This window comes from Channa argus, chromosome 18 (genome assembly GCF_033026475.1).
Source record: "Channa argus isolate prfri chromosome 18, Channa argus male v1.0, whole genome shotgun sequence".
In the NCBI taxonomy this organism is placed as follows: domain Eukaryota; kingdom Metazoa; phylum Chordata; class Actinopteri; order Anabantiformes; family Channidae; genus Channa; species Channa argus.
In genome coordinates this window covers 20,361,469-20,504,176 of record NC_090214.1, presented here as the reverse complement: position 1 = coordinate 20,504,176, position 142,708 = coordinate 20,361,469, and the positions used below count along the sequence as shown (strand labels likewise).

Genomic DNA, 142,708 nt, shown 5'->3' with positions numbered 1-142,708 from the left:
CTATGCGTTTATTATTAGTGGGTGGAGTGCTTTGTATAAAGAGGCGGTTCGGTTAATAATATTCTAATATATTATTATATTGCAAATAAGATGTCCGTAAGATTGACATTGATTGTGTATATTGCATCAAATCTATTATAATCTGTCAGCAATCACACTTGAAGGAATCTAAATCTAATAATAAAACTATATATTTCCTATTTAATAAGTAAAGCTAATTATTCTATTTGAAGATTCTTATGATACAGCAAAGCAAATTCTAAAATGTTTAAAAACCTAATTTCAACACAGGAAATAATAAGTTGCTGCAATCGTCACACATATTAGTTTGATGTGATTTAAAAAAACAAACATATAGTAGCAAAGTAGTAAATTTAAACTGTCAAGTTGTTTAAAAGTTTAATTATAATGACTGTCAATGTTATATCGGTTTTGAATTTACTGCAAAGGTTGACTTTTCAATTTGTAACATACTCATTAACATGCAGTAAGAGTAAATACGCTGACTTGGTAATAAACTGGTAACTGAGTGAAAAATCATCAGTTCATGTCTGCAGTAACAAATTCACACTGACATCTCCCTTCAGTTAAACGTAAAATATATATAAAATAAATTACTGTCCTGATATTGTTCACTGGGTGAGGTTTTAAATTATATCAAAAATAGAATCAGTCACTTTCAATCACTGATCCTCTGTGCTAGACAAGCAGACCAGAACTTGCTGAAATATTAAATTATGTGACAAATCAGGCTAAAGAATTAGTGTAACATTAAGACAGCTACTGTTTTAAGTGTGTTAATAGTAATTGCCCAGCAAACGCAATATGGTTAACACACATACCTACAGTGGATGGGAACTGTGGGCAGAGCTGATTTGACAGGATTGTTTTGCATGTTTATGCTTGTTTGGTGGCATTTTAATAAACTACTTTTATTGGCTTTTTTCTCACCAAGCTCGTATCGCATGAACAGTACCAAACTCATGTTGTCAAACTCATGAGACAACTCATGTTGTCTCATCTTCGCCGATGGTGTGTCCCATCCACTGGTCTCATTCAGTGCACTATCCAAGTACAAATTAAATGGTCTAAATTGATCAGCTTTTCTACATGGACTCTAATCCTACTGTCCAACCCTGTACTACTGAGGTCATTGTTAGAGTTCCTGTGTTAACAGCATAAAAAATAATGGTCTTAAAAAGAGTTTGAGCTGTTATTATTGTGTTAACATTGACAGCCCTAATGTAAACCTAACCAAACAGCGATGGCTCCACAACTTTATGAACTATGAACCATGACACGGGAGGTCAAGTGCTCCCACTACTTGTTCCCTTTACAGTATTGCATTTCGCCCTTGTTCTATTGTGACCATCAAATTAAGGTAATGAATTAAATTCTATTATTGTTCCTTATATAACTTATATCAAATGGTAAATGTCCTGCACTTATATAGCGCTTTTCTACCTATTGGCTTCTTGTTCACCCATTAACACTTACAATCACACACACACTCACGGGGAGCAATCAAGTTGGGGTCCAGTGTCTTGCTCAAGGACACTTCAACATGAACCAACACCTGCAAGATTGGCAGATAATCACTCGATCTTCCTGCGCCACAGTCGCTAATCATCATTTTTATTTCACATTTATATAGTTTAACTTGATTGTTTTCCATTAATAAGATTGCTCCAAAATAAAATGAATTAGGAATTCGTTATATGTTGAAACATTAACAATTGCAGTAGCTTATGAGACATTTAAGTGAAACATGTTCTGAACAACTCTTTGTGTCAGTTTTAGTCAAAAGGGAAATCACACCCATCAGGGGAATTTACAGAAATGTTTGTGCAAACAGAAATGTTGTTTCCGAATTACAACCTTTGCTTTATTACATTTTATCAGCTCAATAAATGTTAGAATATATTTTTAAGATTACTGACAAATGCTGCATTTTACAAAAACTTCAGGGCACATTCAAACTCCCACTTCTGGCAAAAAATCTAATCTTGAAGTCTTAGAATCCAGGTCAAGCACCAGAGTCCTACCAGGTGAAAGTTTGGACTCACTGTTGTGTGGCTGCTGAGGATAAAGCCCAACTGAGTCACCTTTGGTAATGACAGTGTTTATGAAAATCCTTCAATGATACTTTTGTCAGTCTGTTATCCGTCAAACACACAATCACAGTCAGCCCAGAAATCTCCCTTTCACTGTGAAACAGGAACCTTAAGACGCTTGAATATGAATAAAACATTCTCATTTAGTAAAATCTTATCTGGTTAGAATCCAAACCTGATTTGCAAACACATTTAATTCATAAAAAAAATTATCTGCAAGCACTGTATATAACTACATGTTTATCAGATATGATGTGCATTTTGTATTAATTAATTAATGTGTTGGAGACAGTGAATGACATGAGTACTACATACATACATACCATCAGAGCGGCTTCATGCCAGCAGGCAGGGCAGGCAACTGCTTGGGGTCCCAGGCCAGTAGGGGGGCCCCCAAGGGCTGACAAGACTTGTACAGCACTGACTGTGTGCAAAGTTTGCAATGACGCCAGTCGCAGACCTCCCCAAGAGGACCCTGACTCTCCATCCATGGCATGTCGAGCATGATTCAGTGTAAACAGGTCTAATGAAGTTATCATTATGGGAGCGACAAAAGAAGATCAGGAGAAAAAAGATAGATAGTGCTAATTGGTGCAGTGGAGACAATGATTAAATATAATAAACCAAATGGCGTTAGCTTTTGTAGCTATTTGTAGCTATTTTGTAGCTTTAATTGTGGTGAAGAGACAGTTGAATAACAGAACTTATCACTGGTATCACATTGTTTCTTTTGTTCACTTTGACCTTTCACATGAGCGAACTTAGCTAACTAAGCTAACTAAGTTAGCAGAGCAGCCTAGTGTGTCCAGCTTTGCTGAAGTTACTAGAAGTCAACTTGTTAGCTTAGCTAGCAGGCCACAAATAATCAGCTAACTTTTTCTGTATGTAACGGATGAAAGTTATGAATGCTAAGTTATGAAATTTAGATGCACAGAAATTTGCACAGTTTAAGTTAATGTGCAGTGTGGTGTTTATTTTATTGTAATTTACATGTCTTAAGCATAGCAGTTTAATCATGCATACATTTTTGCCTACGGCCCCAACAGACTGTAGGATCCCCATTTTACATATTTTCCATCAAAAAGATTAACGGGATTCAGCTTGTCCCTTCAGGGCTCGAAATTTATAGGGCAATCTACAACTTTGTAAAACGTTAAACCATCTATATTTAGTGTTTGCACCGTTGTAATCGAGCATTTTTGATTTTTGAGAGTGTTAACCAGCTGCCCTGCGAGAGCTCCTTTCACCAAATGCTCCTGTTGGTCCTATGAAAGGAGACAGGGTAGGGACATGTAATATGGGTGGAATGAGAATATGTTGCAACCAATCTTGCAAACTCTAAATTCAAATCAATCAATGTCTTTGACCTGTGTGATTTCACTACTGACAAGTCTACATGGTTATGACAGTCGACACTAACATGATATAATTAGGTGTTCAACCAAAGGGAACTGGAATTACAGCCTCTGCCAACCAGTGAAGTTGTACGTTACATGTCTGTCCAGCTCATGCTAGAGTCCAAGTGGACACTCATTTGTGAAATTTGAAGAAACCCCTTCATGTGCTCTGAGATATTGTTTTCATAAGATTGGGACAGATATATGGTCACAGTCAGTGCGACACGTAGTGGTACTGTCAAAAACTGATGAACTTTGGACCTTGAAAAAACAAAAGAGTTAATCTGCGTATGAAATACTGACAGATGTAAAGCTCATTTAAAGAGAAAGTGGATCGAATGCTAAACTCACAGCTCACTCAAAACATACTTAGTTTTTCTTATATACAGGCACTTTAGAGCTTTGAAATATCATCATTAAACATTTAACAACATTATTATTAACCATACAAACAACAAAGGCAACATTAAAGACATTACAGAAACCAAATGGTGTTTTGATTGGTAGTACAGTGAATGAGCGATGCATCCAACTGGTGGACATCTTACTGCCTCCTGACTTTGCACTGACTTTAGACGGAATCGAGTGTTTTTGTGTCAAACTGTATGGGAGAAAACGTGTGGCTGTTTTTCCATATTCTGCTCCAGATGGAGTGACCCACTTACTGAGAGAGAAAGAGAGAGAGGCTCTGTGCCATTTCTGGTGACTAATACCCCCTCCACCCACACCTCAACACACACACACACACACACACACACACACACACATATACAGGGCAAGCTGTATAACTGTGTTCGCCGTCTTGTTGTTTCTCTGTGTTTCTGCTCTCTGATGATTCTGTTTGTTAAAAATAAAGACGTTTATGAATAAATGAGTGTTGACAGTGAACGTCAGTGCCTGTTATTGTAGTTTTACATGTTTGAGCTTAGAGACCCTAAGACTAACCCTCCCCGCTGCCTAATACCATGTTTTTGACTGAAACCCAGATCTTTAAATTAGGCAAAAACATTTTTGCTTTCTTTCAAATCAACTTTTCAAACTCAATAAGAAGACTTTTTAAAACAATTTGTCACTTTTGATCATAAGACTCTTTAGACTCTTTTATCCATATTTCACCCCACTTAGTCTTATTTTATTAAATTCCACTGACGAATTTCACATGACATCTCTGATTGCCAAATGAGATCTTACTTCTTGCACTATTGTCCTATTTCTAGAAAAATCTTTTTATCTCCAGTGGCATAGAAAGTGTGTTTTGGGTGAAATCCGGAGATACCCGGGGTCTTAATGTGTGCACACTATGCCCAGAATCAGACCGATGCCTTTTCCTTGTGTATAAAAAGGTGTGTACATTGAGAACCTCTCCTCACCAGGTGCACAAACAAACTCCCTGTGGTAGACAGAGGTAATCACACACAAGGCGATTTCGAAATTACAGACACTAAACCCCAACTTGTCTGTCAAGCAAACAATACCAAACACAATTCTTAGGAACGATAGGACTTTTTTCACTAAATCTGTGAACTGTTAAATTTTCCTGTAGATCTATTTAACTGATTATTAAACTAAAATTGTCCGTTTGTAAACAAAGATGAGAGGGATGAGAATATTTCTTAATGCCACACCGCATAAACCTCAGGTCTTTCAACATCAACGGTTCAAAATACTGTAAAAAGAGTTAGGGACTCCGGGGAAATCTCACTGTGTGAAGGCCAAGGGCAGAAACCACTTTTGAATGTCTGTCTATGAGCCTGGCAGTGCATTAGGAACCATCGTACAATGATGAATAAAGCCACACTGGCATGGGAGTACACTGAAAGCTTGGTATGAAGGTGACTCAGTGCCTGTGGCATGGATGATTTGAATATGTGTGAAACTAGCATCAACATAGAGGAGTATATTGGGATGGTGAAGGGACATACTCAATTGAATTCAACTTTATTGTTATAGCGACAATTTATAATAAAATCATTTCAACGCATTTATGTAAGTTAAGTTAAGACTATACAGATTTATAGAGAAAACCAATTAAGTCCCCCTTCAGTAAGCACTAAGATGATGGGGTGGAGGAAGAAACTTTTGATGGAACCCGTGTCAGGGTGGGTGACCATCCGCCTGGACCACCTGGGGTAAGTAGAGAGTATAGAAAGAAAAGAAAAGAGCAACAAGAAACGGAAACCAACCACTGGGCAGGTTGGTAGGACCAGCAGCTTCACACTGGAAACACACAGCTCCAAAGCCGAGGACACCTGCAGAAAGGGGCAGAGAGAGGGGGAAGGACAACTACCGGAGAAAGAAGACACAAAGGTAAATAGTTAATGTCATACAATTGTGACATATAAGTGCAGGGAGAGAGGAGAGGGGAGAGAGAAGTGAAGTGCATCATGGGGGTCCTAACCCCTAATCAGAACCTAATTAGAAAGGTTGAGAAAACCATTCGCACTGACCTGCCTTACTTTATGTTGAAAGGCCCGAATCAGGCAGAACACTTTCGAGCCTTTTACTGCGTCTTTTATTTTTACCGTTACCATGCAACCATTCAATCACTCTCCTTAGCCTGACCACTAAAGTACAGAGTACTAGTTAGCTAAACATCTCTGAGCATTTATATAAACATACATCATTACTGTAAACAGCTGCGAAATGAAGGAGGAGGGTATCTGTTCTGGCTCTCACTCATCTGTCCCATGCATTTGCATCTCATAAAATAAAACATTTTGATTTAATGTTCTATGTTGGACTTTGATTTTAAAATGTTTAAATGTTTGAAATGTTTAATTGTTTAAATGTTAAAATATAAATGTTAACGACTGCAAACTAACAGATTTTATCACAAAAATGAATTTACGAATTCAAATGTGTTTCTTACAATAATTTGATTTTACTGCATTGATGTAGTGTATATACACAAGAAATATTTCCATTGGACCTATGCGAGACTCAATGTAGAGTTTCTGGGGGGGGGGCAATGCCACTCTCAACTACCCACACACTCCACGTATGAGTTGAAGTCTAGCATCCAAAAAGATGGGCAAATATTCCGTTTGCAAAATTGCACCAATTAATATGCTCATTTTCCAAATCAATAAAGCGTCATTGAAAGCAAATGTGGTGTAAATTCAATTAAGTTCATATAAAAGTTTATTTTTGTCAAATAAAGTTCAGGAGGAATAAATTAGATTTAAATTTTTATTGCATTTCTTGAAACAAAGTCTGAAAATTAGTTGTAACAATGAATAGTTTTTTTTAACCTGGAAAACAATTAGGAAAATTCCATCCATTATTTCTACGTCTTATCATGCTGAGGCACTAATCCCAGACTGTCAATCACTTTGCCGTTTAAGCAAATTCAATTTCTAAATTACCGTAAAGTCATTTGTGCCAAATATCTATTTTTTGTTGTGGGAAATCAATACATTGTGGTAGATGTCAGTGAGAATGTGATGCAAGAAGGAGATCTGACTGTCGGACAGCAGCTGTTTGACAGCACAGTCTGCTTCACCTCCTCCATTGAAACTACGTCATCACCAGAGCTGTCAGACCACTTGCAGACTCTGTCCTGCTGCAGGATACGTTGATTCCACAACACCCACCCTGCCACAATAAAAAGCATCCATTTAAAATGTGAGCCTGGTCCTAGACACAGAGACACAACACAGAGATTAAGGTGATTCTGAGAAGAAAAGCAAAGAAAACGTTGAGTAGTTCAATTCAACTCTTGAATCAGTTATGACTTGCTGCTGTGTAGTTATGGGGTATCCACATGCTATGTTTTTAAAATAAAGGAAACTGACTTCATAGACTAGTAAGTCCACTAAAAACACACTGAACACGGTCAGTAGAGTGGAGTGACTAGTGCTGCTGCCCCCGCTGACCCCCACTCCCCTACACACTCATGTCCCCTCTTCATCTCTCCTGCACAGTCAAACTTTGAACTGTTTTCATCTCACACACACACGTTCCACGTCATCATTCATTTCACTCATTCATGTACTGAATATTATGCATTAGCTGATACACTGCACTGTCACATGCATTATTCTTAATGTCCAAAAACTGACTTAACATCTAATACCATACATTCATCTGTACATCATGTCCACGCTACTCCCATCTGTATGTTATTTGTCCATAGTACTTCCACCTGTAAATCATGTCCAAAGTACTTCTACATGTACATATGTCTGCAGTAGTGCCTATCTTAGTATCTGCCTACATACTGTAGACACTATATATTTTGCACTGCTTATTACACTTCTGCTTAGATACTAAACTGCATTTTGTTGCCTTGCACATGTGTAACGACAATAAAGGTGAATCTAATCTAATTTCATTGTTAAAAACAGATGTGAAGGAAAAGCAGATGTTTTTGAATTGGCGAATAACTTAGAGATGTGAGCAGGGCTTTTAAAAAATTAGGAGATAATTAGGCCGATTATCTGCCCAAATGATCCGGCAGTGCGAGGAGTTTACAAAACCTGACGTATCTTCTGGCTCAGATTCTCCCTAATTTCGTGTGAAAGGAACAGTGACGGAATACTGAGAGGAAGAGCTGACCGGGAAGTTTGACCGACTGCACAAAGCCTTGTTCCGCAGTGCGAAACATCCCACACACAACCAGTGCCAGCTGATGACAGTCGCTGTCCATGTCCACATCTTATATCTATATTTTTAAGCATTTGTTCAGTCTGACATGTCTGTGGTCACCGTCCCTGAAATTGGTTAAGGTTTGAAAATCCTTCAAATCTTAACATCTCATGACCAACTATCACAAGTTGTCAGAGAACATTAATGCGTGACAGTCATAAACATGCAAATATTTGCCATCATTACCGTCCATCGCAAACAACACGAATCTCTCATGCCTGTGTTTTGTTTTTTGCTTGTCATTGGTTTGTTTCTCCTCTCTCTCTCTCTCTCTCTCTCTTTGTGTTGATGTTGTTGGCTGGCTCAAAGAGTTACTGCCCGTTACATAACTGTAAGTAACATGGTGTTATTATAATTGTGAGGACACACATTGACATAAACCATTCCAGAGTCCTTTATTAATGGGAGTTTATAGTTCCAAACCACTGAAACCACGTCTAAACCCTCAGCCTTTTCGAACTCTGAAATGTCCTCGCAACCGAGATACGTCCACATAACCAGAGAGACATTATACACACACACACACACACACACACACAAACACACACACACACAATGAAAGTTTTCAGCTGTCTTTGTTTGGTGTTTGGGTTTGATGTTGCTATGACGACACTAACTCGAAGGAAAACCAGAGGTAAAACACAAAAAGACGAGCATGACAGGAGACCGTAGAACATATGTGCAAACACACACAAAGTAAACCTGTGGTTTATTAGCCACACAAACACACACACAAATTTTTTTTTCATGGTTACAGTTCTGACTGCCCAGTTGTTCACCTGCCTTTACCTCAGTGCATACTGGGAGAAGACTGCTTTAACAAACAAGAACATTAAATGTAAAGTGTCAAATCAGGAACATGGAATTAATTCATTCACCTAAATGAATCAATGGCTGAAGGGAGAACAGTGGGAATAAGGGAATGAATGAATAAATGCGTGAGAATGGGAGTGAAGCTCGCTGTGTGAAAATGAAGAGATCCCACCATGCAGAGCTACTGTTGCATAACCAAATGTTCATCCACTGAAGGAAACAACAAAGTGTTGCTTCAAAAGCAAAGAGCAGACAGGTACAAAACGACAAGACACAACACAAGAAAGGAAGAAAATCATTTGACAACCAGTGTTGTTCTTGAACCTGATGTATGATTGAGGGATGATGGAGGTGTGCTGGGATGGAGGGATGGATGGAGGAATGTATTATTGGCTCTGTAGTTGTTTGAGGGTGACTCAGATGCTCCACCCACAGACACGCTGAGTCACCACGAACCACCAAGTACTGTGTGTGTGTGTGTTTGTGTGTGCGTGTGATGTACCTGATTTAAATGTCAGTAAAGTGAGAATCTGACTCTTTCTCACAATTTTTTCTCTCCTCCTGATTGGATGCTGTGACTCTGAGAGGTTACAGCAGTAACACACACTTTAACCGGCTGAAGCAACTTGTTTAGAAGCCTTTCAGCTCTTTCTCTTTAACACTACATTTCCCAGAAACTCTAATTGATGCTCGACTGTGCTTGTTGCTTGTTTCCTCAAATCCGTTTTTGTAGTCTTCAACCAGGTTCAAACACACTACAGCACAGACAAGGTAAGAAACTAAACGTTCTTTATTTTCCTTAACGAGGAAAGAGGAAGAATTTCCCTGCAGACACCCAACAACACCAAAGCTTCAAATATTTCCAGACCAGTAAAAAAAAAAATGTGAGAAACCTAAAAGACCATTGAGACCATGGAACGTTTGAAGACGTTAGATCATAGTAGAGAAAACAACAACAGTGACATACAGTCCATTCAAAAAGCTTTTCGACCCCTTTAACTCTTTAACTTTCAGTTTTCTTATGTTGCAGCCTGATTCTACAGTTGTTTAAAATCATTTCTTTCTCAATAATCTACACTCAGTTCCCCAATACTGACACGTTTATTAAAAATAAAAAAACTATTCGGACCCTTTCCAACAACACTCCCATTACTCTTGACCTTTACTGACATGTTTCTCCACCTTGAATGATGATTGGACATTATTTAGAACGGGACACACCTCTCTATAGAAGGCCTAACAGATGACAATTTATACTGTATCAGAGCAAAACGCACGAGGTCAAAGGAAAAGCCTGCAGAGATTAGAGATCAAATTTACTGCAAGGCACAGATGTGTTGTACTGCTGGTTCCCAAGAGCACAGTGGCTTTCATAATGCTAAAATGGAAGAAGTTTGGCACAACCAGGACTCTTCTAATAGCTGGTCGCCCGGTCGAACTAAGCAACCAGGGAAGCAGGGCCTCACTAAGAGAGACTACCAAGAACCCGATGGTCACTCTAACTGTGCTCCGAAGATCCTGGCGTAGAAATGGGACAAAGTTCCAGAGGAACAACCATCACTGGACCCTCCACCAATATAAGTGGCCAGATGCCTAACTTGTGTTATGCAGATTAGACAAGACCATGGGTAAGTGAAGTCGCAGTGAGTGCAGACATGTCTGGAAAAACAATAGGACAGAACTGTAGAGGTTTCCAGCGTGTATAGTGACACAGTAGGAAGATTTGGGGGAAGATCTGTAATGTTGATAAAAATATGTTACAATTACATATTTACTCACTCTGCTGCATTTGCATTAGTTCTATTTCATGGGAGCTGTAGTTTGCACATTCTGAAAACTAAGTTATAGGGGCAGTCGTCCACCAATCCCGCAGTTGTTAGTTAGACACTAAATCCCAATTTGCTCCCGGTGAGTGTTGGCCAGCTGCATAGCAGCTCCCCCATCGGTGTGTGAGTGTGTGTGTGATTGTGAGTGTGAATGGGTGAATCAGAAACTGTGTAAAATGCTTTGAGTGCCAGTAGGTGGAAAAGCGCTATGTAAGTGCAGGACATTTACCATTAACCATTTGTTGGGAAACTTAGCTTAACTGAGAATCAAACTGGTTGGTGATTTATCTCAGAATATGGACACAAATTGTTTGTATACGCTTTGTTTTTTCTGCTTTTATTTAAGCTGTGTCAGAGGATATTTACATAAAATTAAATTTGCTCCGTCAGTAAGTATGCCCAGGATGGGGGCGGCTGTATTTGTTAAAAGCAGTCGTCCACCGACCCTGTTCGATCCCCGGCCCTGGCTATAAGTCGAAGTGTCCCTGGGCAAGACACTGAACCCCTAACATCGGGATAAGGCGAAAGGACAAAAAAAGTAAGATGAATCTGTCCCACTCTGCGGGGGGGGAAATGACTGCAAACCCAAGTTCATTGACAATGAATGGAAGCTGTATATGTACATGCACTGAAATCATCTTTATAAATGTGATATGTCATCATGATTTGATTAATGATTCACTTCATAAATTATCTCCTTTAGTTCTACTTCACTTATCTTCCTCATCATGTGTGGAACTTTGGTAGTAACTTTGAGGGAAATACTTTTTGTGTTACTAAGAACACACACATGCACACACGCACACACACATCTCAAAGATCAGAAATGAACCTCAGCTGTCAGACTTGTCCGACACTTTTCTGAAGCTTTTCCACAACTCTGTGCTCCTCGCCAGCCTATATTTGGATGTTTTATGTTTCAGTTTGTGCTTAATGAGCATTGACTCAGAGGTTACGTAAAGCTTCTGTCTCAGTCAGCCTCTAACGGAGGGGTCCAGACAGGTACACTCCGCGCCTGTCACAGCTCGTCCAATGCCATAGTGTGATGGGATGACTCGCGTTTTACTTTTTTTTTTTTTAAAGTGATGGTTCTCACAAGAAAGTGCGTTAAACTTGAAGAAAACTAAAAAAGTAAAAGTAAGGAGATGATGAAAAAATATTCTTTGACATTTATCAAGATTCTCTGTTTATTTAGATTTTTTGCACTAATGACTAAAATACTTGTAAATGTTTCCCTCTAAAAAGCCATTTTTTTAATTGTCTGTTAAAGATCTACTTGCACTACACAGAAGCAGCATTAAAAAATATAAATGGTACTGGAGAGTGGTTAGAGCGTGGTTAGAGGGAAACCTCCAAGCAAGCTTGGAGGTTTCCAAACGTCATTTAAAGTACAGAGTCTTGTTTTAAATGACAAAATGAAACTTTTCAGGCAGAACTCCAAGCTCTGCATCTCACGAACAGCTGGAAGTGCTCATCATACCCCTACTGCGAAGTGGCAGTGGCGGCATCAAGGGCAAGAGGGATATCAAAGAAACTCAGCTGAGGGAAGTATAATTGTAACCAAATACAGAGGTTCATGAAGAAAACATGGACAGAATGATTTCAGGATTTGAACCACATAGAACATCTGTAGAAAGACCTGAAGATGGGAGTTTACAGACACTTCCATCCCATCCTCAATCATGTGGAAATGCTTCCCATCAGTGCTGATGAAGAAAAAACAAACCCAAACAGGAGGCTCCCACATGATCTGAATGACACTTGTTAGGCCACATACAGTACACTTGTTAACAGCGTGGTTTTAACAGTATAGACCTCAAACTGAGACGAGGTGTCAGGCATTCATGGCACAACTCGACCCTCCTCCTTGTCCTCGCTCGATCTATATGCATTGCTTTCTGCAGGCGTTTGCTTTTTGTTTTGTCTCAAAATAACTACAGAAGTCTGTTGAGCAAATTTGATGTCAGTATGGATTAAACTGTGCGGAGGTCCGATCTTGTTTTAGCTCTGACCTCGGGCTCCAGCACACACGACTTCTAAAACGTTGATGCTGTCTGAGTCCCTGAGGGTGTTGTGAAAATATTAATGCTATAAATTTGAATTTTCATTATTGCTGAACTTACCTGGGCCTTCACCTAATGTGGTTAGGATCAATGTGGTTTTATCTGTGAATAAATAAAGTGGAAGTGCAAATACTCTTCCTGCTAAAGAGTCATGAAGAAATAGAGAAAACATTTAAATACCCAACTGTAAATGTTGCTGCTTCCAGAGGCCACTGATCTTATATTTGAGTACAAGTAGTCTTGGATAGATGATAATGTATAAATATATATAAGTTATAAAATGCATTCTACATCTAGAAACTCAACGCACCCCAAATTGATTTAACAAATCAGATGATAAAGTGATGTTGTTGCTTTCACAGTTATTAAACCATGTGTGGTTGTATCCATGTGCTCATCACTTGGTTGAGGTTAGAGAAAGGTCATGGTCTGACTTAACAGGGAAAAACACAATACACAGTGCTTTTCTTCACTTTTGAACTAAACCACAATCCTTCTGTAGCCTTAACCAACGTATTATTGTTGCCTAAAATGAACCACACACAGGATGTGTTGTGAGACAGCTGTGCACTTTGGACACCCGGTATCTGCTCCCTATCAACTGTGTTAAAAAAAAATGTGAACAGTTCAGAAAGTATAAATCCCCTGAACCCCATGGACATTAGACACATGTGCAGGATTTGTTTACATCTTGTCCAAAGGACTTCGACAGCGCAAGTAAACAAACTTTGTTGGAAGCATTTAAGCATATTCCTAATAACAACTATTCCAAAAACTATTAGTATGAAATAGAACGATGAAACCTGCGGGAACTATAATGGGAGGAAAATTATTATTCAGATTGAACAGTAAAAACTATCATCACAACTAGAAGAAACACTCAGCTCATATACAGTAGGCTACTGTAAAATAGTGCTGGATAATTATAATGGTCTTCTTGAGAATAGTTTTCTCTGTTTTCTCTGACATCACTTTTCTGGTTTCTCTGACGAAACTATTCTGAATAAGGCTGCGTTGCACATAAAAACAGAAAAATTGCCTATTAAATTCCAACAGTTGTGCTGCCAAATAATAGAGGACAGAGAGAAGTTGTCTCCTATAGCAAATATCACTGGTAGCTGAATGATATGACTTATCTAAAAAAATAGCCATAGCTCTTTATGTTTGTTTTTTTGTTTGTGTCTTTTTACTAATTATGGCAAGTTTTTTTGCCTCTGTCAGGAACGAATTATGACTTACTTTTTCAGTAAATGATTGGTCACTAGTTAGGCTGTTGACAAGTTTGTGATGAGGTCGTCTTGTGCTGCAGCTAACCTGATTGCTGATTAACACAGAATACCATCCAAATGGTGGTTCTAGCAAAAATGCGCCTCGATTATCAGAGATTTTAGTTTGGACAGTGTGCTTTAGAAAATCAAACATAGTAATTTATTAAGTTAAAGTTCTCTGTATAGGAAACTCAATATCATCAACTGTTTGAGCAGCTATTTTACAATCACAATTACATGTTTGTGTGATTAACAATATTGTAAGAAACTTCATAAATGACAGTTTGTTATTTGTATGTTTGACATAAATGAATACAAATGCAAGAAATAACAACATTTACTATTCAAAGCTGTCCAGCTAAAACGACAGGTTCACCACAGGCCTTAGAATTTCACATTTAGAGCTTTCATTTTGAAATATGTGAACTAGCGCTCTGTGTTTTGTCATCTTCAATGGGAGTCTGGGAAACAGGGGTCTCCCATAAAGTCTAGAAAGATTACAGAAAAACAAGTAACATATTAGGGGCTGTAGTGTTGGAGTAAGGTCAGGCTGAAAGTCAAATAAAAACAGAAACTAAATCCCTGTAGAGGAAACTGAAAATATAAACGGTGTGGTCATATTGTGTCTCTGTCATTAGCATTAGTGTCGGTCTGATCGCAGCACATTAGCTACAGGTTTTACTGCACTATAATTAATCCTCTTCACATTCATCTATAATTCATGGAGGTGTTTTTTTTTTTCTCTTTGGATTTGGAAGAGAGAGCGAGAGGAGCTTATTTAAATTTAACAGTTAAATGAAAATACGGTGGTCGTGTGGGGGACACTGAATATGTAATGAAACCAGATTTGAATTTGTTTCATTGTATTGTTTGAATCTTAATATTTCCCCCAGCTGCATGTCTATGGGCTGTGGAGAAAAGAACAGATTTTAAACTTTAATCCTCCACACAGACAGACAGGAAAACCAGTAAAAAAAAACGAATAACAGAAAGAAGATGATGATTTCTGATTGTAATGCAAAAAGACAGACATTTTATGCTCACTGGCTATATTGGATATTAACATTTAGAAATACATTTTAGAAATCAAATTCCTTTCACGTCATTTTTCTTGCCTTAAAATAAAACCAGTTTTAAAGAAATTTATTTTCTAAATGAAAATAGATATATTTTAATATTCATAGGCTAGAAGTTACTCCTCTTTGTGCGGAATTAATATTCCTATTTCATTTTAAAGCATCAAATAATGTCTGGCTAAAGTCTAGTGTAAAGTGTTCTCAAAGTCTCAGTCATGAATCCTCTGAGAACCCGGAATGTGCCCACCAAGCTTAGTCATGAACAGATGCTGAGATTATTCTGTGGAAAAGTAAAAATGTTCACTTGTATGTGGTGCTACAGGAAAACCAGAATTGCAGCCTGGGTTTTGTGATTGAATTATGCTATTGGACCAGTGAGAAGCAACTTTTATGAAAAAACGTTTTGTTGCATCAAACCAGACTGTTATATACTCATCAGTTAACTCAGCTGTTCAAAGAAAGTAGACTACGTTGGCCCTGAGAGGAAATTCAGAAAACACATGCAAATAGACAAAACACAAGCAAAATTAAATTACCATGACCTTTTAGACAACATCCATCTGTGGTTTAAAAGCTACACCTGCAGTCTGTTGTTATACCACAGTAGACACGGCGTAAGCCACTAACACAGACTTTGTACCGTTCATTTACAGAGATGAACTTTAAAATCCAGTTGATCGATAGAAACTGAATATGTTCAGATGGTTCAATGGAAGCTATGGACTATTGATCACTACTGACACAGTCAAAAATGTTGACATCTGTTTGCCAAACCCAAAGGTGCTGTTTAGTGTCAACTGGACATTTCATCTCTCCATCAAAAGGCTTTATTATTCTGAAAAACTGAAGAGCTTCAATTGCAACAGATGACCATGACCTTGACCAGGTCCCAGATGTCTGGGGCAGACGTCTGTGAGTGTGTTTGTGAAGTGAGGCATTGAACAATCTTGCCGAGATACTACTACAAATGGTCAGTGGTACGTAGAGTTGTCCGCTTTGATGTGACAATCGAGGTTTCTCATCAACGTCACCCAAAGTCACGTGACCTTTGTTTGTTTTTTTCCATTTTGGACGTGTCAATAAATATCATGCCGTCTTTGATACTAATGTGATACGGGCGTGTGTTATTTTTTAAATGTCCTTCCTGTGGGATGTGAATTTGAACTCAGTTTTAGAGTAGACCGTCTGCTGGAATTGTCATTGCTGCTTCTCTGATTAAAACACGGCTTGCTAAGCGGTGGGGGTAGTCATGTTAGGGCTGTGTGTCAACTTTATTTACATGCATTTCCCAGATAAAACATCTGGGAGAATTGATTTTGGTACAGCACATATAAGAACCATCTTTGATCAAAAGTGTATGAAGGAAGACATTTCAACTCCGCATACCACCTTTTGTCTAAGACCCCGGTTGACAGCCAGGCAAGGTCATAGCACTAAGCATTTCAGATATTGTTGATCCAAATTTATATGGAAACTGACCAACTGTCACAATCTTTGGACAACATCCTCCCAGGGGACACCAAAGAAAGTTTTAATTTTCCTAAATCCCATGCAATAATGAACTTGAAGTTGACTGTCCAGATTTTGGCTACTATGCCAAACTTTCATTATAGAGGCCTTCTTCCTGGGGGTTTGTCTAACATGCTTGGGGCTTGGATGTAATTAGTGGAAAACCCTAGACCAGGGGCTCCCGGACAGAAAATACAATCAGGCCCCCCTCATTAGCTACAAGTTGCTACAATTGTTTAAGGACAGTTATGATCTTTAAATGGGCTTTATAGTTGCTGTTGCAAATATATACCAGTATTAGTGATCTTTGGATGCCATTTTTTCCAATTTTCTTTGGGGGTCCCAAACTTTTAGCTGGTTTGTGTCTCCTGATGGTACACCTCTGGATGTAAAATGAAAACTGGATATGATGGAACCTTCCAGACCCTCAGCCAGTTCTTACTGACATGTTTCTCCACCTTGAATGATGATTGGACATTATTTAGAACGGGCCACACCTCTCTATAGAAGGCTTAACAAGACCATGGGTAAGTGAAGTCGCAGTGGCCTTTTTTTCTTTCTCTTTATATTGTTAAGTTTTATTCTATGGCGTTTTCAAGACTTTCCCATTGCCCAGAAAATAATAAGTCTACAGGCAATTGTACAGATGGTGTCAAGCCACTAGTGTGTGTGCCCAACATCATAGAAGAAAACCTGAAATCCAGAAAATGGTTTGGGCTTAAGGAGCAGGCAGACAGTTTTCAGTTAAGTGACTAGGCACCATGTGTGAGTCCAGCATTCAGCTTTCATATGTTCATGACTTGGAGTTGGTAAATTATTCCTGCTCAGTGCTGTGGAAGCTGACCAATCAGAGCAGATTGGGCTTTATGGGAGGGAGGCCTTAAGGAGACAGGAGCTAAAACAGCATTTCATTCGGAAGGTAAAGAGGGGCTGCAGAAATGAAAAAAATGAAAGGATTAAAACATGAAAACGAACTGTGTCTTGTGCCCCTGTATGAATATTTGTAAAGATAATACATTTTTTTTTACATCTTGAATGGTTTGTTTACTACTACATTCTGTAATAACCCTGAAATTAATCATTGTATTTTCCTAAATGATTGTTTTATAGGTTAAACGTTGGTGCTTTTTTACTCTTGCAGCCCCTGGGAGCAGATCAGAGTCTAATCAACATGGATGTTTAAAAGAATCACTCTCAGAAACGCTCTAGCAACTTCCTGCTTGGCGTTACAGAGCTGTGAGTCACTCCACTGAAGGAACCCAGCGAGGGATGAAAGTGGTATTAGAGCCGGTTAATTCGTCCTGACAGTTAGAAATGTTAAATCCTGCAGGAGGCTCAGCTTAGGGCGCTCGCTCTCTGCCTAAGTAGGTTAAATACAAACCAGTGTGATCAATCTGTAGACACTAAATAAATACTCACAGCTGAGCCAAATACCGACTGGAAACTCCTGTGAGGGGAAAACAGAAGACAGAAGGAAAGTGAAGGGACGGAACTAGCAACAAGAGAGATGCCCTGGAAAAAGGCACTAAATCACCAGCTGCCCCAAGGCAACCAGTAGAGGCAGAGAATGGATTACTAACCAGAATAATGGGACCAGTACCCAAGGGCTCCTTATCACTAGAAACTGCTGAGCACCAGGAACCCCAGACCAATAGAAAATAGGAACAAGGAACAGTGGGGTTGTAACAAGTGATAGAAAGCAGATATGATCAGATGTAAGCTTGTAGGAAGGGAGGGGTAGAAAACACAGGCGTCCAGATAGAAGAGGAAAACGAGGGAAGAGGGGATAAAAAGAAAAGGAGAAATTAAAAAAATATTCAAATATACAAAAAAAAAGCTGCATATCAAATGGGGAAAAAAATAATAGAAAAAACAAAAGAAAGGAAGAAATGCAATGAGCAGCATACAGTGGTGCATGTAACGACTGTTCACTATTTCTGCATAGGTATAATTTGAAACATGATCAGGTTTTCAGACAAAATTACTTCTTTTAAAAAACTTATTTTATTTATTGTGAGAAATGATCAAGTCTGACATATTTGTAGGTGCCTCTAGAACCTCTAGGACTGTCAATTCAGTTAAAAGGGAAAATAAAATCAGGTGTTTCAGTCAATTGCACGATAATCAAGTGGGAGTTTTATTTACAGAGAAATCTTGGTCTTTGTTAAAGTCTGATCAGCACTGTGTCTCGGCATGAACTACAGAGCTTTCTAAGGACAGAAAAAGTGTTGTTGAAGGACACCAGGCTGAGAAGGTTTTTCTAAAGGTGTGGACATCCACCATTTGACTGTCACGCGGATCATGTGCAAACAGAGCATTTAACACTGCTGTTAACCTCCCCAGGAGTGATATTACATCAAAGAGTAGGTGTTTGAAAGACTGGGAGATCACAAGGTACCCCAGGCTGAATTCAAAGAAATTATAAGGCCTCTAATATCAGTGTTCATGAGTCCACCATCAGCAAAACATTAACCAAGTATGTTGTCTAATTCAGATTCAGAGATTCTCCAAAACGAACACTGCTGATCACCTCCAGTTTGTAGGATGTTGGAAGAATGTTCTGTGGACAAATGAGACCAAAGCAAAAGTAAAAAGCAAATAAAGCAGTGCCCTATGTTTGCTGACAACCTAGAGAACCTTATTCCATCGATGAAACATGGTGGTGACATGTCATGATTTTCCCCTGGACTTCAACAACTGGCCATTATAAATGTAGTTATGTACAAGCAAAATGCACAGGAGAATATGAAGGTACCCATCTGTGAACAAAGATGATTAAAGCAGAAAGGAATGCGATGTTTTGGACACATTTGGACACCTGTGTGCACGTGTGTTACTTCATGTATAGTATGACAAAACATTTTTGCAAACTACTAAATCTGACCATAGGGTCAGAGGTTCTTGCCCTGCTCTTCTCAACCACATTTCTCTGGGCAAGACACTGAACCCCCAGCAGTCCATTTCCCAATCCCCAGACCGCACAGTGCTGGTTCCAAGCCCGGTCAGGAAGGGTATCCTGGTGCATAAACACAATTTTTCTGAAGGAATATTTCAAGAGATGTGTTATGTTTTGCTTGTTTGGTGTAAGGTTCTTTGGTAAATGTGTAGAGTTTTGCAAATATAGCCCATAGTTTGAATAATTCCTTCAGCAATTTGAATTTCCTTATTGACAATAATCGATGAGAGGTCTAAGAATCTGGGTTCACCTGAGTTAAGCCACTGAAATCAAAACTTAAAGAATCCAGAAAAAAATAGATATATGCTGAATCTAAAACTCCACCATGGACACAGGGACAGGAAGGGTGGGGGACACTGGAGTAGTTTGGACAGAGGCACTGGCAGCTTCTCTTTCGTCAAATAGAAATGAGGGGAAGTCTGGTAAATTTACAGAAGTAGAGACTGTGTCACTATCTGTGTAGCCAAAGCCAGATTTTACAGGCAGCAGATAAAAGATGGTGAGTTTAAGGACAGTGATGGAGGCTAATGACAAAGGGCTGCTTTTGCCGTTAGTCTGCTAGCCATGCCATGTCCACCCCACAGTGTTTCCTGGCCCCCTCCTGCTTTTGGCTACAACATAGGAGTAAATTTTGCCAGGAGTAGTTGTGACTGCCTACCTAACATTGTCCTCTGCTCTGAGGTCAACAAAACAACTGTCATGCACCAACATTCACAAGTTGTTATGAAAAACACATTTTTGGCATGTGTTGCATCATAAATGAATGAAGTGCTACATGGCAGCTCAAAGGGGATCAAGGCAGTGGTCCACAAACCACAGGGTCAGTGATTTGATGTCAAAGCACCCTTGGAGAACACAATGGACAACTCGTGCTAACAAGTACGCTATTACAGTTCTTGTTAAAAACTTAGTCACAGTGCAGAAGGGTGTATATAAGATCTGTGGGTGGATTCTGATAGTGAACTGAAATAAACTGAAACCAGTGAGTCTTTGGAAGGAAGGAAAAGCTTGCACCACTTGTATAACTTGTGAAATTTCTGAGCTGAGGGTTTAAAGAATTTGTTTTAGGAAAGTGCAAAAATATTAACTACACTAATGGGCAATAGACCATAACTGAAACATTAACCTGTAAGAGCACACATGTATTTTATATAAGGTGAATTTATTATGTGAGGATCCAAACATACTGTAGTAAAAATATTTACTAAAAAATGTTTCACTCTAATGTAGTTGAAGTTCCACCTTTTTTATTGTGTTCTAATTTGGAACTGTAAATTCCAAACCTTATAAGTCACTGATTAGGAAAAGTGAAATGAAGTTAATCACGACTTGCAAGCAAACACCAAACAAAATGGCCCATGGATGAAGTGCAATTCATTATTCACATGTAACATGGATATTGGTGGACGTCTTTTCATGCTGTGTTTAGTTGCACTATGTCGGTCTAACACTCTTTTGACCTGACGCTTTATTCATTCACCATTTCTTCATTTGGACAATGAAATGAGAAAAAAGGAAACTGGGGATGGGACCGGTCAGGAGTAACGTTTCACATTAAAACACCTGAGAGTAATTTAGAGTACAGAATCGAATAAGCTCGTCATCTCCTGAGGTCTGATGGGTTGCTCTGACAGATACTGGCTGATAAAGCATAAGATAAGAAAAATTTAACTGAAGCTGATTAATGCTCGCTGCTGAAGACATGAATCTTCAGAGGAACTGGGGAGACTTCCGGTCAACTAGTTCAACTGTCCTGATACACCTGGTTACCTGTGTCAGTGTTTTCTGCTGTTTGATCTCGATAAAAACAGTAACTTTCACTGTGAAACAGTTAAAGGTAACACTAAATGTTACGGTCAGTCTGACTTTGACCCAAAAGCAGAACCAATATACACCCACACTGGCTGAGGTAGGGAGTAAGTATGTTTTAATGGGAACTGCCCGCAGGCTGGCAAGTACAGGGAATAATGTAGGCTGGACACACAAACTAAAAGCACCTCTGAGAGTAAGGGGTAACGTTGGCTAACGCAAGAGGCCAATAACTTATAAAAGTTAACTAAACAGACAGAGCAAAACAAGGCGGGACACATTTAGAGCATAGACAGTTCAGACCAGGTACTTGCAGAGGGCCAACACAGACGGAAGTGTAGACTAGACTCCGAGCAGGCAGAAGAATTCCCAAGACAAACCAACGCAGAGTGAGCCCCTAGGCTTAAAAAGGGTACTGCCAATCAGAGACAAGTGCCGGCAGCTGTGCCTCCCTCCATAGCACCAATCCGGGATGAGGCAGTGACAGGGAAGGAGAGCGGCCACTCTGCACAGAGAGAGACAGGGTTAGGACAATAACAACAAAAGCACAAAACTTCAAGACCTTGACACTAAAGGTAAATTAGCCAGTTACCTGTTAGCATCCTGTGTAGTTAGTGTTAATGTCAGGAGCGCAATGTTACCAGATGAATTTATTCTACAGTGTGTTACAGTTTACAGTTTACATTTACATTTACATTTTGTCATTTAACAGACGCTTTTATCCAAAGTGACTTACAAGTGAGGAACAAGGCAGCAATAATCTAAGTCAAAGAGAAAACATCAGAGCAAAGTCCTATCAGAACAGTGTTTCCACTTTATGACATGCAAGTGCATAGGAAGATGCGACGAGTTCTGTTTTCAGCAGTTTTTGAATATTGGGAGTGAGTTTGCTGAGCGTGCAGAGTTTGGTAGTTGGTTCCATCATCTTTGGATCATTGCGCATAAGAATTTTGCTTGGTGTCTTCTGTGTGGTGCTGGATCCACCAGACCTCAATCATTGGCAGACCGCAGTGGACGGTAAGGATTGTAGACCTGAATTAGGGAGTTGAGGTAAGCAGGAGCCGTTGAGGTGATCACCCTGTGGGCAAGAGACAGAGCTCTGAACCTGATGCGAGCAGCTACAGGAGGCCAGTGTAGAGATCTGAAGAGTGGTGTGACATGAGTCCTTTTTGGGCTGTATAAAAATGAGGACTGCTGCCGCATTTTGGATCATCTGCAAGAGTTTAAGTGTGGATACCGGTCACCCCAATAGCAAAACGTTGCAGCAATCAAGAATCAAGAGATATGACCAGCGCCTGTACAATGAGTTGGGTTGCATATTCTGCGAGCTAGGGTCTGATCTTTCTAATTTTGGCAAATCTGCAAGCCCTTGAGACTGAGGAGATGTGGTTCTTAAAGCTGGGAAAACAAGGAATTTGGTCTTGGAGAGGTTGAGCTGAAGATGTCTCTTTCACATCCAGGCAGAGATGTCTGAGAGACAGGCAGAAATGCATGATGAGACAGTGGAGTTGTCTGGTGGAAAGAACAGGACGAGTTGTGTGTCATCAGCATAGCAGTGATAAGAAAGGCCATGTGAGCTGATGACATAACCCAGGGATGTAGTAAAGACAGAAAAAAGAAGAGGATTAAAAACTGAAACCTGCGGCACACCAGCAGAGAGGCTATGAGAGTGAGAAACATGCACCCAGCAGGATACCTTGAAGGTTTATCCCGATAGGTAAGAACTAAGCCAAGCTAGAGCTTATCCAGAGATGCCCAAGTCAAAGAGTGTGGACAAGAGTATCTGATGGTTCACACTGTCAAAGGCTCCAGAAACGTCTGGTTGGATTAAGACCAAAGACTGACCTGTGGGTTTTGCAGCTCAAAGAGATTCCACGAATTTAAGGAGTGTCGTCTTTTTTGTGGAGTGACCCCTCTTGAAGCAGGACTGGTTGACATCGACTAAGTTGTTCGTGGAAAGTAAGTCTGAGGGTTGATTTAGGACTGTTCACTTCATTGTCTTGGCAATAAATGGAAGAAGAGAGACAGGTCAGTAATTTTCCACAAGGGAGGGATCAAGAGAAGCCTCCTTGAGCAGTGGGGTAATCTGGGCCTGCTTGAATGAGGTTGGAAAAGTCCCTGCTTTGAAAGATGTGTTAATAATTCATGTAATAGCTGTCATTAGTGCGGGTGCAACTGCTTGAAGGAGAGTGGAAGGGATCAGATCCAGAGAGGAGGTGGTCGGATGGTTAGAGAGGAGGAGGGTGGATACATCATCCTTAGTCAGAGTTGAAAATGAGGAGAGTGATCCAGCGTTGGAAGAAGTTAGCAGGATGTCATCATCTGGAGGAGAGAACTGTGAGCTGATGGCTGCCACCTTATTAGTAAAGAAGAGAGTGGTGGATGGAGGAGGTTGAGGTGGATAGATGAGTGATTTGAAAGTGGAGAACAGCTTTCTGCTGTCTGTGGTGTTGCTGAGCTTCTCCTGGTAGTATTCCGTCTTTGCCCTGGTGACACTGCGAGAAAAAGATCCAAGCAGATCCTGATACTCAGCAAGAGCAGATGGAGTCTTGGATATGTGCAACTTCCTCTCAGCACTCCTAAGCGTGGTGCGTTGTTCACGGATCCAGTCGGACAGCCATGGATTAGAAGGGACAAGTGGGTCTAGAAGACATGGGGCAGAGACTATCTAGACACGATGAAAGTGTATTGCAGAGGCTGTCCGTGGCTGCATCTGCATTGAGGGTGGAGAGGTTCTGTGTTGGGGGCAGAGTTGTAGAGACCAGTGAAGAGAATTGGTCCCGGTTGAGAGACCGGAGGTTACAGCAGAGTATCACAAATGTGGGGGGTGAATGCGAATGTCTAGGGATGAAGACTGTGAGTTGAATGAAGAAGTGATCCGATAAATGCAGAGATGTTGTCTCGGTCCCTACATTTCTGGGTGAGGATGAGGTCGAGGTTGCCAGCTTTGTGGGTCGAAGGAGTGGAGACCAGACTCAGGTCAAATGTGTTTAGAAGAGCAAACATATCAGCCACCTGAGGTTTGTCTAGGTGGATGTTCAGGTCTCCCATGACGATGAGAGGAGTTCCATCTTCAGGGAAGTGGGACAGCAACATGTCAAGCTCATTGTAGAACTTCCTCATCTGGCCCGGGGGGTCGATATATCAAAATCACATGTAATGTAATTGTTGCTGTGATCCTAACGGCATGAAATTCCAGAGATGACAGATTGTTGATGGGTGCTGTCTGGGAAAACTTCCACGTGTCATTGATGAGAAGTCCAGTTCCACCCCCTGACCTGATGAGTGAGGAGTGTTTCTAAATGTTTCTGTACTTGCAAGCAGGTGAACAGCTGACTGTGTAGCAAAAGCTGGAGTGAAGTCGGCCTTGTCCACTGCAGACCGGCAGTTCCACAGGGCAAGAGAAAAAGAGGCTGGGTGAGAAAGCACAGGTGGGAAACATGTCGTCTTCTAGTAGAAAGCCATGTAAATTAGCTACAGCTGAAACCACCCCCCTTGTTGAAACCAAACTAATTTGTCTGCCTTTGTAAAAGGTGTGAACACTTAACAGACCAAATGTCCACTTCACCAGAGGAGCAAAACTTTCCACATACAGTTCTTAACTCTATTAAAAACAGACTAAATCAGAGAGAAATGACAGAAACACAGCTACCTCTGAAACCAACAAACAAACTTCAAATAGCACTTACTTGTTCAGTATATCTCCTGTCCTAGTTTGGTGCTTGTCCAAACTCGAAAACATGTATTTTACATGTTTTATAATAGAGTTATACACATTTATTAGCTGTGCTCATTTATCTCTGCAGTTATTTTGGGTTTGTGGGGATTATGTTCAGTTTGCCATATGCCCATTTTGTTTTGTTACTAATCATGTATTTAGTTCATATTTGAGAAAACCCTTTTCCTATATTAATTTAAAGCTGATTTACCCAGTAGACACCTCAGTTAACACAGTCTCCACTCACCAGCAGTGTGTCGATATGTCTACATATCTTTCTAATAGGTGCTGATGTTATAAAACTTTATAAAATTGTATATGGTTCTTTTTACATTTTGCCCATGAACCCAGTGCTTCCTCATCTCTGGCCTCAGGTCATTCTGGTTCCCCATGAGAGCATCACATAACCTGAAGTCCTGCTGAGATAAAACTCCTGTTGCATATTGTGTCTGACCAGAGGTTCCTTCAAATTAGAAAGACAACAACCAGGAGACATGTAGAGAGAAAGAGAGCACTTGGAGAGGAGATCCTTCCTGGACCATATGACCAGCTCTACACAAGAGGCACCATCCACAGTGTCACCTGTCAGCACACCTGATCCAGCGAGGATAACACAGATTGGCTCAGCCTACCAGCTCTGACACTGTTACTCTGACCAGAAATTCCTAGTCAATGTTTTTCAGAGTCAGTTCACTAAAATATTTAGTTACACGGTTTAGTCGACCATTTGCTTTAAGAAAGATACAAGTTCACCTTTCACTGTCCTTAAATCACAGGAATTTAGTTCTCACTTTCTGTTTACTGTGCTCATCTGCTGCTAATATGAATCATGTCAAAGTTGTCAGCTGTGATAAATCTTCTTTCTGTATGAAAACATATGGAAAACGTATGTAATGTGATTGGTTTAGATACGGTATGAAAAATCAATGAATTTGCAAATCAAGTTGGCGTCTTTTATTATTTTAGGTACCAAATCATTCTTGTAACGTTCAAAACTTTTCAGTATTAGCCTTTAGCCACTCTTTCTGTTGGTTGATTATCGGTGGTATGTACAGCCAAATCTAGAAAACTAACTAATTATTAGTAATACATTTACACAACGATTTCTTTTATTTGGAATTTTTTATTTATTTCACTTAACTTATTATTGTCAGCGGGCCAAATTAACAGTTACAATACCATCTTACCAGAGTTGTATCTGTTTTACCAGTGCACAAAAACGGATGATGCTTTATGACACTATGGAGGGAAAGAGCTACAGACTATGACAAAACTCATCACAGGAAAGTGGTTGTCAGTGATGAGCTCTTCCTAACATTTGGGAATGAAGACAACTCCAGCGTTATGTAAAAATGAGGTACAACATTTACCACTGTATTTATTAATGACGTTTATACATGTCTGCTGATGTGGGGCGGCTATACCTCAGTTGGTAAAAGGCAGTTGCTTACGGACCACAGGGTGAGTGGTTCGATCCCTGGCCCTGGCTATATGTCGAAGTGTCCCTGGGCAAGACCCTGAACCCCTAACAGCCTATTCCCCCTCCCCAGCAATGCAGTGCCGGTCCAAGCCCGGTAGAAATTGGGGAGGGTTGCGTCAGGAAGGGCATCCGGCGTAAAAACTGTGCCAAATCAACATGCGGACAATGATCCGCTGTGGCGACCCCGAACTCACGGGATAAGCCGAAAGGAGAGTAGATACATGTCTGCTGATAGGAGGCTCTACTTAAAGACTTCAGTACATGTTACATTACACTGTTAGCATTTAATGTAGTTAGTTTTTAAGGTATAACTAGTTTTTATTCATTATGTATATGCTGCTTTAGGAAAGGTAACACCGAGACACGTTTTTGTATTTTTCGATGCTTTAAAAGCGATTCTGATTCTAATAACTTCAACATCCATTGTGGTAAATACATAGCACATAAACAAGAGGTTCTATTAATTTTAACTATTAATTTTGCTCCCTTTCAGAGAATCATGAAGGAGAACATCAAACCTTCACTCTGTGTATTGAAGCTTAGTTGCCACTGTGCTGTGCAGCAAAAAATGCTCAGAAGCATAAAAGTCAAGCTCAAAAAGGAGCAAAATTAAAGTTCTGCAGTGGCCTTGGCAAAACCCAGACCTGAACTAACCATTGAGTTCATGGTGAGAGGTGATGTCTCTTTTACATTGGTGGTTAGTTTTTCACCGCCCTGTAGTGGTTTATATATTCCTATTATCTCAAGACATAGCCGAAAAACTTTCATTTTGCCGTGCACCTCCTCGTTTGTACGGTTTTAAATCACAATAAAACCCATACAGCAGGAGCTTCAATTCCAGGACTGGCTTCCCAGTTTTGATAGCTGAAGTCTAAAAGCCCCAATGTTAATTCCTCTAAGCAACTTTGTGTTCTTTAGTATGCATACCCGAAATCAATGCTATGTTCAGAGGTTATGTCAGTGTTTAATGAACAACGTGTTCAAATGAACTAACTATACTTAGACAGAATCACAACACTGAAGATAGGATGACCTGCAAACATCGTATCTGGAAGGTCTGATTCAGGCTTTTCAATATTCAGAACACCACAAGAACATTTTGGTGCAGTGCATAAAAACCATGAAAAACATTGACTTGATCTGCCACTTTACGAATGTATTGATTTTCTTACATGCAAACAAAACTCAATTCGAATGGTTTCTGATAAAACACTACAGTGTGTTGTACCAACCCAGAGGACAACTGTTCTGCTCCTTTACTGCAAAGAGACAAAGATGTGATTGTAACGTCTGCCTTAATTTAATTTCGGTTTCGGTTATTTGTTTTCTGATGTTTTTTTTTTTTCTAAAACGAATAAAAAAGAGAAAGACAGAGTTCTCCTTAGAAAGAGAGATGGCTCCTTTTTTCCCCTTTGAGGAAAATTAAAAATACTAAAGCTACTTTGAAGCAACACAGTATATTATTTCCAAATTTATTCGGTGCACCTAAACTAATGCAATCTGATACAGCAGCCCTGATAGAAAATTGCTCATTTTCAGTGCCATCTCTCTTATATCTGAAGGATGACTCCTGTCTCACCTATTTAGAAACATATCATATGATATGAAACATTTCAGATGAAACAGAAAGTAAAATTAGGCTAAATGAGAATCGCACAAGCTAACAGTCAAATGCACAGTAAATCCAAGTATTAACTGCATAAAGTCTATTCAGATGTAATCTTCCCATAAATCGTCTTTGCCTGTAATGTTGGTGTTTCTTGGATGGAGAGTGTCGAAGTTCAACGTTTGTGTGTGTCAGTGTCAGATGTTCCCTTTATATTCGTGTCATGAACACTGAAGCTTAGTTTGCACTCTGAACAGTGTCAGAGCTGGTAGGCTGAGCCAATCTGTGTTATCCTCGCTGGATCAGGTGTGCTGACAGGTGACACTGTGGATGGTGCCTCTTGTGTAGAGCTGGTCATATGGTCCAGGAAGGATCTCCTCTCCAAGTGCTCTCTTTCTCTCTACATGTCTCCTGGATGTTGTTGTCTTTTTAATTTGAAGGAACCTCTGGTCAGACACAATATGCAACAGGAGTTTTATCTCAGCAGGACTTCAGGTTATGTGATGCTCTCATGGGGAACCAGAATGACCTGAGGCCAGAGATGAGGAAGCACTGAGTTCATGGGCAAAATGTAAAAAGAACCATATACAATTTTATAAAGTTTTATAACATCAGCACCTATTAGAAACATATCAAGACATATCTAGACACTGCTGGTGAGTGGAGACTGTGTTAACTGAGGTGTCTACTGGGTAAATCAGCTTTAAATTAATATAGCAAAAGATTGTCTGTGGACATCCAGTGATTTGCAATATTTCATCCATTGCACAGTGAAAGTTACAGTGTGTATCGTGGTGAAACGGAAGGAAACCTTTACACAGATAACCAGGTGTATCAGGACAGTTGAACTAGCTGACTGAGAGTCTCCCCAGTCCGTCTGAAGATTTATGTCTTCAGCCGCGAGCATTAATGAGCTTCAGTTACTCATATTTATTAAAGTTTGTTATCAGCCAGTATCAGTCAGAGCCAACCATCAGACTTTAGAAGATACCGAGCACATTCAATCCTGTACTTCAAATTCCTCTCAGGTGTTTTAATGTGAAAGTCCGTTGACTGGTCCCGCCCCCCGGTTTCCCTTTTTCTTTTTTAATTTCCCGAGTGATGAGATGGAGAATGAAGAAAGCGTCACATCAGAAGAGTCTTAGACTGACATAGTGCAACCAAACACATCATGAAAAGACGTCCGCAATATCCATGTTACATGTGAATAATGAATTGCACTTCATGCACGGACCCAAAATACAGTAAAAGCTATTAAACATTTCAGGTACTAATCAAGCAACTCTTGCAAAATGTATAGTTAACATTTGTTTTGTTACATACTGTAAATTTAAGATGTGTCAACTTAGTAGTAAAAAACTATGCTTCAAAGACAAATAAACAATACTGAAAGTATTTCTATTACTTACATCTGTCAACTACATGAGTTTATTTCTGCTGATGGTTTAAAAAAGTATTTGAGGGAGAAGTTTATAATTTAGCAAGTCTGGTTTCCAACAGTCTGCATTCAAAAGCAGAGAAAATTACTCCTTTAGCTGCTAAACTGTCATTACAATGGAGCACAGTGAAGCACAACTGCAGCATTATTTGTCTCATTTATTTTTTTTTTTGGTATTTGGTGGTGTCAGTGCAGGTTGGTTCGAGCTTCATTTTAGATAAACCTCATCTTGTGACCTGCTCAGCTGGGACTAGAAGCATGAGCAGACATTCGGACAGACGAACGGACGTTAGAGAAGGCCCTGCAGCTGCTCTGCTGCATGAAATTACAGAGAAAAACACGACTAGGAAATTTATGCGGCTGCCTCTTTGTGTTCACGCTGCGAGAGAGCAAGCTGAGCGGAAACTGATCAGATCTGATCAGAGCCACTTTCAGGACGAGGCCAGCGGTGCAGGGCTGGCTCTGAGTGTGTGTGTGTGTGTGTGCATGTGTGTGTGGTGTTGTGGGGGTGTTGCACGTTCACAGGGCCATAAACTAATTTCATCCAGAGCTCGTCTAAAAATAATAACGCCTCACATGTTTTATTTGCAAACTGGAGGTTGGAATAAGAATCAACAACAGCTTTCATTCTGTACAGAAGCTGTCCTAGTTTTTGAGGTTTGTTTTAAAAAAAAAACACTTAATATTTTTATTCTATGCGACATCTGACATCATTTCTACTGGCTGATTTTCAAGTAACTCTGTTCCTTTGTGCAATTTTGAGCTTTTGTCTCGTAACCGTGTTCCACTGTTTTATGAGGACCATTAAATGAGGAGAATGTCAAATAGTTTTCATTTCATGCTGTTTTAGTTTGGAGGTCAAAGGTCATCAAAGAGCCCGCTTAGCTGTGATTAGTCAGTCAAGGTTTATAATGATATTTAGACAAAAATCTTCAGGCTAAAAGCCAATAACGTCCAGCTGCCCATAATCTCTACAAAGATGATTCATTACCAATGCTTTAAACGACCAGATCGCAGCCTTCATATTCACGCAATTTCCTAATTATTCACATCCTGTTAACCATTTCATCATCGAGTACACTGGCTTTCTGAGAACAGCCATTTGTTTCAAATTACTCCGAATAAGTCGGATTTCTATGGAGGACTAGGGCCAACCATTAAAAATTTATTTCAGTTCATTTTTCTCCAACAGTGCTGTGTTGTGGAGAGTGTCCACACTAATTCATCACAGTGGTCCACCATTATAAAAGAATTGTCTGCAAAACTGCAGACTGCAGACCTCTAACTGCAAATAATATGTAATCAGTTTTTGTAGAAAATGGTGTCTGAGAAGCTACTATGGGACAAAAAATGCCAAGAGACAGGTTAGTGTTTTTCTTAGTCACAGAACACAGGAGAGAATGTGGACTTTGGCTCTGAGTTGCTGCACAGATAAAGCTCTAAATGGTCCAAACTCAGACAGTTTGTGTGTTGGACAAATCTGCAGCCTTAGATTAAAAACATCCCCTTTACTTCCTTGTAGCAGATTAATGTTAATGTGGAATTAAAGCTGACAAATCCCAAACAAGTAACTGACTGACTGACACATTCGAGTGTGTGTGTGTGTGTGTGTGTGTGTGTGTGTGTGTGTGTGTGCATGCCTGTTACATACATTTAGTGTTGATTGCTTACACTGTCTGTACCTTGAGATTATTATTATTAGCCACAAGGCTTAAGGTGACACACACATACACAAACACACACACACATACAAATACTAACGTCAATTTTTCATCATATTACTCCTTATGTTTACATTATACCAATAAACACGGAAATTATTTACAATAAAATCTAAAAATGTATAAACATTTAACTCCCCCCATGAGATTGTCTTTTCTCAACTGGATCAGGTTTGTAGCTGTTTATGTTCAATTCAATTCAACTTTTTTTATATAGTGCCAATTCACAACAAAGTAATTTCAAGGCACTTTACAGAATAAAGTCAAGACTATAAAGATGATAGAGAGAACCCAACAATTCCCCCCTGAGCAACAGTGGAGAGGAAAAACTTCCTTGACAGAAGAATCTTCCAGCAGAACCACACTCAGGGTGGACAACCATCCTGTTTCACTTTGAGTCAGGATGCTCCTAATTTTGGCAATGTTCCGTAGGTGGAAGAAGGCTGTTCTAGAGATTTGTTTTATATGTGAGTTAAAGGACAAATCCTGGTCAAAAATAACTCCAAGGTTCCTTGCAGTAGTACTGGAGGCCAGACTTATGCCACTAGAGTAACAATATGGTTGGACATTATAGATTTTTGGGTTCTGGTTCCATAGATAGATATAGCTGGGTATCATCAGCATAGCAGTGGAAATTTATGGAGTGTTTTCTAATAATGTTGCCTAAAGGAGACATATATAAAGTAAAAAGTATTGGTCCTAACACAGAGCCTTGTGGAACTCCATAGCTAACCTTTGTGTGCATGGACGATTCATCATTAACATGAACAAATTGAAATCTATCAGATAGATAAGATTTAAACCAACCTAGTGCAGTTCCTTTAATCCCAATTTCATGTTCCAGTCTCTGTCATAAAATGTGATCAATGGTATCGAATGCAGCACTAAGACCTAACAGAACAAGTATAGAGATGAGTCCATTATCTGAGGCCATGAGAAGATTGTTGGTGACTTTTACCAGTGCTGTTTCTGTACTATGATGAACTCTAAATCCTGACTGAAAGTCTTCATACAAATTATTCCTATATAAATATACAGGTGGTCACATAATATTTTTGCAACTACTTTTTCAATTATTTTAGAAATAAAGGGGAGGTTAGATATTGGTCTGTAATTGGCTAAGACACCTGGGTTAAGACAGGGTTTTTTAAGTAGTGGTTTAATTACAGCTACCTTATAGGCCTGTGGTACATAGCCTGTTTCTAAAGATAGATTGATGATATCTAATATGAATGTATCTATTAAGGGTAAAGCTTTCGTGAGCAGCTTAGTTGGAATAGGGTCTAGCAAACAGGTTGTTGGTTTAGATGAGGTAATAATTGAAGTTAGCTCAGAGAGATCTATGGGTAAAAAGCAGTATAACAGGGAGTGGGGCCTTATCGATGACTCTAGCACTGCTGTACATGAATATCTATCTGAAATATTTGGGGGGAGGATCTGGTGAATTCTTTCTCTAATAGCTACAATTTTATTCATAAAGAAAGTCATGAAGTCATTGCTGCTCAAAGTTAAGGGAAAACTAGGCTCAACAGAACTATGGCTCTTAGTCAGCCTGGCTACAGTGCTGAACAGAAACCGGGGGTTGTTCTTGTTTTTTTCTATTAATGATGAATAATATGCTGTTCTGGCATCACTGAGAGCTTTTTTGTACATTTTTAAACTATTTTTCCAGGCCAAATGAGATTCTTCTAACTTTCTGGAACAACACTTCCTTTCTAACTTTCGTGTTTCCTGTTTTAAGTTGCGTGTTTGTGAACTATACCATGGAGATCACCTCTGCTGGTTTACTGCCTTCTTTTTCAGAGGGGCAACACTATCGAGTATTGTACGTAGTGAGGCTGCAGAATTGTCAACAACATAATCTACTTGTGCAGGAGTAACATTAAGGAGACTACTTTCCATTGTATTAACATATGGTGAAGCAAATGATGAAGAAATAATTTCTTTAAATTTGTTTACAGCTTTTTCACTTAAGCGTCTTTCCCTAACTGCTATATAGTCCGTTATTGTAAATTCAAATGTTATTAAAAAATGGTCAGACAGAAGAGAGTTGTGAGGAAATATTTTTAAATTATCCGCTTCAATTCCATACGCAAGGACAACTTCTATTGTGTGACTGAAACAGTGAGTGGGTTTATTTACATTTTGGGAAAAACCAATTGAATCTAATAATGAATTAAACGCAGTGCTCAGGCAGTTACTGTCAGCATCTACATGAATGTTAAAGTCACCCACTATAATGACTTTATCTGTACTAAGCACTAAATCAGATAGAAAATCAGAAAATTCAATCAAAAACTCTGAATAAGGGACTGGAGGACGGTACACGATAACAAATAATAGTGGTTTTTGAGTTTTCCAGTTTGGGTGTGAAAGGCTAAGAGTAAGGCTCTCAAATGAGTTATAACTATGTTTAGGTCATAGTTATGTGCGCTACAAATAATCTGTAAGTGTATTATACTTAATCAACAATTAAGAATGTAGAAAAAGACAAAACGACAAAAATCAAGGGTTTTTTTCTGTCCCGCATGAGTTGTCTGCTTACGAATGTCCAGCCGTTCTTCGACCTGTGGGTTGTACATTATGTATGGATGGAGGCAGGTGTGTGATAAAACTGCACTATTTTGGCATAAGGGACCAAAATGTGCTCTCTTACAATGGTACCAACTCCTTTTGGCTTAAAAATTTCTGTTTTCTTAACATAACCAGTTGAGCAGGACAATAACAGCAAGAGCAGCAGTTTCACACTGGACTCAAACTCCTGTTTTAAAGTCCTAGATTTTGCACTAGGTGAGGGTCTGTTTACTACAATTGTTGGATGTTGCCAAACCTTAAAACCGCCATAAGGTAATAATGTTGTCGCTGATTAGTGTACAGTGCTGCATATACAGTGCAGAAGAGGTTTGTTTTTTTCATTGTGTTCTTGAGGAGCTTACTGAAATCTGAAAAACAAAAATTCTGAGGATGTCAGATGGGTTTTCTTGGAATCTTTAGGTAGACTGACTATCTAAAAGCATTTTTGCCATGGTAAATTCCACATTCAGGGTTTTATTTTATTGACATTTTCAATTTGAAAAAATAATAATAAGGTGACTATGTAATGTGATGCATAACAGTTTGAAATATTTATATTTTTTTTGTCTTTACCAAAAACATTTTTGGGATAAATTTAAGATTACAATTCACCTCTGAGGCTATTGATCTTCACTATGTCATTTTTGTTTTTGCATTTAATTAACATTTACAAATCCGCCTCCAGGATTGTCAAAAAAAAAAAAACAGTCAATGTCCATGTTCCTGCAGAAAAGCACAAAGAAGTAGGAAATATTGCAAAGAAAAATACAAAGTTTAATATGTTGACATGCTTCTAGTTTCAAAGCTTTTTTTTTCATAATTCACTGATCATTGCATTGAAAAAATCCCTGTGGGAGGGTGAAGATGACATGAGACAGAAAATGAGCTGTCAGGATGTGAACTGCAGTAGCCGATTGCTGTGAATCGTTGATCCACACACAGTTATTACCCATAGGTGCACAAAACAACACCGAGCACATGAGCTGCAGTAAATGAAAGGTGGATATGTCCTGATAAACCATGTTACAGGGATCATCGGTGGATAAAACTGTCTACAGCAATGGTGGGCAGACACAGAAGATGTTTACAATAAATCCAGGACATCCATTTTAATCCATTTGAATCATGAATTTGTTTTATAATGACGTGTAACGACTGCTGGGCCTTGAAGCAGTTAATATGTAATGTTCTGCTGCCTGTTTCTTTACAAACTTTCTCATGACATGAGGCATGAATTAAGTTGTCAGACATGACTCAAACCAGCAACACACACCTCTTCTGTGTCAATGCTGAAGCACACACACACACACACACGCACACACACACACACACACACACACACACACACGCAGGAGGTGAAACCACGTTGTTATGGTTACTTTGTGTCACAGTGACACCCCCTAACCCCAGAGGAGTGATGTCACAGGGGCCTCCACCCAGCTGTGCGTCATGGTGAGGTCATTACAGAAACTCCAACTCAATAACAGGCCTGTGTGTGTGTGTGTGTCTGCTCACAGTCCCTAGTTGTGTTGTGTCACTGTGGACTGATAAATATTTAAACTTCTTGTTTTCAGATTAATCTGTAACTCCTTCCAGCATGATTCAAATGAACGACATCGCCAAAATCTGGTTTTAGCACCTTCTGGCTCAAGTTCGTTTTTGTCAGCGTCACACACTTTTCCAACCTGTGCTACTTCATTCAATCATGCATTCGTGCATCCAAGTGTTGTAACCAACAGAAAGGTAGGCGTAGTTATGAAACGCAATCAACCATAAAGCCATCTTCAAACCTTTAGTGTCTGATCGCTGCAACTTCTAATTCAGTGCCATCTGACCAGATGGAAGTAATAAACATCTTACATTCCCCGAGACTTACACTTTTTTTCTGAAATACATTGCTAATAAACATCCAAACATGTGTTTAAAAGATGCTCTTTAAGAGTAAAGAATCTCCCTATGGTTTTTTCCTGTATCAAAGTAATTCAATAAAAGTAAATACAGGATCAGAGGTGTGAGGTTCATACTGTCACAATGAAAGGCCCTAACTCCACAACAGTTACTGTAGTTACTTTTTCAGATTCTTAATAAAAAAAATAAAATCAGTGAATAAATGAATTAATATTAAGGACTGAGCAGATGTTACTACATACAGCAGTAAAAATGGACTCCATCTTTACCAGATGTTGTTTTTGTCCCACTCTGAGGCTTTATAGTACCACAGACCTTTTTAAATGTATTCTTATAAAATATCTCTGTTATAATTTGAACCTTTGCAAGTTGTTGAACACATCTGGACTAAACCTGTATGTTTATGCTTTCAACAGCATCAGCCTTAACAGTGTTTAAAATAATTTGGTTTCTCCTGTTCTTTCATAGGTTAGCTACTCCAATTCATGTAAAGAATCTGAAGTGGTACTTTTTAGGTGAGTACTTTTGCTTTAGTACTGAGTTTGAGTACTTCTACCACCTCTGTCTAAGGTCAAACTTTTGGTAGATATTTGACCCTGGAAGTACTGTCAAGGTGAAGTAAGTAAGTTCTAGTGCACAAATAATAGTCAGGCAATTCAGTACAATTTGGAAGCTGCTACTTGATGCACACATTACGTTAGGAATTAATTTAAGAGCACAAACTATAGGAGATTCTACTGCACAAATGACTCACTGGTGAATGTGAAAAATTAAACTGCTGAAACCTGCTGCTATCTGGAAATCAGTTGATCATAGAGACGTAATCGACAATATACATTCCAACTAGATTCAAACTGAACTTTCCATGTTATAATTTGACACCAGGCTGTGGTCTCCACATCAACAGCATCATTCTTGTCTCATTCACTTGCTCCCTCTGATCTCCCCCTTCGCCCCTTGGACTTGAACCATCAGTTCCCTGCTCACAGTTACAGCAGGATTCCTCCCCCACTCTGTTTCCTCCCCCGAGGCTTTTTCTATTTTTTGGGGGGGGGGGTGGGGGTTGAAAGCTGCAGATTATTGGCAGCAAGATCAGACAGTGTTATAGATCTGATGGATGCTCCGGGGAAAGATTTAAAATTTACGGCAGTGTTTATATTTATGTTCATCGTACCATCGCTCATCATCATCCTGTTTGTCCTGCTAACCTCCATTTAATCAGAGTCCTCGGCTCTGTGCTCCAGGCTGAATACTGTAAGTCCAGACTGAAGAGAAAGAAAAGTGAAGCTGTGGAGTTTTTATGTGGGTCAGATGATAAATCCAATCGTCATCAGTCTGAAGAGAATAAAACAATTTGTTAGAGGAAACTCTGATGTGTCTGTTCTGCATCTCTAACCTCTGGAACCCTTTTTTTTTTTTTAGATTTTGTATTTGTCCTTTATTTTGTTGTCATTAAACCCTAGTTCTCTCCATATAAACAGTAGTTTTTCTAAAGCCTAACATCACCTTTGGTTTGGTTGCTGATGGCAGAAGCAGCAGTGCATGCTGGGAGCAGCCCATCGCCCAGGTATTGTCTAATAAGAGCAGTCAGTCTGCAGCCCGAGGAACGTTAAAGTTCAGACAGGGTGACCTTGATGTTACACCAAAGGGGCTGGAACTTTGCTTACCAAACATATTCACCTGGATCAGATTCAGCCCTACAGAGGTTTGTTCATCTGAGGGTCGAGGTCGCCAACAAGCAGAATTTTGTGTCCAAATTTAAATGAAGTTGGACATGTGGGTATTTATAAGACTTGTGGAAAAATTCCGTGTTGTTAAACTAGTCAAGTCCAAGTTCAGGAAACCAATGAACCAGGACTGCTCATTCCAGGTCCACAAGAGCTGCTCCCTTGTCCTACCCACTGCTATTACCGGGATCAGGTGTGTTCAACCAATCAGAAGCGGGAAGACACCATCTTAGCTGAGGGTGAAGGGAGGAAGACAAAGTGAATTGGTGCCTTTTAGTCTATGATTGACTGAACACACCTGATCCAGGTAATCAGTGGGTGGGGATAGTTGGAAAACAAGCAGGACAATGGTGTTTTAGTACCTGGAATAAGTACCACTGCAGTAGAGGAACGTAATGAAGACATGTATTATTTAAATGGATTTCTATTATATTATTGTAAACTCAAGTAAGAAGTACAGAAGTCCTACTTAATACAAGTGCAACCTGATTCAGATCATCAGTGAACTGACCTATGTCCTGTCATTTCACACCTGTTTTAGGTAATAGTAGACAAAGATAGCAAAATCATCAAAGGTTTACACAAGTACACAAACTTGTCAGTAGTTGTCTGGAAAAAAAACGAAGAAAGCGAAGAAAATTACGAATGAACGAAGAAAAAAGAAAGCATTTGGTATAAACTAGACTTAACGTAAGGATCTCATTTTGAACCAGAATACACATTTGAATGAGGGCAGCAGATGAAGTACACAGGTGGGTGATAAAGTTTGCGTCCCCCAATTTTAAAATGTCAAAATTTGAAAGCGTAAAACATAATTTTTTAATTAATGTAATATTTATTACTCATTCTGATAATAGAACTGGTATTTTGTTTTATTTATTTCTTAACATTAAATTTATCAAAGAGGCTGCAAATGTTTGCACCAATATTATCTTCACTAGTTTACTATCACTTTGGACAATCCTTAACCACACTAAGTATAGGGTTCCGTTTGCCCCCCACTCACAGTGAACCTCCATGAAGAAGGGTTCAAATTCAATTTCAAATGCAAACTTGTGCACCCAACTTTACATTCAGAATAATTATGAAACCAACAACCATCAGTAATGCAAACTAATGTACATGAAATCAGTGTCTCTGCCTGTCAGTCACAGCCACTGAAGGTGTCACTTTCCTCATTAACACAGATGTGTGTTTTGTGTGGTGAACAGAGCACTTGGATAAGCCCACTTCTTCTGACCAATGGCTCTGTGGCACCACCTGCTGGGACCACTGCTGTTATGGTCCCCCCTGAAAAATAAAATTAAGTAGGTGCAGTCAGCTCCTGATTGAGACTCACTAAGGTCTTTTACTAAGCACCGTTTTTGGTGCTCCCGCCACCATTTGCATTTTTTTGGAAAATTGTTTCAACAATGAGCATCTTCTGCATAATGGTGCTGATAAAATACACACTCAGATCAAATTTTCTGTAGCTTGACCACAGACATTCTTAATATTATTCTTTTTTTTCCCTCCCTTTCCACTGTGGATGTGCTGCAGAATCAGCAGGTACTTTGATGCTGGGAAAGAACTTGATAAGCTCACCTGAGGAATACACAGAGGCACTGTTATGGCTTCAATCTTGTTCAAGTTTATTGCACACGAGCAGCTGTTCAGTGACTGTGTCTAGGAACACACACCCACACAAAAAGCTCCCCCCCCCCCCCCCCCCCCCCCCCCCCCCCCCAGACAAAAATAATAAAAGGCAACAATACTCCCAACTGCTACTCCAAATCTGGGATGTTAAGGAAATAGTTCACATTTTCCTGATTATGATCTCAGAAGTTCATTCCATTTTGTGTGTACATGAAAGGAAACCTTCCGTCATGGTATTTTTTAAAGAGCAACAATACATTTTAATCTTTTTTGCAGAAAAGCAGCATCTACAGCAGAGATGAAAGATCCCGTTTGCAGGCTGACATCACCCTTAAGTAGTTGATATACATTGTTAGTTTTAGGATCTGCTTGCAGAAACTACCACAACTTGGAAAATGACTAAAGTAATACTTTAAAGTTACCAAAATTTAGTTTTAAAGTTTTTTTCCATAAAACATATCAGAAACTACAATATGCCACTTAAGATAAATCTGCAAAAATCCCGTCCACTCCACCCAGCACTCCCTCTTCCTGCTATTCTTTGCTCCACCACCATATGCACAGCCCTTTGGGTATTGGTTATTATCGAATTACAATAAATAAGAAGCTTCAAAACTCTCAAATAAAGCAGAAATTCTCTGACTTAAATTTCACTTAAAATCTTTTGGAGATACGCATGTCTGCACTGCTGCCAGTGTGTGGGTCACAGGTGGTTTTGACTGGACTTCCATCAGGCAAAAAGTATGGATAGTACCTGGTACTTTTTTCGTATCCCCCCCACTGAGGTTCTATGTGAGTTCAGGCGGTTCCAAAATGCGATGTGAAAACAATGTAGAATAATGAGTGAGCATAATCAGTACTTCACTTTTGAGATATCACAATCACCTTCACTTCAAGACTGCTTTGGTCTTGCTGCCTTCACTTTCCTCTGAAGCCAAATGTGTGTCCTTGCTGTGACAAACAGCCAACTCCTGAGAATTAGTTACACCATTCATGTAATATCCTCCATTGTTCCTGTTTGTTGTGTTGAACATTCTATCACTGCAGTTTTATGCAAGGTCACTATGACAACCAGTTAATTCGAGGAGACAAAGTACCTGGTACCAACAGCAACTCGAGTACAAAAATAAAGGTTCGCCACTTTTAACTAATCAGAGAAGGCTAACTTTGGTAATACAGGTCTACTACTCTCCTTGCACTTAGGCCTCAGACATCTATGGCAGACTAATCCTGACTAGTCCCCTTAAGGCCCCAGCTACGCTTGCTATCAACTACGGGTAGCCCCCCCCAAAAATGGCACACTTGTATGGGCTCTATTTCTCTGCTTTGATCTCAATAACTTCTGTGCCGTGGCTTCTTGCTTACATTGTGGGAAAAGCAGGAATTCACAAGGAAGAAATGCTGTTTTCAGACTGATGAACCATTTAAATCCTCCAAGTATGCAAGCGTGTAAACAATGATGCTGATGCTGCTGCCATTAATAAACAGCCAGGACTAGTACAACAAGGCCCTTAAGTTCATTGATTAAAACTGGGTTATGGGTTTTGTTTAATCCTCACACAAACACAAATGACAACTCAGCACAAACAGCATTTCACTCTGCAAATTCTGGACCTGTTTGGTAACAAAAATCTATCATCTGCCCAGTACTTCTGTGCAGGGCCAGAAACACTTAGCATGTAACTTCAATACAAACCGTTAAACTATTTATTTGTAGTGAGTTGACTTAATTATTGTCCATGCAGCCCAAACATAAAACAAAAAAATTACAAGCAGAGAAAAAAAAAGATTGATTAATACATGTGTAAACTTTTCCAGACCCTGCATTTGCGTTCCCACTAAAAGAGGCCTCAGCTTTTTAATGGGGGTTTGCTGACTTGCTCAGAAGTTCTTCAACAGTCAGTCCACCTGCTGCTCTTACCTGCATGGGATTTCAATCTGCCTGTAAATTGGACCACAGTTATTTCTCCAAGTCACTTAATGCCCTTGAGTGTGTGGTAGATCTGTTTGGGTAAAATTACATATCCTTCGCCAAACGCAACAGCTGGCTCACGCCCAGTCCTGGGCTCCTCACCGGCAGCCTTCAGCTTCTTGAGCTGCCTCTGCTGTCGTCGACACTTCTGCTGCATCGTCTTCAGCTTCTTCCTAAGACGCTCCAGCTGCTCCTCCAGCTGCTCAATGCGCTTCTTCTGCTGCGCAGAGTCCTCTGCTGTGTAGTTGTGGTCGCAGGAGACGGCCGCAGTGTCACAGCAGGTGTCAGGCAAGACACTCCCAGGCTCAGACTCCTCACCATCCTCCACCGCTGGATCAGAGACAAGGGGAAGAGAGAGAGGAAAGTGGATCTGTGAGGGGAAAGAATCTTCTGCGGATTCCGCCTGTGAGACAGAAAACAAGAAGTTTAATGCTGCATCCTCATTTAAGTTGAGATAGCATGAAGTTAACAAGATCTGGTCTCAATAACCTAAACGTAATAAATAACTGATGCGTTCAAATTAATTGCATTGTCTTTGATAAATGCATGCTCTTATTAAAAATGAAAACAATATAAATGATGAAGCTTGCCCTTGATAGGAGACCAGTTTGTTTTTTCAGAACAATGATTTTGGGTGCCTTTCCATTTGGATTAATGTCCAGAAGCTTTTCCTGGTTTAGAAGTTACTCAATTGCATTTCAGAGACAGGGCCAAAAGTTAGCAACATTGTTTGTTCCCAATTGTCTGTCAATTTAATAAATAATGAATGTAAGATTAATTGCCACCCTAGTTGACACTGAACTCTCAAACCATCAGTTTGGGAAAACTTTGTGCATTTTGCTTTAATGCTGAATTCACACCTAAATGGATGATGCAGCAAAACAATAAGCCTAAGCACACAGGTTAAAGCGGATGACATGCAATATTTTGGAAACTCAGTCCTATAGAAATGCTGTGAAGAGGCAGTTCGTGCAACAAAGCCAATGACCATTTGTGGGTTGAAGCTGTTCTATAAAAAAGGTGTTAAAGTTAAGTGGATATAATTTCAAACAACACTGTTTATTTTCCTTGATACATCACTCTACACTAGACAGAAATACTCTGAATTGCTCTACCTTTATATTGAGGTTAAGTCTGAAAAGGGATGGCACAGCGTTTTCCTTTAGCACTCGATTGTTGCACTCTCTCTTGAAACAGTCCTTGGTGAAGTGCTGTGAGCAGATGTTGCTGTACTTTGTGGGCTTGAAATTGTTCCGTCTCATGGCTGCCACCCATTTCCCACAAACATCTGGACGTGCCAGAGGAAACCTGGACAAATTGATTACCAAACAAAATAAAAAGATAAATAAAATGTATTTGGCACCTTGTTAATTTAGAGTCACCAATTCACCTTATATACACCAAGCCGTGTCTTTGGACTTGTGGGAGGACAACATGCAAACTCCACACAGAAAGGCTGGAGCTGGCCAGAATTCAAACTGGGGTCCTTCCAGCTGTGAGGCACCAGTGCTAACCACTCCACCACTGTACTGCCTCTCCTTTATTTAAAGAGTAAAATGTTGGCTGGGACAAAACATTCAAGAAGGCATCTACAGAACTCAGTTCAATAAAATGGCCACTTTTAGAACTGATTAAGCAGCGAGTACTTTAGTCAAGCTGCTGGGATAGACAGGGAAGTGAACCTCTCACACCGACAGCAGACTAAAAACAGGAATTTCAACTGCATGCTGGTTTTGTGACTTGTGCTGGTAGAAGACTTAAGTCTGGTTCAAGTGGTTCCGCAGGTTTATACACTGTTCCAGAAAAAAAAGACCTGATGCTAACATTAGCTAGACAGTCTTCAAACGTGGAATCACGAAAACCTGTAACCAAACTCTATTCAGTAATATTTGAGCTTATCGTCTCTGAGTTTGTTGCAACAGTAACTGTATAACGATGAATTATGTAATTGTTTATGTATATTGTAGAATGTCTCAGTAATTTCGGCATGAAAGTTATGTGAAACAGATATTGTAATGTTGTGGTGTGAACCCTGTAGTATTAGCAAGTAAAATAGGTTTTTAGAAAGTTATTCCTGACCCGATTTTGCCAATGACATCCACAATCAAAACAAAATATTGTGTTCATTTATATCTCACATGTATTATTTACAATGAGCATGGAAACTTTCAATACGCAGAACTGAAAACGCAGTCTTGTGATAGTCTTTTACTAGTGAGTGGGCAGCTAATGCTACGTCCCATCAGGTTAAAATAACTTACTTGTGGAAGGAAATGTCTTTGTCTTTGTGGTAGCGGTTCTTGCATCCGTACGCTGAGCACGTCTGAACCATGACTACTGCCCGAAACACACTCACTTAGACTCCGCTTAACACTCCACGACGCTCCGCTGTTGATCCTCCTTATCCTCTACATGGCCACCTGCTCTTATGAGAGCCTATCCGATCATGGACGACTTCCGGGTCGAGTGACGATCTAAGCTCCGGAAGTCATCGTCCATGATCGGGTCTTCCATCTTGAAACATGACTTCCACGTCTTTTTAATTATTATTATTTCATTTAGCATAACAGGTACACAGTTACACTGCTAAAAGTAAAAAAAAACAAACAAAAAAAACAACGTAATATTTATTACATTTATTTATAAATGCACCGGCTGTAATGCAATGGTTCCTCTATGCTATCATTCAATCCAGCTTTGTTTAGCTTCTGATGAGATTTTTTTTTAACAACAGTCACCTCTTCCATTTGGATTGTGGTACAAACCATGCACTTAGTCCTTCCATGAAGGTTAGTCCTTCTCAGGTTTCTGTGGCCTGAGGTACTCACTAAGCAGGTCATCACATGGGGCCATCTTCCAGGTGTATTTATGGATATTTGTTGTTGTATTGTGGATAATGGCTCTGATGCTCATCTGCTGCTTAGTTTACACGATGCTGGCTTCAGGGTGAACCCCTTTGTGTATTATAAGATGCTTCCTTGTCTTGATCTATCTCCTCTTTTGGTCAGCTTATTATGCCAGCAGGGTACTTGATGATTGGCAAGACAAATGTGCTGATAGCCCAAACCTTATTCATCCCATCCCATGACTTTCCATGACTTCTCAGGATATTATGCTCTCTGTAGGTATTGTACAATTACTGCGGAGCCACACCTGGTGGGATGGGTCGCAAACCTGTGGCCTTCTGCCTCCCATCTTGATGCTCTACCACTGATCCACCAGGCGAACTACACTTATTTAATTCGAATGACATTACTTTGGCTCTTGGCTGTTGATCCTAGTGGTGTGGATCAGTGAGTCAATGCCTCGTTCACTCCTGGCATACAGCCTGATGTCAAGGAGATGGGTGACAGTTGCTCCATTCCCTAGTTGGTATTTGTAACCACTATTGGCGGTGGGCTTTAAGCCAGATACAGAACAGCTGTGGGGACAGAGCATCTTCTTGGTAAATATTCCACTTGATGTTTTCTTGTGCAATTCATAGTCCCATTGAGTTCTTGATGAAGGCTCTTAGAATCCTGTGCATGTTGTACAGTTTCAACCATTCCAGGATTCATGTGTGTAGTATCAAGTCATAGGCTTTCTTGCACTATAGTTCAATCTCCAGTCTTGATGGCTCTGCTTTCATCTTATTACCCTGCCACTGAGAGGACACACTGGGCTGTGAGTCTTCAAAGCATCAGGTATGGACAGCTTGTTGTATATCTTAGGTAAACCTATTTTTAACACACCTTTCTGACTTGATCAACCTCCTTGTTGCTCATGTTCATCTTAGAGGATGAACCTCAAGGATCACTGTTAAAGCAGATGTTGGATTTCAAAGTATGCATAGGTCCCACATCCTTTGTACTGTATGTGACCCCTCTTGCTGGGGTTGCTTGTAGCACTCCAATAGTTACCTTTTCTCAACTCTTGTCCATAAAGGTCATCTGTTATTCTTGTACCAGTACTGCAAATCCCATCCCCACCTTCCTCTATCAAGGGCAATAGTGTTAGCAAGAATTAGTAAGTTCAGAAAAACATGGACAAAGTAGGCTAATATCAGTAATAGAAAAAGTGGTGTCAGGTCAGGGGACAAGTGAAACTATTCAGCACAATACAGCACTATTACCAAAAAACACTTCTGCCTCAAAAACAAATGCTGCTCAGCTTTTTCCAGTTCCAGTTTATCTGGATCAACTTAGTCTGACTTATTGGGAGTTATTATGGGGATGTTTGGAGTTTGTATTTGCCCATATACATGTAGTGCAAAGAATTATGAAAATGATACCTCAAAATTTTGTAAAGTGATTCATTGAACCAGATGTTTTAGATGAATTGTATTTTCAGTATCATGTATCAAATGTATCAAAATGTCTTAATTATTGGCATGATGATGATAGACAATTAAAATGTGTTGTATTATGTATTATTGAACAAGGTCAGACTGCCCATCTCTTCATGAAGAGTTTATTAATATGACCCTGAAGGGAAAACTTATTTTTAATGAATATAGAAAAAAAAATCTACATGTGCATTAAGTGCTTGGTCAAAAATACTAAATGACCTGTGTATGAATTACAACCACTGGTTGTGATACACTTCCATCTTCTGAAAAATATTTGGATAAACATATAAATTGTCAGCTGTTGTTGCATATGCTTTTTAATTAATGACTTCCTGATCTCTGAAACCCAAAATTGATGGCTTATTAACAGACAGTGACAGACCCTTAAAATTTAACAGGTTCAAATTGAAAGTGTGTGCTCAGAAATAAAACTAACGAAATAACCCAAGCCAGGACTGCAATTGGGTGGTTACCCCTTCAGCGATTCAAATCTAGGCTGGATTCTGTTTTGAGTTCTCTCTGTGTTTGTGTGGGTTTCCTCCCACAGCCTAAATGCATTTTCTTACTTTGCTGCCAGTATGCAAAAAAAATCCACTGGTACCACAGACTGTTGGTACAGTAACAACATATTTGGGGCCACACAAATTTATATATAGCTTGTAACTGTAAACAACAGCTTTAGCATTCTGTAGGTAACTGAAAAGCCACAGTTTGTAACAAGTTGATTATCACTTTAACTGTGAATCAAAGAGCTACAAATACTAATCCAACAATATTTTTATTTTCAACGTTTTTTTGGGTGTTGACGTATTTGAAAAATGACAAAAAGGTGCCAATGTTTTTTTTTTTTTTGGTTGTGTCAAAGCATCATGGGAACTGTAGTTGCTGAATTCCAAACAAAAGGTATAAAGGTACTGTCCTGAGGCTTCAACTGTCTGTACATCATTCAGCTCATAGAAAAACAGAAAAGCAGTATCTTCACTAAAATGTACTTGCATGATACCAAAGCTAGGAAGTGACTATTTCACAAACTTTGCTTGTCATAAAGTTTTGACATGCAAAGTTTATTAACAAAATAGGTGTTGTCAACAGGGGCAGGTTGGCCTGAAAAGCATTATACAGCAACATGAGCCCAGATACACACTGGAAAACAAGCAATTACACAGCACTGATATGCAACATGTGTTTCAGTATCATCACAATACTGTCAAATATACAGTAGTTGAGTGAAACACACAAAATGTCACAAGGTTCTTAATGAAACACTGTAGGTTGTTACAGCAGCGGAAAACTGTTACTGCCACTGACATCCTATTCGTGGTTGTCAAAGCTTAGAAATCTGCAAACAGTCTGAACTGGTACTAGTGCAATAAAATGCACCACTCCATTAACAAAAGGTAACAAAGGAAAGGTTAGAGAAAAGGGAATAAGAGAATGGGGAAATGAAATTAGGGGAATATAAAAAAAAAAAGAGCAAACTTCTGATTAGGGACATTATTTGTCAATACATTAGCACTTGAATGCAGTACTGTTCTTCTCCCTTAAGAAAAGAAGAGATAAATATAATAAAAGTTTTTAGGTGGGCCACCAAAAAAACAAAACTGTATACTGGAAACACGGGCTCCACGTCCTTCAAAGATTTTGACAGCTCAACAAGGCTGTCCGAAGCTCTGTACAACTGTTCCTTGCATGCCACCAATGTCTGTTTCTATAGGAACACAAGAAGACTGTGAAGCCCTTTGTAAGGCCAGCTGTTGTTTTCCACTGTAAGTGCTGCGAAAGAGAACAAAATGTACAGTTGTGTCATTTTCAGTCAAGTTAATTTTTATGTTCTTCACATTCAAAGTGCTCCTCAGTTTCTCTCCCTGTGCAGATCTATTTCTCGTCCTCCTCTTTGTCCTCCTCTCTGTCCTCGTCTTTGTCCTCCTCTCTGTCTCTTTCTTCACCTCCTGCAGCTTCCTTCTTGCTGCCGTTTTCTCCTCTGTCCCCAGCTTCATCACCACCAGCCCCGTCCTCGCCTTCTTTAGACTCTTCCTTGTCACCTGCACCCTGGAGATACGCACAGACAAACACCTTTTACACATTGTGTCACATTGGTGAGATTGTTTAGTCGTTTGTCCAAACTTTTATGTCAAGGTGACAAGTTACGCTTACAGCAAGAGGATCAGGGGCTCAAACCACTAACCCTGGGGTTAGTGCATAACCCTGTAAGTCACCTGAAGCCCTTTACACTGAAAGGTGCGGTTTTTAGTTTCAACTACAAAAATTTCTTGAAAAAGACAAATGCATTTACAAACTGTTTGAGTCTGAAGTGAAGGGCCAGTGTGTGGTGGGGTCCAGGTGTACCTGCTTCAGGCGGCTCCTCCTCCGGCTCGGCACTCGGGCCTTCATTCTCCGGGACAGCGCCAGGAGCTTGTTGTGCCGCTGCCTCCTCTTGGCCTTCTCCGCCTCCTCTCTCCGCTTCTCCTCCGCCTGGTCCGAGTCGGACTCTTCCTGTCGCTGCAACCTGCTCCGTTTCCTGGGCTGCACCATCCTTTTCGTCTGGTTCCTGTCCGTCTCTTCATCATCCTCTTCTTCGTCCTCTTCATCTCCGTCCCCTTGGCTGGAGGACGAGGAGCTGTCGTCTCCTCCCAGAAACGAGCGCTTCCTGCGGGTCACGGAGCGGCTGTCGTCGCTAGAAGTCGCCCCGGACTCGCTCTGGTCCTCCGGAGAGCTCTGGAAATCGGACTGAGATCCGGAGGAGGAGGAGGATGAGAAGGAGCCTTCGTCACTGTCGTCCAGTATAGAGGCGGGCAGGCCGATCTGCCGCTTCTTCGATGCAGCCACTTTGGTTTTTCGCATCGAGGCGAACATTTTCCGCTTGTACAAACTCTCCATGTCTGCACGCGGTGCCGGAGCCCAGTGACATGAACCAGAAACCCGACAAAGAGAAGCGGACTGAGTGTAAACAAACTATCGGTGCAGGTCGCTGCTTTAAACCGTCTGCGCGTCACCGCGAGAGCAGCTAACTAACGTTAACCACTGGGTCTGAAACACCACGCAGGACCCGTTTTCTCACCGGGTGTGTGACTTCTGCTCTTTTTTTCATGGAAACGTCCAGTCCGCCTGTGTTTAAACAGGATTAACAGCATAGATCTTGGGACATTTTGGAGATTCTGCTCTCACTACTCTCCGCCGTGTTGTTGTGGCTCCTGCTTCTTCAGCACTACATTACAGCACTTCTTGTTAGAGCGCCCCCTGCGGCGGACTGACACATGACAGAGGCTGGAATCCGTCACCGTAAAGACACTCGGTGAGGTTCAGTGTACATTACCACCGAAGCCGTCAAAGCTTCATCAACAGTCTCTAACTGCAGCAAAATTATGTTTTCTTTACAAGCTTCCTCCTCATAAAACTATCATTTGGAACAATGCAAACATAACCAGAAAGAATAGATCATGACACTTATCAATCCGATATGATCTGTGAGAATAATACCTTTCATTTTGTATGTCTGCCAGAAATGTAACTTTTCAAAGATCATCACGCGATTCTAGGTGCCAGTAGAATTTAACAGCTGTCGCAATGCCATTCTGATGTTACATGCAAAAAATAAATAAATAAAAACTCACAATCACACACACTATGCAGCTGGCCAACAGTCACCAGGAGCAACTAAGTTGGGGTTCAGTGTCTCAGTGGCTCAAGGACACTGTGACATATGACCAGAGGAGCCGGGCATTGAACCAACAACTGCGACATTGGTGGACAACCGCTCTACCTTCCTGCACCACAGTCGCCCCCAAAATGAATGCAACTGCAATGTTAACAAAGCTCTAAATAAATATACAAAATGAAATCCATGAAAAAAAAACAACACACGTTTGTGTTTAACTGCAAATTTGTTAGGCGTTTTCACTGAAGATATACACAGTTAGAAAAGCAACTGTGTTTATGTATATTTCTATGCCTTCTGTATTTGTAGTTCTGTAGAAATACTTACTAGACTCTAAAAATATGCTCTAAGTTTATACACACGCTTCAAATTACAATTACATGCCTGTGGCATGAGTGACCTGAGCTGACACGTGGGAACTGTACACAGCTGTTTAAAGAGCATTATGGTTTCATAAAACCTCTGAGTTAAATATGGCTTAAATGCTTTTAGTGTGCACACTGTTTCTGGATTAAGGATGTTCTCAAGCCTCAAGCCATCAACGTGTCTTGCATATCAGCACTTGTCAGACCCCGTCTGTTGTATTTAGGCCAATTTGATGACGGACTATCTCACCAATGGGTTGACACTATTGGTAAGAGACCAACCCGACTAGCTGTTCGGCTGGGTGAATCAGTGCACAAGAGAGCACCGTACTAGTATCGGTGTTATAAATTGTAACTTTGTAACAGACACCTTGATGATTAGAAATAGTTCTAAACCTTCTGTGATGAGCGGGAGCTGTGTGTAAATGCTAAGTTAACGCTGCTCTGTTTACAGTTTCTACATACGCGGTCCCAGGTCTTCTGCTTTCCCTGTGTCATGCAGGCCCAGACTGTGTAGTGCTACATGCCAGTTGGCCCTCGCTGTTGTGCTCTGTTAAAGTGCCACTTCTCATCCAAGATGAAGCAAATGTGAGCTGACATAGCAGTTGGTCTTGTTCTGTTCCTTGACATCAGCTTGGTGTGTCACGGCCCTCACGCCCCGAAAGAGACAGTTTTCCTCAGGTGTTGGTGGAGACCAAACAGTGTTACAAGAGCGAGAACGTTGGAGTACAATTGCCTAGTGACCAGAAACACTTCAGTGGGATGTTGTTATGGCAGGATGTGGAGGTAGCCAGCTGGTTGCCAACAGGTTAACCACAATTCAGAGTACATCAAGCTGTACTGATTCTCTTCTGCTCCCAAGTCTAAGGGAGAGAGGACACTCAAGCAAAGGCCCAGAAAAATCCCTAAATGCAGCTTTAAGAAAGAAACCAGCTCTCATATGGAATGTCACTGATTTTAATCATAATGATTTTAATGTTAATTTGAATTTATGACAGGAGTCTGTTTGTATCACATAAAAAAGAAATGTATGAGATTCTGGAATTATATCCAGTAATGCTAAATAGGGAACACGCTCATGACCTCTGACTCATCAGATGTCCTCCTTCAGGACCATGGATGTATCAGGAGAGCTGAATATGGAGCTGCCATAAAGCACTTTGGCCAATTTTTCCTAAGTGTTGAACTACTACAACAAATAAGTTTCCCAAAAAGCATTTTCTCCCTAAAACAGAAAAGGTACTTTTCTTCTACTGTTGGCCTTGTGTGAGTCCAGTATCCATTTCTCCTTAATACATCCATGATCAGGACTTCTGTGCCAGAAGTGTGCTCAGCTTGATCTTCCCATCCATGGAGGCCGTCAGGCAGGTGCCACAGTCCACTGCAGAGCACCAATCAACTGTCACCACTGGTGCTTTGTGTCCACCCAGCGACATCACACTCTCTAGAGATGGCTCCCTATTGGTCAACTGGAGGAGGGGGAGGAGAAGGTGTGAAAAATGGGATAGGTTAGAATATCAAAATATAGATCAAATGAAAGTATGTATTTGGAGTCAGCAAGGCCAAAAACCACCAAAGCTGAAAGGTGCTTTCTAAAACACGAATACATATGCAAAATATAATAAGCAAACATCGAGTTTAATAAGCAAAAAAAGGAAATTTCCAAAAGTGTAGCTATGAATAAAACCAAGAGATGTTCAGGTTTATCCAGGACACTTGAGGCAAAGGTTAGACAGATGCTGTATTTACTCTGTATATGAGTCCTCCCGAGCTGGAACAGGTCAGCACGTGTTGTCCCTCAGAGTCGAAGGCAAAGAGTCGACCTCGAGGAACTTGCACCTGAACAAAGGTTCATTCACAAAAGTTGGCATCAACATGTCATGACAGTTATTTTATAAATGTAATTGTTTTCAGCATGACTTGTGTTTTGATGACCTTATTTATAATGAATAAAGCTTCATTTATGTTTTCAGCAATTTCTCATTTTCTCATTATGTCGGGCTTTGATCGGTTCACGTATAATACTGTATGTGAAACTTTGCCTTCCTCAAGTGCTATAATGGTCAAGCGATAAGCCATAACTTCAGTTTTCATTATATGTTTGTATAAAAAAAAAAAGAAGTCTGATGCAGTCTGATCGGTAAACCAGCTACTTCCACGGTAACACTCCATACCTGTTTGTATCCACTGTACCCTGACAGGACGAAGGGCCCGGTGGCCTCCTGAGGTAAAAGCTGCTCTGACTGCCTCACTCCACACCGATGGATGTTCCACTGGATGAACTGAACACACACACACACACACACTTTTTGGTTTTCGCAGCATTTGTGTCCAGCTTACTGCATCTTCCTTACTCATGCAAACTCTCATTGTGCTGCTGATAAAGTCTTAGCACTTACTGTGCACTTGTGATACTGTGTCAGCTGTGTGATATTTGGACCTTGACACTTAAATAAAGGCCAACACTAAATCACTAACCCGCATGTTCAGGCTGGTAAAAATGTTGTCACCAGCCTGAGTTTGAAAAGGTTAGGACGAACTCTGTGTGCAAGTATGCATGCAGACCAAAAATGTGACGGCCTGGACTGTTCACTAACCCGTTGTGGAACAAATTTGAACAAGGGGAAGGTGGGCATGAAGGGGGTGGGGGAATATGCATTGTAACAGTCACTAGCCTGTATTAGTTGAGTAATTAGTAAGGTTATAGAACATTGGTAGTTTGACACCACACATTGGCAACCAAATCACTGCTGCCAGCATTTAGTGGTGGCACTGATCAGTATGTTTGGGCTTGCGCACATTTTCAGAAAAAAAAAAAAAAAAATTCAGCTTATTCACTGATTCTAAAGGTATCAACAATTTAACAACTGTATATTTGGGACTCACAGCCAGCAGTTAGAACTGCAGGAGTCTTACAGGTGAGTGGTGGAATGTCTTCAATAGCCTCCAAATAAACACACACCTGTGGGGGAAACCATGACCTGCATGACTGCGAATCAACACAGTCATCTAATATGTCATTTTTCTCTCCACGTCTCGCTCAATCTTAATCCAGTTCTCTCCTAAAAGCAGTTTACTTGGTACTTATGTGACTTCGCGTACTCAAGAGCCTCGAGGCTCTTTGGACTTCATGAACCACAGGGTCGGTGGTACGACTCCCAGTTCCTCCCAGTGTCCTTTGGCAAGACAGTGAAGGCCCCAGTTGTTCAAGTGTGCCCCTTGCATGGCTGTCATTGGTGTGTCTGTATGTGTGAATGGGTAATTGGGAAGCAGCACTGTAAAGGCCTCTGGATAAAAATGCAGAGGGCAGAGCACCAACCTTGCCATCTTCTCCGATGCTGAAGACTGTGTTTTCATCATAGCTGAACTCAACACTGTAAACTTCCCCATCATGAGCTCTCCAGCTCATGGCACTCTCATAGCGCTGCATATCTACATCAGAAACAAAGATTTCAGAGAACTGTGTGTTTACTGATTAACGTGTAAAATGTTAACAAAAGTGCTCCAACATCACTTTACACACAATTCATATCCATGCATGAGTTCACATAAATGTAATAAACTGCTCAGGACTGTCTTTGCTGAGTAGAATACATTTCAAAAAGTTTGGTTTTGTTGGTCACAAATATAGCTGTTTTTAAAATAATGTTTGAGCTTTGAACTTCTGACTTTTTTAAATTTTATTTTACACTAATTAAAAAGTTGAAAATAACCATTAGTTGTGTCACTAACCAAACAGTCTAATGACTCCATCGGCGGCTCCCGTCACCAACAGATTTCCATTGTGGTTGAAGGCCGTGCAATTAATGGCTACCGGTTCAGGCTCTAAAGAGAACTGAAGCTGACAGACAGAATAAACAGAGACAATATTACAGCCAGCAGAAATAACAGAAGCTGAAAACACTGACCTCACCTCTACAATTTTGGTTACATTAGTGAACATGTTAATATTAGAGCAAATATGATAACCAAATCATGTTAATATTGTTCAGTGGTATGTGGAGCTTAATTCTAAATTCTAGCTTAGCCCCACTAACACATTTTTGATTTGTAACCATTCCTTCATGTTTCCCAGAGAAAAACACGTTGATAACAATTAGGTTGACTGCCATAACACTTCATGGATGTGGTACATATATTTATGGCTCCTTCAGGATTTCTTAGGATTTTGGTCATCCTTTAATTTAATTTTCAACATTTGGGAATTTTAATTTGTAGTAAACGTTTACATATCTGTACTTTACTAAAGTAGATTTAATTACGGCTAGTTTGACTTTTACTCCAGTACATCTAAAAGCAAAAATCTGTACTTGTTACTCCACTAAATTTGTAAAATTGTTTTGTAACGCCACACTATTCAGATATTTATTTGTAAAAAAATAATTTATCATTTTCCTTTCACTTCACAATTATGTACCCCTTTGTGTCGGTCTATCACATGAAATCCCAATAACATACATTGTAAAGCAAAGCAAGGCCAGTTCACAGAGAACTGGGACAGAGCTGGTTCCTGCTGATTCACACATTAATATGATTGATTGACCAAAGCGATTTTTTTGTCCTCCTCCTTCTGAAGGAAGCAGCTCCACACACTAGTGTAAAACACTAGTGTGTGGAGCTACACAACCATCCACTGTGTTTACTTGGATCAAATCAGGTTCAAGTAACAAAATAAAGCTCCAAAAAAAAAAAAAAAATTCAGAGAGCTGGAAATAAGCTCAGGAGGTACAGAAATTCCTTAACAAGGAGGAAACATGAGTGTAAAGGTCTGTGGTTTGTCCCTCATTCTGCTGCTTTGATGGAGACTTTGAATATTGTCTTTTATAATATTTTGATTGTGTACTGATAGTCCGATGATAGAAGCACTCAACTGATTAAGCATTCAAAGTGCTGGTAGTGCTTCAATACAGTTATTTGTTATCTCAATAAGTATTATCCAACAAGCTAGTTAATTACCTGTTGTTTAACAGTCTTGGTGTCCCAGAGCAGCAGCTGTCCAGAGACTGGTATCGGTTGTCGAGGTACAGAATCTACATTTCCAGACCGACTGACAGCTGCAGCTGAACACACAAATGATGAACCACTGGGACTGCACGCTAAAGACAAGATGCTGGGAAACAAAACATACTGTCTTACTCTCAAGAATTTATACCTCAGCAACCAATATTTGTTGCCACATAACAAAATATAAAACTTGAATGTACAAATGTTACTGTTGTTTGTTTTTTTTCCAAAATCTAACTGCATCTAAAAGTCTTTTTTTTTTAAAAACCACCAAAGGTATTAGAGTTTATCTTGTGAGCATCATGAGTGCCTGCCGTGGGATTAATAACAGGCACTCGTGTTGTTCACAGGATAAACTGTAATACCTTTCCAAGCCTTTTTATCCCTGTATAGGACATTAAAGTTAACACTACATCTTTAAAGAGGGTTCTAGCTGCACTCTTTTACCAAAAACCAAGCAATTTGACTCATAATACCTTCACAACATTGTCCCCAGTAATAGCAACATGACTTTTTCGGCCAGATTCTGCAACCCCGATTATACATACAGCGCAGTTATTAAAACAGTACCGTGGATGAGTTTCGTCAATGTTCATCTCATAAAGATTCTTCTTGGTGTCTGTATCGTACAGCCGCACGGTCCCAACACCGCTGCCTAGTAACAACTGTCCACAAAGACATATTTTTGTTACTCAGGAGGACATTTTATTGTCTTACATCATTTCATAAGACTATTGCTCAACACTGTTCTAACATTTTACATCCTTTAGCCAAAGCCTAATCCCAAATCTAGCATCTTAACCCCAAATTTTGACTTGGTTCTCCATGATATAGTGATTCAGACTATACACAACCTAACTATACAAATGTATTTTATTTTAGTAATAGTGGACTTATTGCAATACTTTATGTTCAGTGTTAGGTTTAGTATCAAGGTTATTCCCTGAGTTCAGCATATTACTGAAAGGACTGAAAATAGTTCTAAAATGTAAATGCTGTTTCCTACATTAGCTACTAAACATAAGGTTAGAGAAACCTGATTTTTGCTGTCTCTATACACAGTAATGTGCCGTGTGTGTCTTTTGTTTGTACCAGTCTGTCAGGTTTGGTGGCCCACTCCAGAGACAGTAGAGGGGACTTGGACATTATGGTGGCCTTAGTCTGCATAATGGGATTGAACGACCACACCTGAGGTGGAAAAAGGCTTTATTGTTTGTCTCTAATAGTTTAGTTTTTGTTCTTTTTTTATGTTTATACAAGCCATCTAAAATGATGCAGATTCACCTTGATGACTCCATCCACATCCAAACTGGCAACCCGGCGACCAGAACAGTCAACCCTGAAAAACGGGAGAAGAGGATTGGATGCAGAGAGGAAAGAAGTGGTTTCATTTTTATTAAAAGTCAAAGAAAATAACTGCAGCTGAAGTTCTTGATCATGTATCAGATTATGTATCAGTCACTTTGTCCAGAAACCAAGCAAGTTTGTAGATATTGCTTCAATGAAGGGGAAGAAGAAGAAAGAATGATAGGTTTCATCTGAACAGGGGAAGGGCAAACCTGCAGTGCATGATAGAGGAGTGGTGTTCTCCATACTCCTCCTGGCTAAGTTTGATAAAAGGCTGTTCCGCTGACAAGCCTCCCTCAGCTCCTCCTCTGCAGCTTCTGCTATTCAACGAGGAAGAATCAAGAGGTTCGCTAGACATCTCAGACTGAGGTTCTCCTTCCCCAGCCTCCCCCTTCTTCTCTGGTGTCTGAAGAAAAATAAGAATAAAAAAAACACAAAAAGATGTAAGTGTTAGAAATAAATTTAATGACCGATGGGCTGTGTCATAGGCATCATAGTTCACACAATTCCCTTGTGCTTTGTGTTTGGCTGGACAATGTAAGAGGTTTTTTTATTAAGAGGAAGAATCAGACCCAATAACACCAGACTAAAAAACATTTCTTACTCCTAAACTTCAGCCCTTTCACAACATGAACAGAAGCCACGGTGAAGCTCGTTCACAGCAGAAAAATTCTTAATGTAAATGGTGGATATATAACTGCTAATTCGTGTGAATAAATTATTATATTATATATTAATTATTAATATTATGCTGAGCTGTTTTGTTCACCAACATACAGTTCCAGGACACAATTCCCTGTATAATTTGAAAGATTTTACATATTAGTTTGTGGAAGCCTCAATCACAGAGAAAGAATGTGTTATTGGTGAGCATTAGAAGAGAAACAAGATCTGTTGTTGAACTAGGTTAGCTGTTTCCAGTCTTTATACTGAGCTAGGCTTATCAACGCCTGACATAAGTTATATACTTTAAGCTCGATCCAAGTTTTTAAACAGGAGTAGGTTTTATTATTATATTACCAACAGTAACAAAACACCAGCAGCTAATCATGAACTCCCAATGTGGCCTCAAACGTTGCTACGTCAAACGTAGCCTGGTCCTTTAATTTAATTTGGAGAAGACAAACATGAGCTATGTTGAACCCTCACTAACAAGCAATGGTAAATGTTACCCATTCACACTCGCACTCATACACCTATGGGGGAGCTGCTTTGCAGCTGGCCAACACTCACCAGCAGCAACTAAGTTGGGGTTCAGTGCTTTGTTCAAGAACACATGAACATGTGACCAGAGGAGCTGGGGATCAAACCAACAACTGTGGGATTGCTCGATGACCGCTCTACCTCCTGCACCACAGTTGCTAATAAATCCGGCTTCATATGTTACATTCATAGGAGCAGCGTTGCTGATCCTCATGATTGTAATTAGACCGGAAAACAAATACCCTTATTTCCCAAAATGTCTTCCTCAGGTACCTGTTGGGGTGGTTTGGAGAAAAGCTCCTTCCTTTCTTTTTCATGGTCCTGGATTCTCTTGTGTCTAGGATGTGACGTCTGGTTTGTCGACTGGTTTGTTGATTGCTGAGACTGAGAACTGGGAGCTTCACTGCTTGATATCTGGCTGGAAACTGGCTTTACCTCCTTAGCTTCTTTTGACTTTGCAGGCTAAAAAAGAACAAATTCCTTTTGGATTTAATAGAGGATCACAGGTCAGTCGGCCATGCATTATGATGAGGACCTTCGCGAGAGGAGGAGATTACAAGCATAATTAAAATATCTGCACCTTCAGTACAGTCAACTTTCTTGGGCTGCAGCTAAAGTTACTCTAGTGCTGAGGTTACTCATTGATATTATCTGAAAACTGCTTTCTCAAACAATCAATCAAGTTGTGTGTCCAAGTGCGTTGGAAATATGGGGACTTTGAAGCTGGCATGATATGCTTTCAAAGCAGCTCTGAGATTCTCCCACTTGCTTTCACCTGACAGGTTTGTGGGTCCTTCCATTTCACTGCTACTTGGCTTGGTGAAGGCCCGGTGGAGACCAGAGGTGGTTTCCCTGGAGTGCGTCGGCCTTGTGGTAGGAATGTAGAGAAGAAGTTTCTGGAAGGAGTACTGGCGGTACTGACGGTACGCTGGTTTGACACCAAGTCCCTAACGGGGCAGAATGATAGAGTTTAGAGGGGCAACATTAAACAGCAGCACCTAGTAATTAAGTACAAAACAAACCTAAGATGTGATAAGTTACCAGTGATTTGGAATAAACCCCCAAAAGCAGAGCACAGCGTGCTCATGTAAAACAATAACTCCACGATAGAACAAGACATTCAAGACTCGCACTTCAACAGGAAACCAACCGGGTCCAAACAACAAGGTAGATAAGAGGGAAAAGGTTTTTTGCCAGTAGTGGAAAACCATGTATAAAATTTAAGGGAAAAAATGATTTCTGTTTATTTCATGTATTAATTTGAGGTCACATTCCATAACTGATGCAAGTCATGACTCTCCTAAGTTGGTTTCTTTTGCATCATTAATATATTTGACCTTATTATACTTCATTATGCTTGAAAACATTTACATTTAACTATCAGAACGTAATCAACCCTAAGATAAGAGATTTCACAAATTTCTTCCCTATTATTTAAGAAATGGCTCCATGATGAAAGCAGGTGTGAGATTCCAGAAAGCTAAAAGCTTTTCACACGTTTTCTTTCCTAGATGCTAGACTACCACCATGCTCCTTTAGCAGCACCGGACAGAAGACACCAAGCAAAACTGTTTAGCACAATGATCGTGGAGTAACGAGCTACCAAACTCTGCACGCTCAGCTGACTCTCACCCAATACTGCTGAACTGCTGAAAACAGAACTCTTCCGCGTCTTCCTATGCACTTAAAACTCTTAAAAATAAAAAATAAAAAAATCCTTTCTGCTCTTTCTCGCACTTGCATCTCGTGAACTGTGAACACTTTTCCGATAGGACTTTGCTTTGATGTTTTCTCCTTGACTTAGATTTTTGCTGCCTTGTACCTCACTTGTAAGTCGCTTTGGATAAAAGCCTCTGCTAAATGACTAAATGTAAAATGTAGTGTAAATGTAGCAGTTTGAACCCAGACAGTATGGAAGGTATAGAAAGTCTGCAAAGTAACAACATGGGCAGTTTTGTTTTCCATGTTTTCCCTCTGTCACACTTAAAACTACGTTATGTAACTTAACACTAGTAGGAGATAATCTGCTCTGCTCCACCCAGTATTATACATCTATCTAGCAAATTCTGACTTTAATAACTTGTTTTTGACATATTATTATATTGCTATGCCACATAAACTAGTAAGTACTAGTAAGTTAATGCATACAGGGAAATAAATATTGAAGTGTGTATTCAGTTTTAAATTGTTGTTTGCATTTTAACTCCAAGATAAAACAATAAACAGATGTTACATTTTTAACTAAAGCCAGTGAAAAAGCACATATTACTTAGCTTTTAGCTTCATCACTGTGGTTATTTAATTTTTTTAATCCTGAATTAACAATTCAGAATCCCCCTCTCCCTTGATCAACATTGGTGCAGCCTGAACTCCTCAAAAGTCTTTGCTGGATGTTCCCATGAGTCAGCTATCAATATGCCTCGCCAGTGGAATTACCACCCTGAGGATCTCAGGCTCACTCATTTCAATCTTCTTATAACAAACTCTCATCTACTGGGATACAATTCATCTCTGTTATCATCCCCAATATTCCACTGCTCTATACTAACAACTATTTTTTTTTATTTGTATTTATTTGTAGTAGTATTAATTTTAGAGGGTGCTGTAAATGACAACTCAGTCAAACGTCTACCGTCAGCTGGCGAAAACCCTAAATGATAAAAAAAATGGACTGTACTGACAAGAAACAATTCATCAGGTGAATTGTTTATTTGGCAACTTCAACTGCATTACAGCACACAGTGTAAAACAGCATAAATATTCTATAATTAACAATAAGTTAACAGTCTTTTAAAAATATATTTTGCAGTGACTTGAAGTATTTCTTTACTTTATGCTTACTTCATTGTGTTACACAGTAAGTCATCATTTTACATCACACATTTAAATGGCTAAATATAAAAATGTTAATATTTTTAAAATAAAACAAATTAAAATGTTAAAAGTATTTATATTTATAATTCACAACTGAGAGACACTCCAGCTACAACAGTTAATTTCATCAGACCAAACAAACTTTCCTTATGCTCTCACAGACAATAGAATGCTGTCTGGCAAACTGAAAGCAGGTTCTGGGTTCTCTCAAACCACTCTACAATGTGCTGGTGGATGGAGCTCAACTGAGCTAGTGATCCCTTTTGGCAGCTGCAGATTTTTAGAAGTTCCCTGCAGAGAACTTGTGAAACCCTGTTAGATTAACAGTTATGTTCCTGGTCACCTCCCTACACATTTTAGCTTAGTGCCCAATGAGTCTGGTGCTGGCAAACCGTCCAAAGACTGCTGGGATTCAAAGCTTCAGAAATTGTTCTGTACCTTTGCTCTGATCTATTCCCACCACAAAAGGTTATGGTGGAGGTCTACAGAGACTTCTTTGGACAGTCAAGTTCTAGACACAGCTAGAGAATTTAGAAAATTTTATCATCTTTTCACTCTGTCATTTTTTTGGTTAATGAACGTAGATTGTTTGGTAAACACTGCGTTTTATCCATTAAAAATTAAATGTACAACAAAATAAAGGGAAGGGATCTGAATACTTTTGCAAGCAACTGTATTTAAATGACCACATAAACATGAACAGTTTGGTCTGCTGTAAAGTGCCTAAAAAGGATTCTAAAAGTGACTGGGATAAACATATGAGTTAATGACTAAATAACAGCCTGTAGTAAAATTTCTTAAAAATCCCTACATTCTTTCCCTCTCTACTCATCATGTTTTTCTCCCACTGCAATTCATATGGACGGTGATAAATAGCGAGAACATCAGTAATTATGTTATTTTAACACTGAATCATTATTTCAGTTGTGCAATCTTTAATTACTCAAGAAATTTCTGACTTTGGTTCTAAAATATTAACTTTTTTCTCAGCGAGGAAACGCAGGACTAAACTTTTCTGTAGAATTACAAATGCATTAGCAGCCTTCATTCAGCACAAGGTCAGTTATGTTCTAAATCTCTGCTATTAGGGTTCCTATTGAATAAAATCCATATATTAGACTTGATAGTGGAATTGTTTATAATAATAATAATAAATAAATTAGCAGTAAAACAACAATAAATTAGTAAAACTAAAAAAGCTACAGGGATGCTGAAAACACAAATGTCTGTCCTGTGCCGGGTGGTAACATAAAATGTATAAAAACTCCATTGGTTACAAATTCTATTTAAGGGTATTATTTAAAATACCACTTTAGTGGTATTCACAATAATGTAGAAAAACAAGCGTCTTGGACTGTGCAATACCGAGTGTAGTATTTGTCCCTCTGCTGCAACCTTAGCTACACTGTTGGCAGCAGATCAATGCATTTCTAGGACTCAAATTCTCCAGTTTTTAAACAGTCTTGATAGCTGTATCTCCTATGCTAATATTTCACAAATAGTCTCTTTTGGTCTGATTCGGCAACAGTGGGGAAATTTCTTTTACATCTTGGGAAATTCAGAGGCATAAGTGGGCTGTTTAGTTTTTTCATTCATTAAAGCAGTAGCCAGCAATAATTGGCTGCACAGCTCAATATTAAATTATTTAAACCATTCTGTGCGTTACTGCTCCACTTAGGGCACTGCAGAAAGACCGTCCGGCCGCAGCCTTCAATTCTCAGATCCACATCGTGTAAGCTAGTCAGAAGGGTGAGGCCCCCATATGTAAGGTGCCGTGCATTCATTAGGGGCCCACAGCAAGTAACAATGTTGTGTTTGTTGAGAAAGAAAAAGCCCCCCAAGGACATAACACACCTCACATTTAAAAATCTAGTCTTCTCTGACTGGCTTGCAGACCTGAGGGGCCTCAGAAATGAGGTCCACAGTGGGACTCTTCTCTATTAACACAACATTGGCAAGGCAAGTGCAAAAAACAACTTTGATAATGACAATATGCCAGGTAAAAAGCTTGTGCTAGGTAGAAGATTTCCAAAGGCTGCCAAATGTATCTTCTCCTCTAGAAGGTTTTTTTCATACATCATAAGAATAAACCTCCCATTAACTTTAAAGTATGGCAGCCAAACGAGGACCGAACTTAATTTAGACTATTTAACCAAAAAGAAGCTAAATTTGACCAGAAAACCTCACTTTTTCATACACAATATGAAATTTGGTAAACGTATATCAAAATCATGGCCTAAATTTTTATGGGCAAAATGCAAACACATAAGTACTGAAAGCGTAGTTACTCTTTACACAAAGACTTTTTTAAAAAAAACAGAATGGCAGCTATCCTATTCCCAATCAGTCATAAGTAATTGACATTGATGTTGGTGTCTCACAGCTCAGTGTCTCCCAGACGGTCCATGTTCTGGACATATGCTGGCAGTTTGTGGTGAACCATCTCGTCTCCGTCCCTCTGGTCCCGACTTTCTGTCTGCAGGGCAAACAGCTGGACGGAATAAAATGAGACGGACAAGTCAGAAATAATGAGAGGAAGACATGAAAAAGTCTCCACCACTTGAACTAAATAACGGGCTATTTCTACATAAAAAACAGACAATTTCAAAAGAAATGATGCACTATGTTAAAGAAATACAGGTAACTTTTTAACAATACCTGATCTAAGAAACTATCTGACTGTGACAACGTTTCCAACCTGTAGGTGGGGCTTTTTGTAATGAAATGGGGGGGAGGGGGTCCATATTATGTGACTTTTAAAATGTCAAATATGGGTCTTTTTTATCCTGACAAGGGCTATACTGTAATGAACGCTAAAGACCTTTTTTTTAAACCGACTGAAATCTGGAGAATTTTTCAACATCATGTTCATATACAAAATTTTAATGGCAAAAGTTTGGACTAATTTTTTTGACTGTATTTTTTGACTCTTAGTACTTCGAATGATTTGAATGTCTGAAACATTAACAACTGACAAACTACAAAAAAAACAGGTTAGACTATAAACTGCATTCATCTATTTGATTTTTTTCTATAAATATTTTGAGTGTAAAATAATATTTAAAAAACAATAATAGGAATCCCAGTTTTATCCTCACCAACTGCCGGAGCTGTTCGTTCTCTTCAGTCAGACTGGTCATCTTCTGCACTTCGGCATCGAAACTAAGCAGGACAGGCTGGGGTGGAAAACAGTTAAGGACTGGAACCCAGTAAACCCAGACTGGCAGTTAGACACAGTACACACTGGATGAGCCTAGCATCTTTTAAACCATTTGCTATTAAATCTAATCCAGCTTTAAACTACATATTAAACTGCGATCTTGTCGGCATTTTGATTGATGAAGAATATGCATACACTGGAAGAGGACTGACAGGAAGTTATGAAGTGAAACCAGAAAGGTGTCCGCCCACTGGCGGGAGAAGTACGGTGAGAAGGTGGGGTTCTGCTCAGGGGTGGGGATGAATGGCAGAATGAACCAATCACGCCACTCAACCTGCCCCTGTAGCTCCACTGCTTGCTTCTGAAAAAACTCCTGAGTCTTCTCCAGGTTTCCTTTCTAGAAGAAGAAAATAAAGGTTGAAGAAAACCTGAACTGCTGTTCTGTTTCAGCAATGTTACGTTTGGTTCATTTATCTCCATGATACCTGAATGGTGTTGATGACATAGTATCTGTACAGGCTGGTTCTCAGTTTGTTGACAGTGGATCTGTACACATCCTCGAGTCTGCAGAACAGACGTCTGTCCAGGTAAAGCCAGTATTCTTTCATACCAAACAGGTCGAAGCTCTGGACGAACTGCTGCAGCTGATCAATGATTTTATCCACCTGCAGACAAAAGATTAACAATTGCAACCAATAAACTAATCTTCTAGACAAAACTATTTCTATCCATTGTCCCATTAGTCATACCCTAAAGCCTTTCTCCTTGTCAGCTTTGATCTCGCTGTCCAAGTGTTTCAGAGTGTTGGTAAACCCACGGTAGATCAGATACTCCCTCACATGTTCGTCTGTCCTCTCCACCGCTGAGCCCATGGTGACCTCTGAGTCTGGAAGAAACAATAAAGGCAATATAGGTATAAAATGCAGTTTTCGGTTAAGTTGGCTTGTCCTATATGTTCTGAAGTTCTTCAGTTAAGCTGCTGTGATCATAAACACTAAGAATAAAAAAAACAAAAATAGAAAAACAATGTCATGGTTTAAAAGCTGTTTTTTGAGACAAGACAGAGAAATGGATTTACTTCAGAAAGACCACACTGATCGTCTGACAAACAGCTCCACTTCACTGAAAACATTAAACATACATTAAAAAATAGCCTTAATAATTTCACAGTATTTATATTTGGCTATTAAAATTGCAATACTAGTCCAGTGCTTCAATTTAGGCTAACCATGTGAATTAGCTTCATTACAAACTGTCAATTATTTGCCGTACAGTCATCAATCACACTCGGGTCACCAGCTCCAAACTGACATGACTTATTATCAAATTTAAAAACAAGTCTAGTGTCCATATGAATTATGAAAGTTTTTTTTTTTTTTTTTTATCATTCTCTCTGGCCTTTAATAGATCAATCCCAAAGAAGCTTTTTACTGTATGTAAGTGATGAGGAAGGGTTCAAATCCACAAGTAAAACCTTTTTATGTGTTCATATGGTCAAACTGGATCCGTCTTAATAAGGTTATCTGGGTGACAATGAAATATAATGACATCAGCACAGCCTACATTAACCTGAAAGGAATATATTCAAAGTTCGCATATGTATGAAGGTGCAGGCAGGTATGAAGCTCTTTGTTATTAAAAGTGTGAACCACCAAAGGTATCGTTCTTCTGAATTCACGTTTTTTTGACATTTTCAGCAGAATTATGTCAAAACAACGAACGTGGACATATTGTGCAGATTTTAATGAGTTTTATTCCCACGTGGTGGCTTACTTAACATACTGGTCGTGTTCATAAACTGTACGTACCTCAGTGGATAATCACACTTATGATAACACTGGGGGAATTTCCGGACGAAGCTCCCGGTGGTCAGTGCAAGTGAACAGCACGTACCAACAACCTGAAATAACACAAACCCTCAAAAGAGCAGAAGCGTTAAGAAACGCTGTTTAGATGCAGAATACGACCGGCGTACAGCGTTGCTGCTCCGTCCTGGAGCCAGGAAATCCAACAAATATAACAACAAAAATATCTTCCTGTTTTATTTTTTACCCTAAAAGTCACATGACACAACATCATGTGATGTCGAGTTCTTCTTCTTCTTCTTCTTCTTCTTCTTCTTCTTCTTCTTCTTTTTTTTTGGTTTTTTTGTTTTTCTTCTTCTTCTTCTTCGTCGGTACGCAAACACCGTTTCACTGCGAACAGCGCCACCGCTTGGTACAGGAAGTGGATGGGGAATCTGACGTGGATAGATGGGCGTGGATGAAGCAGGGATTCTGAGACTGGTCAGGGTTCCACAGTGCTCAGGACCTCAGACTGGGCTAAAGGTTCACATTTCAACATGACAACAATTTAACGTAGCTAAGCACAACACAGGAGTGGCTTAGGGATAACTGTGTGAATGTCCTAGAGTGGCCCACCAAGAGCCGCGAACCCTATCAAACATCTCTGAAGAGACCTGAAAAAGGCTGTCCACAGACGGGCCCTATCTAACCTGACTGAGCCTGGGAGGATTTGCATAGAAGAAGGGCCGAAAATCCCCCAATCTGGGTGTGTAAAGCCAAAATGTACTCTGTCGATATGGGGTGTTATGGGTAGATTTGTGCAGGGAAAACAATAAGCAACTTGAGTATCTAGCTGCGACGTAACAAAATTGAAAAACATAAAGGTCTGAAAACTATCTGAATGCACTGTATATTTAATATAGCAAATTACAATATCATACCGGATGACATACATAATAACACATAAACGTCCTATCACTCATTTGAAAGTTTCTCTTTATGACAATCACAGCCCTATAGCATTTGACTTCTGATCCTGTGCTGTGTGCATGAACACTATTGGTTTAATGATTTTAAACTTCCCTCTAACTTCCCTATATTATAATATTTCTCTGCTTCTAACTGAAAAACTCCCCCAGATGAGTTTTTCATCATTCGGAGTTCAGATGATGTCATCTGGGGGAGCTCTGGAAAATCAGTTTGAAAATCAGTGATTACAAACTCCATAGTTGATGTAGTAGATGACATAACCTGAACTGAATGTTTCTTTCAAGTGAAGTCATTTAGAGGCATTTTTCATCTAGAAGTAAAGAGATATTTTGATATAGGGAAGTCAAGAGGATGTTTAATGGCATTCATTTACATCTACTACTCAAATTAGGACCAAAAGAAGCAAGTTCAAAATCAGTGGTGTCCTAAACCAACCAAACCAGCTGAGCTGGTCTAAGTGAACTATACATTTTACTTCACTTTACTGATTGGATTTAATTTTTGGTTTCATTAGCAACTTGAACAGCTGTAGATTGCTCCTGCTAATTGCTGATGCTCACTGCTAATGCTATCCCACCTATGCATGCAAATCCAACTTTACATTATAAATCTGCAACCCAAACACATGTTTATTGTTCTTATGAATGTGCTTTGTGCCCATAAAAGTATATTTTTATTAGCTCTGGCTACTAAGTTAAAGCAAATGCTATTATTGCAAGCTATCTGATGGTAGGACCTGTGTTTCAAATTTACTTGTCACTGTCCTGATCCGGCCTTTTGGTTTCACTTCCTGCCTCCCTGACTTTTATTTTGTATTCCCTGTTTCCACTTCCTGCATTGTCTGTTCTGCTACTTTACATTAATCACCACGCCTAATTGTTTTCACCTGTTCCCCCGGCTATTTAGATTCAAGATTCAAGATTCAAAGTGTTTATTGTCATATGCACAGATAGAACGCATGTTTCCCTGTACAATGAAATTCTTACTTTGCCCTCCACTCTGAATGTCACACAGTAAGTAAGATGAGAATTTACAAAAAATAGAAATAAAATAAAATACAAATAAAATAAAAAAAGTAAAAAAATAAGAGCAAACAAATAAGAGCAATAAGGTGAGGTAGTGTAGTTCTTAAAAAAAAAGGCAATAAAGTCAGGTAGTGCCGTTCTGAGTAGGCAATAAAGTGAGGTAGTGCCGTTCTCAGTGCGGTAGTGCAATTCAAAAAACAATTTGTGTGCAAATACAAAATGTGATTCGTGAGCAGTTGTGTCCATGTATCAGTTGTGTCCGTGTAACAGTTATGTTATGTTATGTTATGTTATGTTATGTTATGTTCATGGTTGCAAACTCCTGTCAGCTGTTTAGGAGTCTGATGGCAGAGGGGAAGAAAGAGTTCTTCAGTCTCGAGGTCCTGCATTTCACACTTCTGTACCTCCGTCCTGAGGGTAGAAGTGTGAACAGTCCGTGCTGGGGGTGGGAGGGGTCTTTGAGGATGGACGCAGCTCTCCTGTGGACTCTGCGGTGGTAGATGCTCTGCAGAGAGGGCAGTGGAGTCCTGGTGAGTCTTCACCACTCTCTGCAGGCGTTTACGGTCCATGGCAGTAGTGCTGCCGTACCACACCGTGATGCAGTTGGTCAGGACACTCTCAATGACGCAGCTGTAGAAGTTGCTGAGGATCTTAGGCGACATGCCAAACTTCCTCAGCCTCCTCAAAAAATACAGCCGCTGTTGGGCCTTCTTGACCAGCTGCGTGACGTGAGGTGTCCAAGTGAGGTCCTCAGTGATGTGGACACCCAGGTATTTAAAGCTGCTCACCCTCTCCACTTCAAGATCCCGGATGAACAGTGGCTGATGCGTTCTCCTCTCCTTTCGCATGTCCACTATCATTTCCTTCGTCTTGTCCGTGTTGAGGGTGAGGTTGTTGTCTCCACACCATGACACCAGACTGGCCACCTCCCTCCTGTAGGCTGCCTCGTCACCGCCAGCAATGCGTCCTATCACTGCGGTGTCGTCCGCGAACTTCAGGATGATGTTGTCCTTGTGGGAGGCGACACAGTCATAGGTGAACAGGGTGTAGAGGATGGGGCCGAGTACACAACCCTGTGGAGTGCCAATGTTTGTGATGAGTCTGGCTGAAGTCCTGTTACCAATCCTGACAGACTGAGGCCTGCCAGTCAGGAAGTCTAGGAGCCAGTCACAGAGGGTGGGGTGTAGACCAAGTGTGGACAGTTTGTGGGTGAGTTTGTGGGGGATGACCGTGTTGAAGGCGGAGCTGTAGTCTATGAAAAGTATCCTAAGGTCCTTATTTTCCAGGTGAGAGAGGGAGTAGTGGATGGCAGCAGCAATGGCATCCGAGGTGGACCTGTTGGGCCGGTAGGCATACTGCAGGGGGTCAATAGTGTCAGGTATGCTGCTCTGAATGTGGGCCAGCACCACTCTCTCGAAACACTTCATAATGATTGGAGTGAGTGCCACTGGCCTGTTGTCATTCAGGCAGGTGGGTGGGCTCTTCTTAGGCAGGGGGACGATGGTCGTGGTCTTAAAGCACAAAGGAACAGTGCACTGGCTGAGGGAGAGGTGGAGGTGAGAACGTCAGCCAGCTCGTTGGCACATGCTCTTAGGGCCTGCCCAGGAATGTTGTCCGGACCTGCTGCTTTGCGGGGGTTGATCTTCCTCAGAGCTTTGTGTACCTGGGTCGTTGAGACAGTTGGTGGAGGGGAGGGGGGTTGAGTGGTCCAGGTATGTGTGGGCCCCCTCTCTGCAGTGTAGCTGGGGCCCTCAAAGCGGGTGTAGAATGTGTTGAGGTCGTCTGGCAGGCTGTCTGTTGAGGTGGTGATGTTGGTGGTGTTGGTCCTGTATTCTGTGATGTGCTGCAGGCCTTGCCACATCCGCCCTGTCAGAGCAAAACTGTCCTGCAGGGTGCTCTCGGTCTCTGGGGTCCAGAGTTTAACCTGTTTGGTGACAGGGTGTGTTTGTTTCAGTCTTTGTCTGTAAGCAGGGTACAGGAACAAAGAGATGTGGTCTGAGTGTCCGAAGTGGGGGCGGGGTGCAGCCCTGTATGCACCACGTATGTTGCTGTAAACATGGTCCAGAGTGTTCTTATCACGGGTGGGAATGTCCACATGCTGGTGGTATTTGGGGTATACAGTCCGTAAACCCGGCTCTTGCCTCAGTTCCCTGCCAGATTATCCCTCTGCATAACTTCAGTGAACCTTCCAGCCAGGTGCTATGCGTTGTTTGGATTGTATTCTAACCTGCCAGCCTGTCAATCTGTCTGCCTGTTGCCTACCTGCCAGGTGGCTAACCAGCCTACTTCCTGTCTGATCAGTTTGCCTGCCAAACTACACTGTGAAGCAACTCTCCAGCTCACCTGCATACCAGGTACTACTCGAATCTGTCCCTGAACCTGATTACCTGTCTGACCCCCTGGCTTCATAAGTCTTTCTGATTATCTGAACTCTGCTTGACTGACCTGGATTCTGGATTGTGTTTCCCTCTGGCCTGGCTCAGAAGTCTAAATTCATCATTGACTTTGCCTGGTTTTACTGCTCTGTGTCTGCTTACTGGATCTGAACCTGAGTTTTCCAAACCTGACCCTGTGCTCTGTCATCTGGATACTGGATTCTTTAGACTTGGACCTTGTCAGTGCTCTAACCCTGTTGTGCTCTGCCCCAGCCTGTCTCTTGTCTCCCCAGTGTTTTCTGTCCAGTTCCTGTTTACTGCAGTCCTCCTTCGGAACTGACCCAATCTGCTCTGGGGACCTCAAATTCCTTGTCTAGACAGCGTCTGAGGACCTCTGATCTGGAATTTCCCTGATTTGGAATCTTAAACCTTCCTCTTGTGTCTGTGCTTCTGGGTCCTATTACCTAAACCTATGATAGTCACCATGTCAGCTGGTGACCGACTTCTGAATGTCGGTGTTCATGAGATTGCAATGTCAAGACAAAGCAGCAAAAATAAATGTTCATTTTGATATTCAAATTAATAAATACATTAAATATTCATTAGAAAAGAGAGGTCTAATCAGGCACCCAAAACATTTGATAAATTGAGTTTTTATTTATTTGAAAGTTTTCTTAATGTTTTAATTCCCAGCCTGATCCTGGCCTTTCTGCGTGGAGTTTGCATGTTCTTCCACGCACTCCAGTTTCTTCCCACAGTCCAAAAAACATGAGTGTTAAGTTAAATGGTGACTCTAAAATTGCTCATAGGTGTGAATGTGAGTGCAAATGTCTGTGGCCCTGTCTTAGACTGGCGATCTGTCCACGGTGTACTCTGCCTCTCCCCTGATGACAGCTGGGATAGGCTCCAGCCCCCGATGACCCAAAGAGGATAGGAGATAATGGATTGATTGACACATTAAATTTTTTAACACAATCTGTGTAACTTTGGATATTTTCATTAGAATCCATAAAGTGCAGAATAGGGCAAACACCGAGAAATTATTGTAGTGTTGTAAAAAAAAAAAAAGAATTCCTACAAATATTCACATAGCTACAACTAGTATCAAACAACTGCAACATTCAACATCTGAGCAGTACTTGAAGAATCTTGTAGCATTCAGCTCTTGTCTAAGAGGTCTAGATTAAATCTTGTGGTCAGTTTTGAATTGCATGGAGTAATGTTAGGAGATTTTTCAGTATCTTCCGGCTTCATAATAACCACAAGATGCTGCAATAACATGTGGGCAACCATTTACCTATGAGCACACTTCTGTCGACTAGCTTTCTATAGTTTTAGTACATGTGTATGAATGGTAGAAAAATGATATTTGACTTCTCTATTTGTGAAGTTTCTATGTGAGTTTAGGTTTTTATATCTGTTTATGTTATTGTCTTTTGTCACTGTAGCCACAGAGTCCACTGTCTTTTCTTCTTTTGCATTTTAATGTGGAAAACCTTAGGTTTTTCATTTTGCTCCACCAGTTTGTTCTTGTTTTTCTCTCTTTCTCTGTTTTATCTCTTCCTTTGTGAGCTTCGTGTTCTTTTGGTCGAGATCTTTAATTTATTTGACCAGTTTAATTTTCTCTTTTTCCATTTCTCTCTGTTCCTCAGCCAACTTGTCAGTGACCTCTTACTTCATCTTCTTGTCCGTCAGTTTGATTTTGGCCCCCCCATATCTGGCCTAAATTGTTAGAGATGCTGCCCATTTCTAGGTGTAAGGGTAAACAGAGACACTCCTCTCTGGGCTCGACCGACACCCTGCCTGATCCTGTTTCCGGCCCGACCATCGCCTCCACCTCAGTTCTGCTTCCCGAATAGGTCGACGCTGCCACTTCTTTTCTGCTTCCTGGGCAGGTTGACGCCCCCAGCAGTTAGAAAGGGCCCGCACAGGTCGATGCAGCCGGCGGTTTGGATGGGCCTGTCCAGGTCAACACCCTGTCTGTTCCTGTTCCTGTCCCCGTGCTGGCCATCGCAGGTCCAGCTCTTGAGCCGGTCGGTGACATGCCAGTCCAGCAGCCAGCGTCTGGGTCAGTGGATCCTCTGCTGGTTGTAGAGGTGATCATCGTCACCCTGCAGGTGCTCCTGTCTCAGAGTTCCTCCACCGTTGCCGATGCCGTCCTCCTTTCTGGCCCCTGGAGAGAGGGTTTGTTGCTTCTTGGCTCATGCACCTAGACCGCCCGCACGACTTCAACCCTGGACCTGCCCTAGTGTTAGTTCTCCTCACTCCTGCATTTTGATTTAGGTTCTGATTCTTAGTTTTGGTTTAGTTCTCACCTTTTACTCCCTGTTTTTTCCTGTCCTCCAAGTGAAGTGATTTCCTGTTTTCTCTTCCAACTCCCCACAGTAACCCTCTTTAGTTTGAAACCTCCTCTTGTTGTCTCCTCACTTGGTTCCTCAAAAACCTAATACCCAATTTGTGACAGCTGTCAAAGAGACTCACTATTTGCAGGATTTCAGCGTCTCTCTGGGACAGCTGCTTTGTCAGCGCTTTCACCTTCTGCATGTAGTTCTTACACATTCTGTCACCGCTTTATTTTTTAAAGGGACCTCAAGAGTCTGCTTGTTTTGTTTTATCACATCGCTTCCCCTTTCCCCGAGCTGGGCAGCACTGCTGTCACACTTTTTTTACACTTTTTGTCTCTTATCTGAAGATTGAATAATGTCTAGACGTCTTTTTCTTTGTTAGAAACGTTTTACTACTTATTCAGGCAGCTTCTTCAATCTGAATAAAGTGGCTGGGCAACCCAGTTATGTTCTCCAGAGTAGCCCAAGTTCCACCCTGGCCTGAAAAGGCCTGTTAAGGTGGGAGGTGGGAACAGGGTGGAGTCATTAAGATGTAACGATTACACCCTAACTCCCTAAACCCCTAAGATGGGGGGTTGTTGTCCCTGGGAAGGAGTTGAGTGCTTACTTCTCTACTTCCTCCGTGTATAGCTTGGCAACAATAGGTGATGCTGGAGAACCCATGGCACATCCATGTTTATGTCTGTAGAAGTCACCTCTCTAGGTGAAGTATGTGGACACAAGTCCAGGAGGGAGCAGATCTGATCTGGGTTAAGGTTGTTTCTGTTGTGCAGGATGCGGTCTTCTTCTAGTCCTTTCCTAACGACTGTCAGGTTATTGGTGGTGAGGATGCTGGTGAAGAGGGAAGTGACATCAAAGGATACGATGGTTCCGTCAGTATCCAGTTTCAGCTCTCGATCACTGGCTGCAAAATCCTCTGAGTTTTGTATGTTGTGATCAGTGTGTCCAACTACATTTTAGTATTGTAGAATTCTAGGTGAGTGGACTGTGAGCATTTAAAGTTTTGGAATGATCAGATCATAGAATGATCAATAGTGATGGTTTGCATAAGAATGTACAACTATCTGCATTGTGTTTAGTTGAAAATGACTGCTTTGATGATGTTAATGATGACATGATCGATGACACGATCAATGACATCACATAACCGCTATTAAAGTTTTTAAGGTTAACTGGCTTTGAAGTTTGACCAACAGTATATATGGAAGCGACATTTGACCATTTATCTTCTTTAGAACATTGTGCCAGCCTTCCTGTCAGGATAACCTCAGATTTGGTGTAATTTATTTCATAAAATCTTTAGAGATGTACAGCAAGAAATACAAGTTCTCCACTGAGGAGGATGTTTTCGAAAGGTTGTATCCGGGAAAGTGTTCTATGTTTGTATTAACAGACGCCCTCATTGAACTACGAACAAAACAGAGGGAGGAGAAGGACCTTGAAGCTTTGTACGAGAAAAGGCAAGAGATACTGAGGGCATTAGAACGTTCCATAGAAGACCTCCGGAAGGCCATCAAGAATGTAGAGGAGCAAGAGTTTAACTTTGACATATTTCTACAAGACCAAAAGACTGAAAAAGCTATTGAGAAAGCAGAGCGTGAAAAACAAGAAGTACTACAAATGAAAGCAGAATTACTCAGCCTAAATGAGGAGTACGCTCAAAAAAACCACAGGAAAGAGGAGCTAGACCTTGAAATACAAAGACACTCTGTTTACTCAGATGTCATAGCGCAGGCGATGAAAATGACTGAGTTTAAAGAGGTCGAGTCGCTTGCACTTTACCTAAGAAACCTCCTTCTCTGCAGAGACAAGTTCCATAGTGACCTGAGCGTGGCACAGAAAAATGTCCTTCAGCAGAGGAAGACACTTAAGAGTCTTAAAGACGAATTTAAGACGATGCAGCTGGAAAAATACGATGAACTACTGCAGGCCCAGGCCGAGTTTGATGCGGCAAGAGTTGAAGGTTCAAAATGGGAAAAGGAGTGGCAACACATTCAGGACACTGCTGCCAAAAAAACACTTTTTGTTGGACAGATTAAAATGGGAGTCCTGAATCTGTATGAAATGACAGGTGGAATATTGGAGGAAGAAGGTGTCAGTATAAATGACACAGAGACACAGCTTGAAAAAATCAAGCGCTTTATTCAAGACCAAGAAGATCTACTTAAAGCCGCAGGCAAGACTGAAGATATAACCTACTCATTTGCTCAACATTGTTCTGGTGGGCTGAAGGAGGGATTCTCAAATGCTGTACATTTACCACCACTCATGCGGCCGTCCACCTCAGACCCGTCTCAACAAAGGCGCTTTTAAACAAAGTTCAGGTGAGGCAGCATCATCACGTCAAACCCACAACAGGTCCCAGCAAGCAGGGTTCTCGGTTTTAAGGAAAATAAAACAGACTTATTTGACAAGACCATTTCCACGTGGGTGGTTGATAAATGTAACAACAAGTTGGACTTTTTTACTGGAAAACAGCTCACTTATGCTCAAGGCAGTCGATCATCTGTGCAAAAGTCTCGTTCACAGAGAGATTCTGCTAGTCTCTCTGTGGTGAGATGTCCTCTGTGATATCATTCTTCTTCTGGTTCTGGGCTGGGGACCACTTTATATTCTATTGGTGTAATTAAATAAGTTCATTGTTTTTTTTTTCCCCTGGGAACTAATACCAGGATTGATTATTGTAATATTGCAAGTTTGTACATTTTGCACATGAAATGAGTCTGGAAGTTTTTGGGTCGGCTTACGGCTTCTAAACTGGATATGCAGCTTTTTATCAGGAACACTGTTTGAGGGTTAGCAAAACTTTTCACATCTTGCCAGATCTGTGTGCTCAGTGTTATGCCCAGCAAGCAGTTCTCGGTTTCAAGGTAAGTAAAACAGGCTCATGAGGAAGGACCCTTTCCCCCTGGGTGGTTGCTAAAAATACGAACACATTTGAAAAGGAGTGTGGGTTCACCCTGGGTGCTCCGACTTGTTCCACAGTTCTAAATAAACATTCAAATAAAGAATAAAAAAATAAAAACGTAATAAACTATGCTAAAAGTTTTTTTGGGGGGCTTAAATTATATAGTTTTATTCATAACAATGCATTGTGCAAGTGTATCTTTAGAAATTTGTTATTTTAAGTCCAATTGGTTATTGGACAATTAAGACAAAAAATACTGTTTCAGGTATATGACACATTATTTCAATAAAGAAAACACATTACTACACATTATTATTGTATTCTTTATTCACATGCCATAACCTCTGTCAGATTGAGTGTTTAGGATTTCCTAACCTGAAATAACATGGAATGAAGTAAGATAACATAGATTTCCTTAAGTTAGTTAGACGTAAGAACTTAAGACTTAACCACACCTCTACTTGTCATCATATGGTAAAAGACTGACAATTAAATGTCACTCATTTGGCCGGCGAACCTATATTTCTGTATATTTGCTACATTGGGCGAGTTCCTGTGGAGGACTTGTGTTTCTGCTACTGTATTTTAAAGCTGCTGCCTGACTTCACAGCAAATTCTCCTGCATAAGAGAAATTACAATTTAAAGACACTGAAGATTTATTTAAAACTTATTTCATACAATGATCATAATAAACCTCAATAATAAACACATCATAGAATTATCACTTTTCTGACAGTTTCAACCTAAAAACTAAGATAACTAATTATAACCTTGTAAAAGTAAAATTCATGGCGATCACATTGTTATGCCTGATCAGGGTAAATAAGCTCAGACTTTTGAATTTTAGCCTTTGTAGTTAACATGGCTTTCCTTAATGCTGTATGTTTGCATTTTTAAATGACTGCATTTTCAATTTGTATTTTCTTTTAAATGTAACTACTTAAGTGATCCCCATTGGTCATTTCAGGATTGGTGTTTTTTTTTCCCAGAGATGAAAAATAAATACACATAGATGCATACAAATATAGGTCCAATCAGAAAGTACACATCACATAACAATAATCATTTAGTCAACATAGCTTATATCAAAAATAGAAAAGGAATGGTTGTTTCTATGGCAGCATGGTCAACAACACAAAAGTGGAACTCGGCTTCTCTGTGTACAGTTACCCTAGCAACAGGTAAACAAGAAGCTCATCGGCAGAGAGAGAAAATGTCAGCTCAGAAAACAGAGAGAACAGAGGAGAACCAGGAGAATTCGTTGGAGGAGAGGAGGAGGAGGATTGTTGAGGAGGAAAGCTATGAGGTGGCTATGAGAGAGGCTGCCCCTGCTGCCTCCACTGCTCCTGCCAGAAGAACATTTAAATTGCACAAACAAGTCATTCTCAATATCCCAGAGGTGGTGGATGATTTCTTGAGGAACTTCCTCCGAAGAACTGGCCTGACCCAAACTTTAATCACATTTGAGGCTGAGTGGAACGGTCAAGCCCAGAACCTGCTGAGAGAAACTCTGGTCACAGTCACAGCAAAGACAGGCATTTCATTCATTCCTGATGCTCTCACTCACAGACAGCTCCTCAAGAGCAAGCTGGACACAGTCCACAGAGAGACAGATGTGCTCAGAGGAGACGTTCTGATAGCAGGGGAGAGGCTGCTGAGGATGCAGAGGGAGAGAGATTTCCACAGGCTGCAGTATAGACAAGTTGCTGAGGTCAAAAACCGGCTAATTGAGGACTTCAAACAGCTCAAGAAACTTCTGAATTCTTTTGAGCCGACGCTGAGGCAGTTGGACAACAAATATCAAACAGCTGTGCGGCAGAAAATGCTTCTCATTATAGAAAAGGACAAAGTTCAAAACACCTCAGAGTCAAGAATCAGTCAGGAAAAAGAGAGAAGCATCACAAACAGCAAAGGCACAGATAAATCCTCAGCCAAAAGCACCATAAAGAGACACAGAAAGGACTCAGAGTTTCCTAAGTGCAACAGATGGGCGAACCCTCGCCTGGCTCAAGTGAAATTTCAAAAATGGAACAACCCCAGGTTTTTCAGCCTAGCCTGCTCCATCAGAGCCCACCACCTTCCCATCAGCTGCATCACTCTGCATCCACGAAAACTGATCCTGGCCTCCACCAGTGATGACCACAGCTGGAGGCTGTGGGTGCTGCCAGCCAAAGGAGAGAAGGTAAGAGAAAGATGTGCACACATGGACAAAGGTCTGTGAAAGAGATGCAGTGAGATGGAATGAGAGACTAACAGATGGGATTACAATAAAATAAAAAAAAAAGACACATAAGAGTTGGCAACTACATTAGAGTCTAGTATAAAAGTGCTGATCTGGCTTCACATATTTTCAGAGGTTTTATCGGTTTTTAACCAGTTTTTCAGCAGTTTTTTAAAAGCAGAGAATGTAAGACTTTCACAAATTAAATTTGGGAGACTATTCCATATCAAGCAGCCTTGGAACTTGGACTTCTTGGATGTTGAAATGGAATAACATATAAAATGAGATGGAAGTTTAGATGACATCGCGTATGAGATGAACTCTGATGGAATGTGAAAACTTGAGATGGTGGAAGATGTATATAACTATAAATGCATGATTAAAGGTGCAGTGCGTGTTATAGGGGTGTAGGTGTTACCGTTTTCATAATTACTTCTGATAATTACATTTTCTTTAGTGTGTAATCAACTGAAAATAAGAATTGTTGTGTCTTCCTTAGCTTAAAACGAGCCCCTTATATCTACATGGGGAGCAGCTCCCCTTTATATGGAGGCTGCCATAGTTTTAGAATAGGACAGAATACAGACACCAAAAACTACCACAATGTGGGAAAAGTATTATTCATTATGGTACTGAAGCTGTGGCCTACAAATGTACAAACTAAATAGGTTTACTAAAGTAAATCTAAATAAAGTAACCTCATCACATGACATTTAATGTGGTCGTAAGTGGCAATGTGGCACCTGACAGACACTGAAGGCTTAGTTGCACTTAGAAAAAAGGGGTGATGGGATATTGAGATGGTTGCATTATGTAACTTTACCATTAGATGCCACTGAATTGTACACACTGCAACTAAAATGAGATAAGTCAAGACAAGGGCGACTGTGGCCCTTGTGACTGTGTGAGCGGTCGTCCACCAGTCTCACAGTTGTTGGTTCAATCCCCGGCTCCTCCTCCTCCTCCTCTGGTCACATGTCAAAGTGTCCTTGAACAAGACTCTGAACCCCAACTTAGTTGCTCCCGGTGAGCGTTGATCTCCATCAGTGTGTGAGTGTGTGTGATTGTGTGTGTGAATGGGTGAATAAGAAGCAGTGTAAAGTGCTTTGAGTGCCAACAGGTAGAAAAGCGCTTTATAAGTGAGGACCATTTACAAACATAGTTATTACTGTGTTTAACAGGGGAAATCTAATCTATACTGAAAACAAAAAGCAGCACTGAAAGACTAAACCTGGCAGGACCTTCTGCTCAACAGTCACAAGGCTCCTAACAGATACTGTACATAGTATTAAATATACAGGACAGCACAAAGAGAGAAATCAGATAAGATACTTCAAGATGAGGTGATAGGAAGTTAAGATAAAAAAAATACAAATATGAAGCAATACAATTATTACTTGTAAAAGCAGATGTTGCAATATAAAGTTACACTGTGCTGTGAGTAAGTTTTAAGACAATACAGTATGACAGCTTGAAGATCTAATACTGATTGCAGTTAGATTGATTGTTTTCATTTGAGTCTAAAGAATGAGATGAGATTAGAATTTAGACAAAATGTGGGTTTTTGTAAAATTGATATTGCAATAGCTTTAATCTACAGACACAAAATGAGACAATAAAAATTAAATGAGGAAAGAATGGGACACTGAAATTAAAGGACGCACATACTGTAGGTCAATAAAATGCCTTATATACTATTAAGGGTCACTCCCATTAGCTACTGAACTGTACTGTGTTTCCAGGTTGGCCAGATGGTGCTGACAGGTGAGGGACACTCTGACTGGCTGTCTGGATGCAGTTTCCACCCTGATGGATCGAAGTTAGCAACAACCAGTGGAGACACTACAGTATGTTCTTCTCCACTGCAAAAAATGTGATTCAACCATATTTATATATATGAAAAAAAAAACCTGCTCGTGTGTTACTGTTTCCTTGGATCATTGTTACAGGTCCGGCTCTGGGATTTTGCTCTTGGCTGCTGTGTGCTGACGCTCTCTGGTCACAGCCAGCCCACCTGGGGCTGCTCCTTTCACTCCTGCGGCAACTTCCTGGCTTCCTGCTCAGCAGACAAAACCACCAAGCTGTGGGACCTGAATAGTCAGCGCTGTCGCCTGACGCTGCGTCGCCACACCGCCTCCATCAACAGTGTCTGCTTCCTGCCTTTTTCCAACCTCCTCCTCACCTGCTCAGCTGACAAAACCCTCGCCCTGTGGGATGCCAGACTGGGCATCTGCACTACCACCTTCTGTGGACACTTGCATCCCTGCAACCACGCAACCTTCAGCCTGGCTAGTGACATGGTGGCCTCTTGTGACTCCAGTGGTTTTGTCAACCTGTGGGACGTTAGGAAGCCTCCACTGGTAGTAGGCACTGTGGAGGCGGGGCCCTTGGGGGCCAACCAGGTGGCGTTCAGCCCATCAGGCAAGATGTTAGCAGTTGCCTGCAGCGATGGTTTGGTCAGACTTGTTGAGGTGGATTCCTGCGCAGTGACGAGCCTGTCGGGACACGGTGACAGTGTGCAGAGTGTGACGTTTGACCACAAGGGGGAGACTGTGATTTCAGCTGGGAGCGAAGGGCTGGTTAAGGTCTGGTCTTACTATGATGCAAAACAAGAAATTACATGTGTTCAAGAAGTCTGAAGCGTGATGAGCATACAGAACAGTAGATCGTCTGACCTCAGTCCATAGGCTGAAGACAGAAGTTGGTCCCAGTGTGTGTCAATATGTTTATTACTGGAAGACCTTAGAATCATCAAAATGCAGGTTCGGGCGGGTCAAGAGATGGTTTAAATGGACGGCCAGACTGGGAAAGGCATTCAAAAAAAAGGTGGCACATGTGAAATAAAATGCAGGGCATAGTACTTTAAGGATTTTAAACCCTTTTTGTTTATTATAAGCTGGACATAATTAATGGATTTTTCTCTAAAATGTGAGTATTATTCTGAAATAACAAATACCTGTTTTTAATTGCATATAGTGAGAAAAATCCATCCCCTCTAACGATTATCTATTTGCAACTGCTAAAAAATTAAAATATGTGACAAAAACTACTAATTATCTGTGATAATTATTTATTTCAGCCTCTGATTTGGTCAGTTCTTCTGAAGAGTCTAAATTCCTAACACATTCCAGAGATGATTAGTAAATAAATATTGTAACTAAAGTACTGCACTTATGTACAGTTTTGTGGTAATTGTACTTTACTTTAATTTTATGGTACTTATACGGAATTTAATGTTTTATCTTTAATTACCAGTTACTTTGTCCAGATAAAATATGAATACAAAAATAAAAATAAATAAAGTATGATGTATCATTATGAATAATCCACCAGTCAGTCTATAAAGTAGTTGCTAGGTCATTTTGGCCCTTTTTTTATATTGTCACATCTTATCTCAACAGCATAACAATCCATACAGTTTATAATACTCTTTCTTAGCAAAGTAACTTTACTTTAAAATTTCAGAACGTGTACTTTTGTACATAAAGCGTAACTTCTTGTGTTACTGGTAACTGGAGTTCTTGAAGATGGTTCACACTTAAATAAAAGGCCTCACCAGCTCTGACTGACTGGTTAAAGGTCAGTTGCCCTTTGCTTCTGTACTATTGTTGGGGCAATAAAACACCCGGGTGTGAATGTTGTCTGTCTGTGTATGTCTCTCTGTGGTGGCGCTGTCATGGACGAGACCTGTCCAGGATGGACCCTGCCGCTCACCAATTGACAGATGGGATGGGCTCCAGCTCCCTGTGAACCTGAACAGGATAAGCTGTTACATATAATGGATGGATGTATAGAACAGCCATTTTTTTCAACTGTTCATTGCATCAGAGCTAAATATTTTTAAGCTTATTTGGAAAATATCGTATCGTTTTTGATAGTAATCATATGATGTAGCATTTGGTGTTTAGCATGGGGATATGGTCATTTTAATTGCGTTATCATTTAACATCTTAATTGTGGCACATAAATGTTTATCAATGGTAGCAGCCTTATTCTCGTGTGTATGGAAATAATTCGAACTTCGATTTCCGTGAGGCATCTTTTTATTAATAATGATACTGAAAGCTGATGTAATGCTGTCAAACAGGATTTCCATAAGCTTGGTAGCCTGGTTTCAGTCTTTGTCATCTGTGTTTTCAGTTTTACAGCTTCATTCAATGTAACACTTCACGTAACATCAACACACATCCTGTCTGGAACAGGCTGGCTTGGCCTCTGCCCTGTGATTTCCTTTTTAAATAAAATGGCACATTTCATCAGGACAAATATGAATCCAGAACGGACTTTGTCCAGATTTAGTGGCACCTTTTGTAAATACTTGTTGCCAAAGATAAACAAGGCCTGAACCTCAGCAGGGTTTATGCTGAGTACAGATGGGTCCGTCAGCAGATGAAGAGGAGCAGAGTCCTTCATCATCATCATCATCATCCTTTCCATCTTCTTTCTCTTTGGGTTTTGTGCTGGGATCTTCCACCAGGAGCTTCAGGCGGCTTAAGTGATGCAAGGCTCTGAGGACAGAAACCATTATCAGCAATATGATCTGAAATTCGATTGCAAACTGCAGTGCACTCATCACAAATTCCAGGTAACCAGTAATGCTTAAAGGGGAGTAGAGCGTCATACGTCTGCTAGTAGCTGCTGTATGTGAGCCTTGACTTTAAGCTAAATGCTGACATTAGTGAGGCTAAAACTAAAGAATAGTTTAACTATCAACTCATTTGCCTTTTATTTTTTTCAATTCATCTTTTTGTTTAAAAAAAAAAGTGTCAAAATCTCAGCTTGTCTTATACAATAAACAATTCAACATGTAAACCCACAAAATTATCACGAATTGTGGCATGAAACTGAAAGAAATGCAGTCTTGATTGAACATTTTATGCCCAGGCATTTTGGCACAAGTATGAAATCCTGCTGTTTATTTTATGGAGAAATAATTAAATTAAGTAAATTGAATTAGGGTGCGGCATCCGTTAATAGTTGTTGGATCTTTCAGTCTTGTGGTATTCAGACATTGTCACCCCAAGCTAAAAATGACTTCAGTCTGGACCCATGACTAGATTAAAGCTACCCTTCTGGTGTAGACTGCCTAAGATTTTATACTAATTCCGTATATGCAGTCATTCTGATTAACTGTACGCCATGTTTGGTAGTGTTCGTTACCTCTGTAGAGACGGTCCACCAGAAAAACCCTCCAGCTCTACTTCCTTTTCAGGCCTCTGAAACACAAACAGAATTCCTTAATTGAAACATGAAACAACAAAAATGGGAGTGAGGGGTTTCCACAAACACTGGTGTGACTGACTTCTTGCTTCACTGGAGTCTCTGTCTGCTTCCTGTCACTCAGTGCTGGAGCTACATATGCTTGTTGTCGCTGAAGCTCTGCCTCAACTGCCTGCAGTCTAAATAACATCTGTTTTAAAGCCTCCACTGGACCGGGCTGCTTCCAGATGTTGTTTCCATGGAGACCACAGCCAGGAGCCTGGGAGAGACAGCAGACTAAGATGAACCTCTATGAACTCTGTCATTAGACTTCAGTGTACATGTGTTTATGAGAACCACCGGAGAAACACAGCTCAGTTCTCCATTCTCTGATCCATGATTTGTATTATGTAGCTAAACACAAAACTACAGGAGTAAATTCTACCTGAGCTCCTCTGCCAGTCAGAGCTTCTGGGACCCCTGCTGCTCCTGAGTCCCTACAGGTTCAAAATAGCATCAATTAACAGTGTGTTGATACAGCAGAACTGACAAAGTCAAAATGCATATAAAGTCTTACATGGGCCTCTGTTGAGTCTGTGAGGGTGAACTGAGCACCGGTTCCTCAGTGTTTACTGGATAGATTGCAATGACAGTAACAAAAGTTATTAAATATGAACATAGAAAAGGTGTAACTTTTCCACCAAAATAGATGAGATTAAGATTACACTGTTAAATGCTGTGTCGGAAAATGTCAAATACAGCATTACAAAACATTATTAAGATAACTTTAAACACCCAACAAGCATTTGCACATCAACAAAACTTCAATAACAGTGAGATTTCAACACAAACAAAACCAATTTGTGGTTTGTGGTTGAAGCATTTCTTTGATCTGCTGCTAATGTTCAGAGCTGCAATCACAGTTTGTAGTGTGCATGCAGCAATAATGTGGATGCAGCAGTCATCCACCATCCCCCAAGTTGCTGGTTCAATTCCTGTCACATGTCGAAGGGTCCTTGCTCCTAATGGATGCAGGGCAGCTACATAGGAGCTCCCCTTTCAGTATGTGTGTGAAGCAGTGTCCCCCCTATTTAAGTGCAGACCATTTACTACTTTGTCTTAGACTTAAACTTAGACTACAAGGCACTTTGCTCGTTTCAATTTTTGTTGGACTAGGGGGACTAACAATCTCTCCCTCATTCAGCCGTTCACTGTGCTGCTAACCCTGTCTGGACAATTTTGTTCTGCAAATGTGCCTGGTTAAGCGGATTCATGGCAGAGAAGTCAGGGTTTTCCAGGAGAAATCTACAGGGGGAAATCTGGTTGCTCTAATCCCCTCCCCCAATGTCAGTAAGTATGTTCTAACATAGAACAGAACATGGTTTCTTAAGTTCACATAAATGAAAAAAAACTCAACAAACTGAGATACAACGAAGTAAAATAACCAGGTTTTTTGGGCCGTTTATGCTACATGACATTAACTGATCTCACCTGAACCTGCAGGAATGTCGGCACAACTAGAACTTTGAGACAGAGAGTTCAACACCTGATCCGCCTTCTGGATCAGACTCTCAATCCTGTTGTCTGACAGGGGGAAAACACACAGAGATGAACGAAAACCATAATAAAGTGTGGTAATAATATTAATAATAATAATCATCATCATCATCTAAGAAAAACCTGGTCCTCCTGATATTGTTATTTTTTCTAAATGTAATTCAACAACAGACAACTGAACAACAGGCATTTAGGGTTTCAATCAATGTCCCTTGCAGTAGCGGTTAAGATTTTATTCAATCAAGGAGACAGTCCAACAAGATGAGCACTTAACCCCCAACGACCATGAAAGTGAACAGTGTCCTCAAATTAACTAACAAAAGATTGAATTGATTTTTTTACCTCTGAACAGAGTTTCCATGATGTCAGATTTTTTTGTCCCAGCAGTGAGAAGTGAGATCTGTTCAGCAAACTGAAGCCTCAGATCTCTGAGAGTCTGCTGGGTGTCAACCTGATCATACACAGGCAAACACAGACATACAGATGATAAGAACTGGGCTTAGATAGTCGTTGTTGACATGGAGAACAGGCAGGGCAGTAGTGGACAAGGTCGTATTTATTGATTTTTGAATTCAATCCATTCTTTTCAGATGCTTATCTGAAGTTGGGTCGATATGTTAATTTCAAAAAACAAATATAAATCCTACAGCAAACAAACAAAGAAAAATGGGACTTTGTATGCTATTTATCATTACATGCAATGAAAAAAAACCTGATTTTCTCTTTCTAGCACCTGTGACAACGTCTGCTCGGTATCATCGACCTCCAGCTCGGCTACCCAGGACGGAGCTCTGGTTCTGGGAGCTGCAGGTAAAGCAGACCACAACCACTAATGTTAGACTAAACTGTCATTTTTGAGAAATACACGGCGTCTGGTAAGATGGAGGAAAGAGTAGCTAATGTTATGGAGGGAACATATTGAAAACCATGGCATGTATGTGCCTCACAGGGACTGCTATACCATGGCCATCCCACAGCTCGGACTCTGGGGCCAGTGGCTCACTGAGGTTACAGTGATGGATCCAACCTGGGTACTTCAGGTCAGGCACGCTACTCATTCCAGAACAGTCCATGTCAGCCTTGTTGCTAGTGAGCCAGTGAGGGAGGTATAACAGGGTGGATGGCTCTGCATGCCCCGACCCTGCTGCTCTGTGTGCCCGCTAAGAGACGGAGACAGAACAATGACACTGACTCACAGCCGTCCACAGACTCAAATTGAAGAACACAGCATATGCAGAAATTTAAGAGCGTGCATGACAATCACCTTAAAACTGCTCACAGAGAGTATGTCATCGTGTGTTTTAGAAGGGGCTGCATCCGGTCTTCTTCTGTACCTTGTGGGGAGAAGAATGTAATGAAATTATTTGGATTTTTCACAGAACACAGAACAGCAACATGAAACAAAAGAAAAAACCTGGAGCTTCTGGGTATTTGTGTTAGAGGAGGGTTTTGGTGGTGGCTCAACTGGGAGTTGGTGTGACTGCTCCTGAGCCCAGCGCAGGCTCTGTTTACTGGTCTGAATGAAGAGTGGGGCTGGGAGCCGCCCGACTGGGACAGGAGACCTGGAGCAACAGATGGAGAAAAAAAAAGAAGAACTGAGAGATGCACACTTACTCAGATAATGTTATTTTTCAATCTATTAAGTCCAAACCATGTCAGAAAAATGCCCATCACTCTAAGTTTTGCATTCATGGACCACAGACAAAGACAGTACTGGATCTAGAGATTTTGGGAGCAGTACAAGTATGAGTGTGTAAGTGAGGAATTAATAGACGGAGGTAATGGGGGTGCATATAAAGGTTGAGTTGTGAGTAATGTATTTACAGAATTAAAATTAGGGCACAACACTTATGTGTGACTTGCATTTCAGGTTCCTGGATAAACACAAATGTGAGTGATGCTGTCAAAAACCTTGAAGACAGAGCTGTGAGTGGTGTGTTTCCAAACTTTGTATGCAGCTTCCATGTTTCAGGGATGAATGTAAAAACCTTGGATAAATGTGTTTGGGATGTGTTTGAAGACCTTGGATGAAAGCAGACGTGTGAGTGACGGGCATGGAACCGTCCTGAGGGATAGACAGCAGCTCGTCTGTTGTCATGGACAGTCTGTCTCGGTTGTCACGGTGACGGAGAGAGCTGACGGGAAGGTTCAGGAAGTCCAACTCTCTCTCAGTCAAACTCTCCCTGAGAACTACAGGTAGAAACAAAAAACTAAACTGTTTTTTTAAATTAAACTAATTATAATGATCCAGGAATAAAAAATTATCTTTAACCAATTTTATATAAACAGTACAAATACCATGCAGCAAGAACCAGGCCTTTACTAATTTTATACATATACTGGCTCATACTTTTAGATGGAAGCCTTTGACACAGAGACTTTTCAGATATTAAAGTATGTTTCATTGACTCATTTTTTCCTGCCACTTTCTTTTTTCACCAACTCTTGAATCACTGTTGTGATATTGTTAAATCAAACTCATCACTTCCCAAAGACATTTTGCATTAAAAGCTTTACAGCACCTCAAAAGGGTAAAACTATTCTAATTTCCTGATAGGTTTTTAAGTGTTCTATCGCACAGGCCTGAAACTTGCAGCATTGAATCAGGACCCTACCAGACCTGAACAGACGTCTATGTGACGGTGCCTTCGTGTGGGGACTTACCATCTTTGTTTCTCAGTGTGTTCAGTCTGGGTCTACTCGGCGTGGAGCTGTGAGCGTGTGGGAGAATCAGTCTTCCTGTCTGCGACATACTGTTCTGTTGACTCATCTCAAAGTCTGCTATGTATGCGTCCAATGCTGCTGAGGCTGAGTCATAGCTCTGAAAATGAATCACTCATTTAGCCAATGAATAAACATCAATGATTTATCTTTAATAAGCCCAGCAGCACTAAAAGTTTCCGATCAGCCACTTGTTTGGATTTCATCGCTTTCATCAAAAAAGATTGAAGAAAGCAAGACATAAAGCCAGGGGGCATATATACTGGATGTTTAGGCATTTAATATTAATACCCTCATCTAAAAGCAGTTTAAACGCTGTGATGGCCTAAGCCAGATCTGGGTTCTGTCTTTGTCCGTGTGTGGTTGGATGTGTGTTTCCTTGTTTTCCAGGCGGACCTGGGTTTTAGGCATGCCTACACCTGTGGTAATTGGGATGAGGTTCCTATAAAGGAGGCCTCCCCCTAAGCCTGCTTGCTGAGTTTTCTTTTTTTCTTGTCTCAATGTAGACACACTCTTTTACACTTTCCATCCAACATTGCATACAACCCTCACTTGCTCACAAACAACTGTAATCTTTATAAAAATATGTTGAATTATTTGAGAACCTTTTGTGGCCTCCTTTCTGTATCACATATTGTTGAGCCAGGTTGGGACAACTCTAAGAGGGGAGTGAACAGCTGCCAAAATTGGCTCAGGTACTGTAACAAAAAAAGAAACACAAGAAGCGAAGTGAACCTTGTCTCTATATCTGAAGTTGCCGTGTTCAGGAGGCAGCAGGCTGCTCCTCAGGTGACCTGAGCTCGACAGCAGGGTAGTCACCGTTGATTCTGGAGATAGAAAGTTACTGGGCAGGCAGCTGGAGTCCATGCTTAAAAAAAAAACAAAACCACAGAAATATGTGCATTCTGAAGGTATACATCCCAAATCACAAGTCATAATGATGTGGGAGAAGGTGCAACACATTCAGTGTGGAATGTGCATATACACATCTTTCCACAAGCAATATTCAGGCAGAAAATGTAATGTAAACATAACTAAAATTTACGCACAGCGGAGAAGATGTCTTCCTCATTTGTTTGTGTAATAAACCACTTTAATATTAGTGAACTCGTCAATTGGTCTGTGACAGGGGTTGTCAATCCTGGTCCTCAAGGACCCCTGCTCTGCTTGTTTTCCAACTAACTTTACCCACTGCTTATAACCTGGATCCGGTGTGTTCACTCAATCCGAAGCTGGAAGACACCAGTGCCTTTGACACTTTGTCTTTCCCACACCAACCTCAACTGAGTTGGTATCTTCTGACCCAGGTAATCATCAATGGGTGTTGCAGGGTGATTTGGAAAACAAGCAGATCAGGATTCATAACCACTCGTCTATCACTATTCGACCACAGTTGTGATGCTGGCACTGTTGATCAGGACACAGCAACTTATGGAGAGTTTAGGGAGTAACGTTTCATGTATGTATGAAATAAAACGTGTCTTTCCGATTTGTAGTAAATAAAAATGATCTTGCGACTGTGGCGCAGGAAGGTAGAGCGGTTGTCCACCAATCTCACAATTGTTGGTTCAATCCCCGGCTCCTCTGGTCACATGTCGAAGTGTCCTTGAGCAAGACACTGAACCCCAACTTAGTTGCTCCCGGTGAGTGTTGGCCAGCTGCATAGCAGCTCCCCCATCGGTGTATGAGTGTGTGTGTGATTGTGAGTGTGAATGGGTGAATAAGAAGCAGTGTAAAGCGCTTTGAGTGCCAATAGGTAGAAAAGCGCTATATAAGTGCAGAACATTTACCATCTTGATAGCTTTTCACTTTTGCTGCTTAAAAGCAGACAAATCTTGTGATAAAGGGTAGGCAGAGATAAGTTACACACACACACACACACACACACACATTTTTTGTCTTGTTTCTCATTTTCAGTATCGAGCTCCGAAGTGACGCTAACGCTAGCTTTTTCCGTTGGCTGTAGCCCAGCCAACAACTAGCAATAGCTAAACAAGACACCAAACAACGCCCTGACATGCTTTATAAAAATCCGTAATTAATAATTACTTAAAATACACTTCTTCGGTAATAACCTAGTCACATGGTTTATAACACATGCCGAGAAAATAGCGAAAAAGTTAGGCTAAACTCACGTCTGACGTTCAAGCTTCGCAGCACTTCCAGGCTAACAACTGAAGATAAAATCCAAACGCTGAAGTTAAACTTCTCAATCTGTGTTAAACAACACAATGACGCTTTTCTTCTGCTCTAAAATGTCCCATTTCCAGTGCGCATCGGCCACAGGCTTCTGGCTTCATCGCCATGCTGAATATAATGTTTAGTAAAGCCGAGATTCCCAGATAAAGCTGATCTTGAATTAGCGTTAGTTCTTCTTAATACGTCCATGGTTAAATCCCAGGAACTTCAGCCAGTGACCAAACAGCATAAAAACGAACAGAAAAGTCCATACTTATCACCGATCATACACAGTTAGTAACTGTTATGGTTTTCAGATTTTCTAGGACCCGCCCCTTCATTTTGGTTCTTCTTCTTCTTCTCTTCATCCGACGCTGTGTTGACCTCCTTCTGCCCCCTGCTGGTTGATATTTGTCAGTAACTTCAAATGTTAAACGGGGATTTTGTATCAGGCTTAATTCCAATACTGTGCACGTTGCCCATTCCACTTCACTGTTTTACTCCAGTTTTCCAGGCTTGATAAGGTGATCAGAGTAATCAAAGTTTCTCTGAGTGATGTATGGTCTCTGGTCCTGGTCTGAGGAGACATTGTACTGTCACTCAGACATTCCAGTCAGAGACAGCCCATTTCAAGGCCAACAATGTTCTGGTGATAACAAACCTTCATTTAATGTCTTTAACATTTTGCAGTTGAAATAACTTTATGTTCTTTGCACAGTTTTGGATATTAGAAAATTGCACCTCCTTGTTTTTTCTATCCCACATGCATTTTGTCATATTTTTGTAACTGCTTTACACTTACTTTATGGATTCAAAATGTTATCTTGATAAATCTCTACCAGGATTTCAGGTCTAGACTGAGTTTATTTTTTACTGTACTCCCAATTAAGACTGCTGCTCATTCCCTGCATAATTTTGATTTTCTGTTTTTACCCCCCAGAGTACTACTAATATTGCGAGCATTTCTGCTTCAAACACATTTTATACTGAGATTCTACATTTACAAATTGGTCTTTATGATTGTAGTTTCTATTAGCCCCACATTCAAATGTTGACCCTACAACACAGAACATTTTGATGCAGCTTTCCTAATGTTTGCTGTTCATACCATCCTTTCATCCAGACAAAGTCACTGAACTTTTTCAAGAGTTTTACTAAGTATCTGCACTTTGGCAGTTTCTCCAAATGTGCAAATAACATTTCTTTTCAGGAGTTGTTGCACTGCAAAACTTGGCAGGAAGCGGTAGATATTAGCCACAAGTTGTCAAATTTGATAGATTGATTCTGGTGTTTAGAAACGTATGTTCTGTTATAAAAATACCACACCCTTTTGGTATCTCTATTTTCTCATTAACAATAAGTATTCTCTTAAATTCTAAAACATAACACAGAGGCATATATAAGTCATTGTGGTCCTCCTTTACCCTCCTTACGGCAAAGTGCTGACTCTCATTTATACACAGCCAATTTGTTTCACAATCAATCAATATCTGATTTCTTAGCTGCCAGTTTTACTTTGCACATGCTTCAACCTTGCATTTAACCAGTCTCTCTCTCTTAATTGTAGCCTACATTGTTAAGTCCTTGTTTTCCACAATGAATTAACTTTCTGTTTGGGGCCATTGTTATTGGTGTAGTAGTTTTAGTTTACAGAGACATACTTTAATATGATTTGCACGTTTCCCTGAGAAAAGTTATTACTTGTTAAGGATTACTTTTTATATTGCAATAACACAACCTTAAACAGGAGATGCTCTGACAACTGTGTAAATCTAAACGCAGGATATGTGCAAAGCTGGAACTCTTATTCTGTTGCAGGGTTTATGCCGAGAACCTAAATGTTAAATCTTTAGATCAGACATGGTGGAGCAATTCACTGATGTTTCAGGGCTGAGGGCTGCTGCTGCTAAAGGCCCCTTTAACCCAGAGCCACTGGGCGTCACTGGGGGGATTAAAACAGAGACCTTTGAGTGGGAAAAATCAAAGAGTGTTCACTCTGATGCTAATTCGAAGCACCAGAAACACAACAGAGTACACGTGCTCATTAAATGTTCTGTTTTTGTAATATTTTTATTAATTTTAAAATATTCATGAAATCAATGACCACTCATACTTTATACAAGTTGGCACTTTTTTACAAAATTCATTGCAGTAAATACATAAAATAGAAATGTATGTTCTATATACTAAGTGCAGTTAAATATATATATAGGTTATATAGCCTACCACAATAATTGAATTTTTAATTTAAGTAAATAAGTAAACAATCATAATAAGATTTAAATTCACTTGTTATTGCAACACTGGCAGGTAAAAACAAGAAGTAAAACTAGAAGGCACACTGAAAAAAGATGTGTGATAAATATAGCAACCAGCTTATTAAATAAAAATAAATAAAAGCACAAATAAAATAATAAGATAATAATATATAATACAGATGATAAGAATAATAATACAGAGCAGCCTAGGTTTAACATTGTTTAATATACATATATACATTTCAACTCAAATCACTTTTCATTTTTAAGTGTACAAAAGAAAACCTGAACCTCCTTTAGCAACCAAATACAGCTGACACAGCTATGTGTGAATATAACATTTACCAAATTAACAAATAGAAATACAAAATTTCCATACCTTGGAGTAGCAGCACCTTCTTTTTCACCACCATTAATTCTCAACATACTGGTGTATATAAAAAATAAAATAAAAATGGTATCCTGAGATTGCAGTCAACTTTGGATCTCAGAATTATATGTAAAAAAAAAAAAAACAAGGTCGGCCGCTTTCGGCTTCCGTACTTTAAAAATGTGGTTTTCTGGGGGATACATTGTTCACAATAGACGATCTCTGAGAGTACGTGTGCGCGTGCTTGAGTGTGTGTGCGTCTATGCGTCTGTGTGTGTGCGTGTGTGTGTGTGTGTGTGTGTGTGTGATAACTCAGACGTCACAGCTTGCCGTTAGTCCAACACAGTTCAGTTCAGATCGGATCAGATGAGTCGTTGGTTCTTTCTGTAGCCAAACACAAAAAACTGTATTCGGCCGTGACGGCAGCTGGACCCCTGACCTACCAGCTCACAGCCTGAACCTGAAGGGCGACACATTTTATCTTTACGCAACCCGAAACGACCAGCAGAAGCGACCGAGGTGCCTGGGAGCCGAGGTAGGGAGAGCCTCCGGTAACGTAACATCCGTGACGTCGCTCCGCCAGGGCTGCGGCTCCGCTGGGTTTAACATTACCACCACGCTGCCGTCTGGAGGGTCCGGACCGGTGTTTGCAGGGTGAACGAACTGATCCCATCGGAGCCCGAGCAGTGGGATCGATAAGTGTGTGATGATGGAGAGGAAGAGGACGGACTGTCCCGCTCTGCCGCCCGGCTGGAAGAAAGAAGAAGTGATCAGGAAGTCCGGACTAAGCGCTGGAAAGAGCGACGTCTACTACTACAGGTACACTCCGTCACATCGATCAGCCCGGTTACACGGTGGCCGAACGCTGGGATCAGTTAGTATGGCCTTAAATCTGAGTCTCACCATCAGCCATGAAAGTATTACGGTCAGAAGTTACAAAGTAGCGCCTGCACATCTCACAGCCCTCCTGTTTCACAGTGGGGTGGCTCTGTGATGACTAACGTGGTGTCGAAGTATTATCTTTGTGGGACACATATCCACAATCAACAACCGTATCATGACCCTCATGGGGGTTAGACACGGGCTCTGCGTGTGTCCCCCACTCCTGGGTGTTGAGCTCCTGTAATTCAGGGCCAGAGGCTGGTATTTGTCTACTGAGATCACCCACTCCCCAGCCCCCAGAGGAGTTTTACCCATTGTTCTTGAGTGTATTGGGACGTTTTATTCTCCTGCGTTAATCCTTTATTTGTGTGTCACTGTGTTCCGCTGCTGATGTCCACTTGTATATGCTGAAGGCCAGAGGTGGTACACAAGTACCCAAAGTCAGTACTCGAGCAAAAGTGGAAGTACACGGCTTAACAAAAATCACTCCACTACAACTCCCACTTTACAATTCAACTTTACTCAAGTTGGCGCTTAGGTACACAATCTAAAGCTGAAGTTTCACATACAACTACTCCACTAACAAGTAATTTATCTAGACATTTATCCAGTTGATGTTACTGATAGTTACTAACAGTCGTGTAATGCTGTAGAACCTGGTGTCGTGGACAAGAGTTCAGGCCTTGTTGAATTTCACTTATGTTCACATTCAAACTGCAAACCACTTCCCTTATTAAAAAACGTATCCGCCTCTGGCTGAGCTGAGATGATGATGTCATCCGAATGAGTTCTGGAGGAGCAGGTCGACCGAGACTGCAACCTCTGCGGTATGAGGTTGTAGTCAGCAGAGATGCTAAACTCCTCAACATGATGTCTTTGGAGGAGTTATGAAGGTAGAAGCAGAGACACGTTTGAATACATGGAAGGCAGAGAGACGATCCTATACATGAACCTTCCAACCTAGAACTGTTTCATATATGAACGAGTCTTGTGAAAGGTTTGAATAGTCTGAAAGTGCAGAAACCTCCAGCCTTTGAGATGGCGCTGGCCCCTTTATCATTTCAGCACCAACTGTCATGTCTAGTACCTACTTAATAAAGTCAAGGATTCAGCAAGCTGTCACGCTGTAAACACAGGGATAAGATTGAAACAACCAACAATTTCCAAAACAACATTACAGGAGGACATACTATCAAATAGTTGCATGCAGCTATAAAGACTTGTTATGGGGTCCAGCAGTTATGGCTGCTCACAGCAATATTATTATTCTACTTGACTACAATGAATTAAGTAGTGTGTTATTTATAACAATTGCATGCTGCTTATAAATGTTAAATACATGGTAACAAATAAATCGTCGCCCATCTTTGCTTCTTACCAACGTAAAAATAAGATTTAGCATTTTTCTCACGCAGAATTGCTCAAAAGAGAAAAAGGAAATTAGCTGTGAATTGTTTATGAAGTGTGAAATATGTTACTTCTTTGTGAAAGTCCGTTGTAATTATCAAGAACAGAATTAGGTTTGAGGGAGAATGGCTGTATAAAATATATAAAAATAATTCAGCGTCTTATTAAAAAAGATGAAAAACGTAAAGGGGCTGAAAGAAGGCCATGTTTCTGCACCGTCTCCATAAGGCTGCTGGTTTGACTGAATGCTGTTACTGCGATTGCTACTGTATATTCATGAGGGTCAGAACTTGTCATACTGAAACGTAATCTCTTAGTAATTGTATGACAAATGTTGTCTTCCTTCTTGTCTTGCTTCCTAGGTCTTCACTTTAGGGAATACACGTATATGAATGTTTTTGAACTTCCCTATGCCTTCTCTATATTGAAATATCTTACTGCTTCCTGATGAAAATCTCCTCCAGATGATGTCATCTAGAGGAGTTGATGTCTAGCTGCTCATATTACTAAGGTTGTAGATTATTTCTTTTGAACAAAACATCCTTGAGACTGTTCACAAACTGCGACTGGCACTGTGGGGGTTTTTTTTCTATTTGGAACGTGCCTGTGTACATGTTCCCAAATGTAGTATTTAAAAAAGTAAAATAAAAAACAAAACTTGTGCATCCGTAGTGGGAGTACAGATGTTTCAGAGCACAAACACAAAGAATGAATTGGACATAATTGAATTGCTGCATGAGCCCATTGATCCTAAGCCTTGGACCTAGTTTAATTTAACCAAGAATCCCAGCTGTCATATTTACACTCATATTAAAAAATGATTCCTATAATTAAAAAAAAAAGCCTTGAAGACAACTACCGTTAATTTAATAGAATTGTCTAGTGTTTTAAATAGGCCATATTATACCGTTTATGTTTCTTGGTGGGTCTCAATATCACACGTAGCCAAAGGCCGAACGCTTGTGATTGTGTGTTAACACACTCGCGGCTTAGGTGTGAACAGTTTTTTTTCCACGTGTACACTTTTTGTGGAAGACCATAACAAGTCCTCTGTTCTCACATTAAAAAAATGAAAATTGTACATTATTTTAACATTGTTAGGATAAAATATTAAACCTGATTTGTGCGTAGTATGAACTCAGGTTCAATACAGTCAGCTCCTACAATTAGACATTGCAATGGTTGCATTTAATTAAATAACAAAAAACCAGCTTTGGGGAATAAAGCCAGCGTTATCATGAGACTCCAGATCATTTGATTGGTCAGCAGGGTGAGACCTGCTTAAAAAACCTTAGCATATGGCGTTCAGCGAGTCGGGTCACAGGAGACTTTGACGGCACGTCTCCACATTATGATCATCTTTGGAAGATCAGCAAATAAATAAATATATATTCAAAGAACTCACATGAGAGCAAATCCATGCATATCTGAGGATTATAACTCCAATACTGTTAAGTAGTATAGCACATTTCTTTCTTTACAATACCATCGTCTCATTAGTGTGCTCCACTTTTTTTCCTCTTTTTTTCATTATAAATATGCACGTTCTCTTAGGTTCCGATTTATTAGTTAAGACTATTGTCTTCAAAAATACATCTATATAATGTGATATAACATACCAACAGACGACTGCTTTCTTCTGGTTTTATTTTTGGTTCTTTATAGTGAGTCTCTCCCAATTTTAAGGGAGAGTGCAATTGATTTACAAATTCAAATAACTAAAATATTATCCACAACTTGTAGCCTCAGTTTATTCTTTACGCACTTCACATGCACATGAAGCTGCATATTATCTTAAACACCTGGTAGTCAGGCAGCAGCGTCCCAGTGCTTATCTTCTCTTAAGGAAGCACTACTAGAAGGAGTTCAACGTCTTTTTAAAGCAGGTCAGAGTTCAGTCGGAAATGTGACTTTGTCCTGATGCTATATCTTCACTCATCACTGAGGTGTTAGATTGCAGAGTAAATGTTGTCACTCGTGGCGTAGGTCTGTAGCGAGGCCGTGACGCTGCAGAGCTGTCGGCTGCTTTTTACAGGCTGCATTCACTTCCTGTTGATCAGCGGTGGGAGCACGGCTTGATCAGATTAGCAGCTCAAGAGTCAGAAACATCTGAGCCTATCACATCCGGGACCTTTAACAAGAAGGGGATCAGCAGTTCAGAGGTTCAGAGGAGGACTGTGCTTTACTTTCAGTTTGCTCAACAGTGTGACTCATCACTTCCAGTAATGAAACCAGTCAGCAGGTCGACTTACTGGAAGAGCAGCAGCACCCTGCTGAGGCCTTTGCTTCCTCCATTTTTACACACTCGTCAGAAACTTTGACCACCCTTCACATCTGATCCAGCTTTTACAATATCAGCAAACATGGAGTGAATATTCAGCTTTGTAAATGTCACTAACAGTAACATGCTGTCAGACGTGAACACGCACACACACACACACACACACACACAGACGCAGAGCCTGTGATCTTTGATTTGTATTGACCTACATGTCAGATGACAGTCTGTCTGCCCTTGTGCTTTCATCTTTGTGAGGACTGATTACGCATGTAGACCTGCAAAGACACTGACGACATTTTTGAGAGAACATGAGAGAACATTTTATCTGCTCGTCTCATTTCTCAAGAGAGCTGTTTGCAGGTTAATCCATGGTTGCAGGGTCAAGGTTAGATAGAGCTTGGTTATAGTTTGGGAGCTTCCTGTTTTCGAGCCTTCTGTGTAACAGTGAATTGTGGCACCGACTGAGCAAAAAAAAAAAAAACACGACGTGTTCATTTGGGCGCTTTAAAGCCGAGTTAATTGTAAGCTGATTTTATTATAGCAGACTGAAATGAAAGTGCTAATGATTTTCGCACATGAGCATATTTGCCAAATTGTCACATAATTCTTGTAACCTTAAGAAAAAACATCCAGTCATAAATATTCTAGCACATTTGAACATTTGAAGGATGACTACATCTCAACAGCCCTGCTCCCAAAACAAGCTTGCAGGCTGGCACATCTCCACCTGGCAGATCGCTGAACAACATTTTAAAAAATAAAATGATCAGTTCCAGTCTGAGAATTTCTTTATTAAAGTAAAATATTAAGTGGATAGATAGATGCTTTATTTTATTATTAACAGTTGTAGAGCTTACTCCACACATGTGAGACAGACAAATAATATATCTTACATTATTTTTCAGTTTAAAAATGTGTTCAGTCTGGTATCACAATAAGTAATCATCCGCCTCCATAAAATAATGTAACAGTCAATAAAGCTGTTAGGTCATGTATGGAGGATATGTACAGTATATATACCGCAATTTTGTGCTGGTTTTGGTTTTGATATAAGTTATCTTTCTCCTTTGTTAATTCTATATAATTCAGTTTTTTTTTTCTCCAAAATTTTTAGCAAAATTGTATCGTGGCAGCCATTTTAGGACAAAACAGTTTTGTGTATGGGCAAAAGTGTCTGGAATGATTATTTGATCATCTTGATTTAATCACATATATTGTATCATAACTATGTGTTTTGTATTTTTTATCAAACAAACAGCCGGTTGTAAATTCAGCACGTTAATTGTGGATAATGCTCTTGCCTTCACTCACATGACTGTGTACAGTATTTATGATTGGCCATAAGCTCATGTGCTTCGCTCCCTGGTTGATGCATAGTGCATGCTGGGATACCTACTGAACAGCACTCCTGGGCATTTGGACCATAAGTTGTGGAAGCAGCAGGCAGGTCTCCTGCACCTCAGAGTGGAAGCTGAGCACTAAATACATTAACAAACACCGTCATGAATATGGTGCAGACTTAGAGAAAGTGAATAAACTACTATAAGTATTACACAAATATTTCCATTATTCAGTGTAAATTTATTCACACTGACACAAATATTTCCCTTTTCTTTTTTTGTCCTTTTCGGCTTATCCCGTGAGTTCGGTGTCGCCACAGCGGATCGTTGTCTGCATGTTGGCCTTCCTGACACAACCCCTCCCCAATTTCTACTGGGCTTGGACCGGCACTGCACGGCCGGGGATGGGAATGGGCTGTTAGGGGTTCAGTGTCTTGCCCAGAGTCACTATGACATAGCCGGGACCAGGGATCAAACCACTGACCCAATGGTCCGTGGACAACTTCCTTACCAACTGACCTACAGACGCCGCTGACACAAATATTTCCATTATTCAGTCTAAATTTATTTACATTGACACAAATATTTCCATTGTTCAGTCTAAATGTACACTGAATAATGGACTTATCATAGTTTATTCCCTTTCTGTAATTCTGCACCATATTCATGACAGTGTTTGTTAATATATGTTTAGTTTCTGGAATATTTATCAAATAGATATTCTGCCTCCCAAATGATATTCTTGTTTGTATCTGTCTGACTGTGTTATTTCCTTCTTTCAGTCCGACAGGGAAGAAGTTTAGGAGTAAACCTCAATTGGCCCGTTACCTTGGAAACACAGTGGATCTGGGATGTTTTGACTTCCGGACGGGGAAGATGATGCCGGGGAAACTGCAGAAGAACAAACAAAAATTTCGACATGACCCATTCAGCCTGGCGAAGGTAACGCTGGTGGATTACATCATATGAGGTGGGGGCTGTGGTTGGGTTCTGTGTTGTCAGAGTATCAAATGGATTTGGCAGCAATCATCATTATCAGGGTGATTTGTGGTGATTTTTTTTTCTTTAGAGGCATTTCTGGACGCAAGGGAATAAAAGGTCAGCAGGTCATTCAATAGGGAAGAAGATAGGGGAATGTGAATGAAGCCCCATCACATCACTTCTGCTCTCATTTGTTCCCATTTATGTGATGGTATAATACTGAATCACTGTTGGATTATGTGCTGGGGCTCCCTCATTTTCAACTTCCCCCTGAAAACAGCGTACAGCATACAGAGTTAGTGGTTGAAAAGGGACGGCCCTTCAAGACCCCTATGTGTCATCAGGCCCAAATTAGCTGTCCTGTTCACTGAGGAGTCCTTGAAATGATAGAAGATGTGAGGACACCACTGTAACACTGTTCTCACGTCCAACACAGACCACAACCCCACTACACTAACGCTGCTCCTCCCTGCCAACCTGCTTTTAAGGCACTGAAGTTGTATGGTAATAGGAAGAAATGCAATTATGAAAATGTAAATATGCAATACACCTAATATGTCAGTGTTTTAGTATCTTGGCAGGTCTATTATCCTGGATCTGTTGGCTCTTCCAAAGTCGTGCTGTCCCGGCAACATATCCACAGTGTCAAAACTAATTAGAAGCAAGTTTATTCCTGGTTTAGTCCGTGTAAACACTCTCAGCTTCAAAGGCAATAGGAAATAATTCCTCTTTTTTCGTGTTGATTTATTCTTTTTTTTTTAAACAACAACTCCAGTCTTCATTGGTAAAACCCCAGTAGCAGTCTAAAAGTGGTTTTCAACTACTTCTTGTGTGAACATCAGTCTCACAGGACAAACCTGGGTAACAAGAAACACTTTCACTTTAGCGTTTGCTAATGTCTAAACCTGGTTTAAAGAACCAGCACAACTGAATAACTGGGACCAGGGAGACCCACTCGGTACCGGCTCTGCTTTACAATGTACAAAACACAGGGCCCTGGTGTCGAGCATGAGTTCACACAGACTTGTGTCTGCTTTTGTTGGCTTTTACACTCAGACTCAGTCTTTGTCTCCGGTGTCTAGACTGATTTTGCGTCTACGCTTTGAGGATTTAGTGACTCACATTTATCTCTGTTTGGTGGCCTCAGATGGTTGTCCTTGTCTTTGACTTGGACTTGTCTCCGTTCCCTGAATATGTCGAGATCTCTTGTTAAGTGTTTTGATTCAATTTTGTCTCTGTCAAAACAAGAGTCTATACATTCACAAAACAGCAACAAGTCTTGTTGGCATTTTGTGCTGGTTCTACAGTTCCACGTGGGCGTTTTGACATCTCTTATTCATCAGTGTTCAAATTACTCATATCCTAGTCTATGTTTGGACGTAGATTGACTGATCTAGCCTCCAGTTGTGGCAAGCAGTGAATTTCTTTTCAGTATTTGTGACAGCTGCATCACATTCAGCATTTTTAGCTTTCTTTCCCAGACATCTCTGAGCAGACCTCAGTGTGAGCCGACGGGACTCGTGAACGGACTTATGTGTGTGTGTGTGTGTGTGTGTTATGTCGAGCGTGGGTGTTGTCCTGCCTCTGCACACGTACACAGTGTGTGTTGTTTTGTGCTTGGGTTCTCTAAGTCTTTTCTGTCAGAGAGAATGCTCGAATTGCCTCCTCCCACACAGCACTGCGAGAATAAAAGAAACTTCTGATTTTTTTTTTTTTTTTTTGGTCAACTCGCACATTAGGAAATACTAAAGGAAGGATAAGGAGGGAAGGGAGGGAACGGAGATTCAGGTATAATGTGGGAAAATAGTCTGTGAATCCAGTGCCAAGTTTATAAAAACACACAACATGGTGATCTTCTATTAGTTGCTAGTACAAGAGGAAAGGCCATGAAGTCAAGTCTATAGTTTCATCCTATGGAGAACAAGACAAGACTACTCGGAGTGTTTCAGAGTGACCCTTGTTGGTGTAAAGGCATTTTTTAAACTTTGCTAACTCAGAAAACCTTTAGTTACAGTCTGCTACGCAAACTCCTTATTAAATGTCATCTTGAGATTTAAACACTAAAATGTTTCCCACACATAGACTTTATACGGGCAGGGCCACCCAAGTGTATTTGGCCACCCGTCTTTCTTTAATCTGTTTGACACAATTACTCCAGCTGTGATCAGTTAACGACAGGACAGTTTCCTCTCACTGAACCTCTTCTGTACCTGTTTGTACACTCACATTCCCATTGTTTCTCATCACTAATTTTCTTTGTGGAGGCCTGTGTGTTTTTATGGCAAAATTTGTGATATCTTTGCAAAGCTTTAATACGATGACATGCTACGCCACCAAATGAAGGTGTGCAAGACCTGCACACTGACCTGCCTCTGTAGTCTGCAGTGAGTGCAGTTCCGTTTGCTGATTGTTGGTGTTGCTGGTTAGATCCGCTGTCGTTTGTGTGTGTGCCGTCTGCACACTGGTGGGGAAACAAGCTTCGACACACAACACTGCTGTCTGGAGCAAAGTGGTAAGAGTCATCACTCTGTAACCCCTCGGAACAATCACAGTGGATGGATGATTGCATTTTTAAATGCATTTTAGTAACTAGGTTAATGAGAGAAACCAGTTTTATCAGCCGTCACAACACTGTGTGTTCTGACACCTCTCTATTGGAATCAACAGGAACAATTTTTAGGCAATTTTAGCTACAGTAGCTCTTCAACAGGGTCAGACTACATGTGCCAGCTTTCAGCCAACCTTGACTTGACTGCTCCTGCCCCTGTCCCCAGTTCATTGGGTTTTTTTTCTTGGATCTCTCCAGGCCATATCTGTCCGCCGTAGGCTAAGAATATCCCACAAAAGCTGCAGTTTTACACAGTTGCTCGGAATCAGTCATCTGGTCATAATAATTTGGCCCTTGTCAGAGCTGTTAAAACGCTGAGGGACAAAATGTTCACTTGCTGACTAATATGTCCCATCCAAACCGAAACCTCAGAACAGAGTGAGATTTCCTCTGTTGTAAATCCAAGAGCTGACCTTGATTCAGTTTCCTCCCAATTAAAATTGTATTCATATGTTAATAAAACAAGAACAAGTTTAATATCTTAATAAGGTCTTTAAGTGCTTAAATACCATGTCTGGTATGCCATTATTGTTATTAAATACAAATACCATAAATCAATATTTGATATTTTTCTTCTTTTTTTTATTTCTCCCAGTCAGCCACAGGCCACAACCACGAAACAAAATTCAGTTTGTTTGCACCCATTTGCATTCACAATGACACACACTCACACACTAATGGGGGAGCTGCTAACCAGCTGGCCTGCACTCACCAGGAGCAACTAAGTTGAGGTTGCCCAATATTAGCAAAATAAAGATGACTCTATCCCATATACTCATCCTAATGATCACTCCTGTCTCTTAGATCCTTGAATAACTGTGTGTAGAACTGTGTTTAAATTTTGGTGAATTAAGGATTTAAACACTGAGCATGTGGTTTGTGACTCTCCTGCTCCAACAAATGAGCCACAGCTGCTCCCACCAATGTGTGTTAACACACAATATATTCTAACAGAAATAAAAATGTTTTGGAGATTATTCCTGCAAAAGGAAAAGTTTACAAAAACGTTACATAGTGTGATATAATCGGTATGATAACGCATGTAATATTTAGGTATATAAATAAGCAATGGTCTGTTGCCTTTTACAGTTGAAGACAAGTTATTTATTGTCTACTGTCATTTACAGAGGCCAGCTTGCATCTCACCACGGAAGTCATTCTGATGTGTACACAGTAAACACAGAAAACCACAGCATTTGAATAAATATGCCCATGTTGTTAGGTATTTGATTTGCAAGGGGGAAACGCAGAAAATCTTTTAAACTAGCAAAAGTTACTGTTCACTGTGCTTATTACCAGGTCATCATGACAAATGTAGGACCCACAGTATTGCTTTTGGAGCTGCACTCATACATGCAATAAAAGTCCCGATATATGAGCCTCATCTGCATCGAGCGTTCTTTAATTTCCCTGTAGTAAAAACTCGAGTGACCTATGTAATCAGTTTCTGAATTACACTTGGACGCTATGTATTTATTTTGGCAACATGTTTTGCATATACACTTTTTATATATTCAGTTTTTAGGAGCATCTTGCCTAAACTAAGTCAGAAAAATATAATACAGCTAATCAAGCAGCCCTTCCAATAGCAGTGGTAGTAACTGCTGAGTGCAATCAACCATCATAACCATCTTTTAGAGGGATAGTAATTATGTGTTTGTGTAATAATGTGTTAAGAGAAGCAGCACTATGCAGAGTTATAAACCGTGTCATAACAGTACACACGCACACACACACACTTTCACTTCCTGTTGATGTCTGTGAAACATTAGAGTTAAGCCGTTAGTTCAATTGATACATGGCGGGAGGGAAGAAAAGTAGGAACAAATGAAGGAATTAGAAACAAAGGAAAATTGTCACCCATACTCTGTCTCTTTCTGGTCCAGGGAGGTAAACCGGACCTTAACACAGCTCTGCCAATCAGACAAACGGCATCCATCTTCAAACAGCCTGTTACCAAGGTTACAAGTCATCCTGGCAACAAGGTGAAGACAGACCTCCAGAGAGCGACCGAGCAGCCCAGACAGGTGAGAGGCTGACCATCACTGACACACACACACACACACACACACACACACACACACACACACACTGTGTTGTTGACTTGGGAACAACTGAAAACCCTTATGTAACAACAAAAGGGAAGACAGAGTCGAGAAACCCGGGTTGTCATGGCAACGGCAGCCACTAGAGGGTGCAGAGGTATCAAGGGAAAAAGCAGCAAGAAACAGAGAAGCTGAAGTTTGTATTAATAAAATACTCCACTGTATTTACTATGTTTACTGTTCCTTGTTTAGTTTGGATAGAGGACATCTATGCACTAATTCGTGCCCCCAATAATGAGGCGTGTAATAAGCACACTGTACTCACATTTACTTCGCAGTATTAAAAGCTGCCATAAAACATTATTCAGCTGGCCACACGGTTAATACAGGGCTTGAGGCAATCCCTCCAAAAGATGCTTCCTGTTAGTGATGGGGGCTAACATTATTATTATTATTATTATTATTATTGTTATTATATTAGAATGTATGTGTATATTATAGTAGTATTAGTATTAGTTATAGTATTAGTATTGTTATGTCGATATGTAAATCCAGGTTGCAGCGTTTTGGTACAAAATTCCCTGTTTTTGTTACTTTCCTTCCAATGCAACAGGTAAAATACAAAGATATATTTTATACTAAAATGTTTTGGAAAACATTGACTTAATTTAATTAATCAATTAAGATGAAGTCTCATTTTAGCTTTACATACATGTGGATGTTATTATTAATGCATTAAAAAACCTCATTCAATGTTAAGATGGGCACCCAACAGTTGTGTTAAAACAAACTTGAAATATTGTGAAGCTATCATTTAAAGGAGGGGTGGGCAAGCGTGGTCCTGTTTGGTCACTACACACTGCTGATCGCCTGGGTCAGGTGTCAATCAAAAAGTGGATACCCATTCACATTGTCACTCCGCCCTCATCTAAGATGGTATCCTTCAGTGGGTAGATGGAAAAGACGCAGGACAGGGCAACTTAAAAACCTGGGTTGGGAACTCATCTGCTGCTTTAAAGGAAAACGTCCGGCCTTTTCTAAATGAATTTCCAACAGTCCCCATACAGACACTGTGTCCGTCTGCAAGCTGGATTAGCTTGTTTGTCTGGGCTGAATACCTTTGTTGTTGTCCAAAAGTTGAAAGACATTTTGGGCAAGATGTGCTAAATAATATTGAGCATATTTAGTCATAAGTTTTTTATTCTTTACTTATTTTTAATGTGATTGTTAGGTGACAGTTGAAGTTATACTTAGTAAGACCCCGTTTACTGAGTGCATTGAACGCACAATACAGATCAGTGTGTTGCATGACATAGGGTGTGTTACTGTGAAATGTAAACTTTGAAGCTCTCTTCAGCATATGCTGCACTGCCTGCTTAGGCAAAACTATATTTGAATATGCCAACAAGGCAGGTTTGAGTGTGAGATAGAGAGAGAGCTGTTCTCCACCAAACGTCAGGCTCATTTTCTTAAGGGGGGTGTGTTATCAGCACATACTGTACCAGCTAAACTCTCTATGTCTTTGTCTGTCTGCAGCTATTCTGGGAGAAGAGGTTGAAAGGTCTCCGGTCATCAGATGTCACAGAGGAAGTCCTGAGAACCATGGACCTCCCCAAAGGACTACAGGGTAAGACCCTGATCGGACAGAACATTCAAAACGTGAGATGCACCACTCTGTCTTTTTCTCTGTTGAAGTCTACAATTTTTAAAAAAACAGCAGCTTTCTGCATCTTTTTAAAATACTCAATGACTTAACCACGGTCATCCTCACAGATAAAATACAAATTGTTAAACATCTTAATAACTGAGAAAATATATTTTTTTCTCAAAATGACCGCATTAAAAAATGGCCAGGTGGAGGGAACCTGTTCTGGCTCTGATTATGAGTGAGAGGCTGCTCTCCAATTGGCTGGATACAAAATCAGATCTGTGTGGGAACATGAGACAGAAATAAGAGACCTCATTCAGGAGCTTTGCCTGGATCACGGTCACTTCGTGGCTTATTGATGAATCCGGGACAGTTTGGCAGTCTGCTGTCAATTGCCAATCAGATTATCAATAGTTGAAATCTGATTGGACAATGAAAATACAGTAATGACAATATTGTGCTCTGATCTTTTTTTTTTTTTTTTTTAAACTGAAGACATTCAGCTCCCTCCTAAAAAAAAAAATTAATGCAAAAGCAGTAACTCTCACTGTTCTCAATGAAGAAGAGTTACTGCTTGCATACACCATTGCTCTGATCTCTGACTTCTCCGACTGCAGGTGTTGGTCCAGACTCTAGTGATGACACTCTGCTGTCAGCCATCGCCAGCGCTCTGCACATGAGCTCTGCTCCGATCACAGGACAGACGTCTGTGGCAGCAGAGAAGAACCCGGCCATCTGGCTCAACACGTCCCAGCCACTCTGTAAGGCCTTCACGATCACTGATGAACACATTCGGTGAGAGACACAATCTTCACTTTTCTTTTTTCAACTTTTTTATTTACTATTTTATTTACTAGAATTCAGCAAATATATATATATATATTTGCTAACAAGATTTGCTAATCTTGCTAATTCCAGTCAGTACTCTTGCTGCAGCATTTTGGATTAATTGCAGGCTCTTTAGGGAGTTACTGGGGCATCCTGAAAGTAGGGAATTACAGTAGTCCGACCTAGAGGTAACAAATGCATGGACCAGTTTTTCGGCATCACTTTGAGACCGGATGCTTCTAATTTTGGCAATGTTCCGTAGGTGGAAGAAGGCTGTTCTAGAGATTTGTTTTATATGTGAGGTAAAGGACAAATGCTGGTCAAAAATAACTCCAAGGTTCCTTGCAGTAGTACTGGAGGCCAGACTTATGCCATCTAGAATAACAGTATGGTTGGACATCATGTCCATGAGATTTTTAGGCCCAAATATTATGACTTCAGTTTTGTCTGAGTTTAGAAGTACGAAATTGTGGGACATCCAGGCCTTTATGTCTTGTAGCCTTGAAGCTTTATTAACTGATTATTTTCATCTGGTTCCATAGATAAATATAGCTGGGTATCATCATCATAGCAGTGGAAATTTATGAAGTGTTTTCTAATAATGTTGCCTAAAGGAGACATATATAAAGTAAAAAGTATTGGTCCTAACACAGAGCCTTGTGGAACTCTAACCTTTGTGTGCATGGAGGCTTCATCATTAACATGAACAAATTGAAATCTATCAGATAGATAAGATTTAAACCAACCTAGTGCAGTTCCTTTAATCCCAATTTCATGTTCCTGTGTCTGTAATAATATGTTGGGATCAATGGTGTTGAATGCAGCACTAAGATCTAACAGAACAAGTATAGAGACTAGTCCATTATCTGAGGCCATGAGAAGATTGTTGACTACTAGTGCTGTTTCTGTACTATGATGAACTCCACAGTGGACACTGTGTTCACTGTCTGGTAACTATTTTAACACTCCGTTCACTGGGGTGGGATGTGCAATCAACATTTGAACCTTAAAGAAGATACTGTTCCTGAGCTAAGGGCTGAAGTCATGAAGTCATAGAAATGTGTTGGGAGACTTTCCTGTTTGTGTCGCTGCTGTTAGTCACCTTTAGAATGAATTGGAATAAACCCTCTGACCAGCAGGTGGAGCTGTAGACTGTGATGTCTGAAACTCATCCTTCAGTAACAGCTGAACACCCGATACACAGTTTTGCATTTTGTGTGGCTTCAGCTTTTAGAGGATTATATTGCATTGCGTGTTTATCACCATTGCTTCACCACTGTTGCTTGCATATGATATATCGAGGGGTCGATATCGGGGTTCTTTCGTCAGATTGAGCAGGGGCCCTTACTAATTGTGACAACATAGACCTGACATTGATGTCTATTAGCCCATTTGTGCTAGTAAATGTCTTTGAAAATGATCATTGATGATTATTTTTTCTGTAGATCATTTTGTAAAAATAAAGAAAACTGCTTTCTGCTGTTCTCCATCATATCCTGCCTTTTTTGGCCAGCAGTTCAAATTATTAAGGTTCAGGATCTCTGTGATCCTCTGAATCATTATCATTCCTGGGGGGAGACTCCTGTGGAGACTCACGATCCTTCCATGGAAGAAGTTTACTATACATACTTAAAAATCAATATGGACAGTCCGGTTCCTATTTTTTGTTTGCTGCATGACGTGTCCTCACGGTCGATGTACATGAGCATAAGTGTCTGTGCATACAGAACCGTCCCAAACATGTGCTCTACAAAACATGTCAACACTGGAAGGTAGCTTGCCACCACTCATGCCACTCATACCTGCTGTTCACATTGCCAGCAAGCAAAAACCAAGACCCAAATGATACTGTGTGTTGCAATGATGTGTGTGTGAGTAACTAAATAAAGTTACTCAAACACTGTACAATTTTTAGGGGGCTTCACTGGAGTATTTCCATCTTATGTAACTTTTATCTCACTACAACATTGTACTTTTCAATCCACTACATTGATTTGACAGCTTTAGTTACTAGTTACTTTTGGGAGATTGATATTCTGATAATATTATTGTCTGAGACTGAGCAGGTAAGACACAGGACACAGGGAATAAATCTATTTACCCAAAATGCAACAAGTACAAAACTGAATCCTAAAAGTGGTCAAAAAAAGATAGCTAAACTTAAAATACTACAAACTGAACTACAACACAAGTTCTAACCTTCAACAAAGACAAAACTGACCTAAACTGATTGATAAAAAAGGGCAACACATATACTGGCCGGCCAAACCAGTAAGAGGCACGATGGGTTATTATTACAGTACAGTAACTAAACAAAAACTAGACAAACAATTCTTTAACATTCATTTTTTTATATAAAAAAGCAATAAAAAAATAATGTATCTAATAAAGTTAGTTAATATTATTTATAACAGCTAAAGAAAAATGTCCCCATATTTCCCCCTCCCCGCATTCAGTGGGGCAGTTGCGTAAGTGAAAAACATTCCCAAACAAATCTGTGGTGTGACCAAAGCTGTGGCCATCACGATTATGAAACTAATAACTGCTGATGTATTATTATGGACTAACCACTGGTCAGCACATTAGGTGGTTAGAATCTGCTCCACCTCATCAACTGTTGATTTTATTTCACTAGTCTGTATGTAACCGAGAAGCTTATTTTCTATTATCACTACCTTTTTTGGAAAATCCGATTTGCATCTTTGAGAAATTGTCACACAAAACTGGACTAGACTGTGACATTTATGCTGTTACAAATACATTGTTCTCTAGTGGAGGACCTGTACTTTGTATTTTGTATTTGTTACCTTTCCACCGTGACGTATGCGTGTGGAGAGATTATTGTGTATTTGTGTGTGTTTTTGTTTGAATCAAAGTTTCTCTTTCTGAAAAAACACACCCTGGTTCCCTGCATCCCATTAGTCATTATCACCAGACAGGCAATCTCTTCCCAAACAGAAAGCAGGAAGCATAAAATTACAATGTGTAAAGTAGGTAGCAGGAGTAAAAACAATCACTGTGGTCAGAATTATGCATTCATTACATCTCCATACGTAAGCTGATGTAACCCCTCGGAAAAAGGGGGGGTTTAGAATATAAATGAAAACAATGTGAGTTTTTAAAAGGCTACGATTGAAGGGTTAAAGAATAGAATCAGTCCTGCAAAGCACACAGACAGTTCTGCAGCCTGACAGCGGGGGGCACTGTGGACATATATGTAGTGTGTATATGTGTGTGTGTGTGTGGGTGGGTGGGTGTGTGTGTGTGCATCCAGAGGAAAACAGAGCAGAGTGCAGCTGGCCGAAGCCATTACAGCAGAATCACTGGAATACATTACTACATCCTTCACTCTTTTACTCCCACCTATCTGCTCTTCTTTGTCCTATTCAGTTTCCTCCTCTCCCTCTTTTTTCTCTCTTTCCCATTTCTTCTTTTTCATCTTTTCTTCCCCCCTTCTTTACCATTTTCCCTCTTTCCTCCCTCCCTTCCATCTTCCTCCCCTTCCTTCAGCATCTCTTTATTTTGTCCTTTCCATTCTCTCCCAGTATGTTTCCCTCCTTCCCTTTTTCTTCAATCTGTCTCTCTTTTCATTAATATTTCATTTTCCACCTTTGCTCCACCCTTTTAATAACACACTCTTGACTTCCTTTGTTTTTCCATCTTCATCTTTCTTTCTTTTCCATTTTCACCTGCTTCCTCCTCTAGGTCACATTTTCTTTTATATCTCCTGTTACCTCCCTCCCTCTCTCCCTCCTTCCTGCTTTTCACTTTCTTCTTTTCTTATCTCTCCCCTCCATTAATTTCCAATTCTCTCCCTCTTCCATCCTCCAGCTGAATGTGCTTGTCATCCTAAATCGCTCTCATTCCTCTCTCTCCCTCCTCCTCCTTTTCATCATCTCTCCTCTTCCTCTACTACTCTATCAGACTCGCCCATCTTTTGACCTCTATCTCTTTTTGGCCTCTCATCTCTCTCATTTTTCAGTTCATGACTTTATTTTTTATTTATTTATTTTTTTGTTTGTCCTTTGAAAATATCTTTACTGTATTTAACAGAAGCCAAGTGTCTCATTGTGTCTCTCTCTGGCTGATTTTTATCCAAATTCAGTCTCAGACGATTGAGCGGATTCAGCTTCTTCTGTGATTCTTTACGTCTTTTGTTGGTGTTGACAAAAGGTGACAGACATTTTCTTTGCTGTGGGACAGCAAACAGAGACAGACACATATCTGCTTCATGGAGTTGATTCTGAGGGAAGGAGGTTCACCACAACCTGTTTACATTCTTAACAGCTAAACACACCTTTTTTAATAACTAATGTCAATGCTTGAATAGGAAATAGCCTAATGATAGACATGTTGTCTGACCAACAACAAAATACACTAATTGGCAAAGCCACAGCTAAATACACACAATGCCAAGGGGACCAGATGCATGACGGGGGCACCAAAAAATGAATGGATGAATGAATAGATAGATGGATAATGGATGTAAAGATAGGTTTAGGTCAGCTGCAATCTATGTCCCCTAAATGTTTGTTTGTAGTAGGTTCAACTAATAACTCTAATAACTCTAGATCATATTGTTAAATTACCAACACTAGCTCCCTGCCATTACTGGACTTCTCGAGATTACTGTGTTTGGCTGTCACTGCCAACTCCAATCCGACTGAGCCGCTGCCATGGTTTGATTAATGAAAACTACCAAAAACATTTGTTGAAGAGCACATTTTCATGACTTATATGAGAATAAAACAAAATAAAAAGTACTCTTTTACAAAACTATAACAAAATGTTTTACACACAATATGAGAAGGGAATGAGAAGGACGTCTCATTCAGCCACCTGCAGCATCTGTGTAATCCCAAACTGTAGCATTTATCCATCCATGCATTTTGTTGAGGTAAAATAAGGAAAAGAAGCAAACAGCCCAGCTATAAGCAAACTTTATTTGAAAGCCCAGTCCAGTTATATTTTCAGTATTCATGTTGTGTATTTGTTTCTCCTTGGGCAAATTGTGCTCCCCAATGCACAAAGCATTTAGATTTGAATTACACCATAACCTTTCCTCTGACACCACCCTCAGAACATTTTACAAACCGGGTGAATTTATTTATTTAAAGAACTACGTTCACACTAATTAAAACTGGAACATAGGAAATTATAGCTCGGGAAGGGGACTATTATTTTACTGTTACACACAGCAAACGCAGAATAAAATACAACAATGCTTATTTTTTTATCATTAGACTCATTCAAGATGTAATATGCACATTATTATTATTGTTATATGTACTTATTATACACAGATCAGTCACTACATTTCAATGTTGTGGTGTACACGGCCCGATCACCAGGTGTCAGAACACATGGTTGGGTAAGCAGCAGGCATTGTGATCTACTCCATGCATCCACTTAACCAATGTTCAGTGGTGATGAACACTGTGTTTGATCACTGTGAGATTTACGTTGTGTGTTTGTGTGTGCATGCGTGTGTGTGTGTGTTTGTGTGCGTGCGTGCGTGCAGGGAGCAGGAGATGAAAGTGTACCAGGCCAGGCGGAGTCTGGAGGAGGCGCTGATGGCTGATGGTTTGGCACGTGCCAATGAAAACACCCGGGAGCTGCTGGAGGGGAAGGCGGCCTGAAGAAACGCCGGTGAGACAGGCAAAGTGTTTTATTGGTGCTGATTTTGTTGTTATAACCAGCATAAAGAAAATTCCTCCTAGTTCGAACAGAACTTTAACAATTTCTTTACACTCTACTGCAGTTACTGTGGCTGCTGTACAGGCCAGACAGATGTTGTCTAAACTGTAGTGTTTGACAGTGTGAACGGAATAAAAATGATTAAAAATGCTGAAACACCTCTTCTGAAATTTGCAGATAAGCTGCAGATTGGATTAGAGCAGCTACTGTATTATCGGCCAGTTGTCATGGTAACACAACATGTTTTCAGGCAGGTGAGAGGCACATCAGTCAGAAACAGAAAATGAGACAAAGATTTGTCAAGGTAAACTGATGAAGGGAAAGGATGGTTTGAGAAGCACAAATACTGATGGAAAGTTGTTAAAAAACACCAGTGAAAGAGTTTGTATTTTTTTAACAACAGCACACATCTCCAGCAGTTTCCTACTCAGACACATTTAGACACAGTCCGGCTCTCGATATTTGAAGCAGGAGCATGTTTTCTTTTTTGTGAAGCACAGACGCAGTTGCTCTACAAGTGACATGAGGTCACTTCAGAAAATGATATTTTCTACTTTAATTTTAGTTACCTGTTCAGGTACTAAATACCACTGAACTACCCAACTACAAAAATGAACTACTGCAGTACTACTTAGCCTAACTGAAAAGTTTTCTTAGTACTGAACTAGTATCTAACTACTGAAATAACCAAGTACTGAACTACTAAATAACCTAACTATTAAAGAAGTAAACAGTTTCTATACTACTAAAGGATGTTACTTGGTAGATAAACAAGTAAACTAAAAATTTGCAACATTTTTACAAATTAAATAAAAACTATGAAATGCAACCTGAAACTCTTAAACATGGAGGAAGCTATACATTGGAAATAAGGAGAGTATTATTTAGAGACGCAACTTATGCTGCCACCAAGCTCAAGTCTTTTTTCAGGAAGTCGGTAGCAGGACACTGCCAGGCCTCATTCTACTAAAGTTAGAACAAGAATCCACAAACTACTTAACTACCGATATAGTAAACCAAAGAAGTAGTAAATTACTTAACCACTACTTATTGTAACAACTAAACTAGTAAAGTCTTTTAATTAATAATCATTTGTACTGCTAAGATACTAGAACTACTCTACTACTAAATTCGTGAACAACTGAGCTGCCACAGTTGAGAACTACTAAACTGCTTAAAGTACTTCACTACCTGAGTACTGAACGAGTGAAGTGACCTCTTTATGTTTTCGCATTATCATAAAGCTCTTTTGATGGCTGCTCTTGAAAGATATTTTAGAAATAAGCCCACTTACTTACTAAAGTACAAAAGCACTGAACTACAAAAGTATGACTGACATGATCTGAATGACTCAATATCTGCGCTGCAGTTTCAACGTGAGGAAAGTTACAGATCACAGATTTAAATGTCTTGAACGTTGCAGAAGCAGAGCCAATCGGCACTGTCAGAACCCCTGTGTGTGTGTGTGTGTGTGTGTGTGTGTGTGTGTGTGTGTGTGTAAGGGGAGTGAGACCTGTTGTGAATGCTGATAGGATTCTCTGCGTCTGATTGAAACTCAGCCATGCAGCAGACTAACAGATTGTGTGTGTGATTGATGGGCTGTGGGCTTGTTGTGTGTGTTAATGGTTAATGTGATGTATGTGTGTGTGTGTTACGGTTTGTTTGATTATTAATTGTATTTCACTCTGCTGAGCCTGTAAACAAACCTGGATTAAAAAAACATTTACTTTCAGAAGTTCAGACATCCATCCATCATCCTTTTATTTTCAAGTTGCTTTTCCAGGTCAGGGTCACCGTGACAATGGGGTAGCACACGAGAGCAGAGACTGCTTTCAGTGTCAAAAGGTTTTGCTGCAGAGTTTGAGACGTGAGGCGTTTCGTTCTGTGGCATTGAATAACTGTAGTATAGATCAGTTCAATTTGCGTCAGACTCACAGTCAAAATCCAGCTTTTGCTATAAGATTATACAACAACCAAGTGCAGATTTTTTTAGGGTGGTGCCAGGGACATGTCCACAGAACCATTACACAAAACCGGTTCATCATCCGATGAGCTGGAATGCAAACCTGTTCTCCCTTATTCAGCTGTCATGGGTTTATAAACACAGCTTTTGAATGTTTATTGATTTATTTGTCAGTTACACATCAATATGAACTTTGCTCATATTAGCCTGCATTACTCACAACAAGCTACTGGTCACACCCAAGTCTCCATCAGTGCTGTTTACTATGAACTACACAAATTGACTCCGGTGTCCTTTAACATGTTTTATCATATGCGCGTGGAGCTGAGAGCCAAGGCGGGATGGGGTTTTTAGAAACATGTAGAAGAGTGGGGATCATCCACGTAATTCTAAAGGCTGGAAACTGGATAAATCTGGACATTTTTTTCCCCATCCATGCTAATACCAGACCAAGTAGGTGCTGCAGCAGCAGAACCCCTGAGTGTGTTGCTGCCAGTTTGCCTGAAAGTAAAGTGGAATACGATAAAAAGCGATAAATACACATGTTACTGGACATTCCAACAGTCTGTGAACTGTGGCGCTTATGTACAGATATCACCACTATTCCATAAATGCATGCTGAACGTCTGCATTACATAGAAATAAAAAATGAATCCAAGCAGTTCAGTTTCGATTAGTTTTGCTTATTGTATATAAGGCGCAGTTGTGTTGAAGTGTAATCATCAGAGGTCGGCTGAGGAGGAGACCACAGTCCGAGTCCAAACTCCTGAGCACAGGTGTTCAAACCTAACATTCTCTGCATATTAATTAGGATTTGTCGCTAGGACGACAGCTGGCGATACATTTTGAGACTGATTTGATGAACTGTCAAATGTCAAATCAATGTGCATAAAAAAAGGCAATTACGATCCCTCGGTCTGATATAGAATAGGACATATTGAAGAGGAGGACACCCCCAACTTGATGCTCTGCATCTAAAAAAGTCAAAAAGAGATAATTAACCCACTCCGTTTTCTCTAGCACATCCTTAAAACATACGTTATAGCTCAAAGATCGGTAAACTCTTAACAACAGCAGTGTTTTCAGCTTGTTGTTCATTTTGTCCAACACTCCCTTTATATTTGTAACTATTGCTGTAGTAATGCGTCCGACATGATATATCTGTTCTTAATAGCAACTGCAGTTGTGTCTGTGTGTAGATGTTGTCAGTGTGAGTGTGTTTCTCTGCTGTCTGATGTTTCCTCTAAAAGCCGACAGACGAGGCGTTTTTTTTTGTTTTGTTTTTTTTAGGCACATTTGTTTTTTGTGGAGGGAAAATTGTCCATTAATGCAGATTTATGCAGATTGGCTGGATGGAAGTCGTTTGGGCGAAAAGAGCCGCTGAGAGTCAAGGAGTGATTACTAATGGGTTTTTATAGCTGGACCAGAGAGAGAGGGCAGCGGCCAGTGTGTGTGTGTGTGTGTGTGTGTGTGTGTGTGTGTGTGTGTGTGTCTTGTGGGTGCCTTTCTAGCTGTTGAAACAACAATTTTAAATGCTTGCAGAAACCTCAGACTGTGACTCTTGGTGGTGCTTCCTGCTAATTTATTTATGTTGGTTTTTTATGGCTGAGTAGGTTTTTTCCTTTCCTCCATTCTGTCTCTCCTGCTCTTTCTTGGGAATATGAAACGGTAGGTGTCAGCAACACCGTTATGCTTTTTATCAAACCAAACTTGTTTGATAAGTGTCTCTTAGGTTTAGCCATTTTGTGTCCAAGATCTGGACTGAGTTGGACATTATACAGTGCAATGGGGAAAATGTGTGTAATTCACTGTACTTCAAACAAAAATGACATTTCTGTCCCTATATTACCTGTCACCTATTGGCATGTGTGGTGATATATACTGGTATAATACTTTGCAAAGGTTTTAGGCATCAGGCAGTAGCATGAGGGAGGTGTCTGATTGGTTCCAAATTCATTCTGCAGCAGGACAATGACCCCAAATGCATAGCCAGATTCTCAAAGAGCTCTCATTGGGGACAAGAACAAAAAATCCTGCAACAGATGGTGCGAAGTCAGAGTCGGTCTGACGTTAACATAAAGAGACATGTAAGTCCACAGAGGAACTGTGTTGAACAGCCAACTCCTTTAAATAAAGTTACGGTCACAGCAAACATTTTACTTTTAGTGACTTAAATATTTTCCCCATGAAATCAGCAGATAGGTTCAGATTAGTCGATGTATTTTAGAATCTTAATCAGATAAGAAAGCTAACAGTCATTCACATCCATGTACGACTTCATAAAGGTCCCAGGCACCTGGCACATTCAAACACGGAACCTTCTCGCTGTGAGGCAACAGACCTAACACCTGCCCCACTGTACAGCCCTTTGCTCTGAAGAACACATTCGAACCACTGACAGGTGCTGATTATAACATTAATATGACAAGAGGTAGAACATATTAGGCAGCAAGAGAAAGGTCTGTTCTTGAAGTCGATGTGTTACAAGTAAGAAACATGAACAACTGTAAGGATCTGATTGACTTTGACAAGAACCAAACTGGTGCAAGGATTGAGAAGTGGTGAACTGTGGAAGGGGTCATAGGCACCAAAGGCTCACTGATGTACATGGGGAGTGAGGGGTGGCTGGTCGGGTCACATCAACAGAGGGGAAACTATAGCGGAAATAGCTGGAAATGTGACAGATCAGTGTAGAACTACATTCTAAAATGCACAAGTGTCAGCTGACTAATTTTCACTATTCTGTCCAGCAAGATGCCACATTGCTGTATATTACTAAAAGAGAATAACCCCATATAGGACCATACAGCAGCTGCCTGTTAACAGATCAAGTATATGGGGTTTTGATCAAATACCTGCAAAACTAGTTCAAATATCATATGATGTTAAGTTGCTAACTATGATGGCGAACGGGGTAAACATTATACAGTACTTGCTCAGCATTAGCATGATGAACTGATTCATTGTTTCATCCGAGTCTTGGGAGCAGAAGAAAGAAAAGAGTTCACTAAATGTTGAAGTGTTGCTTTAAATTTGCAGACTGGCATTTATATCTGATTGAGACTAAGGATTCTCACTGCTGACTGAGAAAGGCCTGAGAAGATTGACGTGTGTGTGTGAGTGTGTGTGTGTGTGTGAGTGTGTGTGTGTGCGCGCATGATTATTAGCTGTGTATCTTGTAATTTCCTGAGGAGCTGATTCAGATTCCTGCAGCATTTTCAGCTGCTGGTAATTAGTGGGTGTTGAGACACAGAGAATTATCTGCTTCAAAGTCATTCACAAGGCTGATAACTGCTCTGTGTGTGTGTGTGTGTGTGTGTGCATGCGCGTGCTTGTGCGTGTCTCACAGCTGAATTGCCTCGATTAAGCAGCAGATTATCAGGATTTTCTAATTATTAGGGAGTAATTAAGACTGAGCCAGGGATTATCAGACTGAAACATGGAAAGAGTGAAACACTGAAGGAAGAAAGCGTTTAGATACAGACATATTAACACACTGAGTCAATGAAACACACAAACAGTGAAACAAAGAGTTCATCGCAAAGTCTGCTTGGTGGATTCAGCCACATTTGCATCCTCCTGGTCAAAGCCTGAGTGATTCACAATGGCAAAAAACAGATACTGAAAGATTGGATACAGCCATAAGTAAACATTTCTGCAGTTGCAGGTGGTGAAAGTGTCAGTTTGGCTTTGGAGCAGGCTGCACTGAAACTTTCAGGCTTTTAACAAGAAACCAGGCCTTTAAAGACCAAAATAAGTCACTTCTGTCTTATATTCTGAGCAATATTATGTGAGCTGCTCTATAACTGGATCAACACCCAGAACACGCCAGTTTGTCAGTGATTCTTCTTAATTGTCCAGTTAAATGAGAAAAGGTGGTGGCAGTCTTGTCTGTTTGGCTCTCAGTTGCCTTGGACCCAGTGTCAATACCCTCTGACAACTTTGATTATTTTAACCTTTCATTAACCTTTTAAGAATTTCAAATTGAAACAGACCTATGGAAGTGGGAGTATTGTCAAACACCTCCTGAGAGCCAGTGTGTAGTTTGAAGAAGTTGTCTCACCTAAGTGCCCCAAAATAAATCTCCATATCATGTGTCTCCAGCTTTAATGTTACAATCATACATTCTTAGAATCTTAAATGATCCACTTGCCAAAGCTCAGGCCACACAGTACCATGCAAAAGTCAGGGGTTACTTAGAAATGTACTTATATTTCATCAATCATAATACATGTTTAAAACTAAAATAACTTCAAATTTGTTTTCTTTATTGGCCTTTTAAATTGATCCACTTGTGTTAACAATAGAACAAAAGTCGTTTGTAATCTTCGTAATAACGATGGACCTCCGTACTTTTATGTAGATATTCTATCCTTTAAAAAAGCTGGTCCAGCCACAATGCTAATTTACATCATTAGCAGTATGTAACAATGCCTCTCCAATCAATTTGATGTTAAAAAATTATTTCTTTGAAAAACAAGAACATGCTCTTCAAAGAAACATGAGTGTATCTACACAAAAGCAATAGTTTATTTGCAGTTGCCATTGTTGGGTTTATTGAATCAGAAACATATATGCTCCACATGCAGGATCCCACAGTGATCCCTGCATGAAAAGGGCTGAATCCTGACTACATATTAGTCAGTTGAGGGTGTAGGTAGAATTCATCACCAAAGAGATAGAAACTCATATGAAGGGTCTTTGATATCAATTCATCATACGAGGCTTGTGGGAATTAGTCGTCCTCTCTGTGAACCCAAAAAGAATTTGACTGCCTAGTGCCTTCACATTGCAAATGCTCTGGAGAGATTTATATGAAAGGAGAATCCCTGCTCATTTCTAAACCAGTGTTTTCAAGAGGATAAAGTTCACATATTTCAGTTACTTCGGTTTTGTTCACCGACCCACCAAAAATCTCAGTTGTGATCATGCCAAATACTATGATACCTTAACGTCAGAATAATCTAACAGAAGCAACACATCCAAGCTGCATAAGCTCAACCTTCTTATTCTTTAGTTCTTCAGTCTCCTTTTTTGATTTTGGATACCATTGACTGTGTATGTTCAGTAAAGACAACCATTAAATCCATCCATTAAAGCACTTATCTGTTTAAGGGTCATGGAAGTGGGGTGGGGTACATCCGATTTTACTAGTCGGTCATAGGATTTACACTTAGGGACAGACAACCAATCTCAAAAGTTAGAGTCACCAATTCTTGTCACTGTGTCTTTGGATTGTAGCAGGAAACCCGGATCCCCATGTAGCAAAGCTGCAGCCAGCCAAACCCACAACCTCCATCAAATTCACTGCCATTTCAAATGTCTTTATTACATTACAAGTAATCGTCATCATCATTGCATCCCAGAGTGGGTACTTGGTATTTAACTGCTCTTTGAATTCATTTTGCTCTCATATATATTTTGCCGACGTAGCAGAGCAGGTGTTTTCATCCAAATAAATCTTTGTTTGTGGGATAAAGAGCTGTCAGCAGGACACTTACAATGTCTCAGTGATCTTAAAAATCAGCTTCTAATGTCACCAAAAGTGGACACGATAATCACAAAACTCTCTGTAGTCACAGCATAAAAACTCAATAAAATGTTCCAGCACCGTTATGTCTTTGTTCCGAGGATTCAGCTGAAAACAAAAAAAACTGTCAAAATAAAAAAATAAACATACAGGAAGCCAAACAATGCTGTCACCATCTCATCATGTTGTGCAAAACAGTGCAAGAATATCTTGGAAATACAGTTTTTTTCAAGCAACATCATGCAGTGCTGTCTCCGAAAAATGATGTTCCTATGCAACTAAAGTGCCTTTCAGGTACCTTTCAGGGTCAACTTGAAAAGCTACTTTTTTGCCTTAAACTGCATAAATCTCAAAAGGAACGAGAGGACAAGGTTCATTATCTGAAGAAGGAAATCTTCATTCAACATCAGAGGGCACAGGTAGATCCAGAGATCTGCTTAGATCCCTGATTTTACAAAGCTGTGGGGGGTTTTAAAGTAAACCTGCAGAAATAAACTTTAGTTCACCTTGTTAATGCATTTTGTTTGAGGAGGTTACATGAATATGTGATCCAAAAATTATAATAATAATGATCATACATTTTGAGGAGTGTCTGCGTCCCGTGTCTCTAATAGAAATACCCCATTTCCAAGTTAGGACACTGTAAAATGTAAAGGTAAAGATAATACAATGATCTGCAAATCATTTGAAACTTATTTTGTACATTATATATATATAATACAAGGCAACATATCAAATCTTGAAACTGAGAAATGTCAGCAACACACTTCAAAGACAGTTGAGACAGGGTCATGTTTAGCACCGTGGCGCATCACCTCTTTTATGATAAACATTCAAATGTTTGGGAACTGGGGAGACCGATTAACTTAATTTGCATATCAATTTTCCCTCATTCTTGTTTGATAAAAGATTATAGCTGCTTGTGCTGCAGCTGTTTTCTAATTCTCAGGAGGTTAATTTAATTCATAAACTTGGTAACGTCAGGTGACAGACAGAGAACGTTCATCGGTATGAGAAGCTTCTTAATAATTCTAGTTCAACAGTCCAAGCAGCTGAATCAACTTTTAAAGCAGAGATATTTTGGTCTGAGTGTGAACCTTGCGCATTAATTAGGTGCCACATTTTGTGATGCCACAAATGTTGCAGGTTGATGCGTGAGACTTTGTATTTAAACAGTTTCTTTACTTCTAATAATTTGGTTATAGCTATTGAAGGAAAATGTAAAACATATCATCTTATTTTTCTTGCAGTGGATATTTTTATTTACTTTTAGTCTGTCATGAAACAATATTTCCCATCATAGTTTTCATTGATGAAACATATTTGTCCGTATGCTCTGAATTTGAATGTCATAATACTGTAGCTGATAAAATGGAAAATGCCCAAATCCTTTTCAATTATATGGTGGGAAACGTTATTCTCAGGGGGTTTAACACATATTTGTTTTCACACAGTGATGAACCTTCCCCCATCCTCACTTTAGATGAGATGCTCTTCTTATACCCAACAATACTACTGACCTGTTACCAATTAACCTGATTGGCTGTGTTTTTTTTTTTTTTTCTGTCCCGTGTTACTGGCATCAAATTGCAAATGAACAAATTTCTCAGTTTTATCATTTGAGTTGTCGTCTTTGTATTATTTACAATTGTATGCTGAAAACCTGCTCCTGCCACTGTAGGTGTGAAATAGTGTAGACTGCGCTTGAGGAACTTAACATTCCCCAGACACCAATGAAGATTTAGTATTATGTTGAGTAATGTTCTCATCCTCTCCAAATGTAAACAAGTGTATTTCCTATGCAATAATTATATATTCGAAGCAGAAAGAAGGGATTCTATGGAAAGTAGATATTCAAAATGATAACAACTGGGTAAAACTAAATAAAAAACTTAAAATGAAGAATTTAAAATGGTACAGTGATTGGTTCATATCGAATATAAGTCACATGATTAAAAGTATATAAAGATGGTTTCGAATAAAGGAGGGATTCCAAATGACACAATGACATTTTATATTGGAAATACTACAGGCAATCGTTGCCCAGAGTAAAGAGACGATGTTGTTGTTTTTTTTTTTCAGTGGTGCAGCTAAAAGGAGGACAGGGAGGGGGAGGAGAACATGGTAATACAGTGTTTGATATCACTCTTGCTCTCGTGCTGTGCAAACACTTCACTCTGTTGTTTTATGTATAATTAAAATGTTTTGTGTGCAGGCAAAAGGCATCTGTAGACGAGCTGTCTTAATTGTAGCCCTGCCCCCCCCTCACTAATGCAGCACGAGGGAGGAGGTGTCGAAGGGTTAATGGAGATGCTAATGATTAGCATGGAGGCTTTTCACATTAATTGGACTTTTTTTTTTGTGCACAAACACAGTAGAGACAGCTTGTGCAGCAGAGTGGTTTTATTAAGTGGGTTTTATTAAGACAAGCTTAACGAGTCAATTTGGGTTTAATAGAGGAAAGAGGGAGGAGGCGGAGTTTTGTTCAGAGGTCTCTGCAGGGAGCCTCATAATTATATTCGTATTTTATCTGTTAGTAGAAGCGATCAGTGCAGACCTGAGGGGGTATTAACAAACAGTGGTTTGAGTGTGGTTTCCTACATATGTTTGTAGCTTTAAATCATTTAATTGAGAACGTGTGGAACCTCAAAGCCCATTCTACTGTATAAGTATTACAACAGCATGGCTCAGTCGTAAAAGAGTTCAGGTCCTAAACTGACCTGCCTGCAGTCCAGACCTTTAACCCACTGGAAACGTTTTCAAATAAAAAAAAAAAAAAAATCAAAATCAAAAGAGGCTGTGAAGTTTTGAGCAGCTGAAATGTGATATCGAACATGAACGGGGAAAAGTTTGCTCGAAAAATTCTTTAATCCCAAACACTTAATGTTTAAAAGAGGACGTGATGCAAACAGTGGTTTAACATGTCCCTTTGAAATTTGTTGCTTAGGTTATATTTAGAATTTTGAAATGATTTGCTAATCATGGCATTGTGAAATAATAAAATGTTTTGTACACTTAAACGCATCAGGGGACATGAAGGATGTGAAAGTGTCCAGACAATCTTAACACTTTGACTCTGGTAAAATGCCCTCATTTTCAAATGTCCCTACTTTGCAAAAGTGTTTTCACTTCTCAGAAAATGTCTTCGCTTACGAGAAAATGTTCTTCCTTTAGAAACTATGATCAGATGTTTCCTGTTGTTTTATTTTTTTATAATATCTAACAAAAACCCTTGCTTGTGTTTGTAACACACTAATTAGCAAGTCTATCATTTTTATTTTTCTTAAAAGCAAAAAGTTATTAAGAGGAGAAGTTTTATAGTAATTACTGTATATCCAGCACGTTGAGATATTGAAATAAATATTTTTGTCAAACACAGTTAGAGGTCAAGCTATTGCTGGATCTTCATCCGAGTGAACTTTACAATCAAATTCCAACAAAAACCTAAAACAACAAAAAAAAAAAATGTATTCTTGACAAAAACCATTAGGCTTGTCAGGAGCTTTTACCTATATCACATGCTCTTCAGGGGCTTATGGGGTTTGTTTTTAAGGAGTTTTAACAGGGCTCTGGTGGAAACAGAGGAGCAAAGTTGAGAGAAATTAGTTTGAAGAAATCAGCCGAAAGTAGAGTGAGGATCAGGTTGTTACATATTACTCTGCTCCCTGTTTGAACCAAATAAACTAAACTGTCATTCTTGTCCCCTGTCTCTCTCTGCAGAGTTCGCCCGCTCACCAGCCTCAGGTTCACCATCACCTTCATCTTAATCCACACATCAAATCACAAAACAAATACCCACAGACTCTGATATCACCGGAACTGATGCCTTGTCCCACTCAGTGTTTGCTTCAACCTTCCCGTTAAAGAAACCCTTTTCAGTATCTCATCATACTGAACATTTGTCGACTTCTGGAGTCTTGAAGGGCTTTCTCCGTAGCAAGAAGAGGGAAAGCAACCACAGCAATAATGGCATCAGCAACGGCAACAACACCAGCAACACCCACAAACTGCAATATAGGAACTAAAGGAGCAACAGCAGCAATAAGTTTAGTATTAACCAGCTCAGACACAGCGACTGCCGAAGCCTTTAAACGTCTCCGTGATTTCTAATATGTGCAAACTTTACAACAAGCGCTTTTCTCCGTTTTCTTATTCAGATATTAGTTTCTTTCTTTTTAATATAAGGCTATTAAAAAAGAATACAAAAAAAATAGTGAAACAATGACCTTATTAAACCCAAAGTCAGGTTGCAAACTGCTGGACAGCTTTTGCTAACTAATGAAACTCATTCTGCTCTTGGATGATTTTGGTTGTTTGTGGTTTCAGACTATCATCGGTTTTAAAGAAGTCTTCAGGGGTTTTAATGAAATAATGCGAACTCTGCATGAATATGAAATAGAACAATTGCTTATTTAAGATAAATTTTATACCTTGAGAGAACATACTTGTACATTTCTTGGACTGGAGTAAATAAATGATTATATTCTCAGTTGTGTATTGGTGTGTGTGTGTTTTTTGTTTAATAAATAAAATTTAAAACACTAGTTCAACATTTTAGTCATAGTTTCAAGTGTGATAAATAACCTTTACTATAAGAGCCAGTAAGAAAAGAAAAGCTTTTATATGCAGGCACCACAGCATTATAGGCTGAATTAATGAAAATTACTAATGGAAAATGATAAAGGAAATGATTTTTGGACTTTTGGTGGAAATAGAGATGCAGTAACAGCTTTGATGAACTCATCCTTAATGCAACTGTTTAGATTCACTGGAGAAGCTGCAGACCTGTGCTGCACAGAAAAATAGTGAAATTAATTAGGCTCAGAGTAAGGACATTTTAGTTGAAGTCAGCACTGCTGCTGTGGAAATGTGCAACATCCCGTCAGATATTTCATAAAAAAAGTCAAGAAGCTACGTTAGTTAGGTCACTGTAGATCTGTCTGAAAGACACGTAGTTCCAGACTTTACTGTGAGAGTCGCCATGATTCTGAAGAAGCTCTGGGTTCCAGATGGCAGCAGGCATCTCGCTGCCCAGAGACTTCTGCTGACCCCCAGACAGTTTGTTACCACCTGGAACCTCTAGTCCGAAAGCTGTCATGTGCACTCGGACTGAAAGAGGTAGAGAGGACTAAAAAAACTAAACAAAAACTTTGTATGTATATACAGAATAAGTATTTTTCTTTCACCAGGTGGGTTTAATGTTGTGGCTCGTTGGTGGATTCTCTAATCTGTCCACTCTGTTTTACAGTGCTTATAAGTGAACGCTTGCATTCTCCAAGGATTAACCTTTACGGCTCACTATAGATTAAATCAGCTGATTGTTCTGTCAGCCCACATGTTAGACTCTGATAGCATTTGTCTGCTCTGTGCATGATGTGTACGCTCCTGTGTGTGTGTCTGTGTGTTTGTTAAGATGGAGTGAGCTCTGCCCTCATTTGCATCCGCTAATGGCTCCATGATGCCAGTTTCTGATCACTACAACTGCACATTTAAATTCTTGCTTCAGTGCCAGATGCTGCAGCCCATTCCCCCCCCCCCCCCCCCCCCATACACACACACACAAACACACACGTTCTCCTATCCCCCCTCTCTCTATTTGTCTCTGCCTACATACTTTAACAGCAGCTCTGTTAGAATAGACTAACTGAGGTTAAACTGGGCACAAGGACGTATCACTGATATTGATGCTTGAGTTGGTAAAACATTTCAACAATAAAACACTACGGGATGTCACTGCGAAACCATCTGTTGCTGTAATAACCTCTAGATTTTGGAATCTGGCTATATTTTCTCCCATTTAGCCACAACAGCAGTACAAGAGTGGACCATTCAATGCAAATGTGCCCAGAGTTAGTGGTGGCAAGGCTGCGAAAAAGCTTTAGTGGTCTCACACCACGTCTTTAATTTTTTTTAGTTTAAATTAAAATAATTATCACAAGAATCGTCTGTGTCCAATGAATTGAGGTTCTAAAATGGTTCGGAGCTTTTTTCTTTGAAGGGGGGGCACATTCCTTCAGGTGTCATCTTAGATGAAGGTGGAGTGGGCAATGATGGATGAAGTACTCAAAAACTGTACTTAGGTAAAAGTACAAACCCAAAAAGACAACGTACAAAGAGGTAGGCAAACTGAATTTGAGGTTCTGGAAACATTTCCAGCTCTGGTTGTTTTATTGTTTGATCGACTTTGACGTGGCAAAAGGAATAATCCTCATTTAAAGCCACAATCATTTCAGTTGGCTTAAAGTTTGAAAATAGACCACTATACAGGTGATACTCTCGTTAGCTGTGTGCAGTCCTGTGTGGTTAGTGCAGATCTCTGCAGTCAGGTCAAACTCAGCAAAACACAGCATATAAGAAGTGCTGGGACGCCAAAGAGTAAAACGACTGCGTACTGGCTCCCTTTGAGCCCTGCACTGTCAAAAACAATCTTCTAAATAAGACCATGGAAGGAGGGACTAATGCCATGTCTGCCTGCGCATGGTTAAGTGAGCCTGTCTCGCTATCGGTGGGTTTTCATGAAAAAACAGAAAGTATATAAGTATAGGTGAAATGTGCGGCCTGCAGGTCCTGGGAGGTTTTCCTTGGATCTTTGGGACCTGGGATGAGTCATCATCGTGCTCTTGAAATAATATTGCAAAGATGGCCACTTTTGGGAAGGTCCCCTTTTGTGACAGTGTCTCTCACTATGGATCTGTGGAGTTCAGCAGCCTTATCACAAATGGCTTTTTTACCCTTCCCAGACTGACATATTGTAGTTTGTAGTGTTTTGATGAAGTTACTAAGAGGATTAGTACTTTTTCCCAAAGCTTAGTTGCTTACATCACCTTTGTTTCTTCATCACATGCAGACTCACTTGTATTTTGTTCCCTCTTACGTTGACTTTGTTTTATGTTGGATGTAGTTTCAACATCTGAAACGGTTTAATAATGAGATACACACAGAGGAGAAGAGAAGAAATCAGGAGGGTGTTGAATACTTTTTAAGATGTAATTAGCAGTTGGTGGTGCACTTTTTGCCAACTTTGATCTGATCTTCACACTTTCTACCCTGGACAACCCAATTAAATCAGACAAAAAAGTACATTTGTTTAATTATCTACTAAGGAAAATGAAATGGTAAATAGTCTGATAGCAGCGTGATATTACTTTGGATATTTGGATATGTGAAGTTGTCAAATGATATGTCCTCCTTGTTATATAATAAGTGCGTGACTGTGTGCGTGTGTGCTTGTGTGTATGTGTGTGTGTGTCCTACAGTGTCTTGATTATTTTTGAATGTCACATTTGAGTGTCTCCAACAGAACCAACAGCCTAACTTTATTTTGAAGGGAAGAAAAAATGAGCAGCTTTTGCTCCTCCTGCGACTTTACTCTGATGATAGGTCAACTCCTTGTTTGTTCCTCTAACTCGTGATGAAATGTCATTAGCTGAACAAGATTTTGGAAATTCCAGTGTTTGAGCAGCCACATCAACTGTGACTTCAGTTAAAAGAAATGAAAGGCATTAATTCCTATTTAGTGGGGTCCAATCAATATTTTAAATGATTATATTTACACTGTAAGCTGGACTGTAAACTCCACAGGGAACTTTTTTTTTTTTCCTCTGGAATAAGTTTTCTGTGGATGCCTGTTCACTGACAGAACACAGACCCTGCAACCTTCTACCTGCACATTAGTATAGGAATGAGCAGCAGTACACATCCCATTGTGGTCTTCAAGTAACACTGAGGTAAACGTCAGCTCACTATCATAACTCACCTGGAGAAGCCCTTTCATCCAGCTGCCTTCAACTATGTTGGTTTATTGGGAACTATTCATGATTGTGAATCCATGAGCTTTAAATCAAAGAATATTTGCAACTCATCTGCAACTCGTGCTGCAAAACAAATGCGTACTTCATTTCCTCAGCCGTGACTTCATCCACTGTTTTTGTCTCTGCTTGATTTCATAAAGATCCTCCACTGTAGCGTGCACCAAGCCTGAAAGGCCTGATTAGACTCCAAGTGTTCGAGCTGCAGCATAATAGGCGTCCTCGTCCCCATTAGAAGACGGCCTATCCTAGTTGAGACAGGTCACTCTTTAACTCCTGGGCTTACCCGATGGGAATTCTTTTGGGGGGCTTTAATAACTGTGTTTTTTATAATTATTGGCATCAGTGATGTGCAGATGGAGTTTTCTGTTCTAGGATTGATTCCCATGTTAAAACTCAGCAATTTGAGGTAAATGTATATGTTTTTATGAACAAAGGACACAGTAAAGAGTAACTATAACTAAGCTGGATTGAGATGAACTACTTCTCCTTCCACCTGTTTATCTCTAATTCATGGACGTCCACTCATTATCTATCCTGGTGGGGGGCTTGAGCTGATCCCAGCAGTCATTGGGTGAGAGGCAGGCTTCACCCCGGATGGGTCACCGGTCTATCTCAGGACTAATGCTCATGCTCACATCTACAGGTATCTTAGATTCATCAGTGAACCTACTGTCCATTTTTGGATTGAGGGAGGAAATTGGAGGGGCCGAGAGAAAAGCCCAAATGGAGCAGGTAGGCTTAAAATGTCCATCCAAGGTTTTAAGCTAACAAAGAGTGGTTACATTTATGGTTCTGCTTCTTATCTTTCGATCAAAAGTGTTACAATGTCTCCCCTCCAGGCTGACGCATCCCCACTGTTGGCTGTTCAGACACGTAATTGCAAACTCTACAGACGCATGATCTAGAACTGGCAAAAGCAGCAGACTCCTGATGATGGACTCTCTGTTTGACCAGATGTTTTAACAGCTGCTGCAAAGCGTCAGTTATTAGTTCAGCTAGAACTGCTGTAGTTGCTTCTTTCCGCATGCTTCTCGTTTTACTTTCAGTTTGAGCAAACCTGTTTCAACACAACAGCTCTGTGTTGAGCCCAAGCACAAATTCCTCTTCAGTGCTCTTTAATATTAACACTGCACTTGCATTGTCATCAGGAGACCTGAACTTTTATGATATTTTATGGGCACTACAGTTCATAGTAGAAAAGTGAATAAAGGAAAACTCTATATACATAAAAGGTGTTTTATGACTTGGAAGAGGTGTGTGCACACCTTCATCTCATGAAGCTCTCTGTAAAGTTTATGGCCCAAAACTGTTGCTGCAATGTGAAAAATTCTGATGTTTAGTCTGTCCTGTGTGCACCAAAATTTTTGTGCATCCTAAAACCAAGCTGCTCCAAATGGAGTGAATTATTGTGCAATAACTTATTTTTAGTTTTATCTTCCAAATTAGTTTGGACTATTTTGCAGACGTCTCTGATTACTTTGAGTAATCAATGAATGATGGATGATTTTTGATTCAGTTATGTAAAAACATGAAAGTAGGTGAACACAATCTCAGAGAGTTGGTCACACTACAGCGCCCCCTGTGGTCATCACTCTAACACACGTGCGTTCAGTGACAAACATTGGTTATGAAGATACACCACGCTGTAATAACACAGTCCCAAGTGTAGTTTTGCGGTTCCACAAAACTCAGCGGATGGACACATATTAGTTTCATATTTTAAGAACAGTTATATATTTACAATTATTTTTACATTGGTTTCATATCAAGAATCTAAGCTTATAAACTCCCCATGTGTTTTAATGAGGAGCTTATTCAGATAAAACAGGTTTCGGCATTGTTGCACTAAGGTGTCTCTGAATCATGTCAGTGTTTAAAACTTTCTTACTTCAGTGAGTTTATCACTAAGAGAACAACATTCTATCCTTTTATTTTCTCTCTAAACTTGGTCAAGGCAGATGGCCGCCCACCCTGAGCCTGGTTCTGTTGGAGGTTTCTACCTTTGAAGGATGTTTTCTCCTCTCCACTGTTGCCTAGGGCTTGTTCGAGGGGGATTTGTTGTGTTTTCCCTACATACCTGTTAAGTCCTGACTTAATTATTAAGTGTCTTGACATGACTTTGTTGTGAATTGGCACTATTCAAATACAGTTGAATTGAATTGAATATTGTAGCAAATGTAGAGATTTAGGAGAATTATGCATGTAAATATCACATGAACTATTTTAACCACTCCCCAATCAGTGATTGGTTTGAAATGTATCACTTCAATGTTTAGGCCTCCTTGCGGATTTATTCCCAGTTCTTTCTTCCATGCTTTAGTTTATAATCCAAATGCTCAGATTAGGTTGAAATTAATAAATTGTAAAGTGCTGAAATTGCATCTTTGCCTAAACTCTGCTTCGTCACCAATTTCCCCAATTTATTCAGGTAATTAATTTGTTTTTTTTTTAAATCTGTGTCATACTGTGCCTAACTTACATCACACCCTCCTTGTCAGGTGAAACCATACAGTAGGTCCCTTGAGAAACTCTTTCCCATCGTACTATACCTTATTAATTATTAAAAACAACTGGATATATGTTTATTTCCCCAAATTTTGCAAAGCATCAGAGTAAAGGTGTTAACTTCTTAGGCTTGTGATGTTAATAATGGTGCATTCGCTTCCCCCTGCATCTTTCAAGGGATTTGCTTATTCGTAAAGAAAATAGTTTGTGTCTTTCTTTATTTCTTACGTTTTTTGTTTTTGTAATGGAATTGTCATGATCCGGGCCTCAGTTACACTTCCTGCCTTTGGACTTTTATTTTGTAAAATACTACAGTAGATGGACAAAGGAACAAGCTATAGCGGCTTTTTTTGAGGATTTGTAGACATTTCCCACTGTTTAGAAGTGGAAAAGTAGAATGTTAAACATGCCTGAGAGAAAGGGCTCCACAGAAAAGCTTCACACAGAATAAGGAAGCAGCTTATCTACAGCTCAGTGCAGAAACCGAGAACACCAGGTTTGTTTGGATGCATCAAATGCAGTCTGCAAAGACGGAGAAGACCTTGTGGTATTCTAAGATTTAGCAAATGCTTCCAGTTCTGCACCACATAGTCTACTGTGGGGAAAACTAGATTATTTCAAAGCGCAGATAGTCAAAGAGCTAGTGATGGATATTTTAGGGGAATCTTGACGTGTGGGAGCTGTAGCTTAGTTGTTAGAGTGGATTGACTGCTAACTGTAGGGCTGTTGTTTTGATCCCCAAGTCATCTGGTTTACATGTCAGTGTTCTTGGGGCAGCAGGATGCACATCTCACAATGAGTTTTTATAATGGCAATGAAGGTAATTATTAGGAGAGAGGCTTCAGACAAAACGGCTCTTAACACTTGTAGAGATGTTCAGGGAGAAGTTGACAGCTGTCACCACCGCTGCACAATGGACCAAAGGCCTTTTGAATAAGTTGATCAGTAACTGAAAGTGAGCTGACATAAAGGTTAAGCCAGAGAAAGACTATTTGAATAGTTAATGGTGGACTTTAAGAAGACAAATCCAAACCGAGAAGCAAGGAACTGTATAACTTCACTTCCACACATTAGGCAGTCAACACAGACAGTTAAGTTAATATGTAGTAACTATACTTAATTAAAATGTTACACAGATCATCTGTGTTTATGGTTTACTCTCTATGTCTCATACAGTATAGTTCACAATAAATGGACCAAATCTGGTTCACATACAGTAAATTATCTATCTGATTTGATAGGAACAACCAATAAATCGGAAAAAAAAAAATAGCTATGTTACTTTTAGAATCCCTACGTTTTACTCAGCAAAACCATCTGTGGCACTTGTATTTACACACTTAAGTCAATAAATTAATTTAATTATCAATTAAATTGTGAATATGTGCTGAAGAATCACAGCATTTATTCTGCCCACAGAACAAAGGGCGACTGTGGCGCAGGAAGGTAGAGCGGTTGGCCACCAATCTCACAGTTGTTGGTTCAATCCCCGGCTCCTCCGATCACATGTCGAAGTGTCCTTGAGCAAGACACTGAACCCCAACTTAGTTGCTCCCCCATCGGTGTATGAATGTGTGTGTGATTGTGAGTGTGAATGGGTAAATAAGAAACAGTGTAAAGCGCTTTGAGTGCCAATAGGTAGAAAAGTGCTATATAAGTGCAAGTGCAGACCAGAACTGATCTTTGTGGTGAAAACTCAGACTAATCAAATATAATATTTCATATTAGAATGTTCATAAAATGCAAATAATCCAACATCTGAACCAATCAGCTGTTAGATCAGGTGAGTCAGATGTTTTACAGATGGCGAAGAGCAACCGTGATGCCTGGATCCAAATACTGCACTGCATTAAACTGACAAAGTTAATGTTGACTGTGTGGCATCAGAGCAAGTCTGTATAAAGTCTGACAGGAAACAAAATAACATGCAGAACTTTCAAAAAAGCCAGATTTAAAGAGTCAACTAGTGAATCAAGTTCTGACATGTCATCAGCAGACACTGAATACCTAGAGATAAACCCAATTGATGCACAAAGGGGGACTTTATTGGTTTCTGTGGCTGAAGAAGCCAAAAACAGGGTATTTGAAGCAGGCATGAGGGTGAGGCAGAGCGATGTGGTTGGAAACCTAACCTCGGCCTAGTGGAGGAAGGCTGTGGGGGGGCAGCCTCTTTGTCTCTAATGACTGAGTTGGATATAAATGTGTGAAGCCTGAAGCAGGCAGTAAAAAACATGACAGTGCAGCAGGTTCCAGTGAATGGTTGTGGGTTAGAAGAAAGGTGTGTGGCCGGGGCCAATATAGATACTGTTCATGCTGAGAAGCTGAGAGGGAACTCGAAGAGCCGTGTGTTGGTTGATTATGTCTGTTCAGAAACATACGCTTGTTATCAACACGGGAAATATAATATGTTTGGTATAGCTGCTTGTTAACATGAGGAAGTTGCCTTTTTACAGAGGGGTTGCTACATACTATTGTGAGAAAATCTTCTGGATGAGTGTTAACCTTTAAACAAGGACTCTACAGATATAAAGACAACACTCCCATGATACATCACTGAATTAAAAGGGACAACTGCCAAAGCATCACAAATATTTAACAGATTCACTGTATACTGCAGGGCAGGGATTTCTGATGTCTCGTGACCAAGAGACAACTACTCTAAGAAGCAACATTTCCTGGGGGAAATGTGCAAAAAGAATTTTTTTGGGCAACACTGAAAAAATGATCTACTGCAGTTGCCATCTTTAAGTGCCATGACACTATATGTATATTTTTTGAAATAAAGAATAAAAAATTGTTATAAACACGACTTGCAACCTTAAGCGAATCCACACACACAGAAAATTTTAAATTGCCAATTCTATATATTTTCCCTTTACAGAATGATAAAAAGTGTGACTATGAGCAATCAGTGGTGTAGGCTGTGCCTGCATGAGTGTAAGCATGTGAGATATAAAATGAAAAAAACAATCTGCAGAACTAAAGCTGGGAAAGTACAGAAGGGCCTTTATATTCTTAGCCACTTCCATCTGCCAGGTGCAGCTAATTCTGCTGATGACCCACCCAGGCTCTTGCTAAAGACAGCAAAAAAGAATCAATACAGCAAGCCCAGGAGGGTCTGTCATTTCCTTTTTCTTTATTTTTTAATCTAGTTGATAAAATTTTGCCTGAGACCAGTCAGCCAAGTCATCCACACATCTGCAATACTCCACATCACTTTCAGTGAATGAACCAACAATCACCGCATCATCAGGTATTTTAACATCAAAATCACGTGGTGATGTACTCCTGCATTGTTTTTATAAAGAGTAAATGGAAACAAATAGTGGAGAACACTGCACACAGTGACCCAGATAACACATTTGCATTTACACTAACAGCCCTGCGCTCTGCACAGACAAGGTGTGTGAGGATGTAGCAGCAGTGACTCCCACATCAAATGTGTTGAACAATGCCAGTCATTATGTTATATTTAATGATTCAAGTTGAAGAAATCGAAAAAGCACAGCAATGAATTGTAGCTGGGAACAAAAAAAGACAGTGGAGTTTCAAAACCAACGCAACACACCAGAGAAGCTCCCAAACTAAGCAGAAGTTGAGACTGCAGAGAAAATTGGCCCAGTAATCAAGTAGGGACAAAAGCCTACATATAAAAAGATGTCAAATGAAAGAGACGATCTTGAGAGTGGCGAGGAACAGGAGAGCTGCAATTTTGGGACACGCGAGTAAGAATATTTCCTGACATGATGCATGAGATTAGCAGGACGAGAGCCTAGTTTTATGATTTAAGGCTGAAATTGAGAAACGCCGTCCTTATTATGAGGACATAATCTAAGCTTCAGCACAAATTGAAATGGAAGAAGCAGATGGCTGAGAGAGAGGTGGTTGTATCAGCAATGGCCATTTGAAGAAAATGGACATGAATCGAAGAAATGGATGATTATGGTTAAATTGTTAATGTGAACATAAAATATAGCAACGGGAGTTGCTAAGGCACTCTGAACAAAACTAAAGGGAAGGGAAAGCAGTATAAGTGGAATAGTTCACCATTGTAATTAAAGTTACTGAGGAAACTGTCTCATAGAAGTATTTTTAGTCTAAGAACTAAAGTGAGTGATGTAGCTGAAATACATGAGCATGTGTTATTAATTTGCTGGCTTAGACACATTAAGATGATTCATTTGATTTGATTGATGACTCAAATATGCATCTGTAGATATTCACAGATATAATATAGGAGAAACAGGAATGCGTATGAGGGTGGTATAGCAATATATGATCATAATCACATACCAGTAAAGGAAATATGATTAATTAATGTTTTCTGAAATTGAAGTGTATTGGGCAGAGATTAATTTTCTTCATGTGAAACCTTTGATGCTGCTACGTTCCTCCACATCTATAGGCGATATATTTAGAGAAGCTATGTGAAACTTTAGAAAAAGTGTGTGCTTTTGACAAAGAGATAATCTTTTAGAAGATCTAAATGTAGACTCGAAGTTGTTGCGTTGGCAACTTAAAAACACAACCCCGGGCTGTAAGTAACGTGTGTAATTCAATACAAATGTTTACAAACCAATAAGAGTGTGTATAAAAAAAGAGAGTATAAAGAGAAATATGCGTTGTAGTTATAATTTCTGTTCTAAGACCTGGGCTGTGTGGTAGTAAGGAAATCAATGAAAACGTTTTGTGAAAAAGATGAGGTTAAAAATATATGTTGAGGATTATCCTTCTTTATTACAGAAGGATTTTTGGTCTAAAAATTATACATAACAAAGGACAAAAACAATACAAATTCATAAATAACTGCAGGCTGTTGTGCCAAAGTATTAAACAACACAGCAAAAACTGTTTGCAGTCAACGTTGGGTATAACATCAAATGGATCAAGACTTTAGCTTCAAGCATTTATGTTTTCAGCTAAAAAGGTTAATTTTGGTTTATTGCTCATATGTTACGTTAATGGGTAATTGTGCTGCTGAGTAAAATGTTAAATAATTTAATGACTTTTTCGATATGTAAAGAGTAACTGATTATGGGTTTGAACAACTGAAAATGATCTGCACTGTTTTAGCCCTTTTCTAACTATTGGTACTCAAAGCGCTTTGCACTGCTTCTCACCACCCATTCGCACGCACAATCACACACACACACACACACACACACACACACACACACACTCACACACAAATGGGGGTGCTGCTATGCGGTTGAGGTTCAGTGTCTTGCTCAAGGACACTATGACATGAGACAGTAGCCCCTGTTCATTTATTACTGCTGCCCACGCCACAAAAAAATGGACGAAGGTGACAAAAGTCAATATTTTACATTAGTGTACAAGTAGACAATCAGAATGACCTAAGTAGAACATTGAACACGTTTTTGTTGTTGACTTAAAGACACTGACCTGACTCAATAAATGAATGAAAAATGAAGGCTGTAACTTTGTTTATTTACCACTGATGCCAATTTAATAAAAGCCATTAGTGCAAATCAACATTTTATGAAAACAATAACAGGTAGAAGCTTGAATCTTTTCTCTGATTGGATCTGTTAGACCAAGTGAAGTATGAAGGAAATACAATTAAACATCAATTCTCGTGCTTTGATAAGTACTGTCCATAGCTTCAGTAACAGTGTAATTTATGTCTATGAGATCAAACACAGAAACAGAACAAAGTTTCAAACAGTAGCTAAAGATGGGAGCAGTTGATTATGCTGCTGACAGTGTCCAGGCTCCATGTGTTGATTACACACCACATCCTGCCACATAGGAGCTCAGATCACGGTTCCTACAGTTATTGCGCCAGGCCACCCTGAAACCAGACAGAGGCACATTACTCAAATGTCCACATGTCAACATTCATGTAGTGAAGTATCCATGAGTATTATGGTCAGGTCTTACCAGGCTCCCATGCCATTGGGATCCCTAACAACGCGTTTGGCGCAATTGATGGCCACAGTGACATCATCAGTGAGAAGCTCTGAAAAACAACAAACAAATGTGGATTTGGAAAGTGGTATTTAAAAGGGAACAGAAATGAAAGGAGCCTCTTGAAAACTCAGTAGTGCCACATTTATTTTGTGTTGACCAAATTTGCAACAACTGTGAGTTTCTGAAATGCAGCAGTTTTAAATGAGCATTGTAGGTATAAAGTGGTGGCTGCATGCAGTTAACATGTAAATGTGTTGTGTCATCACTCACGACTGCACTGGATGTTGCATCCATTTGAGGTGGGCGTGCCATTGCTACACCACCAGCGACTGTTAATCTGGAAGATGCCATAGTCAGTGGATCCATCAGTGTTGCGGTTGGTGGCTCTGGTGTTGTAGTTAGACTCCCACTTAGACAGGCAAACCCCTGCAGAGGAAAGAATACAGACCCATATATAGAGCTGGGTGCAAACTATTGTGAAATAGTAAAGATTAAAAGTGTTTCCATCAACATAATATTTGATGCATATACAGCTAGTACTGTTCCTTCATTAGAAATTAAAGGTGATGTTTTTATTAATTTATAAAGGGGTTGGAAACTTTTGTATCAATGTAAGTTTGAGTGGTAATAGGCAGCTCCTCTAATATCTGTACATGAAAGCTACAGTATGTAACCTTTTTAGTAGAAATATGCTTCAAAACTTGAAGTGGAGAAGTTCTGTTAACACCTCCCGTGACCAAGATTGAGGTGGCTGGAGTGTAGCAGAGCAGAGCAGAGCAGAGCAGAGCAGAGCAGGGTGAGTGAGTGCAAAGGTAATTTGTACTGAGGTTTATGCTTGTGGTACCTTAATTTGCATACTGTAGTTTTAAATTCTACACCACAGCCTGCGGCTGGTTTGCTTACAGTAGCTCAGCAGGAGTGGAAACTGTCAAAAAAAGCTGACCTGACCCAAAAGTAAGGTGTAAAAATGTCAAACTACTGGTAGTAGCTTCTCAGTTTCCTCATCTACTTTAACTCCTGCCAAGATATGTGACAACAACTGCTTATCGTATGATAACAAATAAGCTCATTATAATAAAGTAAAATGTTCCTGCTGGCTTGAAGTGCACTCTGAGTGGAAAATATGATCAAATTATAAGAGTCTAATTAAATACTAATTGGTGGTAGTGAAATAAACGGCTGACTTAAGGGTGTTAAAAACTGAAAGTAATGCTGTACAATACATTGTTTACTATGAGACGCTCTATCTAAAGACGAGCAGAGTGGTACTCACAGTTGGCCAAGCTGTAACCACGGTAGCCGTCCATCCCATGATTCTTCAAAGTTCGAGCCCATTCACAGCGCTGGAAGACTTTAGCACTGGCCACAGCCACCAACAGCAGAAACACCAGACTCTTCATGATGCCCTCTCTGTTGGACCAAATGTTTCCACGGCTGCTGCTGCAAGTCCTTTTTATAGCTGTGAAGCTGAAACGGAACTTTTCTTTCACACTTGTCTTTTCACTTCTTATTTTTTTGAATCTCTTCCAGTTTTAACAAAGTTGTTGCAACACAAAGTTGTGTAAACAGGAGATTTCAATTTTCACTCATGGGACTTGTGTTTGAGCAGCTGTTATCAGTTTTTTTCAGTCTGATATTACACACTGCAGTGTTGGTATGAATCCATCTTTAGCCAAAGTGACAAAAAGAAAGAAAAGCTGATTAAACACTTTTGTGTCAACTCTGACAAATAGTGTTTGGTCTAAAAATCCACCCTACATACACAAATGTATTAATATATAATGTACTAATGTATTAAGACTTTAGCTTGAAGCATTTATGTTTTCAGCTTGTCCAAAATCGAGTCCTAAAAAGCTTAATTTTGGTTTATTGCTCATGTGTCACAGTGTGTTGATGTGGATGATTTAGTTGTTATAAGGCACGTTCATGAGTAGTTGTACTGCTGAGTAAATAGTCAAATAATTTAATGTCTTTTTCAATATGTAAAGAGTAACTGCATAACCTGGCCAACACTCACCGGGAGCAACTAAGTTGGGGTTCAGTGTCTTGCTCAAGGACACTATGACATGAGACCGGAGGAGCCGGGGATCAAACCAACAACTGTGGCATTGGTGGACGACCGCTCTACCTCCTGTGTCACAGTAGCCCCTGTTCATTTATTACTGCTGCCCACGCCACAAACAAATGGACGAAGGTGACAAAAGCCAATATTTTACATTAGTGTACAAGTAGACAATCAGAATGACCTAAGTAGAACATTGAACACGTTTTTGTTGTTGACTTAAAGACACTGACCTGACTCAATAAATGAATGAAAAATGAAGGCTGTCACTTTATTTATTGAAAACCGATGCCAATTTAATAAAAGTCATTAGTGCAAATCAACATTTTATGAAAACAATAACAGGTAGAAGCTTGAATCTTTTCTCTGATTGGATCTGTTAGACCAAGTGAAGTATGAAGGAAATACAATTAAACATCAATTCTCGTGCTTTGATAAGTATTGTCCATAGCTTCAGTAACAGTGTAATTTATGTCTATGAGATCAAGTTCGGGCCCATTCACAGCGCTGGAAGACTTTAGCACTGGCCACAGCCACCAACAGCAGAAACACCAGACTCTTCATGATGCCCTCTCTGTAGGACCAAATGTTTCCACGGCTGCTGCTACAAGTCCTTTTTATAGCTGTGAAGCTTCATATTTTTCAATGTCTTCCAATTTTAACAACGTTGTTGCAACACAAAGTTGTGTAAACAGGAGGAGTTTTCACTTTTCACTCATGGGACTTGTGTTTGAGCATCTGTTATCAGTTTTTATCAGACTGATAATACACACTGCAGGTGGAGTTTTGGCATAAATTCATCTTTAGTTACAAGTGACAAAAAGAAAGAAAAGCTGATTAAACACTTGTGTGTCAACTCTGACAAATAGTGTTTGGTCTAAGAATCCACCCTGACCTATAAAAGCTGACCTAAATGTTTAACACTGTTTTGCAGAAACATTCTGTAATAATAGCTAACATTATTAAATATTATAATTGTATTATTATACTACAAGTGTTTGAAATAATAATTAGGGTTTTCAATTTTTGTTATTGTATTTTAATAAACTATTCAACACATTCCATGTCCCTTTAAATGAATTCTATTTATTAAGTTATTTTTTTAGTGGCTGTACCCCAGCTGGTAATGGCAGTCATCCGTGGACCACAGGGTCAGTGGTTCGATCCCCGGTCCTGGCTATATCTTGGAGTGTCTCTGTGCAAGACACTAAATCCCATTCCAATCCCCAGCTGTGCAGTGCTGGTCCAAGCCCGGTAGAAATTGGGGAGGGTTGTGTCAGGAAGTGAAGTAAAGCACCGGCTTATAATAGTCAGTCATGACATAGTCAGGAATGTGCTCAGCATTTAGAGGTTGACTGGCTATTTGTGTCCAGAATGGCCTGACTACACAGTGGTTGTTGGACATCAGTACCAGATAGCCAGCACTCTATTCAGCACATAGAGCATAGATTTAATCTTAGAGTTAACAAAACTAACTCTAAATCCACATGTAAATGTAATAATACCTAATATCAATCTGTCCACTCAAAATGGAAGAGATGTTTCAATTCCTGAAGAATCTGCTACTCCTCCTGCATTGTTCTGAGCACCTCTTTCAAACAAACTCTTTTATTTTTATGTGACTCCTTTAGGTGAAAAGTCCTATCTGTTTTGTACACATAGCCTTTAAACTTAAAGGTAAGTTTGATTGAAATTATAGTATGATGACATGTTTTCACTCATGATCCTCTGAAGTTGTTTTGGTCTATTACCTTGAAAAAAAAATGATGTTGTGAGGCCGAATCCTCCTGAGACATAACAAAATATAGCTTTTGGATATTTTATTCATTTAAAGAAGTCAACTGATTGTATAAAAAAGAACATGTCAGTGAAAATGTCTTAAAAACATTGGTGGTTAATTTTGTTTTATAGGTCTTCTGTAGTTGACTTTGTCTCTTGTCTTTGCAGGTCGGTTTAAGTTTGGTTTGGTACAACAGCAAAACAGAAAAGTGGTAATTGCTTATCTTTGCTTTTTTTAACATCAAGTTTGAATAAATAAATATAGTTGATTAACCTGCTGTATCTATCTTTACCAAGTTTTTTATGCACTTAGATGTCTGAGTGAACAATATGTCCTGTAGGACTACGTGTTTGAAAGCTGTAGGCCATACTGTTCCTAAAATGCAGTGGAGAAACACATGACGTGGACAAAACTCTCAGGAGGATATCATGACAACTCAACATGTGCACGGCTGTTTTTCAATCTCAGACTTTCCCCTCATTGCATTATACAAATAAAAAAGGAACCCAAACATAAAAACATCGCACCGTAGATCTGCTGACTGCAGCCAGCTCATCATCTGCATCTGTTCATCTAACGCTGAGTCTTTTTCCTTTTCCTTCTGTTCTTAGGCATTACTGAAAGCTAACGTGCTAACAAAACCAAAACAGCACCAATCTAAATGATACATACATTTGCTGTGGCAGCTTAACACTAAAAGCCCCCATTCTGTTCACCACTTCAACACCAGATTGCCAGCTGCATGTTCGCTCTGCAAATACAAATAATGTGTTTAAATTCTGTAGTTCTGCTATGGTAAATTGATAAGAGGTTTAATAATTCTAGGACCAACATAATGAAAGACTAAATCCATAAAAAGAAGTACTAAAAACACAGCTAAATATATTTGCAATCAAAGCTGGCTATGTCTAGAAGATGATCAAATGTATTTAGACTTCAGTTTCAAGCATCATTGTGTTTTTTTGCTCATATATAAAACCACAGTGTGTTGATGTGGATGATTTAATTGGTGTAAGGCACCTTGACATGACTAATTGTGCTGCTGAGTAAATATTAAAATAATTTATTGACTTTTTACAAATGTAAGGAGTAACTGATTATGGGTTTGAACCACCTGGCCAACACTCAATGGGAGCAAATTAGTTGGGGTTCAGTGTCTTGCTCAAGGACACTTTGACATGAGACCGAAGGAGGCGGGGATCAAACCAACAACTGTGGGACTGGTGGATGACCACTCCGGCTCCTGTGCCACAGTAGCCCCTGTTCATTAATTACTGCCGTCCAACTTACAAACATGAATTAAAAGTGACAAAAGTCAATATTTTATATTAGTGTACAAGTAGACAATGGGGTGGCTGTAGCTCAGTTGGTAAGGCAGTCGTCTATGGACCACAGGGTCATTGGTTCGATCCCTAGTCTCATATGATGAAGTGTCTCTATGGGCAGGACACTGAACCCTAACAGCCCATCCCCAGCTGTGGATGGTTGCCTCAGGAAGGGCATCCAGCGTAAAAAACTGTGCCAAATCAACATGCAGACAATGATCCGCTGCGGCGACCCTGAACTCAGAGGATAAGCCGAGAGGACAAAAATTAAAAAGTGTACAAGTAGACAACCAGAATGACCTAAGTAGAAAAATGTTTCTAATTGTTTTTGTTGTTGACTTAAAGACCTGACTCAATTTTTTTTTCTTTTGCAAATGGATGGAGGTGACAAAAGTCAATATTTTACATTAGTGTACAAGTAGACAACCAGAATGACCTAATTGGACGTTTTTCTTTTTATGTTGACTTAAAGACACTGACCTGACTCAATAAATGAATGAAAAATGAAGGCTGTAACTTTATTTATTTAACACTGATGTATTGTCCATAGCTTCAGTACAGTGTAATTTATGTCTATGACATCAAATACAAAAACAGAACAAAGTTTCAAACAGTAGCTAAAGATGGGAGCAGTTGATTATGCTGCCGACAGTGTCCAGGCTCCATGTGTTGATTACACTCTACATCCTGCCACATAGGCGCTCAGATTTTGGTCTTTACATTTATTGACCCAGGCCACCCTGAAACCAGACAGAGGCACATTACTCAAATGTCCACATGTCAACATTCATGTAGTGAAGTATCCATGAGTATTATGGTCAGGTCTTACCAGGCTCCCATGCCATTGGGATCCCTAACAACGCGTTTGGCGCAATTGATGGCCACAGTGACATCATCAGTGAGAAGCTCTGAAAAACAACAAACAAATGTGGATTTGGAAAGTGGTATTTAAAAGGGAACAGAAATGAAAGGAGCCTCTTGAAAACTCAGTAGTGCCACATTTATTTTGTGTTGACCAAATTTGCAACAACTGTGAGTTTCTGAAATGCAGCAGTTTTAAATGAGCATTGTAGGTATAAAGTGGTGGCTGCATGCAGTTAACATGTAAATATGTTGTGTCATCACTCACGACCACATGGGATGCTGCATCCATTTGAGGTGGGCGTGCCATTGCTACACCACAAACGACTGTTAATCTGGAAGATGCCATAGTCAGTGGATCCATCAGTGTTGCGGTTGGTGGCTCTGGTGTTGTAGTTAGACTCCCACTTAGACAGGCAAACCCCTGCAGAGGACAGAGTACAGAACCATATATACAGCTAGTACTGTTCCTTCATCAGAAAAGAGTGGCTGTAGCTCAGTTGGTGACGCAGTCGTCCACAGACCACAGGGTCAGTGGCTCAATCAGTTTTGGCTATATGTCGAAGTGTCTCTTGGCAAGACACTGAACCCCCAACAGCCCATTCCCATCCCCAGCTGTACCGGTCCAAGTCCGTATCCCTTTAACTGGCATTGTAATTGTGCAGTAAACCTTTGTTTGCTGCTATATTTCTGTATGTAAAACTCTGAAAACCCATCTTTGGCTGTTTATCCTGTAACATTGATTATACCCACTGGGTGTTGATGCTGTGAAGAAATATCATTGTCTAAAAGCTGTTAACAAGTGCGGCGCAGCTCTTCAGAAATGACATGGAATACATGTGAAATTGGAGGTTAAAATTTTTTTTTTTCATATATCATTTCTAGACAGTTGACGGAAATAAACCCGGCAATAAATATAGATCTATGATGCGTCAGAGTCTAAAAAAATACTCATTGATGTTAGTGAAATAAATGGCTGGTTTTAAAGGTGGAAAGAAAAGAAAAGAATGCATTACAATACATTGAACAGGGCTGGAAAGGTCCTTTAAAAATTTAATGTTGTATTGCAGACACAGTATCTGCAGACGAGCAGAGTGGTACTCACAGTTGGCCAAGCTGTAGCCTTGGTAGCCGTCCAACCCATGATTCTTCAAAGTTCGAGCCCATTCACAGCGCTGGAAGATTCTAGCACTGGCCACAGACACCAACAGCAGAAACACCAGACTCTTCATGATTCCGTCTCTGTTGCACGAAATGTTTCCACGGCTGCTGCTACAAGTCCTTTTTATAGCTGTGAAGCTCCAATTAAACTACTCTTTCACATTTGTCTTTTCATTTTTTTTTTTTTGGATGTCTTCCATTGTCAACAATGTTGCTTTGAAACAAAAGTTGTGTATACAGAAGGAGGTTTCACTTTTTACTCAGGTTAAATGAGACTTGTTATTATCAGTGTGATGATACTCGTCCTATTTCCACATCCCAGTCTGATGCTCTACCTGTTGAGTTATCAGGCCACAGCTGCCAAATGAAGAAGCATATGAAATATGAAGACCATCCCTACATGAAGACGAAAGCATGTGTCCCACCACCACCAATAAACAAACACGTGGATGTAAAAACATTGATGTTTTTGAGCGCAATCTTTCAAAAGTGTGTGTTTGACTTATAGGTGTAGCTTTAAAATAATTTCCCACATCCTGGCTGACATAATTGTGTGTAAAGAGGCAGTAATTATCTAAGTAAATTTACTGAAGTAGTGTATGCAAGGACAATTTTATGATAGCTACTTACTTACCTTACGTAAGTAAGTCTTTTACTTTTACCTCACTACATTTCAGGAAATAATACTCCACTGTAGTTTTTTTTTTTACATTTTACAGCTTTAGGATGCTTGTTAATTTTTTCAGATGAATATTCCTAATACAACATCCAGTTAATTAATATTTAAAGTGATTAAAACCAGCTTAAACATTACAAGCTGTGCCAGTTTTGTTTCATGCTAAGTTGTTGAGTAATTTTGCTGTAGTCCTTATTTTTCTTTAATTCATTCTTCATTTTGATTGCATATGTAGAAGACAACATTTATGTTATTAAAA

At 39.9% G+C, this 142,708-nt stretch overlaps 9 protein-coding genes across 14 annotated transcripts; 3 read left to right on the top strand and 6 right to left on the bottom strand.

Moving 5' to 3' along the window:
* Window positions 1-40,820: 40,820 nt before the first annotated feature.
* thap1 (THAP domain containing, apoptosis associated protein 1) lies at window positions 40,821-43,714 on the bottom strand. Its single transcript, XM_067483589.1, has 3 exons — window positions 43,519-43,714; window positions 42,373-42,565; window positions 40,821-41,660 (listed from the first exon to the last, which is right to left on the bottom strand). The coding sequence occupies exons 1-3, from the start codon at window positions 43,587-43,589 to the stop codon at window positions 41,259-41,261; spliced, it is 666 nt and encodes a 221-aa protein (XP_067339690.1). The 5' UTR covers window positions 43,590-43,714; the 3' UTR covers window positions 40,821-41,258.
* A 2,629-nt stretch (window positions 43,715-46,343) lies between these two features.
* ccdc82 (coiled-coil domain containing 82) lies at window positions 46,344-48,803 on the bottom strand. Of its 2 annotated transcripts, none has more exons than XM_067483587.1 (2): window positions 47,878-48,803; window positions 46,344-47,633 (listed from the first exon to the last, which is right to left on the bottom strand). In XM_067483587.1, exons 1-2 carry the CDS (start codon window positions 48,459-48,461, stop codon window positions 47,234-47,236), a joined length of 984 nt encoding a protein of 327 aa, XP_067339688.1. In that variant the 5' UTR covers window positions 48,462-48,803; the 3' UTR covers window positions 46,344-47,233. The 2 variants fall into 2 exon arrangements, with proteins under 2 accessions (XP_067339688.1, XP_067339689.1); XM_067483588.1 differs by having other exon boundaries at window positions 47,319-47,633; window positions 47,931-48,803.
* A 1,742-nt stretch (window positions 48,804-50,545) lies between these two features.
* On the bottom strand, window positions 50,546-65,295 carry wdr91 (WD repeat domain 91). 2 transcript variants are annotated; one of them, XM_067483585.1, is made up of 18 exons: window positions 65,001-65,295; window positions 63,942-64,078; window positions 63,678-63,857; window positions 63,383-63,589; window positions 63,131-63,214; window positions 62,414-62,523; window positions 57,934-58,105; window positions 57,432-57,620; window positions 56,168-56,361; window positions 55,893-55,947; window positions 55,701-55,796; window positions 55,179-55,273; window positions 54,561-54,714; window positions 53,337-53,445; window positions 52,924-53,036; window positions 51,779-51,886; window positions 51,354-51,443; window positions 50,546-51,073 (listed from the first exon to the last, which is right to left on the bottom strand). In XM_067483585.1, the coding sequence occupies exons 2-18, from the start codon at window positions 64,062-64,064 to the stop codon at window positions 50,909-50,911; spliced, it is 2,244 nt and encodes a 747-aa protein (XP_067339686.1). In that variant the 5' UTR covers window positions 64,065-64,078; window positions 65,001-65,295; the 3' UTR covers window positions 50,546-50,908. The 2 variants fall into 2 exon arrangements, with proteins under 2 accessions (XP_067339686.1, XP_067339687.1); XM_067483586.1 differs by having other exon boundaries at window positions 65,245-65,263.
* Window positions 65,296-73,016: 7,721 nt separating this feature from the next.
* Window positions 73,017-74,024, top strand: LOC137104054 (coiled-coil domain-containing protein 42-like). The gene has a single exon (XM_067484860.1). It carries the CDS (start codon window positions 73,017-73,019, stop codon window positions 74,022-74,024), a length of 1,008 nt encoding a protein of 335 aa, XP_067340961.1.
* A 1,809-nt stretch (window positions 74,025-75,833) lies between these two features.
* On the top strand, window positions 75,834-80,384 carry LOC137103838 (sperm-associated antigen 16 protein). Its single transcript, XM_067484551.1, has 3 exons — window positions 75,834-76,802; window positions 78,584-78,688; window positions 78,791-80,384. The coding sequence occupies exons 1-3, from the start codon at window positions 75,834-75,836 to the stop codon at window positions 79,478-79,480; spliced, it is 1,764 nt and encodes a 587-aa protein (XP_067340652.1). The 3' UTR covers window positions 79,481-80,384.
* Window positions 80,385-80,959: 575 nt separating this feature from the next.
* Window positions 80,960-88,848, bottom strand: c18h18orf54 (chromosome 18 C18orf54 homolog). 2 transcript variants are annotated; one of them, XM_067484553.1, is made up of 15 exons: window positions 88,454-88,848; window positions 87,054-87,186; window positions 86,262-86,418; window positions 85,620-85,787; window positions 85,063-85,159; window positions 84,862-84,931; window positions 84,559-84,757; window positions 84,331-84,401; window positions 83,940-84,048; window positions 83,532-83,624; window positions 82,618-82,672; window positions 82,486-82,537; window positions 82,144-82,320; window positions 82,002-82,057; window positions 80,960-81,349 (listed from the first exon to the last, which is right to left on the bottom strand). In XM_067484553.1, exons 2-15 carry the CDS (start codon window positions 87,183-87,185, stop codon window positions 81,190-81,192), a joined length of 1,596 nt encoding a protein of 531 aa, XP_067340654.1. In that variant the 5' UTR covers window position 87,186; window positions 88,454-88,848; the 3' UTR covers window positions 80,960-81,189. The 2 variants fall into 2 exon arrangements, with proteins under 2 accessions (XP_067340654.1, XP_067340653.1); XM_067484552.1 differs by having other exon boundaries at window positions 85,012-85,159; window positions 88,454-88,847.
* A 2,572-nt stretch (window positions 88,849-91,420) lies between these two features.
* Window positions 91,421-122,829, top strand: mbd2 (methyl-CpG binding domain protein 2). Of its 3 annotated transcripts, XR_010911594.1 has the most exons (8): window positions 91,423-91,943; window positions 97,817-97,976; window positions 102,510-102,650; window positions 104,205-104,295; window positions 104,934-105,111; window positions 110,666-110,793; window positions 120,417-120,458; window positions 122,055-122,829. XR_010911594.1 is itself a non-coding variant. In XM_067484369.1 (7 exons), exons 1-6 carry the CDS (start codon window positions 91,831-91,833, stop codon window positions 110,781-110,783), a joined length of 801 nt encoding a protein of 266 aa, XP_067340470.1. In that variant the 5' UTR covers window positions 91,425-91,830; the 3' UTR covers window positions 110,784-110,793; window positions 122,055-122,829. The 3 variants fall into 3 exon arrangements, 2 of the variants coding, with proteins under 2 accessions (XP_067340471.1, XP_067340470.1); XM_067484369.1 differs by lacking the exon at window positions 120,417-120,458 and having other exon boundaries at window positions 91,425-91,943; XM_067484370.1 differs by lacking the exons at window positions 110,666-110,793; window positions 120,417-120,458 and having other exon boundaries at window positions 91,421-91,943.
* An 11,251-nt stretch (window positions 122,830-134,080) lies between these two features.
* On the bottom strand, window positions 134,081-136,064 carry LOC137104052 (lysozyme C-like). Its single transcript, XM_067484858.1, has 4 exons — window positions 135,858-136,064; window positions 134,855-135,010; window positions 134,555-134,633; window positions 134,081-134,465 (listed from the first exon to the last, which is right to left on the bottom strand). The coding sequence occupies exons 1-4, from the start codon at window positions 135,982-135,984 to the stop codon at window positions 134,399-134,401; spliced, it is 429 nt and encodes a 142-aa protein (XP_067340959.1). The 5' UTR covers window positions 135,985-136,064; the 3' UTR covers window positions 134,081-134,398.
* A 4,191-nt stretch (window positions 136,065-140,255) lies between these two features.
* On the bottom strand, window positions 140,256-141,876 carry LOC137104187 (lysozyme C-like). The gene is made up of 4 exons (XM_067485100.1): window positions 141,718-141,876; window positions 140,881-141,036; window positions 140,581-140,659; window positions 140,256-140,491 (listed from the first exon to the last, which is right to left on the bottom strand). Exons 1-4 carry the CDS (start codon window positions 141,842-141,844, stop codon window positions 140,425-140,427), a joined length of 429 nt encoding a protein of 142 aa, XP_067341201.1. The 5' UTR covers window positions 141,845-141,876; the 3' UTR covers window positions 140,256-140,424.
* Between the last annotated feature and the right edge of the window lie 832 nt (window positions 141,877-142,708).

Excerpts from the sequence above, each read along its gene's own strand:
- wdr91 (XM_067483585.1), bottom strand. The coding sequence starts at position 64,064 with ATGGGCTCAGCGGTGGAGAGGACAGACGAACATGTGAGGGAGTATCTG. Across the intron at positions 63,215-63,382 it reads CAGTCCTCTTCCAGTGTATG|CCCCAGCCTGTCCTGCTTAG; the intron begins CATATTCTTCAT and ends AACTGTTTTCCA. Across the intron at positions 55,948-56,167 it reads TCCTCTATCATGCACTGCAG|GGTTGACTGTTCTGGTCGCC; the intron begins GTTTGCCCTTCC and ends CCCGTTTTTCAG.
- mbd2 (XM_067484369.1), top strand. The coding sequence starts at position 91,831 with ATGATGGAGAGGAAGAGGACGGACTGTCCCGCTCTGCCGCCCGGCTGG. Across the intron at positions 91,944-97,816 it reads AGCGACGTCTACTACTACAG|TCCGACAGGGAAGAAGTTTA; the intron begins GTACACTCCGTC and ends TCCTTCTTTCAG. Across the intron at positions 104,296-104,933 it reads CCTCCCCAAAGGACTACAGG|GTGTTGGTCCAGACTCTAGT; the intron begins GTAAGACCCTGA and ends CTCCGACTGCAG.
- c18h18orf54 (XM_067484552.1), bottom strand. The coding sequence starts at position 87,185 with ATGGACTCCAGCTGCCTGCCCAGTAACTTTCTATCTCCAGAATCAACG. Across the intron at positions 84,758-84,861 it reads TCTCTGTGAGCAGTTTTAAG|CGGGCACACAGAGCAGCAGG; the intron begins GTGATTGTCATG and ends TCCGTCTCTTAG. Across the intron at positions 82,321-82,485 it reads TGACTGGCAGAGGAGCTCAG|GCTCCTGGCTGTGGTCTCCA; the intron begins GTAGAATTTACT and ends TGTCTCTCCCAG.
- thap1 (XM_067483589.1), bottom strand. The coding sequence starts at position 43,589 with ATGGTTCAGACGTGCTCAGCGTACGGATGCAAGAACCGCTACCACAAA. Across the intron at positions 42,566-43,518 it reads AAAGACATTTCCTTCCACAA|GTTTCCTCTGGCACGTCCAG; the intron begins GTAAGTTATTTT and ends CAATTTGTCCAG. Across the intron at positions 41,661-42,372 it reads GACTTAACCTCAATATAAAG|GCGGAATCCGCAGAAGATTC; the intron begins GTAGAGCAATTC and ends TCTGTCTCACAG.
- LOC137103838 (XM_067484551.1), top strand. The coding sequence starts at position 75,834 with ATGTCAGCTCAGAAAACAGAGAGAACAGAGGAGAACCAGGAGAATTCG. Across the intron at positions 76,803-78,583 it reads TGCCAGCCAAAGGAGAGAAG|GTTGGCCAGATGGTGCTGAC; the intron begins GTAAGAGAAAGA and ends CTGTGTTTCCAG. Across the intron at positions 78,689-78,790 it reads CAACCAGTGGAGACACTACA|GTCCGGCTCTGGGATTTTGC; the intron begins GTATGTTCTTCT and ends TCATTGTTACAG.
- LOC137104187 (XM_067485100.1), bottom strand. The coding sequence starts at position 141,844 with ATGAAGAGTCTGGTGTTTCTGCTGTTGGTGTCTGTGGCCAGTGCTAGA. Across the intron at positions 141,037-141,717 it reads AGGCTACAGCTTGGCCAACT|GGGTTTGCCTGTCTAAGTGG; the intron begins GTGAGTACCACT and ends TGTCCTCTGCAG. Across the intron at positions 140,492-140,580 it reads CCCAATGGCATGGGAGCCTG|GGTGGCCTGGGTCAATAAAT; the intron begins GTAAGACCTGAC and ends GTCTGGTTTCAG.
- ccdc82 (XM_067483587.1), bottom strand. The coding sequence starts at position 48,461 with ATGGAGAGTTTGTACAAGCGGAAAATGTTCGCCTCGATGCGAAAAACC. Across the intron at positions 47,634-47,877 it reads ACTTCAGACTCAAACAGTTT|GGTGCAGGTGACAAGGAAGA; the intron begins GTAAATGCATTT and ends GCGTATCTCCAG.
- LOC137104052 (XM_067484858.1), bottom strand. The coding sequence starts at position 135,984 with ATGAAGAGTCTGGTGTTTCTGCTGTTGGTGGCTGTGGCCAGTGCTAAA. Across the intron at positions 134,634-134,854 it reads ATGCAACATCCAGTGCAGTC|AGCTTCTCACTGATGATGTC; the intron begins GTGAGTGATGAC and ends GTTGTTTTTCAG. Across the intron at positions 134,466-134,554 it reads CCCAATGGCATGGGAGCCTG|GGTGGCCTGGCGCAATAACT; the intron begins GTAAGACCTGAC and ends GTCTGGTTTCAG.
- LOC137104054 (XM_067484860.1), top strand. The coding sequence starts at position 73,017 with ATGTACAGCAAGAAATACAAGTTCTCCACTGAGGAGGATGTTTTCGAA.